At 44.1% G+C, this 144,179-nt stretch overlaps 6 protein-coding genes across 15 annotated transcripts in view; 5 read left to right on the top strand and 1 right to left on the bottom strand.

Moving 5' to 3' along the window:
* The first annotated feature begins 23,059 nt into the window (after window positions 1-23,059).
* smad9 (SMAD family member 9) lies at window positions 23,060-41,560 on the top strand. Its single transcript, XM_041851481.2, has 8 exons — window positions 23,060-23,370; window positions 26,876-27,500; window positions 31,583-31,798; window positions 33,925-34,182; window positions 36,478-36,588; window positions 37,666-37,887; window positions 40,490-40,746; window positions 41,344-41,560. Exons 2-8 carry the CDS (start codon window positions 27,305-27,307, stop codon window positions 41,485-41,487), a joined length of 1,404 nt encoding a protein of 467 aa, XP_041707415.2. The 5' UTR covers window positions 23,060-23,370; window positions 26,876-27,304; the 3' UTR covers window positions 41,488-41,560.
* Window positions 41,561-45,106: 3,546 nt separating this feature from the next.
* Window positions 45,107-48,531, bottom strand: LOC121542048 (regulatory factor X-associated protein). The gene is made up of 3 exons (XM_041851479.2): window positions 47,680-48,531; window positions 47,275-47,385; window positions 45,107-47,033 (listed from the first exon to the last, which is right to left on the bottom strand). Exons 1-3 carry the CDS (start codon window positions 48,118-48,120, stop codon window positions 46,929-46,931), a joined length of 657 nt encoding a protein of 218 aa, XP_041707413.1. The 5' UTR covers window positions 48,121-48,531; the 3' UTR covers window positions 45,107-46,928.
* Window positions 48,532-54,376: 5,845 nt separating this feature from the next.
* ccna1 (cyclin A1) lies at window positions 54,377-59,828 on the top strand. 3 transcript variants are annotated; one of them, XM_041850275.2, is made up of 9 exons: window positions 54,377-54,522; window positions 56,395-56,571; window positions 56,638-56,857; window positions 56,987-57,102; window positions 57,460-57,683; window positions 57,847-58,051; window positions 58,438-58,551; window positions 59,014-59,147; window positions 59,381-59,828. In XM_041850275.2, exons 1-9 carry the CDS (start codon window positions 54,475-54,477, stop codon window positions 59,430-59,432), a joined length of 1,290 nt encoding a protein of 429 aa, XP_041706209.2. In that variant the 5' UTR covers window positions 54,377-54,474; the 3' UTR covers window positions 59,433-59,828. The 3 variants fall into 3 exon arrangements, with proteins under 3 accessions (XP_041706209.2, XP_041706211.2, XP_041706210.2); XM_041850277.2 differs by lacking the exon at window positions 54,377-54,522 and adding an exon at window positions 55,830-56,046 and having other exon boundaries at window positions 56,413-56,571; XM_041850276.2 differs by lacking the exon at window positions 54,377-54,522 and adding an exon at window positions 55,830-56,046.
* Window positions 59,829-61,116: 1,288 nt separating this feature from the next.
* sparta (spartin a) lies at window positions 61,117-80,296 on the top strand. Of its 4 annotated transcripts, none has more exons than XM_045208236.1 (9): window positions 61,117-61,352; window positions 62,230-62,318; window positions 69,985-70,827; window positions 72,955-73,149; window positions 76,626-76,776; window positions 76,955-77,149; window positions 77,296-77,454; window positions 77,572-77,662; window positions 79,872-80,296. In XM_045208236.1, the coding sequence occupies exons 3-9, from the start codon at window positions 70,006-70,008 to the stop codon at window positions 80,128-80,130; spliced, it is 1,872 nt and encodes a 623-aa protein (XP_045064171.1). In that variant the 5' UTR covers window positions 61,117-61,352; window positions 62,230-62,318; window positions 69,985-70,005; the 3' UTR covers window positions 80,131-80,296. The 4 variants fall into 4 exon arrangements, with proteins under 4 accessions (XP_045064171.1, XP_045064170.1, XP_041707412.2 ...); XM_045208235.1 differs by having other exon boundaries at window positions 62,227-62,318; XM_041851478.2 differs by lacking the exons at window positions 61,117-61,352; window positions 62,230-62,318 and adding an exon at window positions 68,492-68,703.
* A 1,203-nt stretch (window positions 80,297-81,499) lies between these two features.
* ccdc169 (coiled-coil domain containing 169) lies at window positions 81,500-112,813 on the top strand. The gene is made up of 8 exons (XM_041850340.2): window positions 81,500-81,648; window positions 93,221-93,303; window positions 96,317-96,427; window positions 96,735-96,775; window positions 101,865-101,963; window positions 109,289-109,342; window positions 110,977-111,092; window positions 112,654-112,813. The coding sequence occupies exons 1-8, from the start codon at window positions 81,500-81,502 to the stop codon at window positions 112,811-112,813; spliced, it is 813 nt and encodes a 270-aa protein (XP_041706274.2).
* A 17,487-nt stretch (window positions 112,814-130,300) lies between these two features.
* Window positions 130,301-144,179, top strand: part of dclk1a (doublecortin-like kinase 1a) — a 186,072-nt gene continuing 172,193 nt past the window's right edge. For 4 of the 5 annotated variants that reach the window (XM_045208230.1, XM_045208229.1, XM_041851477.2 and 1 more), the window contains exons 1-3: window positions 130,301-130,520; window positions 134,544-134,939; window positions 135,203-135,561. In XM_045208230.1, the coding sequence (XP_045064165.1) occupies window positions 134,579-134,939; window positions 135,203-135,561 (720 nt within the window). In that variant the 5' untranslated portion in view covers window positions 130,301-130,520; window positions 134,544-134,578. Of the gene's footprint in view, window positions 130,521-134,449; window positions 134,940-135,202; window positions 135,562-144,179 lie in introns of those variants that run through there. The other variant, XM_045208232.1, reaches the window with a different exon arrangement.

Raw genomic sequence — 144,179 nt, 5'->3', positions numbered from 1 at the left:
ACGCTCAAGAGTTTTGGAGAGAAAAGAAAGAAGGGATACTGGTCTGTAGTTGTTGACATTGGAGAGATCGAGTGTAGGTTTTTTGAGGAGGGGTGCAACTCTCGCTCTCTTGAAGACGGAAGGGACATGGCCAGCGGTCAAGGATGAGTTGATGAGTGAGGTGAGGTAAGGGAGAAGGTCTCCGGAAATGGTCTGGAGAAGAGAGGAAGGGATAGGGTCAAGCGGGCAGGTTGTTGGGCGGCCGTCACAAGTCGCAAGATTTCATCTGGAGAGAGAGGGGAGAAAGAAGTCAAATCATAGGGTAGGGCAGTGTGAGCAGGACCAGCGGTGTCATTTGACTTAATAAATGAGGATCGGATGTCGTCAACCTTCTTTAAAAAATGGTTGACGAAGTCATCCACAGAGAGGGAGGAGGGAGGGGGAGGAGGATTCAGCAGGGAGGAGAAGGTGGTAAAGAGCTTCCTAGGGTTAGAGGCAGAGGCTTGAAATTTAGTGGTAGAAAGTGGCTTTAGCAGTGGAAACAGAGGAAGAGAATGTAGAGAGGAGGGAGTGAAAAGATGCCAGGTCCGCAGGGAGTCTAGTTTTCCTCCATTTCCGCTTGGCTGCCCAGAGCCCTCTTCTGTGAGCTCGCAATGAGTCGTCAAGCCACGGAGCTGGAGGGGAGGACCGAGCCGGCCGGGAGGATAGGGGATATAGAGAGTCAAAAGATGCAGAAAGGGAGGAGAGGAGGGTTGAGGAGGCAGAATCAGGAGATTGGAGGGAGAAGGATTGAGCAGAGGGAAGAGATGATATGATGGAAGAGGAGAGAGTAGCGGGAGAGAGAGAGCGAAGGTTGCGACGGCACATTACCATCTGAGTAGGTGAGTAGTGTTGGAGGAGAGCGAGAGAGAAAAGGATACAAAGTAGGGGTTGGAGACTTGGAGGGAGTTGCAGTGAGATTAGTAGAAGAACAGCATCTAGTAAAGATGAGGTCAAGCGTATTGCCTGCCTTGTGAGTAGGGGGGGACGGTGAGAGGGTGAGGTCAAAAGAGGAAAGGAGTGGAAAGAAGGAGGCAGAGAGAAATGAGTCAAAGGCAGACGTAGGGAGGTTGAAGTCACCCAGAACTGTGAGGGGTGAGCCATCCTCAGGAAAGGAACTTATCAAGGCGTCAAGCTCATTGATGAACTCTCCAAGGGAACCTGAAGTGCGATAAATGACAAGGATGTTAAGCTTGAATGGGCTAGTGACTGTGACAGCATGGAATTCAAATGAGGAGACAGACAGATGGGTCAGGGGAAAAAGAGAGAATGTCCACTTGGGAGAGATGAGGATTCCTGTGCCACCGCCGCGCTGACCAGATGCTCTCGGGGTATGCGAGAACACATGGTCAGACGAGGAAAGAGCAGTAGCAGTGTTTTCAGTGGTAATCCATGTTTCCGTCAGCGCCAAGAAGTCGAGGGACTGGAGGGTAGCATAGGCTGAGATGAACTCTGCCTTGTTGGCCGCAGAACGGCAGTTCCAGAGGCCGCCAGAGACCTGGAACTCCATATGGGTCGTGCGCACAGGGACCACCAGATTAGAATGGCAGCAGCCACGCGGTGTGAAGTGTTTGTGTAGCCTGTGCAGAGAGGAGAGAACAGGGATAGACAGACACATAGTTGACAGGCTACAGAAAAAGGCTACAATAATGCAAAGGAGTTCGGAATGAAATTAACTAAACATCTGGGAAAGCGAGAGAGCGGGGCCTCCCTCACGTTTCACTGAAACTCTCAAATATAACTCTCCCAACTTCCACTTTAGAAATTATAATTGTTGTAAACTACAGCGGTTCAATGTTTTCTAGGAATAGTCTCTAACTTAGTTTATTCAGCTAGCTAACTTGGAACAGTATTCTTCCGTGAAAACCGTCCAGCGCACCGAATCCTATGACGCCATAGGATGCCGGCCTCCAATAACACGGTTTAGTACCAATACTCGGTTACAGCAAACCACCAGTGTGTTAACACGCCAAACAGATCATTCGTGTCCGTGTCTAACGTTGTGTAAAGTTTTGGGTTAGTTTTGACAGTTTGAGTGAATACGTCGTCAACTTATTCAGCCAGTTAGTTAGCTAGAATAGTTAGCATACTAGCTAGCCATTGCTCTCTGCCAACGAACCAACCCCTCCTCCCACGGCACGAAACTGTCAGTGTAATGCAGTGGGTCGAAGTCAGGCGCAGGACACAGAACTCAATGAAAACGTACTTTACTGACAAGTAAAGAAACAAATACAAAATACCTCCACACAGGGAGGAGCAAACCCGCTCACCAAACGACACACTAAACATTTACATTTTAGTCATTTAGCAGACGCTCTTATCCAGAGCGACTTACAGTTAGTGAGTGCATACATTTTTCATACTGCCCCCCCGTGGGAATTGAACCCACAATTCTGGCGTTGCAAGTGCCATGCTCTACCAACTGAGCTACGAAATACAAACACGCACAAAACACAATGGGAGCCACCGGGTTAAATAGGGAAGGAGTAATTACCTGATGGGAGACAATCAGACAACATAGAAACATAGAACATAGATCGGCAGCAGCTAGTACTCCGGTGACGACGAACGCCGAAGCCTGCCCGAGCAAGGAGGAGGGGCAGCCTCGGCAGAATCAATGACAGAAACACACAGAGAGAGCCAAGCTAACGTTAACTAGTCACCCATGTCCCGAATTCCCTTGAACGACTCTGGTTACCAGTATGTCAAAAACAAAACAAAACATATCAGAGAATACTTCCCACATGACACCCCATTCCCTACACAGTGCATTACTTGTAATCAGAGTCCAATGGGCCCCGGTCAAAAGTAGTGCACTATATAGGGAACAGGGTGCCATTTGCGACACAAGCACACAGAGAGAGTTCTTGCGGTCTGACTAAATGAAGTCTCTCGGTAATTTACTGTGTTCTAGTGCAAGGCTGAGGTTTGGCGCCGGGCTAATAATGTGGATGCCTCCTTGAGCCCCGGAGAGTGCATCCTGTTTGTCCTGCTGATTGTCTGTATGTTTCTTTCTCTCTGCTGTACTCTCCCCTCTCCCCTCTCCCCTCTCTCTCTCTCCCGCACTCCCTCCTGCTCTCTCTCTCTCTTTCCCTCCCTTCCCCCGCTCTCTCTCGCTCGCCCGCTCTCTCTCTCCCTCCTCTCTCTCCCCCCTATCTCTCTCTCCCTCCCCCCTCTCTCTCTCCCGCTCTCCCTCCCCCTCTCTCTCGCTCTACTCTCTCTCTATCTCCTCCTCTCTCCTCTCCCCCCTCTCTCTCTCCCCTCTTTCTCTCTCTCCCCTCTTTCTCTCTCTCTCCCCGCTCTCCCTCCCCCCTCTCTCTCTCTCGCTCTACTCTCCCCCTTCTCTCTCAATCACTCTCTCTATCTCCTCCTTTCTCCTCTCCCCCTCTCTCTCTCTCTCTCCCCCTCTCTCTCTCTTCCCCCCTCCCTCCCTCCCTCCCTTCCTCTCTCTCTACTCTCCTCTCCCCCCTCTCTCTCTCTTCCCCCTCCTCCCTCCCTCCCTCCCTACTCTCCTTCTCTCCTCCCCCCTCTCTCTCTCACTCCCTCTCTCCCCCTCCCTCTCTCTATCTGGTTCTGCTGCAGCTCCCAGTCAGGACACCATTTTTCCAAATAGTCTATATACAGGTAATGGCCAAAATAAAGGAAACACCAACATAAAGTGTCTTTTTAATAGAGTGTTGGGCCAATCAGAGAGCCAGAACAGCTTCATTGCACCTTGGCATAGATTCCACAAGTGTCTGGAACTCTATTGGAGGGATGCGACACCATTCTTCAACTAGAAATCTCATCACCTGGTGTTTTGTTGATCTCCCATATGTGTTTTCCCTCATCAATCTACACACAATACCCTATAATGACTAAGCAAAAATCTAGAAATAAAAAACAATACGTTTTTGCAATGAGACTTGAAAATTGAGCTCGGGTGCATCATGTTTCCATTGATTATCCTTGAGATGTGTCTACAACTTGATTGGAGTCCACCTGTGGTAAATTCAATTGATTGGATGTGATTTGGAAAGGCGCACACACCTGTCTATATAAGGTCCCACAGTTGACAGTGCATGTCAGAGCAAAAACAAAGCCATGAGGTCGAAGGAATTGTCCGTAGAGCGCCGAGACAGGATTGTGTCGAGTCACAGATCTGGGGAAGGGTACCAAAACATTTCTGCAGCATTGAAAGTCCCCAAGAACACAGTGGCCTCCATCATTCTTAAATGGAAGAAGTTTGGAACCACCAAGGCTTCCTAGAGCTGGCCACCCAGCCAAACTGAGCAATCGGAGGAGAAGGGCCTTGGTCAGCGAGGTGACCAAGAACCCAATGGTCACTCTGACAGAGCTCCAGAGTTCCTCTGTGGAGATGGGAGAACCTTCCAGAAGGATAACCATCTCTGCAGCACTCCACCAGTCAGGCCTTTATGGTAGAGTGGCCAGACGGAAGCCACTCCTCAGTAAAAAGCACATGACAGCCAGCTTGGAGTTTGCCAAAAGACTCTCAGACCATGAGAAACAAGATTCTCTGGTCTGATGAAACCAAGATGAAACTATTTGGCCTGAATGCCAAGCGTCACGTTTGGAGGAAACCTGGCACCATCCCTACAGTGAAGCATGGTGGTGGTGGCAGCAGCATGCTGTGTGGATGTTTTTCAGCGGCAGGGACTGTGAGACTAGTCAGGATAGAGGGAAAGATGAACGGAGCAAAGTGCAGAGAGATCCTTGATGATGAAAACCTGTTCCAGAGTGCTCAGCATCTCAGACAGGGGCGAAGGTTCACCTTCCTACAGGACAACGACCCTAAGCACACAGCCAAGACAACGCAGGAGTGGCTTCAGAACAAGTCTCTGTCCTTTAGTGGCCCAGCCAGATCCCGGACTTGAACGCGGTAGAACATCTCTGGAGACCTGAAAATAGATGTGCAGCAACGCTCCCCATCCAACCTGAAAGCGCTTGAGAGGATCTGTAGTGAAGAATGGGATAAACTCCCCAAATACAGCTGTACGAAGCTTGTAGTGTCATACCCAAGAAGACTTGAGGCTGTAATCACTGCCAAAGGTGCTTCAACAAAGTATTGAGTAAAGGGTCTGAATACTTTATGTAAATGTGGTATTACAGTTTATTCTTTGTTTGCTAAAAAAATGTAAAACCTGGTTTTGCTTTTTCATTATGGGGTATTGTGCGTACATTGATGACGGAAAAAAACAATTGATTCCATTTTAGAATAAGGCTGTTAACGTAACAAAATGTAGATAAAGTCAAGGGGTCAGAATATTTCCAAATGAACTGTACCTAAATTACATATTAGCAGACGCTCTTATCCAGAGCGACTTACTGAGGGCATACATTTTTTAATTTATTTTATTATTTAAAAAATAAAATTCATACTGGCCCCCCATGGGAATCGAACCCACAACCCTGGCGTTGCAAACGCCATGCTCTACCAACTGAGCTACATTCCTGCTGGCCATTCTCTCCCCTACCCTGGGCCAATTGCGCGCCGCCCCATGGGTCTTCCGGTCGCGGCCGGCTACGACAGAGCCTGGATACGAACCAGGATCTCTAGTGGCACAGTTAGCACTGCGATGCCTTAGACCACTGCGCCACTCGGGGTTAAATTAAGTAAATTACTGTAAATGTATTCCATGACAGACTGACCAGGTGAAAGCTATAATCCATGATTGATGTCACCTGTCATTCAGAGGGTGAATGGGCAAGACAAAATATTAAAGTGCCTTTGAACGGGGTATGGTAGTAGGTGCCAGACACACATCATTAACAGTTGTGGTCCTCCTTTGCTGCTATAACAGCCTCCACGCTCTTCTGGGAAGGCTTTCCACTAGATGTTGGAACACTGCTGCAGGGGACTTGCTTCCATTCAGCCATTAGCATTAGTGAGGTCGGGCACTGATGTTGGGCAATTAGGCCTGGCTCGCAGTCGGCGTTCCAATTCATCCCAAAGGTGTTCGATGGGGTGGAGGTCAGGGCTCTGTGCAGGCCAGTCAAGTTCTTCCATACCGATCTCGACAAACTATTTCTGTATGGACCTCGCTTTGTGCACAGGGGCATTGTCATGCGGAAACAGGAAAGGGCCTTCCTCAAGTTTTTATAAGTTGGAAGCACAGAATCGTCTAGAATGTCATTGTATGCTGTAGCGTTAATCAATCAAATTCAAGCAATCAAATGTATTTATACAGTGGGGAAAAAAAGTATTTAGTCAGCCACCAATTGTGCAAGTTTTCCCACTTAAAAAGATGAGAGAGGCCTGTCATTTTCATCATAGGTACACGTCAACTATGACAGACAAATTGAGAAAAAAAAATCCAGAAAATCACATTGTAGGATTTTTAATGAATTTATTTGCAAATTATGGTGGAAAATAAGTATTTGGTCACCTACAAACAAGCAAGATTTCTGGCTCTCACAGACCTGTAACTTCTTCTTTAAGAGGCTCCTCTGTCCTCCACTCGTTACCTGTATTAATGGCACCTGTTTGAACTTGTTATCAGTATAAAAGACACCTGTCCACAACCTCAAACAGTCACACTCCAAACTCCACTATGGTCAAGACCAAAGAGCTGTCAAAGGACACCAGAAACAAAATTGTAGACCTGCACCAGGCTGGGAAGACTGAATCTGCAATAGGTAAGCAGCTTGGTTTGAAGAAATCAACTGTGGGAGCAATTATTAGGAAATGGAAGACATACAAGACCACTGATAATCTCCCTCGATCTGGGGCTCCACGCAAGATCTCACCCCGTGGGGTCAAAATGATCACAAGAACGGTGAGCAAAAATCCCAGAACCACACGGGGGGACCTAGTGAATGACCTGCAGAGAGCTGGGACCAAAGTAACAAAGCCTACCATCAGTAACACACTACTCCGCCAGGGACTCAAATCCTGCATTGCCAGACGTGTCCCCCTGCTTAAGCCAGTACATGTCCAGGCCCGTCTGAAGTTTGCTAGAGTGCATTTGGATGATCCAGAAGAGGATTGGGAGAATGTCATATGGTCAGATGAAACCAAAATATAACTTTTTGGTAAAAACTCAACTCATCGTGTTTGGAGGACAAAGAATGCTGAGTTGCATCCAAAGAACACCATACCTACTGTGAAGCATGGGGGTGGAAACTTCATGCTTTGGGGCTGTTTTTTCTGCAAAGGGACCAGGACGACTGATCCGTGTAAAGGAAAGAATGAATGGGGCCATGTATCATGAGATTTTGAGTGAAAACCTCCTTCCATCAGCAAGGGCATTGAAGATGAAACGTGGCTGGGTCTTTTAGCATGACAATGATCCCAAACACACCTCCCGGGCAACGAAGGAGTGGCTTCGTAAGAAGCATTTCAAGGTCCTGGAGTGGCCTAGCCAGTCTCCAGATCTCAACCCCATAGAAAATCTTTGGAGGGGAGTTGAAAGTCCGTGTTGCCCAGCGACAGCCCCAAAACATCACTGCTCTAGAGGAGATCTGCATGGAGGAATGGGCCAAAATACCAGCAACAGTGTGTGAAAACCTTGTGAAGACTTACAGAAAACGTTTGACCTGTGTCATTGCCAACAAGGGGTATATAACAAAGTTTTGAGAAACTTTTGTTATTGACCAAATACTTATTTTCCACCATAATTTGCAAATAAATTCATAAAAAATCCTACAATGTGATTTTCTGGAAAAAAAATTCTCATTTTGTCTGTCATAAATGACATGTACCTATGATGAAAATTACAGGCCTCTCTCATCTTTTTAAGTGGGAGAACTTGCACAATTGGTGGCTGACTAAATACTTTTTTCCCCCACTGTAAAGCCCTTTTAACATCAGTAGACGTCACAAAGTGCTATACAGAAACCCAGCCTACAACCCCAAACCGCAAGCAATGCTGATGTAGAAGCACGGGGGCTAGGAAAAACTCCCTAGAAAGGCAGAAACCTAGGAAGAAAGCTAGAGAGGAACCAGACTCTGAGGGGTGGCCATTCCCCTTCTGGCTGTGCCGGGTGGAGATTATAACAGTACATGGCCATTAAGGCCAGATTTTTCTCCAAGATGTTCAAACGTTCATAGATGACCAGCAGGGTCACATAATAATCACAGTGGTTGTAGAGGTTGCAACAGGTCAGTACATCAGCAGTAAATGTCACTTGGCTTTTCATAGCCGGGCATTTAGAGGTTGAAATAGCAGGTGTGGTAGAGAGAGAGAGAGTTGAAAAAAGCAGGTCTGGGACAAGGTAGCACGTCCGGTGAACAGGTCAGGGTTCCATAGCCGCAGGTAGAAGAGTTGAAACTGGAGCAGCAGCACGACCAGGTGGACTGGGGACAGCAAGGAGACATCAGGCCAGGTAGTCCTGAGGCATGGTCCTAGGGCTCAGGTCCTCTGGGATGGGAGAGAGAATTAGAGGGAGCATTCTTAAACTCCCACAGGACACCGGATAAGACAGGAGAATAACACCAGATATAGCAGACTGACCCTAGCCCCCCTGCACATAGACTATTGCAGCATAGATACTGGAGGCTGAGAAGGGGGGGTCGGGAGACACTGTGGCCCCGTCCGACGATACCCCCGGACAGGCCAACCAGGCAGTATATAACCCCACCCACTTTGCCAAAGCACAGCCCCCACACCACCAGAGGGATATCAACAGACCACCAACCTACTACCCTGAGACAAGGCTGAGTATAGCCCTCAAAGATCTCCAGTTAAGATTTCCCTTCACTGGAACTAAGGGGCCTAGCCCGAACCATGAAAAACAGCCCCAGAATATTATTCCTCCTCCACCAAACTTTACAGTTGGCACTATGCATTGGGGCAGGTAGCATTCTCCTGGCATCCGCCAAACCCAGATGGTGAAGTGTGATGCATCACTCCAGAGAACGTGTTTCCACTGCTCCAGAGTCCAATGGCGGCGAGCTTTACACCACTCCAGCTGACGCTTGGCATTGCGCATGGTGATCTTAGGCTTGTGCAGTGGTGGAAAAAGTACCCAATTGTCATACTTGAGTAAAAGTAAAGATAACTTAATAGAAAATGACTCAAGTCAAAGTCACCCAGTAAAATCCTACTTGAGTAAAAGTATAAAAGTATTTGGTTTTAAATATACTTAAGTATCAAAAGTAAATGTAATTGCTAAAATAGACTTTTAGACTTTTAAAAGTATAAATCATTTCAAATTCCTTATATTAAGCAAACCAGACGGCACCATTTTCTTGTTTTTTTTAATTTACGGATAGCCAGGGTAACACTCCAACACTCAGACATAATTTACAAACAAAGCATGTGTTTAGTGAGTCCGCCATATCAGAGGCAGTAGGGATGACCAGGGATGTTCTGTTGATAAGTGTGTGAATTGGGCCATTTTCCTGTCCTGCTAAGCATTCAAAATGTAACGAGTACTTTTGGGTGTCAGGGAAAATGTATGGAGTGAAAAGTATATAATTTTCTTTAGGAATGTAGTGAAGTAAAAGTTATCAAAAATATAAATATTACAGATACCCCAAAAAACTACTTAAGTAGTACTTTTAAGTATTTTTACTTAAGTACTTTACACCACTGGGCTTGTGTGCTGCCATGGAAACCCATTTCATGAAGCTCCCGACTAACAGTTCTTGTGCTGACGTTGTTTCCAGAGGCAGTTTGGAACTCTGTAGTGAGTGTTGCAACCGAGGACAGACGATTTTTAAGCACTATGCGCTTCAGCGGCCTACCACTTCGCGGCTGAACCATTGTTGCTCCTAGACATTGCCACTTCACAATAACATCACTTACAGTCGACCGGGGCAGCTCTAGCAGGACAGAAATTTGACGAACTGACTTGTTGGAAAGGTGGCATCCTATGATGTTGCCACGTTGAAAGTTACTGAGCTCTTCAGTAAGGCCATTCTATTGCCAATGTTTGTCTATGGAGATCGCATGGCTGTGTGCTCCATTTTATACCCTTGTCAACAACAGGTGTGGCTTAACTAGCCGAATCCACAATTATTTTTTTTTTAACTAGGCAAGTCAGTTAAGAACAAATTCTTATTTACAATGACGGCCTACACCGGCCAAACCCGGGCCAATTGTGCGCCGCCCTATGGGACTCCCAATCACGGCCGGTTGTGATACAGCCTGGAATCGAACCAGGGGGTCTGTAGTGACGCCTCAAGCACTGAGATGCAGTGCCTTAGACTGCTGCGCCACTCGGGGGTGTCCACATATTGAAGGGGTGTCCACATACTTATATATATATATATATATATATATTTAGTGTAAGTATATATATATATTTATTTATTTATCAAATATACAGTGGGGGGAAAAAGTATTTAGTCAGCCACCAATTGTGCAAGTTCTGCCACTTAAAAAGATGAGAGAGGCCTGTAATTTTCATCATAGGTACACGTCAACTATGACAGACAAAATGAGAAAAATAAATCCAGAAAATCACATTGTCAGGATTTTTAATGAATTTATTTGCATATTATGGTGGAAAATAAGTATTTGGCTCAATAACAAAAGTTTCTCAGTACTTTGTTATATACCCTTTGTTGGCAATGACACAGGTCAAACGTTGTCTGTAAGTCTTCACAAGGTTTTCACACACTGTCGCTGGTATTTTGTCCCATTCCTCTATGCAGATCTTCTCTAGAGCAGTGATGTTTTGGGGCTGTCGCTGGGCAACACAGACTTTCAACTCCCTCCAAAGATTTTCTATGGGGTTGAGATCTGGAGACTGGCTAGGCCACTCCAGGACCTTGAAATGCTTTCTTACAAAGCCACTCCTTGTTGCCCGGGCGGTGTGTTTGGGATCATTGTCATGCTGAAAGACCCAGCCACTTTTCATCTTCAATGCCCTTGCTGATGGAAGGAGGTTCTCACTCAAGATCTCACGATACATGGCCCCATTCATCTTTCCCTTTACACGGATCAGTCGTCCTGGTCCCCTTTGCAGAAAAACAGCCCCCAAAGCATAATGTTTCCACCCCCATGCTTCCCAGTAGGTATGGTGTTCTTTGGATGCAACTCAGCATTCTTTGTCCTCCAAACACGACGAGTTGAGTTTTTACCAAAAAGTTATATTTTGGTCTCATCTGACCATATGACATTTCTCCCAATCCTCCTCTGAATCATCCAAATGTCACTCTAGCAAACTTCAGAAGGGCCTGGACATGTACTGGCTTAAGCAGGGGGACACGTCCGGCGCTGCAGGATTTGAGTCCTTGGCGGCGTAGTGTGTTACTGATAGTTGGCTTTGTTACTTTGGTCCCAGCTCTCTGCAGGTCATTCACTAGGTCCCCCCCGTGTGGTTCTGGGATTTTCGCTCACCATTCTTGTGATCATTTTGCACTCCACGGGGTGAGATCTTGCGTGGAGCCCCAGACCGAGGGGAGATTGTCAGTGGTTTGTATTTCTTCCATTTCCTAATAATCGCTCCCACAGTTGATTTCATTCACACCAAGCTGCTTACCTATTGCAGATTCAGTCTTCCCAGCCTTGTGCAGGTCTACAATCTTGTTTCTGGTGTCCTTTGACAGCTCTTTGGTCTTGGCCATAGTGGAGTTTGGAGTCTGACTGTTTGATTGGTTGTGGACAGGTGTCTTTTATACTGATAACAAGTTCAAACAGGTGCCATTAATACAGGTAACGAGTGGAGGACAGAGGAGCCTCTTAAAGAAGAAGTTACAGGTCTGTGAGAGACAGAAATCTTGCTTGTTTGTAGGTGACCAAATACTTATTTTCCACCATAATTTGCAAATAAATTCATTAAAAATCCTACAATGTGATTTTCTGGATTTTTTTTCTTCAATTCTGTCTGTCATAGTTGACGTGTACCTATGATGAAAATTACAGGCCTCTCTCATCTTTTTAAGTGGGAGAACTTGCACAATTGGTGGCTGACTAAATAGTTTTTTTCCCCACTGTACTGTATATTAACCATATACACTACCAGTCAAAAATTTGGACATACCTACTCATTCCAGGGTTTTTCTTTATTTTTAGTATTTTCTACATTGTAGAATAATAGTGAAGACATCAAAACTATGAAATAACACATGGAATCATGTAGTAACCAAAAAAGTGTTAAACAAATCAAAATATATTTTATATTTTAGATTCTTCAAAGTAGCCCCCCTTTGCCTTGATGACAGCTTTGCACACTCTAGGCATTCTTTCAACCAGCTTCATGAGGTAGTCACCTGGAATGCATTTAAATTAAGAGGTGTGCCTTCTTAAATGTTAATTTGTGGAATTTATTTCCTTCTTAATGCGTTTGAGCCAATCAGTTGTGTTGTGACAAGGTGGGGGGTATACAGAAGATAGTCCTATTTGGTAAAAGACCAAGTCCATATTATGGCAAGAACCGCTCAAATAAGCAAAGACAAACTACAGTCCATCATAACTTTAAGACAGTCAGTCAATCAGGAACATTTCAAGAACTTTGAAAGTTTCTTCAAGTGCAGTCGCAAAAAACATCAAGCGCTATGATGAAACTGGCTCTCATGAGGACCGCCACAGGAAAGGAAGACCCAGAGTTACCTCTGCTGCAGAGGATAAGTTCATTAGAGTTACCAGCCTCAGAAATTGCAGCCCAAATAAATGCTTCACGGAGTTCAAGTAACATACACATCTCAACATTAACTTTTCAGAGGAGACTGTGTGAATCAGGCCTTCATGGTCGAATTGCTGCAAAGAAACCACCACTAAAGGACACCAATAAGAAGAAGAGACTTGCTTGGGCCAAGAAACACGATCAATGGACATTAGACCGGTGGAAATCTGTCCTTTGGTATGAAGAGTCCAAATTTGAGATTTTTGGTTTAAACCACTGTGTCTTTGTGAGACGCAGAGTAGTTGAACGGATGTTCTCCGCATGTGTGGTTCCCACCGTGAAGCATGTAGGAGGTGGTGTGATGGTGTGGGGGTGCTTTGCTGGTGACACTGTCGTTGATTTATTTAGAATTCAAGGCACACTTAACCGGCATGGCTACCACAGCATTCTGCAGCGATATGCCATCCGATCTGGTTTGCGTTTAGTGGGACTATCATTTGTTTTTCAACAGGACAATGACCCAACACACCTCCAGGCTGTGTAAGGGCTATTTGACCAACAAGGAGAGTGATGGAGTGCTGCATCAGATTACCTGGCTTCCACAATCACCCGACCTCAACCCAATTGAGATGGTTTGGGATGAGTTGGACCGCAGAGTGAAGGAAAAGCAGCCAACAAGTGCTCAGCATATATGGGAACTCCTTCAAGACTGTTGGAAAAGCATTCCAGTTGAAGCTGGTTGAGAGAATTCCAAGAGTGTGCAAAGCTGTCATCAAGGCAAAGGGTGGCTACTTTGAAGAATCTAAAATATATTTTGATTTGTTTAACACTGTTTTGGTTACTGCATGATTCCATATGTGTTATTTCATAGTTTTGATGTCTTCACTATTATTTTACAATGTAAAAATAAAGAAAAACCCTTGAATGAGTAGGTGTGTCCAAACTTTTGACTGGTACTGTATATCGCAGTGACTACAGGGGAAAACAGACAAAAGGCCATAGGAACTGCTTGCTGCCACTCCAATCTGTCCCCATTCACATTTAAGTTAATATATAAGACATATTTAAGACGTATAAGTTGAATGGACACAGAACTCTCACCCACGGGTGCAACAAAAGTGTTGCCTTTTACAAGGCACGCCTTAAAATATGGTAATGAGCCAGAAACAACAATACTGTGCACCCACTAGTGGTCAAAAGGTTTTTGGCGCTCCAAAAATACGGTAGGGTAATTACTGCATTCTGTGGGGTCGAATTACGCTCCCGTTTGAAATACAGTCCTTCTTTACAGTACTGTACTGTCAAACCAAGGTTTCATTGGAACTGACGGTATCATTCACCAGTTAAGCCTAAAATCACCCAGATTTGCAGCAATTTACTGTAAATAATTAATATGGTACATTGCTGTTAGTTTTATTGTATAATACTGTAATAACAACACGATTTTAGCCCAAAAGAACAGTACCATACCATATCTTTGGAGTGCCAAAAACCTTTTGACCACTAGTGGGTGCACGGTATTGTTGTTTCTGGCTCATTACCATATTTGAAGGCGTGCCTTGTAAAAGGCAACAATTTTGTTGCGCCAGTGAGTGAGAGTTCTGTGTTCATTCAACTTATATGTGGTAGTAGAGCCATAACAATTAAATGTGAATGGGGACAGATTGAAGAGGTAGCAAGTCTCAAACCTTTAATGGTTGAGGATTTGGTGTGTTTTGCCCTGTAGTCACTGCAGGTTTGGAAGCCACTGTGCAGGTGATTCACACCTATTCGGTGTATATAAAGTATTTCTTTGATATCCATCATGTCAATAGGTTTAATCCTCCTATATCCCTCCCTATAATAAGACACATGTTCTGCTCTTTCTGGACATAATAACCTATAGTATTTCATATTTGGTTGTTACAGTTATGTTGTTTATTGAGCTACAAACAAAACGAAACGTTAGCCCAAGCAGTCTGACTGTGACGACATAATGTTAGGTTATCGAGTCGTAATATATAAAGAAAACATTGAAACAAAACCACCTGTGCTTTGTTTATAATAGGTTATAAACAATTTAAAATATTCTAAAATAATGAATAGCCTGTCCTATCAAAACGCCTCAGAAGCTCTCGCTTTATTTATTTATTTATTTATTTATTCTCAACTTCAAGCTGGGGCATTTCTATTAACATGTGATTCTAGTTATCGATTTGCATCAGTATCCTAGAGCCTCCTCGGACTCTTGTTCATTGCGGATGTATACAACCCGTATTGTGTGAGTGCCGTGCCTGGTCCGTTAATGACGCAAGCCCGACTGGCGACAGCGAGTCTAGAAGTTTGACATTTTCACAGTTTAACAGCAACTGCTGTGGAACGTAACAATATTTCCAATTTTATGCGCATCCATTTCGAGAGGATCCTCTCGAACCATATTTCACGGACTCTGATGGGATCGTGTCCAGAGCATAGTGTGAAAAAGAGTTCAGGAGACCTGTCAGAATCAATGTTGTTTACACTAATTTCAATGAAATGAAATGACGTTGAACCAACGTGAAATAGACGTTTAACTTACGTCTGTGCACAGTGGGTCGTGATTCAAGGAACCTTATATCCAACCCGCTCACAGAGAAGCGCTCAGCACGAAGTGAATGTGTTTTGTATCATCCCAGTATGAAATAGTTAACAAATATTTCTGGTCCCTCATCCCTCTTTTGCATAGAAACTGGGCTATTTAAGATTAAAATTAGGTACAGAAATACACTGACTAATACAATCATTCCAGACACTTGTTGAATATATGACAAGGCCATTGAAGCTGTGTCTGGCTCGTGGTGGCCCAACGCCCTATTAAGACGCTTTATGTTGGTGTTTCCTTTTTTTGGCAGAACTTTACCTGTATACCATATAAACAGAGCGGTGGGGAGGAAGAGGACCGGGTCCGGAAGTGACTTCACCATTTATCTTCTGTATTCATGTTTACGCAAACATCGTTTTAAGCTTTGTTTTAATATTGAAAGTTACAGCTGATTTCTGGATGTTATATCGATTCGCTTTCCTTAAATATGATTTATTCGTTTCAGTCTGAATTGTTTAACCTCTTAAGGATCTGAACCTTTAAAAAAAAAAAATTCGCCAAAATGACATACCCAAATCTAACTGCCTGTAGCTCAGGACCTGAAGCAAGGATATGCATATTCTTGATACCATTTGAAAGGACACACTTTGAAGTTTGTGGAAATGTGAAATTAATGTAGGAGAATATAACACATTAGATCTGGTAAAAGATAATACAAACAAACAAACATGCGTTTTCTATAAATAAAATGGTTCCATCTTTGAAATGCAAGAGAAAGGTCACAATATAATATTGCAGTTTAGGCGCAATTTAGATTTTGGCCACTAGAAAGCAGCAGTGTGTGTGCAAAGTTTCATATTGATCCAGTGAAGCATTGCAATACTGGACTATTTTGTATCAAGTCTGCCTAAATGTGCCGAATTGGTCAATTGATACATTTTCAAGTACATAACTATAGAGAACATACAAAAATTATATGGTAATACAAAATGTACATTTACACACTTCCAGGAATGTCATACATGATGGATCATTAGCTTATACACTAACTTTCACACATCTAGATGGCCGGGCGGGGAGGGGGTGGAGCCAGAGACAGCAGGGGTTCAAACTGTAGAACCCAGTTCCTACATTTGAATATAAAAATGGATTTGATCAAACAAAACTATGCTACATTTTATCTCTGGGACCCTTAGGATGACAAATCAGAGCAAGATTACTGAATGTAAGTACATTATTTACCTTCAGAGGTGAATGAATTGCTGTTGGCTGGGCTCCCTGCCTGTGCCATTAAACCCCTACAACTTATCCAGAACGCTGCAGCCCGTCTGGTGTTCGACCTTCCCAAGTTCTCTCATGTCACCCCGCTCCTCCGCACACTCCACTGGCTTCCAGTTGAGGCTCGCATCTACTACAAGACCATGGTGCTTGCCTACGGAGCTGTGAGGGGAACGGCACCTCCTTACCTTCAGGATCCTACACCCAAACGAGGGCACTACGTTCATCCACCTCTGGCCTGCTGGCTCCCCTACCTCTGCGGAAGCATAGTTCCCGCTCAGCCCAGTCAAAACTATTTGCTGCTCTGGCACCCCAATGGTGGAACAAGCTCCCCCACGACGCCAGGACAGCGAAGTCACTGACCACATTCCGGAGACACTTGAAACCCTACCTCTTTAAGGAATACCTGGAATAGTATAAAGCAATCCTTCTACCTCCCCCACCCCCCCATAAAAAAAAAAAGAAGAAAAAAAGTGGTTGTCCCACTTGCTATCATAAGTTGAATGCACCAATTTGTAAGTCGCTCTGGATAAGAGTGTCTGCTAAATGATGTAAATGTAATGTGTCAAACCAGTTGCTGTGATAAGTTTTTTGTTGTTGTGCACTCTCCTTAAACAATAGCATGGTATTTTTTCACTGTAATGGCTACTGTAAATTGGACAGTGCAGTTAGATTAACAAGAATTTAAGCCTTCTGCCCATATAAGACATGTCTAAGTCCTGGAAAGTTTGCTGTTACTTACAACAGTCATGCTAATCACATTAGCACACGTTAGCGCAACCATCCCGTGTACGAGACACCGATCCCGTAGAGGTTAATCAAACCTTTTGCCGACAGCTTCTGATATCAGGGCATAAAACTACATTCTGTCCTGAATTAGCATAGTACGCATGTGCGCCGAGCTATATCCTGTTCCAAGCTTGTTTTCCCCGGATTTCCCTGGCTGGCTAGCTGGCTAACTGGCTAGTTGGCTAACTGGCTAGCTGGCTAGCTGAAATATGCTAGTTTTCGTCCTCATTGCCAAACTTCAGAAATACTGCACCCTCAACTTCCAAACTCCTTTGGTAGTTATACAATCATGTAGCTAAGAAATTCGCTTGAAAGACACTTGAAAATTATTGATTGTTTTGTTGAATAGTCATGACTGGTTCGAGCTATTTGTCACTCATGACGTAAGACAGTGGTGGCGAAGGATATCATTGCTACGGATCCAAGTTCAGTTTTGAGATCACCCGGTGTCATTGGCGTATGTTAGCTGGATGTTTTTGACTGGTCTTTGAACTGTGACAACAGGCAGTCTCTGCCATTTTGGCTCAATGGGATATGTAGTGATTTTGCCAACACAACCAGATACACTACATGACCAAAAGTATGTGGACACCTGCTCGTCAAACATCTCATTCCAAAATCATTGGCATTAATATGGAGTTGGTCCCCCCTTTGCTGCTATAACAGCCTCCACTCTTCTGGGATGTTGGAACATTGCTTGCTTCAATTCAGCGTATACAAGAGCATTAGTGAGGTGTTCGAAGGGGTTGAGGTCAGGGCTCTGTGCAGGCCAGTCAAGTTCTTCAACATCACTTTGTGCATGGGGGCATTGTCATGCTGAAACAGGAAAGGCCCTTCCCCAAACAGCCCCAGACCATTATTCCTCCCGCACCAAAGTTTACAGTTGGCACTATGCATTGGGGCAGGTAGCGTTCTCCTGGCATCTGCCAAACCAAGTGATTCATCACTCCAGAGAACGCGTTTCCACTGCTCCAGAGTCCAATGGCGACGAGCTTTACACCACTCCAGGCGACGCTTGGCATTGCACATGGTGATCTTAGGCTTGTGTGCAGCTGCTCGGCCATGGAAATCCATTTCATGAAGCTCCCGACGAACAGTTATTGTGCTGACGTTGCTTCTGGAGGTAGTTTGGAACTCGGTAGTGAGTGTTGCAACTGAGGACAGACGATTGTTACGCGCTTCGCGCTTCAGCACTCGGCGGTCCCGTTCTGTGAGCTTGTGTGGCCTACCACTTTGCGGCTGAGCCGTTGTTGCTCCTTAGACGTTTCCACTTCACAATAACAGCACTTACAGTTGACCGGGGCAGCTCTAGCAGGGCGGAAATTTGACGAACTGACTTGTTGGAAAGGTGGCATCTTATGACAGTGCCACGTTGAGAGTCACTGAGCTCTTCAGTAAGGCTGTTCTACTGCCAATGTTTGTCTATGGAGATTGCATGGCTGTGTGCTCGATTTTATACACCTGTCAACAACGGGTGTGGCTTAACTAGCCGAATCCACTCATTTGAAGGGGTGTCCACATACTTTTGTCTATATAGTGTATGTACATTCCTGTACCCTTAACCTTTTTTAAACGGACTCTCTTATTTGTTGATTAAATCTGACTTTATTAGTATAATGAGTAATCCAGGAATGTTACAAGTTAATTGACACGAGAAATCTCTATGAAAATACAAACACTACAGAGCGCCAACTGCTACAACGGATGGCTAAATTACTTCCGGAAACTCCTCCTCCTCCTCACCACTCTATATACAATGTGTTTCATATTGCTGTAATATAAAAACACATTACTTAGTAGCCAACCTGCTTGCACCAATCCCATGCAATTACAGTAAGATAGTGTAAAATACAAACCCCGCCTCCCTAAATTAATGTAAATTATTAATCCATTCATTACAATTACAGTAAAAATATTACAGTAAGAGTATTGGTACTGTAAAACTGATTAAGGTAACATGCTGTACTGTAAATCTACAGCATTATACTGACAGCAGAATTGCCAGCAATTTACTGTAATTATATAATACAGCTGTGTTGCTTTAAAGATTACAATAGGCTTATTTAGTTACTGTAAAACATTTTATTGCATCCCTTTTGTAAAGCAGAATTACATTTGAATCTACAGTAGGCATAAGCTATTACTGTTAAGAAATACAGCATGTTATAGTAATTTTTACAGGAGGCTTCCAATTACAGTTAATATACATATTTTTTCCACATTTTACCCATAATATAGTGCAATCTACAACATTAATTCTATGGTACACATTTAAGGTATTTTACTGTGCATTCTACAGTGTTTTGCTGTTGAAATTAAAGAACAGTCTTACAGTGCACACACACAGTTGTGCTCTCTAGCCAACACTGCCACACCCTCCAACACCCTGGAGTAGAATAATAGGATATGAAGTTGTTATGTTGCGCATTTCAGACATCAAAACGAAACAACATTGATAAGTGGAAAAATAATGTTTTGAAACATTTTAAATATTCTGAAAACAAAATGGAATGGAAAAGGTGGCCGAGCCGATCAATGTCCTCCTACCTTATACTCAGCCTACCCAACCATACATATTCACTCTATACTAGGTTCATTCATTCATTCATGTATTCATAGTTGGTTATTCATTCTATAAGAGCAATGAAATTCCAATTAGTTTTGCAGTGTTGTGGATCGTGACTTTAGGGTGAGCAGCATACACAGAGAAAGAGAGAGAGAGACATAATACATACACAGAGAAAGAGAGATAGATATATAATACATACACAGAGAAAGAGAGAGAGAGACATAATACATACACAGAGAAAGAGAGAGAGATATATAATACATACACAGAGAAAGAGAGAGAGAGACATAATACATACACAGAGAAAGAGAGAGAGAGACATAATACATACACAGAGAAAGAGAGAGAGAGACATAATACATACACAGAGAAAGAGAGAGAGAGAGACATAATACATACACAGAGAAAGAGAGAGAGAGACATAATACATACACAGAGAAAGAGAGAGAGAGACATAATACATACACAGAGAAAGAGAGAGATATAATACATACACAGAGAAAGAGAGAGAGAGACATAATACATACACAGAGAAAGAGAGAGAGAGACATAATACATACACAGAGAAAGAGAGAGATAAAATACATACACAGAGAAAGAGAGAGAGAGACATAATACATACACAGAGAAAGAGAGAGATATAATACATACACAGAGAAAGAGAGAGAGAGACATAACATGACATTTGAAATGTCTTCATTATTTTGGAACTTCTGAGTGTAATGTTTACTGTTAATATTTATAGTTTATTTCACTTTTGTTTACTATCTACTTCACTTGCTTTGGCAATGTTAACATACGTTTCCCATGCCAATAAAGCCCATTGAATTGAAATTGAATTGAAATTGAATTGAGAGAGCGAGAGAGAGAGAGAGAGAGATGTATGGGTAAACCACTTCTCCAATCTTTTTGGCCCTATATCAAAGAACAAACAGCAAAAAAATATACATGATCAAATACAAATCTTAGAATCAACTATTAAAGACTGCCAGAACCCACTGGATTCTCCAATTACATTGAATGAACTACAGGACAAAATACAAACCCTCCAATCCAAAAAGGCCTGTGGTGTTCAAGGTATCCTCAATGAAATGATCAAATATACAGACCACAAATTCCAATTATTTACCTTTATTTAACTAGGCAAGTCAGTTAAGAACAAATTCTTATTTACAATGACAGCCTACACCTGCCAAACCCAGAGCCAATTGTGCGCCGCCCTATAGGACTCCCAATCACAGCCAGTTGTGATACAGCCTGGAATCGAACCAGGGGTCTGTAGTGATGTCTCAAGCACTGAGATGCAGTGCCTTAGACCGCTGCACCACTCGGGAGCCCGGGAGCTATACTTAAACTCTTTAACATCATCCTTAGCTCTGGCATCTTCCCCAATATTTGGAACCAAGGACTGATCACCCCAATCCACAAAAGTGGAGACAAATTTGACCCCAATAACTACCATGGGATATGCGTCAACAGCAACCTTGGGAAAATCCTCTGCAGACTAGATCATTTCCTCAGTGAAAACAATGTACTGAGCAAATGTCAAATTGGCTTTTTACCAAATTACCATACGGCAGACCACGTATTCACCCTGCACACCCTAATTGACAAACAAACAAAACAAAACAAAGGCAAAGTCTCCTCATGCTTTGTTGATTTCATGCTTTGTCGATTCCCACGGGGGGCCAGTATGAAAAAAATTAAATATGTATGCACTCACTAACTGTAAGTCGCTCTGGATAAGAGCGTCTGCTAAATGACTAAAATGTAAATGCCTACAGCAGCACCAAGATCTTCTGCACAGATTCTGTCAGACCTGGGCCCTGACAGTAAATCTCAGTAAGACAAGAATAATGGTGTTCCAAAAAATGTCCAGTTGCCAGGACCACAAATACAAATTCCACCTAGACACTGTTGCCCTAGAGCACACAAAAAAAGATACATACCTCGGCCTAAACATTAGCGCCACAGGTAACTTCCACAAAGCTGTGAACGATCTGAGAGACAAGACAAGAAGGGCTATCAAAAGGAACATAAAAGTTGACATACCAATTAGGATCTGGCTAAAAATACTTGAATCAGTCATATTGCCCTTTATGGTTCTGGGGTCCGCTCACCAACCAAGAATTCACAAAATAGGACAAACACCAAATTGAGACTCTGCATGCAGAATTCTGCAAAAATATCCTCAGTGTACAACGAAAAACACAAAATAATGCATGCAGAGCAGAATTAGGCCGATACCCGCTAATTATCAAAATCCAGAAAAGAGCTGTTCAATTATATAACCACTTAAAAGGAAGTGATTCCCAAACCTTCCATAACAAAGCCATCACCTACAAAGGGATGAACTTGGAGAAGAGTCCCCTAAGCAAGCTGGTCCTGGGGCTCTGTTCACAAACACAAACAGACCCCACAGAGCCCCAGGACAACAACAACAACAACACAATTAGACCCAACCAAATCATGAGAAAACAAAAAGAGAATTACTTGACACATTGGAAAGAATTCACAAAAAAACAGAGCAAACTAGAATGCTATTTGGCCCTAAACAGAGAGTACACAGTGGCAGAATACCTAACCACTGTGACTGACCCAAACTCATTAAAAGCGTTTACTATGTACAGACTCAGTGAGCATAGGCTTGCTATTGAGAAAGGCCGCCGTAGGCAGACCTGGCTCTCAAGAGAAGACAGGCTATGTGCACACTGCCCACAAAATGAGGTGGAAACTGAGCTGCACTTCCTAACCTCCTGCCAAATGTATGACCATATTAGAGACACATATTTCCCTCAGATTACAGAGATCCACAAAGAATTCGAAAACAAACCCAATTTTGATAAACTCCCTTATCTACTGGGTGAAAAACCACAGTGTGCCATCACAGCTGCAAGATTTCTGACCTGTTGCCACAAAATATTTATTTTCCCATTTGTACTTTAACTATTTGCACATTGTAACAACATTGTATATATACATAATATGATATTTGAAATGTCTTTATTATTTTGGAACTTCTGAGTGTAATGTTTACTGTTAATATTTATTGTTTATTTCACTTTTGTTTACTATCTACTTCACTTGCTTTGGCAATGTTAACATACGTTTCCCATGCCAATAAAGCCCTTAAATTGAAATTGAGAGAGAGAGAGAGAGAGAGAGAGAGAGAGAGAGAGAGAGAGAGAGAGAGAGAGAGAGAGAGAGAGAGAGAGAGAGAGAGAGAGAGAGAGAGAGAGAGAGAGAGAGAGAGAGAGACAGAGAGAGAGAGAGAGAGAGAGAGAGAGAGAGAGAGAGGGAGAGAGAGAGAGAGAGAGAGAGAGAGAGAGAGAGGGAGCGCACCGCTGCTGACTGTCTGTCTGAATCTTTCTCGAATCCTGGGAAAGTTCCAGGGGCAGGCTGGCTGGCGGAGGGATCTGGCACGCAGGCACTGCGGCTCCAGCCTGGCTGACGCCGGTGTTGTGGCGCTCTGCTCCGCTCGTGGAGGCTCAAGGGCTCCTAGCAAACACTCTCCCCACCTTGCTCTATCCGCGCCGCGCTCAACTGGGAAGCCAGACATCACACGCATGAACAGAGAGACAGGAATCGCCCCCGTCATTCACAACAGTGAAGCGCTGTAGTGAATGGACATCACACAGCAGAGGTGAGAGATTAAATATTTTGCTTTTTTAAATGATATTGATAACTTTAATGCGTGGGTCTTCTAGGGGGTTAGTGTAATTGATTGGCTATGAGGCTATCACACACAGGATCATGTTTTTTAAGTATACAGTGTAATGAAAAATGGTAAATGATATGGTACTTTTGGGTATTATCAACAGTAAAATACTCTGAAACGTTTTACTGCTGCATACTGTAAATGATGGTGCATTATGGGAAAATGTTGTGGGAGGGAAATGAAATGCTGTATTTCGAATGGTACTGTAATTCCACACCACAGAATAGAGTACCATACCGTATCTTTGTAGTGGCAAAAACCTGTTGACCACTAGTGGGTACATGGTATTGTAGTTTCTGGCTCATCAACATATTTAGAGGCGTGCTCTGTTTGTTGCACCAGTGAGAATGCTGGACCAATTTAACTCCAATGTGGTTATAGTGCCCCATCAATGTGTATGGGGGACAGATTGGAGTGGCAGCAGGTCTTAAACCTTAAATGGTTGAGCATTTTGCCATGTCCTTTTGGTCTGTTTTCCCCTGTAGTCGCTGCCAGTTTGAAAGCCTTTGTTAAGGCCTTTAGATGTGCCACTGATATAAAACACCAAATATCCATTAATATACTGTAATGTGTAACAGCCATGTAATTACAGTATACAACTAGGAAATAGAAACCCCTCCCCTCAACGAATTTCAAAGAACCATTTATTAATTCCTATTACTGAATAATTATTTTTTTTACAGTACCTTTTACGGTATTGTACTGTGTGTCATTACACAGTACTTGCTTTGATACTGTATTTATGTTGCAGTAGGTGTACTGTAATATGAAATGCAGAATTTTACTTGCCACCCAGCTGCCTGTAAGCTACTGTCAAATTCACAGTAACCCCTTTACAGTGTATGTGAAACAATATGAACGTGATGATTATTGAAGGTATGACAAACATTTGCAGATGTCTGATTAACTTTATTTTATCACAATCTTTTTATTTCACCTTATATTTAATAATGATCTTAGGCTATTCTGTGTTCATGGGAAGTTATTGTCCCATTTTGAAAGCGTGGTTGGCTTTTGGCTATAGTGGGAAACAACATTGCGAAATAGTAGAAAACATTGTGATGCATATGTAACCTACTACAATGCGGAAAGCGGTTACCTTGTCGCCCTGTGATAGTGTGTAGTTGGGCAGAGGGCGGGGAGGGGAACTCGTCCTCAACATGTCATGTACAGAAGAAAAAAAACTTCCTCGTAGTAAAGGGAAACTGGTGTGTTTACTTTCGGGGTTGTCTGCTGATGATAAAGCATAAGGTAATTAAGCCTATCTCAGCCCGTAGACTGAGTGACGCCAGCTTCAGAAAGGAGTCAACGCAGGCAGAGCGGAACAGACGCGCTGGTGCCGCGCTACCGCATTCAAGTGCAGTGGGCGGTGAGCGCCTGTAGTGCGCGCCACATTTGCCAAAATACAAACCTACGCTACTTTTACAACTGACATACAGGGTGAATATGTGGCGTCAGATGATTCCATTTCTTAATTGACCGTGACTGACTGAACTAAAGAAGAAGAGGCCGTTCAGTCCTCGCTCTGTCCTGTATCCATTCGAACAGAGTGCCGCGCGCAGACACAGGATAACTCCAGTGCCTGCTGCTGAATTATAGTGACGCTTGCTCTCAGCATGTTTGGCATTCCTATGTTCCCTAGGCTAGTACATTATTTCTATGTGGTATGGATTTTAATGCAGATATATCATGATTATAACAATACATTCGTTTTGTTGTCATCTCAGTCCAAGAGAGGTTCAAACATGAAGAGTGACAGATCATAAACAAACAGTGGCCAGGGTTTTTGAGGAGGAAACAGGACTGAAAATCACAATAATCCCTTTTTTACAAGACCACATAAACTACTCAACTACTGGACTACTCTGTGTAGGCTTCATTAGACTGTTTTACAATGGAATAAAGATCCCCCTCTTTTTGTATGGGAGAGAGAGAGAGAGAGAGAGAGAGAGAAATAATCAAAGAAAGAGAGAATGAAAGAGAGAAAGAATGGTGCCACATTAAAGTTGTTGTTTTTTAAAGCCAATATCTGAGTTCTTCCATTATGAATGGCACATTAGGTAATGTTGCAAAACCTTGCTGGAAGAGCCAGCCTGACTAGGAGAGAGAGAAAGCATGCCTGCCTGAATAAGAATGTTTCCATTTCCATGCTGTCTGTCTGTCTGTCTGTCTGTCTGTCTGTCTGTCTGTCTGTCTGTCTGTCTGTCTGTCTGTCTGTCTGTCTGTCTGTCGTCCATCCATATGTGAGTGGTGTGACCAGTGCTGGCCAGACAGTGTGGCTCCTCACTATGAGACAGTGGGATGTACACTGAGTCAATACTTTGTAGAGAAGCACCTTTGGCGGTGATTACAGCTGTGAGTCTTTTAAGGGTGACCTGCTTAAGAGCTTTGCACATCTGGATTGTAGAATATTTGCCCATTATTCTTTTAAAGAATTCTTCAAGCTCTGTCAAGTTGGTTGTTGATCATTGCTACACATCCATTTTCAAGTCTTGCCATAGATTTTCAAGCCGATTTCACTCAAAACTGTAACTAGGCCACATAGGAACATTCAATGTATATTCTTTGGAGGCAACTCCAGTGAAGATTTGGCCTTGTGTTTTAGGTTATTGTCCTGCTGAAAGGTGAATTCGTCTCCCAGTGTCTGTTGGAAAGCAGACTGAACCAGGTTTTCCTCTAGGATTTTGCCTGTGCTTATAGCTGTATTCCGTTTCTTTTTGTCCTAAAAAAAACTCCCTAGTCCTTGCCGATGACAAGCATACCCATAACATGATACAGACGCCACCATGCTTGAAAATATGAAGAGTGGTACTCAGTATTGTGTTGTGTTGGATTTGCCCCAAACATAACACTTTGTATTCTGGACAAAAAGTTAATTTCTTTGCCACATTTTTGCAGTATTACCTAAGTGAATTGTTGCAAACAGGATGCATGTTTCTGAATATTTGTATTGTGTACAGACTTCCTTCTTTTCACTCTGTCAATTAGGTTAGGATTGTGGAGTAACTACAATGATGTTGATCCATCCTCAGTCATCTCCTATCACAGTCATTAAACTCTGTAACTGTTTTAAAATCACCATTTGGCTCATGGTGAAATCCCTGAGCAGTTTCCTTCCTCTCCGGCAACTTCTAAAAGCATGTTTTCACTTTGTCATTATGGGGTATTGTGTGTAGATGGGTGAGAGAAAAAATATATTTAATCCATTTTAAATTCAGGCTGTAACAACAATGTGGAATAAGTCAGACTTTCTGAAGGCCCTGTATATCCCTATAGTCCCTGTAGACTTGATTCAGTGTCCCAGTCCTAATTCTCTCCTAAGTCTTCTGTTGTATTAAACCCTCTGGTTCATGTGACTCACACCCCTGCTGATCAGCCCTTTGTTTCTGTTAAATTAGCGCCTAATTTAATCTCTCTCTTCTCTGGTCAGATGACTGAAACCTGACCGGGACTTCTGACTGCATGAGGAATAACATTCACTACAGGAGGCTACCATTCTGACCAGACCATAATCCTGCTAAGAGAGAGAGAGGGAGAGACACACAGAGAAAGGGAGTGAAACAGAGAGAGCAAGAGAGAAGAAAAATAAGATATTTGGGATTGTGTCATTATTCCTACTCCTGGTCTCTTCAGGAAGCACCAACGGAACTAATGAACACCAGCTTCTGTTTACAGTGACTCCTCACACTCCTCCTCGAGCTCCATCCCTGATCCCTCGCTTCCGCTCTCCTTTACCCGCGTGGGCGACAATCCATCCATCACACTCCTCCTCTGTCCCCCTCTCCTACCTCCTCTCATCACATTCCCTCCCTCTTTCACCCAAGTGGGGGTTTCTCCTCCCTCCCTCCCTCCATCCCTCATGCACTCCTCCACCTCCATCACGTCACTCTTCTCCTTCACCAGCCCTGCAGTGAAGAGGCTTCTGGGATGGAAACAGGGGGATGAGGAGGAGAAGTGGGCAGAGAAGGCTGTGGACTCCCTGGTCAAGAAACTAAAGAAGAAGAAGGGAGCGATGGAGGAGCTGGAGAAGGCCCTCAGCTGCCCCGGACAGCCCAGTGAGTAACCCTGTCAGATCAAATCAAATAACATTTTAACCGTCACATGCTTCGTAAACAACAGTGAAATGTTTACTTACGGGCCCTTCCCAACGATGCAGAGAGAAAGACATTATAGAGAAATAATAGGAAAGTAAAACATGTAATAATAAAAGTAACAATAGATACACAATGAGTAACGATAACTTATATATACAAGGGGTACCAGTACCGAGTCGATGTGCAGGGGTACGAGGTAATTGAGGTAGATATGTACATATAACTAGGAAGAAAGGGACAGATAGTAAACAGCAGTGTATGTGATGAGTCAAAAAAGTTAGTGCAAAATCAGGTCAATGCAGATAGTCCGGGTAGTTATTGGTTAACTATTTAACTAACTATACTGAACAAAAATATAAACGCAACATGTCAAGTGTTGGTCCCATGTTTCATGAGCTGAGATAAAAGATCCCAGACATTTTCCATACGCACAAAAAGCTTATTTATGTCAAATTTTGTGCACAAATTAGTTTACATCCCTGTTAGTGAGCATTTCTCTTTTGCCAAGATAATCCATCCACCTGACAGGTGTGGCATATCAAGAAGCTGATTAAACAACATGATCATTACACAGGTGCACCTTGTGCTGGGGACAATAAAAGGCCTCTCTAAAATGTGCAGTTTTGTCACACAACACAATGCCACAGATGTCTCAAGTTTTGAGGGAGCGTGTAATTGGCATGCTGACTGCAGGAATGTCCACCAGAGCTGTTGGCAAATAATGTAATGTTCATTTCTCTACCATAAGCCGCCTCCAACGTTGTTTTAGAGAATTTGGCAGTATTTCCAACCAGCCTCACAACCGCAGACCACGTGTAACCACGCCAGTCCAGGACCTCCTCTTCCGGCTTCTTCACCTGCAGGATCATCTGAGACCAGCCACCCGGACAGCTGATGAAACTGAGGAGTATTTCTGTCTGTAATAAAGCCCTTTTGTGGGGAAAAACTCATTCTGATTGGCTGGGCCTGGCTCCCCAGTGGGAGGGCCTATGACCTCCTAGGCCCACCCATAGCTTCACCCCTTCCCAGTCATGTGAAATCCATAGATTAGGGCCTAATGAATTTATTTAAATTGACTGATTTCCTTATATGAACTGTAACTCAGTAAAATCGTTGAAATTGTTGCATGTTGCGTTTATATTTTTGTTCAGTATATTTAGAAGTCTTATGTCTTGGGGGTAGAAGCTGTTCAGGGTCCTGTTGGTTCCAGACTTGGTGCATCAGTACCACTTGCCGTGCGGTAGCAGAGAAAACAGTCTATAACTTGGGGGGCTGGAGTCTTTGATAATTTTTAGTGCCTTCCTCTGACACCGCCTGGTATAGAGGTCCTGGATGGCAGGGAGCTCGGCCCCAGTGATGTACTGGGCCGTACGCACTACCCTCTTTAGCACCTTGCGGTCTGATGCCATGCAGTTGCCATACCAAGCGGTGATGCAGGCAGTCAGGATGCTCTCGATGGTGCAGCTGTATAACGTTTTGAGGATCTGAGGGCCCATGCCAAATCTTTTCAGCCTCCTGAGGGGGAAGAGGCTTTGTCGTGCCCTCTTCACAGCTGTGTTGGTGTGTTTGGACCATGATAGATCCTTAGTGATGTGGACATGGAGAAACTTGAAGCTCTCGACTCGCTCCACTACAGCCCCGTCGATGTGAATGGGGGCGTACTCGATCCTCCTTTTCCTGTAGTCCACAATCAGCTCCTTTGTCTTGCTGACGTTGAGGGAGAGGTTGTTGTCCTGGCACCACACTGCCAGGTCTCTGACATCCTCTCTATAGGCTGTCTCATTGTCGTCGGTGATCAGACCTACCGTCGTGTCGTCTGCAAACTTAATGATGTTGTTGGAGTTGTGCGCGACCACGCAGTCGTGGGTGAACAGGGAGTACAGGAGGGGACTGATCACGCACCCCTGAGGGGCCTCCGTGTTCAGGGTCAGAGTGGCGGATGTGTTATTGCCTACCTTTACCACCTGGGGGCGGCCCGTCAGGAAGTCCAGGATCCAGTTGCAGAGGAAGGTGTTCAGTTCCAGGGTCCTTAGCTTAGTGATGAGCTTTGACGGCACTATGGTGTTGAACGCTGAGCTGTAGTCAATAAACAGCATTCTCACGTAGGTGTTCCTTTTGTCCAAGTGAGAAAGGGCAGTGTGGAGTGCAATATAGATTGCATCATCTGTGGATCTGTTGGGGTGGTATGCGAATTGGAGTGCGCCCAGGGTGTCTGGGATGATGGTGTTGATGTGAGCCATGACCAGCCTTTCAAAGCATTTCATGGCTACAGATGTGAGTGCTACGGGGTGATTGTCATTTAGACAGGTTACCTTGGCATTCTTGGGCACGGGGACTCTGGTGGTCTGCTTGAAACATGTAGGTATTACAGACTGGATTAGGGAGAGGTTGAAAATGTTAGTGAAGACACTTGCCAGCTGGTCAGCGCATGCTCTGAGTACGCGTCCTGGTAATCTGTCTGGCCCTGCGGTCTTGTGGACGTTAACCTGTTTAAAGGTCTTACTCACATTTAGCTCATCTGGTAGGCTCGCATCACTGGGCAGCTTGCGGCTGGGTTTCCCTTTGTAATCCGTGATAGTTTGCAAGCCCTGCCACATCCGATGAGTGTCAGAACCGGTGTAGTAGGATTCAATCTTAGTCCTGTATTGATGTTTTGCATGTCTTATAAGCGTCCGGGTTAGTGTCCCACTCCTTGAAAGCGGCAGCTCTAGCCTTTAGCTCAGTGCGGATGTTGCCTGCTATCCATGGCTTCTGGTTGTGATATGTACGTACAGTCACTGTGGGGATGACGCTGTCGATGCACTTATTAATGAAGCCGGTGACTGATGTGCCTGTTTGAGTTTTTGCTTGTAAGCTGGAATCAGGAGGATAGAGTTATGGTCAGATTTGCCAAATGGAGGCAGAGGGAGAGCTTTGTATGCGTCCATGTGTGTTGATTAAAGGTGATGGTGAGTTTTTTTTGCCTCTAGTTGCACAGGCGACATGCTGGTATAAATTGGGTAAAACGGATTTCAGTTTTCCTGCATTGAAATCACCGCCTCTGGATGAGCATTATGGCCGTATACAGCTCGTTGAGTGTTAGCGCTCTCTCGGTCTTAGTGCCAGCATCGGTTTGTGGTGGTAAATCGACAGCTACAAAAAAATACAGATGAAAACTCTCTTGGTAAATAGTACAGTCTACAGCTTATCATGAAGTATTCTGTCTCAGGCGATCAGAACCCCGAGACTTCCTTAGTGTTAGAGATCGCGCACCCCCCCTTGAGGTTACCCGATGCTGCCGTTCTGTCCTGCCGACGCAGAGGAAAAACCAGCTAAATGTATAGTATCCAGGTCCTTGTTTAGCCACGACTCCGAGAAAGATAGGATATTACAGTTCTTCAGGTCCAGTTGATAGGGTGGTCTCGAATGGAGCTGGTCCTGTTTGTTCTCCAGTGATTTTAGAACAGGCAGTTTGTTTACTCGTCGCCGTGGTTTCATCAGGGAGCCCGTCGGCCTCTCTATCACCGTCTCTTTTCTCTTCAGAATGTCGGGGTGAGCAGTTTGTCCTGCTCCGACAACTGGTTGAAGTAGAAACGTTCATCCAAATCGAGGTTAGCGATCGCTGTTCTGATGTCCAGAAGCTCTTTTCAGTCATAGGAAACGATGTCGGGAACATTATGTAAAAACTTTTTTTTTTTTTTACAATCAGCGCAAAAAAAACATACCAAATAGCAGAATTGGTCAGGAGCCTGTAAAACGGTCGCTATACATTTCAGCGCCATTACACGTGTGTGTGTGTGTGTGTGTGTGTGTATGTGTGTGTGTGTGTGTGTGTGTGTGTGTGTGTGTGTATGTGTGACCAGTTAAAGAGTGTTTATCCAGAGATGATGTCATCACTAGGACCAGGAAACATGTCACTCCCGAGTCCATAACAGACAGGAAGTACACATCCATAGGAACCAACTGGTCATGCACTGTTTCATTCAGTTCCATTCACCTTTGTAGCTTATTCTGATATAGTCTACAACACCTCTGATCCAACCTCTCTTTACCTCCTCCAACAGGTAAGTGTGTGACCATCCCCCGGTCTCTGGACGGTCGTCTCCAGGTGTCCCACAGGAAGGGACTCCCCCACGTTATCTACTGTAGGGTGTGGCGTTGGCCCGACCTGCAGTCTCATCATGAGCTCAAGGCCTTGGAGTGCTGCGAATTTGCCTTCGGATCCAAACAGAAAGACATCTGTATCAACCCTTACCACTACAGACGGGTAGAGACACCAGGTATGTAGCTATATTAACCACTACAGACGGGTAGAGACACCAGGTATGTAGCTATATTAACCACTACAGACGGGTAGAGACACCAGGTATGTAGCTATATTAACCACTACAGACGGGTAGAGACACCAGGTATGTAGCTATATTAACCACTACAGACGGGTAGAGACACCAGGTATGTAGCTATATTAACCACTACAGACGGGTAGAGACACCAGGTATGTAGCTATATTAACCACTACAGACGGGTAGAGACACCAGGTATGTAGCTATATTAACCACTACAGACGGGTAGAGACACCAGGTATGTAGCTATATTAACCACTACAGACGGGTAGAGACACCAGGTATGTAGCTATATTAACCACTACAGACGGGTAGAGACACCAGGTATGTAGCTATATTAACCACTACAGACGGGTAGAGACACCAGGTATGTAGCTATATTAACCACTACAGACGGGTAGAGACACCAGGTATGTAGCTATATTAACCACTACAGACGGGTAGAGACACCAGGTATGTAGCTATATTAACCACTACAGACGGGTAGAGACACCAGGTATGTAGCTATATTAACCACTACAGACGGGTAGAGACACCAGGTATGTAGCTATATTAACCACTACAGACGGGTAGAGACACCAGGTATGTAGCTATATTAACCACTACAGACGGGTAGAGACACCAGGTATGTAGCTATATTAACCACTACAGACGGGTAGAGACACCAGGTATGTAGCTATATTAACCACTACAGACGGGTAGAGACACCAGGTATGTAGCTATATTAACCACTACAGACGGGTAGAGACACCAGGTATGTAGCTATATTAACCACTACAGACGGGTAGAGACACCAGGTATGTAGCTATATTAACCACTACAGACGGGTAGAGACACCAGGTATGTAGCTATATTAACCACTACAGACGGGTAGAGACACCAGGTATGTAGCTATATTAACCACTACAGACGGGTAGAGACACCAGGTATGTAGCTATATTAACCACTACAGACGGGTAGAGACACCAGGTATGTAGCTATATTAACCACTACAGACGGGTAGAGACACCAGGTATGTAGCTATATTAACCACTACAGACGGGTAGAGACACCAGGTATGTAGCTATATTAACCACTACAGACGGGTAGAGACACCAGGTATGTAGCTATATTAACCACTACAGACGGGTAGAGACACCAGGTATGTAGCTATATTAACCACTACAGACGGGTAGAGACACCAGGTATGTAGCTATATTAACCACTACATACGGGTAGAGACACCAGGTATGTAGCTATATTAACCACTACAGACGGGTAGAGACACCAGGTATGTAGCTATATTAACCACTACAGACGGGTAGAGACACCAGGTATGTAGCTATATTAACCACTACAGACAGGTAGAGACACCAGGTATGTAGCTACAGTGCATTCGGAAAGTATTCAAATCCCTTCTCCTTTTTCCACATTTTGTTACGTTACAGCCTTATTCTAAAATGGATTAAATAAATAAAAAATCCTCATCAGTCATCAAGTACTAAAGTAAAAAGTCCTGTTTTATCTAACCCAGTCTTGTGTCGGAAATGGCACCCTATTCACTAAATAGTGCACTACTTTTGACCAGGGTCCGCATAGGGAACAGGATGCCATTTCAGACGCATCTGTGTTGTTCCCGTGTGTTAATTATCTGGGATAAAGTTCAGTAGAGGGATGTGGGATGAAATCTGATCTCATCAGCACTGTGTTCTCTTCAGAGACAAACTGGATTTACAGTCATCTGATATGAGAAGAACTGTAATTATTGATCAATCTCTCTCTCTCTCGCTCTCTGTCTCTCTCTCTGTCTCTGTCTTTCTGTCTCTCTTTCACTCTCTCTCTCGCTCTACGCCTTTCTCTGTCTGTCTGTCTGTCTGTCTGTCTGTCTGTCTGTCTGTCTGTCTGTCTGTCTGTCTGTCTGTCTGTCTGTCTCTCTGTCTGTCTGTCTGTCTGTCTGTCTGTCTGTCTGTCTGTCTGTCTGTCTGTCTGTCTGTCTGTCTGTCTCTCTGTTCCCTTCCCGCTCCCCTCCCTCCCTCTCTCTCTCTCCTTCTCCCCTCCCTCCCCTCCCCCCCTCTCTCTCTCAGTGCTCCCCCCGGTGTTGGTCCCCCGCCACAGTGAGTTTAACCCCCAGCACAGTCTACTGGCTAAGTTCCGGAACGCCTCGCTCCACAACGAGCCCCTGATGCCCCAGAACGCCACATACCCGGACTCCTTCCCTCCTCACCCCTGCACCTCCTTCTCCTCCCCCTCCTCCTCCTCCCTCACCCAGTCTCCCACCCCCGCCAGCTACCCCAACTCTCCCAGCAGCGCAGCCGAACCAGCCAGCCCCTACCACATCACAGGTACTACTACTAAATACATACATATACTTAATACTACATAACTACTACTACAGTACTATAGCCAGCCCCTACCACATCACAGGTACTACTACTAAATACATACATATACTTAATACTACATAACTACTACTACAGTACATAGCCAGCCCCTACCACATCACAGGTACTACTACTAAATACATACCTATACTTAATACTACATAACTACTACTACAGTACTATAGCCAGCCCCTACCACATCACAGGTACTACTACTAAATACATACCTATACTTAATACTACATAACTACTACTACAGTACTATAGCCAGCCCCTACCACATCACAGGTACTACTACTAAATACATACATATACTTAATACTACATAACTACTACTACAGTACATAGCCAGCCCCTACCACATCACAGGTACTACTACTAAATACATACCTATACTTAATACTACATAACTACTACTACAGTACTATAGCCAGCCCCTACCACATCACAGGTACTACTACTAAATACATACCTATACTTAATACTACATAACTACTACTACAGTACTATAGCCAGCCCCTACCACATCACAGGTACTACTACTAAATACATACCTATACTTAATACTACATAACTACTACTACAGTACTATAGCCAGCCCCTACCACATTATAGGTAGAAACACGATTACTATATTTCTTTACGGCTGCTATAATCTCTATTGAGCTGATTACTGCAATGTAGCCCAAAGGCCGGCAGATGGCGATATTGAGTCGTTTCCGCCTTACTATCCAAATGGCCGGCAATACACTCGTATCCCCCGTGGACCGGTTCATATCAGAAACATTCTCCATTCTGGCTGCAAAGGTGTCTATTTCCTCCTTAACTAGATTTAATGGCGAGAAGGTGGGGAAAAAAACGGGCAAAATATGCATACTTTCTTTATGAAACACCATTTTCCACCACCATGCTAAAGTGGCTAATGCCTAGGAATGCTAGTCCCGGATGTTGCGTATCGCGTTCAGCCAATCAGGTTGCAGCAGTCTGTTGTTTATCCCTGGCTGAACGCAGGGCGCAACATCAGGAAGTATCATTAGCCACTAGCATGGTGGTGGAAAACGGTGTTTCATAAAAGAAAGTAAGCATATTTTCCCCGTTTCCCCCCCCCCCACCTTCTTCCAGTTAAATCTAGTTCAGGAGGAAATCGACGCCTTTGAAGCCTGAATGGAGAATGTTGTAGGTATGAACCGGTCCACGGGGGATACGAGTGTATTGCCGGCTGCATACAATGCGTTCGGACGGTAAAATGAAACCATCCATACCAGATGAATATCACCATCTGCTGGCCGTTGGGCTAACTGCATGGCACTAGTACTACTGCGAGTATTGTAATACAGTAACATTGCAGTAATCATCTTAATAAAGATCAAACAGCTTTCACTGTCTTTACATTTCAATAGTTATTTGTCCTATTATTATAATCCTTTTGTAGCTATTTTTTTTATTTACTTTTGATGTATTGTAATTTCTCTTCCTTTCCCACCTCTGTTCCCTCATCCCCCTCTGTTCCCCTCCTCCCCCTCTGTTCTCCTCCTCCCCCCGTTCCCCTCCTCCCCCCTCTGTTCCCCTCCTCCCCCTCTGTTCCCCTCCTCCCCCTCTGTTTCCCTCATCCCCCTCTGTTCCCCACCTCCCCCTCTGTTCCCCACCTCCCCCTCTGTTCCCCACCTCTCCATCTGTTCCCCTCCTCCCCCCTCTGTTCCCCTCCTCCCCCCTCTGTTCCCCCCTCTGTTCCCTTCCTCCCCCCTCTGTTCCCCACCTCCCCCTTCTGTTCCCCTCCTCCCCCCCACATATGCCCCCCCCGTTCCCCCTCCCCCCTCTGTTCTCCTCCTCCTCTCTGTTCTCCTCCTCCCCCTCTGTTCTCCTCCTCCCCCGTTCCCCTCCTCCCCCCTCTGTTCCCCTCCTCCCCCCTCTGTTCCCCTCCTCCCCCTCTGTTCCCCTCCTCCCCCTCTGTTCCCCTCCTCCCCCCCTCTGTTCCCCTCCTCCCCCCCTCTGTTCCCCTCCTCCCCCTCTGTTCCCCTCCTCCCCACTCTGTTCCCCTCCTCCCCCCTCTGTCTCCCCTCCTCCCCCCTCTGTCTCCCCCTCTGTTCCCTCCTCCTCTCCCCTCTGTTCCCCTCCTCCCCCCCTCTGTCCCCCCTTCTCCCCCCTCTGTTCCCTCCTCCCCCCTCCTTTCCCTCCTCCCTCCTCCATTCCCGCCTCCCCCTCTGTTCCCTCCTCCCCCTTCTGTTCCCTCCTCCCCCCTCTGTTCCCTCCTCCAAGCAGAGACCCCCCTCCCCCCATATAGCATGATGGAGACGGCCCCAACAGAGGATGTCAAGCCCGGAGACTCCTCAAACACACACAAGCTCACCTTCTCAGCTCCGCACATAGGTAAAATAACACGAACACCTTTGCTTTTCTTAAACTAGCACTCGTCTTCTCTTACTAGTACTGACTTTGCTGAAAGCTACTTCATTGAGGAACAATGTACTTACTGTGATATGTGGTTGTCTCAGTATCTTAAGAAGAATGCACTGTATGTGGCTCTGGATAATAAAAATAATAATAATAATATGCCATTTAGCAGACGCTTTTATCCAAAGCGACTTACAGTCATGCGTACATACATTTTTGTGTATGGGTGGTCCCGGGGATCGAACCCACTACCCTGGCGTTACAAGCGCCATGCTCTACCAGCTGAGCTACAGAGGACCATGCTCTACCAACTGAACTACAGAGGACCATGCTCTACCAACTGAACTACAGAGGACCACGCTCTACCAACTGAACTACAGGGGACCATGTTCTACTAACTGAACTACAGAGGACCATGCTCTACCAACTGAACTACAGGGGACCATGTTCTACCAACTGAACTACAGAGGACCATGCTCTACTAACTGAACTACAGAGGACCACGCTCTACCAACTGAACTACAGAGGACCACAGGAGCGTCTGCTAAACGACTAACATGTAAAATGTAGGTGACAAACACACGCTCTAAAGGCGTTTGTCCATCTTGAGACGCCGTAGCCAGTATACACTTCCTCAAATAAGTCTGAATTAATCTAAGATAACTCAAGAAATCTGTCAGTCATTTTGACGTTTTTTGCCGAAGAGATCTTAGTCGTGCAATTTTACATCTAACTAGGATGTTTGGTGCAGTATTTCTCAATGAAACACTGTGCATGAAAACAAGCCGTCTCTCGTTGAATGACAACAAACACTTTATTGAAGAATCCCTACTGTTGACCAATCACAGACGAAGGGGTGCAGACTTCGGCTCCGAACTTCCGGCTTGCCTCCAGAAAGAAAAATGTGTTTGCCCGAACAGCCAGAAAAACCCTCAACAATGTCCAAAACGAACAAAACGTCACAAAATGTCGTCATAATATATACAGGAACTCTACCAAACTGTTTGGGCTGGGAAGCATGCCTTAACCCTCCCCTGTCTTCTCTCTGTGTAGACCTGCGGCCTGTGTGTTATGAGGAGCCAGAGTACTGGTGTTCAGTGGCGTACTACGAGCTGAATAATCGCGTTGGAGAGACGTTCCACGCCTCGTCCCGTAGCGTCCTGGTCGACGGCTTCACCGACCCCTCCAACAACAAGAACCGCTTCTGTCTCGGCCTGCTGTCTAACGTCAACCGCAACTCAACCATCGAACACACACGCAGGCACATAGGGAAAGGTGAGAACACACACACAGAGGCGGAAAGCACACACACAACACACAGGCACACAAACACAACACACAACACACAGGCACACACACACACACAACACACAGGCACACACACACAACACACAACACACAGGCACACACACACACACAACACACAGGCACACACACACAACACACAACACACAGGCACACACACACAACACACAACACACAGGCACACACACACACACACACACAACACAACACACACACAGGCAAAGGAAAATAATGAATATGACTTTTTTTTAATAGTGTTTATTCATTATTAATTGACCGAATGTAGAAAATGAAGTGTTTGTTTCACAGTGTAAACAACGAGCCATCAGCCACTGTGCTTCCCAAATGACACCCTATTCCCTATATAGTGCACTTCTTTTGACCAGAGACCTATGGGAGCCACAGGGTGTCATTTGGGATGCATTCACATAGTCAAATGTTTTCTTATTTTATTAAAGAGTGTGTTCGGTAACAGAGGAAAAGTCCTGCTGGTCTCTCACTTTTAGACTGGCGCCGAACCATGTACCATGGCTGTTGTAGGTCTCTCTCTCTCTCTCGCTCTGTGTGTGTGTGTGTGTGTGTGTTTGTTTGTGTGTGAGTGTGTGTGTTTGTGTGTGTTTGGGTGTGAGTGCGTGTATGTGTGTGTGTTGAGGCCCGTATGACCTGGAACAGCCTGGCCTGTTGGCTTTTCTCATGGTGTCACATCATTGTTGCCGTTTCAACATTGGATAAAGATAAAATGTTGCCATGGGCAACTGTGAAAAACATGTGTGTGTGTGTGTGTGTGTGTGTGGTGTTGGGAACTAGGGGAATAGGAGAGGTCGGAGGGAGTGGGAGAGGAGCCAAGTTTGGGCCTCCTCCCACATGCCTCTGTCCCCCATCACAGACACATACAGACACACACGCACGCACGCACGCACGCACGCACGCACGCACGCACGCACGCACGCACACACACACACACACACACACACACACACACACACACACACACACACACAGGGGATCAGTCACAAGAGAAGAGAAGCTATCCAGACAGGGCTGGTTTATAAGGAGACCATTACCACTCTGCCTTGGCGAGGGATGAAACACTCAGCTAGGTTAGTAAATAACACAATGACTGAACAAATCCTTGGGTTGTACATGTGCACACCCACTGGAGAGGAAAGAAAATTAACAACAGCCATTTTTTCTGATTTACGGGTCTTTGTGGTTGGAATGGAAGTCTGCTAAAGCCACTCTGGAATGATAGTGCCATGCTAGCTTGCTTTGGAGTCATTACTCTGGAATGATAGTGCCATGCTAGCTTGCTTTGGAGTCATTACTCTGGAATGATAGTGCCATGCTAGCTTGCTTTGTAGTCATTACTCTGGAATGATAGTGCCATGTTAGCTTGCTTTGGAGTCATTACTCTGGAATGATAGTGCCATGCTAGCTTGCTTTGGAGTCATTACTCTGGAATGATAGTGCCATGTTAGCTTGCTTTGGAGTCATTACTCTGGAATGATAGTGCCATGCTAGCTTGCTTTGGAGTCATTACTCTGGAATGATAGTGCCATGTTAGCTTGCTTTGGAGTCATTACTCTGGAATGATAGTGCCATGCTAGCTTGCTTTGGAGTCATTACTCTGGAATGATAGTGCCATGTTAGCTTGCTTTGGAGTCATTACTCTGGAATGATAGTGCCATGCTAGCTTGCTTTGGAGTCATTACTCTGGAATGATAGTGCCATGTTAGCTTGCTTTGGAGTCATTACTCTGGAATGATAGTGCCATGCTAGCTTGCTTTGGAGTCATTACTCTGGAATGATAGTGCCATGTTAGCTTGCTTTGGAGTCATTACTCTGGAATGATAGTGCCATGCTAGCTTGCTTTGGAGTCATTACTCTGGAATGATAGTGCCATGTTAGCTTGCTTTGGAGTCATTACTCTGGAATGATAGTGCCATGCTAGCTTGCTTTGGAGTCATTACTCTGGAATGATAGTGCCATGTTAGCTTGCTTTGGAGTCATTACTCTGGAATGATAGTGCCATGCTAGCTTGCTTTGGAGTCATTACTCTGGAATGATAGTGCCATGTTAGCTTGCTTTGGAGTCATTACTCTGGAATGATAGTGCCATGTTAGCTTGCTTTGGAGTCATTACTCTGGAATGATAGTGCCATGCTAGCTTGCTTTGGAGTCATTACTCTGGAATGATAGTGCCATGTTAGCTTGCTTTGGAGTCATTACTCTGGAATGATAGTGCCATGTTAGCTTGCTTTGGAGTCATTACTCTGAGAAACTGCTAGGAACCAGGAAGTGTTGTCACACTAGGGTTAGTTTCCACAGTTTTAACAGCACCAGGTTTTCAAAGACGCAAACGGTTAATGTAGGTTACTGCTAGAAAATAAGGATATTATTAGAGATATTCTTTTCTATTTATTAATGTCTCTCCATACGTACTCTTCTCTGCCAAGAGGGTAGCAGATAGCAATGAGGTCAAGGATTTTAACCCTTCTGTCTCTCTCTATCTCTCACTCTCTCTCACCCCCTGCTTCTCTCTCTCTCTGCTCCCTCCCCACCTTCTCTCCCAGGTGTTCATCTCTACTACGTGGGTGGTGAAGTCTACGCTGAGTGTCTGAGTGACAGCAGTATCTTCGTCCAGAGTCGTAACTGTAACTATCAGCATGGTTTCCATGCCACCACTGTATGTAAGATCCCCAGTGGCTGCAGTCTGAAGATCTTCAACAACCAGCTGTTTGCTGAGCTCCTCTCTCAGTCTGTCAACCACGGCTTTGAGGTGGTCTACGAACTGACCAAGATGTGTACTATACGCATGAGCTTCGTCAAGGTAACTATGGGGTCAGGGGTCAGGGGTGAAGGGTGAAGGGTCAGGGGTCAGGGGTGAAGGGTGAAGGGTCAGGGGTTATAAGAGAGTCTGCATGGGCAGTGAATGCAGCACTGAAAATTCACATTTAAACAGACGTTTGTGAGAGAAAAGAGGTACTGAGATGTCTGGAGAAATAACATTGTTTAGGAGCTTCAAGAAAGAATGATATTTCCACGGTAACTCAACACCATGTTATTCTGATATTTGGCTCCCGCCTGGAGTGATGTCAGAGGGTTCCAAGACCACACACACACACACATATTGGTCACGGTCGTATCTAGTTACACAAACGTACACACACACACACGCATGCACATACACACAAATGTGTACACAAGATCCTCAAGTTGCCACACATACACACACCAAAGTTGTGTTCACTTGGCACCTAACAGAAGAAAACCGACTGTGAAGGACTACAGGGAGGGACTTTGAATAGAGCAGATGTCTGAGTGGCACGTTTGTTCTACATAACATATTTATTTTACAACGTTCCAAAAACGTCCAGTTGAACACGTCTCTGATAACTTGGTATTTACTTCCGCTTCCTCTGTGCAGGGCTGGGGTGCAGAGTACCACCGTCAGGATGTCACCAGCACCCCCTGCTGGATAGAGGTGCACCTGCATGGCCCTCTGCAGTGGCTGGACAAGGTCCTCACACAGATGGGCTCTCCCCATAATCCCATCTCCTCCGTGTCCTAACGCACACACACAGAGATGTGGCCTGTCCTAAAACACACACACACACAGATGTGGCCTGTCCTAAAACACACACACACAGATGTGGCCTGTCCTAAAACACACACACACAGATGTGGCCTGTCCTAAAACACACACACACAGATGTGGCCTGTCCTAAAACACACACACACACATATACTCTGTTTCCTAACACACACACACACACAGACAAACACAGGCAGACACACACATATGCTTATCTCGACTGATGCTATTGAAATAGCTGCCTTTTCTTCCTGACAGGAATCAACCATCATTTAACGTTACATTATGATGGTATTTCAGTTGATGACAGGAAATCAACCATACATAAGATAAGTTACTGTAGCTTTCAGTTAGTCAATGTACAGTATGTCAGTGATGCAGAAACATATTGTATTGTTTTAGCTACTCTGCAGTTCGGGTATACTTATACTGTAAGGGACAGTTTCGGCGACAACCGACAACTGAATATCCGTTTCATTGTTTTTGTTAGGTGATGTAGGAGGTGTAGCTGCGTTGGAGATGTCAAATCGGTGAGCGGCTGCTCTTGTCGTCGTTGAGCATATGAAATCACACTCCTCTTTAAATCCCAATCGCGTTAGAAGTTCAGAATGAAAAAAAGTGTAGGCCATAGTTGAAATAATGACAGGTTCCAACCGCTGTGTCTTTGTGAGACGCAGAGTAGGTGAACGGGTGATCTCCGCATGTGTGGTTCCCACCGTGAAGCATGGAGGAGGAGGTGTGATGGTGTGGGGGTGCTTTGCTGGTGACACCGTCAGTGATTTATTTAGAATTCAAGGCACACTTAAACAGCATGGCTACCACAGCATTCTGCAGCGATACGCCATCCCATCTGGTTTGCGCTTAGTGGGACAATGACCCAAAACACACCTCCAGGCTGTGTAAGGGCTATTTGACCAAGAAGGAGAGTGATGGAGTGCTGCATCAGATGACCTGGCCTCCATAATCACCCAACCTCAACCCAGTTGAGATGGTTTGGGATGAGTTGGAACGCAGAGTGAAGGAAAAGCAGCCAACATGTGCTCAGCATATGTCAAATCAAATCACATTTTATTGGTCACATATACATATTTAGCAGATGTTATTTCGGCTGTAGCGAAATGCTTGTGTTCCTAGCTCCAACAGTGCAGTAGTATCTAACAATTCACAACAATACACACAAATCTAAAAGTAAAATAATGGAATTAAGAAATACATAAATATTAGGACAAGCAATGTCGGAGTGGCATTGACTAATATACAGTAGAATAGAATACAGTATATACATATGAAATGAGTAAAGCAGTATGTAAACATTATTAAAGTGACTAGTGTTCCATTATTAAAGTGGCCAGTGATTCCATGTCTATGTATATAGGGCAGCAGCCTCTAAGGTGCAGGGTTGAGTAACCGGGTGGTAGCCGGCTAATGATGGCTATTTAACAGTCTGATGGCCTTGAGATAGAAGCTGTTTTTCAGTCTCTCTGTCCCAGCTTTGATGCACCTGTACTGACCTCGCCTTCTGTATGATAGCGGGGTGAACAGACCGTGGCTCGGGTGGTTGATGTCCTTGATGATCTTTTTTGGCCTTCCTGTGACATCGGGTGCTGTAGGTGTGCTGGAGGGCAGGCAGTGTGCCCCCGGTGATGCGCTGGGCAGACCGCACCACCCTCTGGAGAGCCCTGCGGTTGCAGGCGGTGCAGTACCAGGCGGTGACACAGCCCGACAGGATGCCCTCAATGGTGCATCTGTAAAAGTTCATGAGGGTCTTAGGGGCCAAGCCAACTTTCTTCAGCCTCCTGAGGTCGAAGAGGCGCTGTTGCGCCTTCTTCACCACACTGTCTGTGTGGGTGGACCATTTCAGATCGTCAGTGAAGTGTACGCCGAGGAACTCGTTACACCTCTGACATCGCCTAAACAAAAACAATGAAACTGCTATGCAGTCGCGGGTTAAGGCAGAATTTATTTAGACAACGGTTTAAATTTTCATTCAATCACCTTTTGTTTACTGTAAGCTACAGACACTGCATTCAATCGTACACAGCTCTGTTTAAATAACCCTTTAACGGCACTCAAAGACAAAGGCGTTTGTCCCAAATGGCACCCTATTCCCTATATAGTGCACTAGGGTTCCATTTGAGACTCAAATTAAACATTACAGTATGTACTAATAGAGACTTATACGTCAATGTGTAAAATTGTGTTTGTGGTGTTTTACGTGTTGGAAACATTATAAACATGTATTTACTGATGTTTCTGACTGACCTTCTGATTATTTCATTCAATCTTTTAAAAAATATATATATTCTTAAGGTTTTTCTTTTGTTTCTTTAGTTTTATGTGTAGTATATTTATGATACGTGAAGTAGTTTTATGTGTAGTGTATTTATGATACGTGAAGTAGTTTTATGTGTAGTGTATTTATGATACGTGAAGTAGTTTTATGTGTAGTGTATTTATGATACGTGAAGTAGTTTTATGTGTAGTGTATTTATGATACGTGAAGTAGTTTTATGTGTAGTGTATTTATGATACGTGAAGTAGTTTTATGTGTAGTGTATTTATGATACGTGAAGTAGTTTTATGTGTAGTGTATTTATGATACGTGAAGTAGTTTTATGTGTAGTGTATTTATGATACGTGAAGTAGTTTTATGTGTAGTGTATTTATGATACGTGAAGTAGTTTTATGTGTAGTGTATTTATGATACGTGAAGTAGTTTTATGTGTAGTGTATTTATGATACGTGAAGTAGTTTTATGTGTAGTGTATTTATGATACGTGAAGTAGTTTTATGTGTAGTGTATTTATGATACGTGAAGTAGTTTTATGTGTGGTATATTTATGATACGTGAAGTAGTTTTATGTGTAGTGTATTTATGATACGTGAAGTAGTTTTATGTGTAGTGTATTTATGATACGTGAAGTAGTTTTATGTGTAGTGTATTTATGATACGTGAAGTAGTTTTATGTGTAGTGTATTTATGATACGTGAAGTAGTTTTATGTGTAGTGTATTTATGATACGTGAAGTAGTTTTATGTGTAGTGTATTTATGATACGTGAAGTAGTTTTATGTGTAGTGTATTTATGATACGTGAAGTAGTTTTATGTGTAGTGTATTTATGATAGATGAAGGAACTGTGCTAATAAGCATAATGAAATCTGGTCCTCTGGAGCTCAATTGGTAGAGCATTGCGCTTGTAACGCCAGGGTAGTGGGTTCGATCCCCGGGACCACCCATACGTAAAAATGTACGCACACATGACTGTAAGTCGCTTTGGATAAAAGCGTCTGCTAAATGGCATATTATATAATATTATTATTATCTATAAAAGCATTCTCGGTGAATAAAGCCGGGTTTCAATCCGATTGCACGATGCAGTGCACTTGACATTTAAAGGTAACTTACTATTGAGCTGACATATCCACCGACCTCCGCGAACACTAGAACATTACTTTTTAAAAAGGTGCAATCGTAGCCTAATGCGCAATTGGATTGAATCCCTGCCTAAAATGTATTTATTCCGAGAAAGCTTTTCTAGATGTTGCACTAGGGCTTCTTAAAAGCGTAGTTAACGAGACAACACAAACTCGATACATGGTCAAACACAGTGTTTAATGGACATTACAGGCACAGCCTGAGGAGAGGAGTACCATCACGTTCATCATTATTGTAATTCAATGTTTACAGGGGATAGTAGACAGATACCAGGTTGAAGTTGCCCCTATAACCACTGATCCAAGGTCAGATGTTACCAGGGGATAGTAGATGACTAGTAAGGTTGAAGTTGCCCCTGTAACCACTGATTCAAGGTCAGATGTCATTCCATCCTAATTTATACCCTATGCAAGAACGCAATTAGCCATGCAAAATGGCCGCTCTGCATACTTGCGCAAACAAAAATACGCAAACGTGTCTAGGCCTGCAATTTGTCACTTCGCAACTATGCAGGATAACCATTTTGCGTAGCTAATTGCATAGGGTATTAATCAGGTTTGGGGGTCAATTCCATTTAAATTCCAATCAATTCAGAAAGTAAACCAAATTCCAATTCCAAACTTTTCCTCCTTGAAAAGCATTGAAGAGAATTGGAATTACACTGTACTTTGTGAATTGACTTTAAAATGGAATTGACCCCAACCCTGGTATAAATAGGACTTAATGGTTAAGGATTGGTTCATAGGGTAATCTGATCCTGGATCCGTGGTTAGGGGGCAGGTTCTACCCAGAGCTACAGATTACACATCACAACAAATAGATTATACCAGGGTTGTGGTCAATCCCATTTCAATTTAGGAAGTAAACTGAACATTTAATTAGGAAAATTTGGAATTAGGTTTACTTTCTGAATTGACTGGGATTGACCCCAACCCTGATTAAAAACCCAGCAGACAGCCACACAGTAGCTCTTTAGCACCCTGCCCACTGTCCCTACCTTCAAAACACCACGCTATGGCCCCCAAAACACACACACGCAATGAAGCACGATTGTCATTGTCACACGTAATCACAGAAAAAAATTCAGACATGATACATTTGCCATCTAACAACAACCACACAACGCTACCTAATTATTAACACAAGTTTGATCTAAACTGATATTCTTCTTCACTTCTATCTGTTTACTACTTCAAAAATAAAATCAAATTAGTCCAAAACATCAGTTTAACAAAGCAGACAATACAAAAATAAAACATTAAAACAATGAGTTCCCTTTGTAGCTGATGTAGTGAAATGTAAAGCATGCCGTTTGCTTTAACAGCTTCGTGAATTCTATTTAACAGATTGATTGACGAATGGATTGATTGGAAGCACAGTTGTGGTTGATAGGAGCCCATTACTCTGGAATATTCTACCAGTGCTTGAATCTTCAGCACCCTGGTAAACAAGCCTGAATATCCTTCGCTGGGCGTCACTAGATGGCCATGCTGCATCACCACACCTGATGGTCAGTACAGTACATTAGGATTTCGGTTCTTTAGGGTCGTGGGTGAAGACCCACTTGATTCGTTGCGTAAGAAAGCAGAAAGGAACCCCGTAAGAACGGCGCCGCCGAGGGGAGGTGCTGTGCACCGCAACACTTTGGGGTCAGCGCACTCAATTAAACTTAATTGACTTAGTCCTGCGCCAGTCCGAGCGGTGCACTTGACAGCTTGCGTATATATATATATATAAAGTGAACGGGCCATAAGGTAGTTAGGGTAATGTTAGGGTTGTGTTAAGGTTAGGGCAAGGTTAGGGATAGAGGTTGAAACCCCCATGAGTTAGCCAGGCCCTAACCACTGTGTCCTTCTCCTGTCACCTGTGAAAGATGGAATAGATCAGGGAATAGTTCCAGAATGAGTTAGCATAACTCCAGGACATTCTAGATCCCATGTCTGGAGGTGGACAGAGTGGCTTGCCCCTCCCCTGTTGCATTTAGCAGCCCTGGAAGTCAGGCTGCGATTGGCTGTGACTTTGGGTGGTCAGGAGACGCTGCTGCTGCTGTAGAAACCTGATGACCTCAGGACTCCTCAGCAGAGACTGGGGACAAAACACACACACACAGAACACACACACACACACAGGCTAGTGTGACGTAATACATTGTTTGAATTCATGATACTGGTAGTTGCCATTACAGGAAGAGAAAATATGCTGCACATTTCAACAACCTAAGATGTGTTAACTGCTGTGTGTGTGTGTGTGTGTGTGTGTGTGTGTGTGTGTGTGTGTGTGTGTGTGTGTGTGTGTGTGTGTGTGTGTGTGTGTGTGAGTGACTCACCAGTCTCTTCTGGTTGAGCACCTGTTCGATGAGGGAGGGTCTGGCCGGTCGGTCCCCCATGGTGCCGAGACGCTGCTTGTTCACAGACACAGGCCTCTCCTCCAAGCTCTCCTGATCCAACACACACAGCATGGTTCAATATATAACCATCACACATATCCATTTAGACTAGAGCAGTATTCTTCAGTCCTAGTCCTGAGGACCACATCAGGGTTTTATCCCAGCCCTGTACTAACAAACCTGACTCAACTAATGATGATGAGTTGGATCAGATGTATTAGCACTGGGCTGGGACCAAATCATGCACATATTGTCGATTCCCTGGACTATGACAGATAAACATGTGAAAGAAAGCACCGTGTGTGTGTGTCTGCATGTTTGTCTGTCAGCCAGGTAAATTCTTACATCTTGTTTCCCGCTGGACATAGCCTGATCGCTCTTCTTCTTCTTGTACTTGTCTTTGTACATCTTGTTTCGGTGCTTCTTACACATCCACGGCTTCCGCTGCTTGGCTACCTGGGTCGTGGTCTCCGTACAACCGTCGTACGTGCACGTCTTCGACACGTTTTCGCTCTCCCCGAACCCTTCTTCGTCGTTGAGTTCTTCGGGGCTCGCAGCGCTGTCACGGGGGTCCGAGGTGTCCAAAACATCGCTCTCCTCGTCGGCATCATCCATGTCGTACGAGAACATGTTATTGTCCGATTCTTGCGGCGTGACTACATTTCTGCTGTCGACAACACCGCTCTTGTCAACGTAGTACGTCTGTCCGTCCTTGGTTAATAGCAGCGAAATGCTCGAGTCCTTGTTGTTGTTACCCGCTGTTGTGGAACTCTCCTCTTCGCTCATGATTGGGACAAAATATCCCCACGATTTGTAGAAAGTGGATAACGTTAACAGTTGCCCACAGAAGTGGCTTTTCCCGTAAGCTATTGATCTAACGTTAGCTAGCTAGCTGTAGCTGGCAATGTGTTGTTAGCTAACTAGCATGTACTGAATGCTAGCTGGCTGGCTAGTTTGACATTTAATTCACTAACCCTCTCCTAGATCTGAGTGAGTCTCTGCCAGAAACGATGGACCACGCTAACTGAATAATAAGGTTATAGCTACCTGCTCTAAAGCAACATCACATAATTAACTGAGGAAATTATTTATAAATACCCCAAATGCTTAATCTGCAGGCTGGATGCTTCTCCTCCTCTCACACAACAAACAACGAGGACACTCCGCGGAGAGAGCATGACAGGGAGGAGTCTTCTTCTTCTTCAATGAGGTTTAACCGCGGTTGGCATCCAATTTGTTGCATTACCGCCACCTACTAGACTGGAGTACCAGTTTCTTTTCTTTTCCTTGAAAAATAAAAATAAAAATAAAAAAAATACCCTAACAACTAACACTACTCTCACAAATTCAAAACTATTACTAATAATTAACCCCACCCTTCTCCACTATTTAAATATACTCACTCCTACCTCATGCCCTCAACCTGAAATGATGGGACATCACCACTTAACACTCCCTGTAACTCTTCTGCTGTCAAGTCTCGCACTCACAAATATCTCTCTGCAGCTGCCACCACAACCTCAATTGGAACAGCCAAAAGGCAAGGGTCCACTTTTTCCAAAAACTCATCTTTATCCTGACCCTCTGTGCAAGCCTCGGGCTCCGAGCACTTCACCACACCTACCACCTCCGATACTTCACCCTCATTCACTTCCATTTCTCCTCCTGTCTTCAGCTCACTTTGCTTACATTTCCTACCATTCTTCTTTAACGAACCTTCTCCCTTTTCCCCCGCCATTTCTTTACCGACTCAAGCTCACAATGTGACTCACTGAGTACGTTTGCATGCAAATTAATTATTAGATATTAAACTGATTATGGCAGAAGGCCAAGTATGGCATTAGTCATGTAAACACCTTACTCTGCTTATCTTAATCAGTATAAGTTAAAAATCGAAGTAAGCATACACAGATCAAAACACCTGGTTTTCTGAGCAATCTTTTTGAATTATCAGGAGGTATAAACAGCTGTGTATTTGATCTGGACATGTCTTAGAAGTAGTTTTCACATACAAACGTTATACAGTGTCTTGCAAAAGTATTCATCCCCCTTGGCGTTTTTCCTATTTTGTTGCATTACAACCTGTAATTTAAACTGATTTTTATTTGGATTTCATGTAATGGACATACACAAAATTGTCCAAATTGGTGAAGTGAAATGAAAAAAATAACTTGTTTCAAAAAAGTCTAAAAAATAAATAACGGAAAAATGGTGCGTGCATATGTATTCACCCCTTTTGCTATGAAGCCCCTAAATAAGATCTGGTGCAAACAATTACCTTCAGAAGTCACATAATTAGTTAAATAAAGTCCACCTGTGTGCAATCTAAGTGTCACATGATCTCAGTATATATACACCTGTTCTGAAAAGCCCCAGAGTCTGCAACACCACTAAGCAAGGGGCACCACCAAGCAAGCGGCATCATGAAGACCAAGGAGCTCTTCAAACAGGTCAGGGACAAAGTTGTGGAGAAGTACAGATCAGAGTTGGGTTATAAAAAAATATCGGAAACTTTGAACATCCCACGGAGCACCAATAAATCCATTATTAAAAAATGGAAAGAATATGGCACCACAACAAACCTGCCAAGAGAGGGTCGCCCACCAAAACTCACGGACCAGGCAAGGAGGGCATTAATCAGAGAGGCAACAAAGAGACCAAAGATAACCCTGAAGGAGCTGCAAAGCTCCACAGCGGGGATTGGAGTATCTGTCCATAGGACCACTTTAAGCCGTACACTCCACAGAGCTGGGCTTTACGGAAGAGTGGCCAGAAAAAAGCCATTGCTTAAAGAAAAAAATAAGCAAACACGTTTGGTGTTCGCCAAAAGCCATGTGGGAGACTCCCCAAACATATGGAAAAAGGTACTCTGGTCAGATGAGACTAAAATTGAGCTTTTTGGCCATCAAGGAAAACGCTATGTCTGGCGCAAACCCAACACCTCTCATCACCCCGAGAACACCATCCCCACAGTGAAGCATGGTGGTGGCAGCATCATGCTGTGGGGATGTTTTTCATTGGCAGGGACTGGGAAACTGGTCAGAATTGAAGGAATGGTGGATGGCGCTAAATACAGGGAAATTCTTGAGGGAAACCTGTTTCAGTCTTCCAGAGATTTGAATAGTGAATAGGGTGAATAGTTATGCACGCTCAAGTTTTCCGTTTTTTTGTCTTATTTCTTGTTTGTTTCACAATAAAAAAATATTTTGCATCTTCAAAGTGGTAGGCATGGTGTGTAAATCAAATGGTACAAACCCCCCAAAAAATCTATTTTAATTCCAGGTTGTAAGGCAACAAAATAGGAAAAATGCCAAGGGGTGTGAATACTTTCGCAAGCCACTGTATGTACAGAAAACTGTAAGATAGTTTTCCATGCATACACATGTATAATGTGGAGCTGAAAAGGGTAGATGAAGACAGTAATTTGTGTACATAATTTATAGTTCTTACCTTTGTTCAGTAGAACTGTCTTTATCTCTGAATCTGATTGGTTGGCACACACTCATAAAAACACCTTTTTTGTTTTTACACTAAAATAAATATTCATCTCTAAATAGGCATTCTTTATTTTCCACATTACCTTTTATAAATACCAGCAAATAACGGTTGGAAATATTAAGTGAGTACAAATATCAGGCCCCGTGTAGTACTGGAGGAGAAGTATATAGGATTATTTACCGCGTCAGAGGTAGTCTGTGGAGATCGGTTGGCTTTCCCCGTGTCAGACCTGACCCCAAGATCCACATGAGTCAACAGCCTCCAACCAACAACATTATTAAATGGTGGATATCCAGTTAACCCCATCCATACTGTAATGATGTAAGAGACAGAAGAAGAAGGAAAGACTGAGTTACCAAACACCTTGAACACTCCTAAACACTCTTGTTGTTACTGTATATGGTGAGTAGTTCAGCACGTACAGTACTGTGTTTATTCATCAATGTGGGTTTTTTCCTTTATATACTGTTGCCCAGAAATGGGACAGTGTGTATGTTGCCCAATGGCCCTATAACTACTTTGGGAACCAGGATAAAATAACTTAGCTGTAGACAACTTCAGATCAAGCACCTAAACTAGTAATGGATGGAAGATTTCTATGTAATTTATAAACACGTATAAAATAAAACACTCACTGCAGATCAAAAGTGTTATTGGAGACGTGTCTAGTCATGAGACCCTCTGTCTGAACCACTAGACTAGTCAGAGTCCCACTGACACAAACCCAGGTATCAGAAAAGGTGCAGCTGTGAAAACCTGTCTTATTAGCGAAGGTCCCCCTGCAACGAAACACTTTATAAGACCTCCACTTAATAAGACCACCACTCAATAAGACCACCACTTAATAAGACCACCACTTAATAAGACCTTCACTTAATAAGACCTCCACTTAATAAGACCACCACTTTATAAGACCACCACTTAATAAGACCTCCACTTAATAAGACCACCACTTAATAAGACCACCACTTAATAAGACCACCACTTTATAAGACCACTTTATAAGACCTCCACTTTATAAGACCACCACTTTATAAGACCTCCACTTAATAAGACCACCACTTAATAAGACCACCACTTTATAAGACCACCACTTAATAAGACCACTACTTTATAAGACCACTTTATAAGACCACCACTTTATAAGACCTCCACTTAATAAGACCTCCACTTAATAAGACCACCACTTAATAAGACCACCACTTTATAAGACCTCCACTTAATAAGACCACCACTTTATAAGACCACTTTATAAGACCTCCACTTTATAAGACCTCCACTTCAGACAAATGTCATGATTGCAACAAAGAACATTGTGTAGAAAAAGGATGGTGATCTAGTAGATTAGGGGTTAATTGGTCATCAAAAACACAAGGAGGACCAAGGCACTCTTCATATAGTTAAAATGCCTTTATAATGATGGCATGTTCAATAGAACCATTATTTAAAACTCTAAAGCGTTTTGGCATGGCGTTCGTCAGGGAGTACAATGATAGGCTACAACATGCCTTGTTTTGAGAACAAACCATGTTCCAATCAACCCTGATTGAAGAGGTTAGGCACAAATTAGTCATTGGTGGACACAAAATGCTAAGTGTAAAATATTTGAAAAGACAATTCAGTTCTAGCCTTGAATAGGAGTGGGCATAACTAGTGAGAAAAGGAGAGCCATACGTAAAGAGTACATTAGATGGCAGCAAACGTCCCACAGACCAAATACAAATGTGTGTCATTTCACATACACTTGTATTAAGTCTCTTCAGTCTACTTGACAAGTCTCTGGAATTAAGAATAAGGTTTCAAAACCCCTGGTAATTTACCAAAGTTACCAACATTTTCAGAAATGAAAGGTAGGTAACACTTTATTTGGAAAGTCCATCTGTAGACGCTCTACAGACTATCTGCAGGGTTTCCCAAACTCGGTCCTAGGCACCCCAAAGGGTGCATGTTTTGGTTTTTGCCCTAACACTAAACAGCTGATTCAAATAATCAACTAATAATCAAGTTGTGTAGTGTTAGGGCTAATCTACAGACTATCACTAACATTTAAACTAACTATCTACTAGCCTAAACTTAACCCTTACCCTAACCCTTATTCTTAACCTTAGCAAGCAGTTGCTTATCAACAGATAGTTTGTTGATAGTGTGACCATCTGCAGAGCATCTACAGATGGAAAATCCGGACTATCCAAATAAAGTGTGACCTGTAATTTTATTTTGGAAATCTATGGAAACTTTGGTCATTTATACTTGACATTAGTTTTATGTATTCATATTTTGTCATATTCTTCATATCTGTGACCATGTTGTCCATTCGTTTATATACTTGACAAAAATATAAATGCAACATGCAACAATTTCAAAGATTTTACTGAGTTACAGTTCATATGAGGAAATCGGTCAATTGAAATAAATGGGCCTAGGGATCTCGTCAAGGTATTTTTGTGTATTCAAATTGCCATCGATAAAATGCAATTGTGTTCGTTGTCCGTAGCTTATGCCTGCCCATACCATAACCTCACTGCCACCATGGGGCACTCTGTTCACAACGTTGACATCAGCAAACCGCTCGCCCACACAACGCCATACACATGGTCTGCGGTTGTGAGGCCGGTTGGACGTACTGCCAAATTCTCTAAAACGACGTTGGAGGCGGCTTATGGTAGAGACATGAACATTAAATTCTCTGGCAACAGCCCTGGTGGACATTCCTGCAGTCAGCATGCCAATTGCACGATCCCTCAAAACTTGAGATCCATGGCATTGTGTTGTGTGACAAAACTGCACATTTTAGAGTGGCCTTTTATTGTCCGCAGCACAAGGTGCACCTGTGTAATGATCATGCTGTTTAATCAGGTTGTTGATATGCCACACCTTTTAGGTGGATGGATTATCTTGGCAAAGGAGAAATGCTCACTAACAGGGATGTAAACAAATTTGTGCACAAAATTTGACAGAAATGCGTATGGAACATTTCTGGGAAATTTTATTTCAGCTCATGAAACATGGGACCAACATTTTACATGTTGTGTTTTATATTTTTGTTCAGTGTAGTAGATAGACCATGTGGTTCAGGAGAAAATAGCCTCATTAATGAAAATAACATCTATTCAACAATGTAATAATGACATAATTTCGAATTAACTCTGCAACTCTTCCAACTATTTACGTTTTTCACAACTGCCACCAGTTCGGCCCCAAAACATTTACAACAAAGATATATTGACAATATAAATAAATAATAAGAAATGTAGGTCTAAAGGATATTCCATGCTGAAACCCAACGGTATTCACTAAGTTGATGGGTTATATTTAGGATTATATTATTCATATTAAAAACATCTTGTTTTATTATTTTATATATTTTTAATTGTTTTGAAAACTCCCTAAAATCCAAAATTCTGGTAGTTTACTGGTAAATTTAGAAATGTTGCTGGTAATATTCCCTCCAGGGGTTGGAACCGGGAATTATTTTCCTTTCCAAACAGAACCCCTATTTATTTTGTTCTGTTCCAGTGTTCCGACTAGCATGATAAAGCTCTGAACCGTTCGAACAAAAAAAAAAGTAATAGTTCATATAGTTAGTTTTCATAAAAAAAATTACCACGTGAAATCAACATCGTTTTTACATTTAGCTCGTAAATGTACTCCACCCGATCAGTCTGGATAGAGCAGCTTGCTATGGAACAGGTAAGCTAGTTGTTTACGTGTTTGATGGACAGATAAGTGCAGGTGCCAGATGCGACTGAAATTCCACAACAACTCACAACAACCTTACTGTGGGCTAACGGTCAGTGTGGTGGTCCCAACATGTAGAACAAGTGAGGCATCACCACCTAATGCTGAACCTGACATTGGGGCAACTCAAAACGCATAGCCCACGCTATAGTATAGCTACAGTTAGCTACAGTATAGCGACAGTTAGCTACAGTATAGCGACAGATAGCTACAGTATAGCGACAGTTAGCTACAGTATAGCGACAGTTAGCTACAGTATAGCGACAGATAGCTACAGTATAGCGACAGATAGCTACAGTATAGCTAGACCTATCCTACAGTACAGCTAAAGTACAGCTAAAGTACAGCTACAGTATAAATAAACTGATTGGATTTGCAAAAAAGTCATCAGTGTAAGGGAATTTAGTCTATTTTTCACCCTTTAACCTAAATCAAATGACATGGTGACGTTTGTTGTTGATTTCACGTTGAATTCACGTTAGCTGAAAACTCAACCAAATGTACAGGGCTGTGAAAAAGTATTGACCCCCTTTCTGATTTTCTCTATTTTTGCTATAAATATATGTTTAATGATTATGGCTGTAGATTGCAGGAAAAGGCTATTTCAGGTATTTGACAAATGCAATATTCTCCAACTCCAGACCACCCCCAGCCATACTCACTTACTTTGTGCCCCCTCAAATGTTTGGGGTGCATGATATCCCTGCTTAAGAATGTGGAGTAATGAGTAGGATTCTGTTTTCAAATGCAAAAGTGATTGCTTTTGATAAAAACGCTTTATCTGCCTTCCCAATGAAAATTAGTTAGAAAATTCCAACATATATTTTTGATGGAAAAGAGAAGTTGTACGTTTCTGAACGATGCATTTGCATTATGCATTGCTGCCTTGTTGACAACATGACCGAGCGGTTCGATTTGAGCAGGTGAGCGTCTCCCTCACCGGTTAAACTCGGTCACATGACGGGCCATTGTTGCCCGGTTCAACCGTGACCAGTTTAATATAATTCCTCAATGAATGTGGGTAGCCAAGCACATCTTCTTCCCTCTCTGAAACACTGACAGATTGAGCATAAAAAAATATCAATAATAATTCAGTGCATGGCAATGCTTTCTTTGAGATTGTAGCCTAATATTGCTTGCAGTGGCATGCATGCAAACATCTATACACGCTGCGCGATCTATGAGCGTCCTCCCATTGCTATGGAAACGTTACCACGTGCTCTCGTCGTCGGCCGTGATTGGACCGCGCACCTGAGAGCGGTTCGGGCTTCGACAGAAATTTGGGTAAATCTGAAACAGCTGAGTTTACACAACAACAGCTGATCAGTGCTCTCATCGGAATGACACAAACCTACATGCAGAGTTCAATATAAACCGTTGGGAGGTAACAACTCATACTACGCCAAACCATTTTGAAGGATTCGTCTTATCTCTTTTTGTGCTAGGAGTGCATCCGCTGTATTACACGCAACCCAGGTTTGTAGCATTTTTTAATTAAAAAAAGGGTTAAATTGAAACTGTTCCATTGCTAGCTACCTTAACTAGCCACACTTTTAAAGCGTTGGCTAACAAATCGTGCACATACTGTTTGAATTACAGGAACTTCGTTTTGGTTGTCTTTCATGGCTTTGCGATAAGTTAAGGTTAGCTAACCAGCTAGCTTTACTTTATTTTACCAGAACTTAATTCAACAAGGCGACCTACAAACGTGTTAAGCCCTCACTGCCGGTAGCCATGGCAGCCAGTTAATACAGTTCCACTAGGCAAGTTTGGTTTGTTTACCCTCTGTTACCAAATATGTAATCCTCTTTATGTTACTTCTAGCTTTTTAACTGTTTAAAGATGAGCTTCAGCACCGTCGCCCGTCTGGCCAGCCGTAGCAGCCAAGAAAATGTTCTGGCCTCAAATAGGATGGATTCATCCCGGATGGAGAGGGCCAAACAAAGGACTGTACTCGGCGTCTTAACAGAAAACGAACAGCACAGTCGATCTTTTGGTCAGGTGAGTAGTTTGAGAACTTTTCTGCATCCAAAGCAATTTCGTGTTGGCTAATCACTCTGTTTTTAGGGCGTTCCTTTTTCCAAGCGTGGCTCTATTTCGGACAACTCCCACACCACTCTCCTGGGTTGTCCCTCAAGCTCTAGCGTTGACATCTATGTGGATGAGCCATGTGAGGTCGTCATCCCAGCCTCTGGCGAACTTGTGGCTGCAGAGCCTCAGGTGGTGGATGAGGAAGCTGCTGCCATGCAACACAAAGATTTCCGTCTCTTCCTGGACCTGAGCTCAGGTGAGTTCGGCCTGTGGTGCCATTACACACCCCCAAAGGCTCAATATTGCAGTGATACATCCCACGTCAATTGTCACGTCATCTTCACAGCACTGATGCATTTAACAGTAAACTTCTTGTGTTTTGCAGGGTCGTGCATGGATACTTCTATGCAGTCACTCCCAGATGACGAGTCTCTCACCTCTCAGTATATGTGTCTGGCAGAGTATGCAGATGACATCCACAAACACTTACGGGAGAGTGAAGTGCGCACTTGCTCCAAACGATAAGGCTACTAGTTTAAATGTCTATGCATCTATTTTAAACCTAAGGGCATCTGTTAAATGAAATGCAGTGTTCACATCTTTTTTCTTCTGAGGGTAATTATCCCTATCACCATCTGTAGTTGTAGGCACCAGCTGGCTCAGGCACGGCAGCCATTGTGGTTTAAAATTCACCACACTCCATTAGCACTGCAGTTGTAGCCTGGTTGACTTTTGTATATAAATACTTTATCCCGCTGTTCACCTCGCACACCCGCTAAATAAAGGTTATTTAGCTTTACCTGTTTTTAATCGATCCATAACTAATGGTAGTTGTAAAGTCTTAACCCTGTGTTCCAGATAAAATGCCGTCCGAAGCCTGGCTACATGCGGAAGCAGCCGGACATCACCAACTGCATGCGTGTCATCCTGGTGGACTGGCTGGTGGAGGTCGGCCAGGAGTACAAGCTGTGTGGGGAAACCATCCACCTGGCTGTCAACTACATGGACCGCTTCCTCTCCTGCATGTCTGTACTCCGGGGCAAGCTGCAGCTGGTGGGCACCGCTGCCATTCTGCTGGCTGCGTAAGTGATCATGTTACTAATTTGAGGGAGTTTGATTGTAAACACTCTTGTTGGTCTGTTCACAACGCTCGTGGCAGAAGGACTATGTGAAACTAGAACTGTGGTTCACTTTCAGCTGTGATAAATGGGCTTTTTAGGGTTAACCCTCTTTGTTCTCTGGTAGTAAATATGAGGAGATCTACCCTCCGGAGGTGGATGACTTTGTGTACATCACAGATGACACGTACACCAAGAAGCAGCTGCTTCGTATGGAACACCTCCTGCTGAAAGTGCTGGCCTTCGACATGACCGTCCCCACCACACACCAGTTCCTCTGCCATTTCCTCACCGTCCAAGCAGTCTGCTTCAAGACTGAGAGCCTCGCCCTGGTACTTAGACAACTAACTAGTTGCTCGTGTCTTATTATAGTCAGACTGCTTGACTGACTAGTGCATTTCTTCATGTATTTTGCTGTGCCATATCTTTGAAATTTGCCTATAGGCTAGCAGCATGGTATCAGGGCACAACAGTCAGTACTCTGAACCATGCGTTCAGAATATCATGTCCAATAGGGTCTACAGTCATTCTTGTAAGAGAATGTGTTCGCACCTGGTTAAATAAAAGCAAATGCATAAATTTGGTAACATGTAGGCTGTATTTCACCCCAGTTGACTAAGTGGTTTAGTTTTTATCAAACACTGGGTTTTTAATGTGCAGGGGTGTTTTGCTGCAGTTAACAAGTGGGGTTTTGTTCAATTCTTTCCTCTACTCTCAGTATGTGGCAGAGCTGAGCATGTTGGAAGTGGATCCATTCCTGCAGTACATCCCCTCTATGGTTGCGGCTGCAGCTTTCTGTCTGGCCAACTACACCCTCAACAGGTCCCTCTGGGTAAGACATGGCCGTCATGGATCTCACGCTCCTATGCTGACTGTTGCATCATTACTCTGGGTTAACCCCCTCGACCTAGTGCCCGTTCGAACCTTAAATCAAGAATACTAACTCATATCTGCATCTTATCCTGTCGCGTTAATCACATTCCTGATATCAGTAGGGAAATCTCCCCTTAGACATTGTTCTCATCAGTAGGCTATATTAACAAGTAATACACCAGATGGGTGCAGTGAAATGTGTTCGACAGGGTCAGCCCTAGTATGGCACCCCAGGAGCAAGTTAGGTGACGTTCCTTGCTCATGGGCTAGTCGACATATTTTTCACCTTGTCGGCTCTGGTATTCGACCGCGCATCCTCTTGGTTACTTGCCCAATGCTCTTACTGCTAGGCTACCTGACGCCCTAGTTAGACTGGTTTGTGAAGACTCACTGAGCTAACCGTGTGCCATCTGTTTTCCAGCCTGAGGCCTTGTACACCTTCACTGGCTACACCCTGGCAGAGATTGCACCCTGCCTCAAGGACCTCCACAAGATGTACCTAAGTGCCTCCAGTCGCCCCCAACAGGCCATCAGGGAGAAGTACAAGGGCTCAAAGTGAGTGGGAATCTGTACTTCTCAAATTTGCCTTTACTATCATTCCTCAAACATGACCATGGTGTCTAACCTTAACCATGTCTGTCTTTAGCCACAGCGTTATGTAAAATGGCAGTTTTCGTCCCAGCATTACTCCTGGGTTGTATTCAATACCTGAACTTGTCCAATAAAGTTAACTTGTTTCCTGTTGCTACACTTTTTGACCATCTGCTGAATGGCTCTCCTCTCTGCAGGTTTGGCAATGTGTCTCTGCTAAGTCCTCCCGAGGCTCTGCCTTTTTACTGAAGCTGCTTGGAAGTGACAGACAACACAGCTCTTAGCTCCCTCTGTAGATGCCTACTGGACAAATGGATTTCTATTGCTTTTAAGACTTTTTAATTAATTTTTATCTTAAACACATTTTATTCTAGGTAGCTAGTTATGTATAGGTAGCTATCAAGTAAACACAATTGTATAGTAACTTGTTTCTTGACTTCAAACTCTTGAATGACTACTTTTAAGTGTGCTAGTCTGTAAGCTCAGGACTTGACCCATGTCTGTACAAGCCTTTTTTTAAACGGGTGGTTGAATGTTTTTAATGTACCAAGTCATTTTTGCTGTCAGTCACTGCCACACAATCATGGACCTCAGGCTGCATCTTGTATGTTGCATCATGTGATTAAAGGAAACAAGTTGCATATAGTTTGGCCTCTGCACTGCTATACTCCACTTCTCAATCCTCATCCTTCACACTGGAAGCGTTCATGTTTGGTTTTTGCCCATGCTTTCCTTCTCTATCAGTATTCAAATGTCATGGAGGTGGGCTCTTTCCACTGCTCTGGGGGGGATTGGTTGAAGGGATTTGGCTTGATTACCTTTTGCTACATTCAAAATTGGTTCAAGATACTGTAAAAATGAACCTTCCTATGCTGCAACATTGAACTTGTATCAGTGGTGAATAGTAACGGCTTCGCAGCGTCCTCACTTGCGTAACCGGTGTGAAATGGCTGGCTAGTTAGCGGTGCGCACTAGTAGCGTTTCAATCGATGACGTCACTCGCGCTGAGACCTTGAAGTAGTTGTTTCTTTGCTCTGCAAGGGCCGCGTCTGTTGTGGAGCGATGGGTAACCGTGCTTCGAGTGTGCGTGTTAATGTGTGCAGGGGGTCCCTGGTTAACACCCAGGTAGGGGCGAGGAGAGGGACGGAAGTAACACTAACGCTTGTCTTAAACTGTCTCAATCTGAGTAGCTGCAGCCCAGTAAAGCACCAAATACCCATAACCCAGCTGTCAAACATCGAAACTGTTCCAATAGTTTACCCAGAGGGGCTCTTTCAAACGCTCAATGGCGGTTTCGTGTAGGCTTACACTCGCTTGACGTTTTAACTAACTCTCGGACAAGGTGTCTTATCGCTATTTGCTTGTATTTAACCCAACAAATCAAATGCGGTTGGCAGAACTACAGATGCCATAATCTGGATGAGACTGCAGACTCAAATCAAAGGTAGGACTCAGGATTAACTGTTAGCTAAATGTAATTGGCTACATTTCTTAATTAACAATTCTGTGAACTGTTTTGCTAGTTTTAAATGGACAATACCTGTTAGCGAAGGAGTCTTCTAAAGATGGCTAGCAGGGATTTGTAGTCTTGCGTGACGTTTACTTTGATGGTAATTAGCATTTTTGAATCTGTGTAAATAAAGCCGACTATATTTAAGTCACCTTGTCCAAAACAGATTTAAATGGTTATCAAAACGTCAAACCAGGCTTAGCCTACACGAAACGCAGACCTTATTTTAAGCGTTTCTAAAATCCCCTATGGGGAAAAAGTTTGGAACCATGACCGCTAACTGCAGTTGAACTGCGAAATTACTGCAGTAAAAAAAACGTATTTTGGACGCAGAATTTGCGTTATACTGCACTCTGACTGAAAAAATGTTTCGTAAGGGGCAACCAGAGTGTGGGTGTAGTGTTAGCGATTGGGCAGATTTGTTGCCACTCAATACCTTTTTGCGAGGCTGATCGGGCTGTACGACGAATCGACGCCAATGACTAGTGCACCGGATTTCAAGTAGGATAGCCCACACAATATATTGATAACCCTCTAGATGTCTCCTTGATACATAGTCTACTACTCAATGGGGAGGGCAACATCGGGACAATGCCCGTCACTACCGCTTGCCAAGCGCTGCTTGTCCCGCAACGGTACCGGAAGTAGCCAATATCAGGGTGAGTCATAGTAACCACACAAATACAAGCAACAGTACACCATCAGTACTTTTTTAATCAAAAACAATCGTCAGTTTTATAACTGAATGTACAAAACTAACACTGAAATATGACTGACTCATCCTCTGGCTTCAAAACACAAGTCCAAACTCGCGGTATGGTAGTTGAGTGGTTACTACTTTCCTTCCGACACATCCACAGTCCTATACTCAACGGCCGTCAGTAGTTACCACAGCCACGAAGTCAAAATTGGCTATCATAAAAATTAATGAAATCAAAAATGAGCTTTTTGGTCTTTATTTAAGGTTGGGCCGGAGCTGTCTGGAGCGCAGTACCAGCACCTCAATTTTTTAAGGAAATGCATACCGGTGTTATACTGGTGGTTTGTCGACACTGATTATTTGTGCTGCGACGCGCTCAGAGAAAGAACAACAAAAGCGCTGTTATCAGAAAACAGGAGGCGTGGATATATTTCTGTTTCCCCCTGTTAAGGTGGCTTAGTATTTGTCAGACTGTAATGAAAAGCAAAGACTAATTACATTTGCGTGTCTGCATATCGCCCACCTCACTTGTTTTATATGATACATCGACACCGCAATCATAATAATGTTTGGAAGTAAACTTATAGCCATAGTTGAACATAACATTGGCATCAGTCAAAATGTACTTGGTGTAGGCTACCAGGGGCAGACTGGGACAAAAAGTCTGCCTGTACTGAGCCCAGCAACATCGTAGTAGTGTATTAATAAACACAGTTATTAATACCCCCCATCCTAAGGGTTAATTACTATTACATATATAATACAGAGCCAAAATAAACTGGCAGTACATGTCTCTCTCTCTCTCTCCATATGTCCACTACACTTGACTGCAGCAGCTGAGATGTCTGTGCTGCTAAGCCTAGCATCACTGGGACGAGAAGACCAGGGGACCGCACTGCCTCTGCTGGGCCCAGCAAGCCCTAGGGTAACACTTTATTTTAAGGGTCCACAATAAACCATTCCTAAGTCATTTATAAACCGTTTGCTCACCATTTATTAATCATTACTCTCACATCAAATGTTAGTAAGCTAGTTATTCACTCATGCATGTACTGTATATCTCCCGAGTGGCGCAGTGGTCTAAGGCACTGCATCGCAGTGCTAGCTGTGCCACTAGAGATCCTGGTTCGAATCCAGGCTCTGTCGTAGCCGGCCGTGACCGGGAGACCCATGGGGCGGCGCGCAATTGGCCCAGCGTCGTCCAGGGTAGGGGAGGGAATGGCCGGCAGGGATTATGGCATCTGTGTTTGCAACGCCAGGGTTGTGGGTTCGATTCCTGCGGGGGGCCAGTATAAAAAATAAATACAAATATGTATGTACTCACTAACTGTAAGTCGCTCTGGATAAGAGCGTCTGCTAAATGACTAAAAATGTAAATGTATATTTCCTTAAACGTGTTGTGTGCTTGTTCTTTTACCAGGTACTGCAGGAATGTCTACCAATGACGTGCCCATCTTTTTGTGAGAAATTACATTGGTCACTCAAAACATAAAGTATTTATAAAGTATACTCACTTTAGATTAGGAACTGCAAAAAAATACTTCACTAATGATTAGTAAATGGTTTATTAAGGAGTAATGATTGATATATGGTGAACACATGTAACCGGTGTGAAATGGCTAGCTAGTTAGCGGTGCGCACTAGTAGCGTTTCAATCGGGTGACGTCACTCGCTCCGAGACCTTGAAGTCGTTGTTTCCCTTTGCTCTGCAAGGCTTTTGTGGAGCGACGGGTAACGGTGCTTCGAGGGTGACCGTTGTCAATGTGTGCAGAGGGTCCCTGGTTCGAGCCCAGGTAGGGGCAAGGAGAGGGACGGAAGCAACACTGTTACACACACAATGTATAAATGCCTTATAAATGGTTTATTACGGAACCTTAAAATAAAGTGTTACCCCATTGGCTTATATAATACCTTATAACAGCCTAACTGCATATTTCATTAGTACATGTCATGTGTTTCTCCCCTGCCCAATTATTAAAATATTAGGCTACATATAATTAAATAGAAGAAAACAGAGAGAGAGATTTGGCTGTATAGTACAGCCAATGGCTACAATAAGTAACTAGCAGTCTCTCCCTCTCGACTCTGTTTTCTTCTATTGAATTCAATACACAACCTTCTGTGTTTGTCATAGAACAATGCCGGGACTAGTTTATGTGGATGTTGATAGAGTTCCGCCGTTGTGCTTCGTTTGACACATTAATAAACCATTTACTAATCATTAGTAAAGTAATTTTTTGCAGTCCCTAAAGTGAGTGCTGTTTATACTTTATAAATGTTTTGAGTGCCGCGCGCGCGTATGCGTATCTTTCTGCCAAGAAGTGAGAGGCCTTTCAGCGAATTAAATAAGTCTTCAGTAGCGGTGGCTATGTGGTGTAATCTGACACTAGAGTCACTCGTTAAAACCGCTCGTTAAACCAAATCGCTGGGATGAAGAAACTGTGATTCATTTGACCTTTATTGTAATACATGATGGCTTGTGTTCAATAAAAAGCACTGTATAAATGTCCAGTAGATGGTTATTGCCGTACCTATGTGTTATAAAAGCCAATCTAATGACTTGTTAGGCCGTATTGCAAGTAGCCTAGTGTCTAAATGTTCCCCTGATTCCCCCCTTCCCTTTCCTGAAAGATGGTCCTTCTGGCATTTGCCAAAATTGCCAGATGGCCAATCCGCCCATGACAAGGCTGTGGTCTAAAAGATCCATTATAAGAAAATAGATCTGAAAATATGAAGACTGAAAAATCGAGCACACTATACCTTAGCTATTTAGTTAAATAGCTAACAAAATGGCTATAAGGACTATCTGAGTTGGCCTTTGTGTTTCATTCTTATTTTTTGCACTGATTCTATGCACACTCAGAGAGCCATACACACAACTCACACTGATAAACCAACACACATACAAACACTCACTCCATAATTTGCTCACACACACACCTAATATACACATACATTTATACTGACCTCTACACACACCCACTCACATACAATCGTCCTATACGCTGCTGCTACTCTGTTTATCATATCTCCTGATGCCTAGTCACCTTACCCCTATAGGTATCTACCTCTATCACTCCAGTATCCCTGCACATTGTAAACATGGTGTTGGAACTGACCCTGTATATAGTATGCTTACATACTTTATCGTGTTCTTCTTATTTCTTATTTGTGTATCTCGTGTGGGTTTTTTTCAACCTTGCTATTTGTAGTATTACATTGTTACTGATTACTGCATTGTTAGGGTTAGAGCTGGCAATAAAGGCATTTTACTGTACTTGAAACTAGACCTACGTAGGCCTGATGACAAAGTAGGGTACACCAAGTACATTTTGACTGATGCCAATGATATGTTCAACTATGGTTAGAGGTTTACTTCCAAACGTTAATATGATTTCGGTGTCGGTGGGGCGGCAGGTAGCTTAGTGGTTAAGAGCGTTGTGCCAGTAACCGAAATGTCGCTGGTTCTAATCCCCGAGCCGACTAGGTGAAAAATCTGTCGATGTCCCCTTGAGCAAGGCACTTAACCCTAATTGCTCCTGTAAGTCGCTCTGTATAAGAGCGTCTGCTAAATGACTAAAATATAAAATGTAATGTATCAAATAAAACAAGTGAGGTGGGCGATATGCAGACACGCAAATGTAATTAGTCTTTGCTTTTCATTACAGTCTGACAAATACTAAGCCACCTTAACAGGGGGAAACAGAAATATACCCACGCCTCCTGTTTCCTGATGACAGCGCTTTTGTTGTTCTTTCTCTGAGCGCGTCGCGGTACAAATAATGAGCGTCGACAAACCACCAGTATCATAATACCAGCTCCTCTATAAAACAAAGTGGCCTATCACCGGCCCGGATTAACACACAGCGTAAAAAAAAAAAAATGTTGATCAAAGCGGAATGAAGACTGGATCTGCAGTGAATAGCAATGGGCATTCTTATCCTAGTTCTGCTTTGTTCAAGTTTATTTGCTGCTAGTCTGTAAATCCTGTGTATGCGACCCAGTAGACTGTAGACAGTAGACAGTTTGAGAATGAGCAGATTGAGATTGCGCCAGCCTGAATGCGCAGGATGCGCTGTTCCAAATTGTCAAATGAGGGATTTTACGGTCAGAAAATCATGGAAAAGTCATGGAATTTTAATATTGTGTTTGCCTTTTTAAATATAGTATCAATCACTTTTAAAAAATCTACATATCAACCATGATCAGAATCACTCTGTGTGCATCATCTGCATGTGTGCAGTGCCAGTGGGCCTTTGCCCGAGAAGAGACAGATATTTTAGCAGCAGGTAGCCTATATTTAATGATAGACTAACTATATAGCCAATTCAAAACATAGCTTGTAGTATGGCTACTTATCTCGCTAGTTAACTATACTGAACAAAAATATAAACGCAACATGTAAAGTGTTGGTCCCATGTTTCATGAGCTGAAATAAAAGATCCCAGAAATGTTCTATAGGCACAAAAAGCTTATTTCTCTCCAATTTTGTGCACACATTTGTTTACATCCCTGTTAGTGAGCATTTCTCTTTTGCCAAGATAATCCATCCACCTGACTGGCGTGGCATATCAAGAAGCTGATTAAACAGCATGATCATTACACAGGTGCACCTTGTGCTGGGAACAATAAAAGGCCACTCTAAAATGTGCAGTTTTGTCACACAATACAATGCCACAGATGTCTCAAGTTTTGAGGGAGCGTGTAATTGGCATGCTGACTGCAGTAATGTCCACCAGAGCTGTTGGCAAATAATGTAATGTTAATTTCTCTACCATAAGCCGCCTCCAACGTCGTTTTAGAGAATTTGGCTGTATGACCAACTGGCCTCACAATTGCAGACCATGTGCAACCATGCCAGCCCAGGACCTCCAAATCCGGCTTCTTCACCTGCAGGATAATCTGAGACCAGCCACCCGGACAGCTGATGAAACTCAGGAGTATTTCTGTCCGTAATAGTGCCCTTTTGTGGGCAAAAACCCATTCTGATTGGCTGGGCCTGGCTCCCCAGTGGGTGGCCCTGGCTCCCAAGTGGGTGGGCCTATGCCTTCCCATGCCCACCCATGCCTGTGCCCCTGCCCAGTCATGTGAAATCCATAGATCAGGGCCAAATTTATTTATTTCAATTGACTGATTTCCTTATAAGAACTGTAACTCAGTAAAATCGTTTAAATTGTTGCATGTTGCATTTATATTCAGTATATTTAGCTGTAGGCCTAAGCATTAATGTCATTGACTCGTTGGCACCTTTCTATTAAACAGTAGGCTATGTAATTCCGACAATAATAAAAATAAAAAAAATCTAAGAATAGCCTAATTGACAAAGAACTTCCATGCTGTGCATAGATCTCCCCTGAAACATGAATATTTGAGCCTTATCAGGTTATAGATAACATGTCTTAGTTAGCTACCTTGCTTTGAAGTAGCCTACCTCGTCCAATTTATCCCTGATTCATTGAATGAGGGAATAATTGTATAAAGACAGAAAAGTATTTGATTTAATGTTGGAACCTTTTATATCAGGAGTGGCCAACCATCCTCCAGGAGAGCTACTGGGAGTGCAGGCTTTTATTCCAGCCCCGCTCTAACACAGCACACTGTAGACTAAACATCAGCCCTGGTCTAACACACCACACTATAGACTAAACATCAGCCTCGCTCTAACACACCACACTGTAGACTAAACATCAGCCTCGCTCTAACACACCACCCTGTAGACTAAACATCAGCCCTGGTCTAACACACCACCCTGTAGACTAAACATCAGCCCCACTCTAACACACCACACTGTAGACTAAACATCAGCCCTGGTCTAACACACCACCCTGTAGACTAAACATCAGCCTCGCTCTAACACACCACACTGTAGACTAAACATCAGCCCCGGTCTAACACACCACACTGTAGACTAAACATCAGCCCCGGTCTAACACACCACACTGTAGACTAAACATCAGCCCCGGTCTAACACACCACCCTGTAGACTAAACATCAGCCCTGGTCTAACACACCACCCTGTAGACTAAACATCAGCCTCGCTCTAACACACCACACTGTAGACTAAACATCAGCCCTGGTCTAACACACCACCCTGTAGACTAAACATCAGCACTGGTCTAACACACCACACTGTAGACTAAACATCAGCCCTGGTCTAACACACCACACTGTAGACTAAACATCAGCCCTGGTCTAACACACCACACTATAGACTAAACATCAGCCCTGGTCTAACACACCACACTGTAGACTAAACATCAGCCCTGGTCTAACACACCACACTGTAGACTAAACATCAGCCTCGCTCTAACACACCACCCTGTAGACTAAACATCAGCCCCGGTCTAACACACCACCCTGTAGACTAAACATCAGCCTCGCTCTAACACACCACACTGTAGACTAAACATCAGCCTCGCTCTAACACACCACCCTGTAGACTAAACATCAGCCCCGGTCTAACACACCACCCTGTAGACTAAACATCAGCCTCGCTCTAACACACCACCCTGTAGACTAAACATCAGCTGCTCAACAGGACCTTGCTAAGCCGACTCAGGTGTGTTCCAGGGCTGGATCAAAAGCCTGCCCGCCCAGTAGCTCTCCAGATGGAGGGTTTGACCACATGTGTTTTATACAGTAGCCTAACAGTGCAGTTATTTTACTTTTGTGGGGGGTTAAGTGCCTTGTTCAATGGCACAATGGCAGGATAGCGTAGGTCTGTATGGGATCCGAGACCAGCAGCTTTCTATCAATACCACATTTATGCTTGACTTTTTAATGTCGGCTGTAGAGACGCCACCAATTATCGGTCATGGAGGAGTCATGAAATTCCATCTGCCAAAATGTTTATGAACCCTTAACAGTGAATAGTCAGTGGTCTCTATAGCATAATGTCATTTGGGAATTTGTGTGTGAACATAGTCTAGTGGACCGACTCCTACACCTTTTTCATCTCAAGTCAAGCACTGGTGTTAGACATAAGGTCAGCCGTGTGGTTAAGGTTAGGGTTAAGTTTAAAAATCAGATTTTAAGAAGCTAAATTGTAGAAATGGGCGGGGTTTATGACTTTGTGGCTGTGGTAACTAGTGACGACCCCCTCAACCTTTCAGCGTTTCTGTGGAGAGTTTCGTGAATGTCAGATGTTCGACTGTTTGGGGACAGCGAGACGCAGCGGGATAAGCGCACGTTGATCCGAGAAAGAAAAACGTATTTTTGATAAATGGCTATAATGTTACTTCTTAATAACTAACATTGTCATTTTCTTTCCATTTCTGGAGTATTTTGAAATCACGGGTTTGCCGCTAAAGGTAGGTTTATTTGGGGTTCGGTTTGTGCGCGACTCTCCTTAAAGTTGAGTAGTTATGTAGACAACAGTAGCCTACTCAGTCGTTATTTGACCGTAAGAAAACTGCAGTTTTTGTCAAAATGACAAGAACTAGGCTACATTACTATTCAAGAGTTTTCATTATTGTTGAAAGAAACATCACGCTTTAAAAACACCTGAATGTTGTCATACAGGTAGAACCAGCCAGACAAACACTTTGGAGGAAAAATCTGTCATGATTACTTCCTAAACTATGTTCAACTGTAATGTCTAGTGATAATACCTAATAAAGTGTTGCATGTGTTGTAATGTTTTTATTTTAATATCAAATTAGAGATTGGAATATTGTGTGGTTTTAATAGTACCTACAGTCATTCTCTTTGGGAGTATTTGACAACCGGTTTCACCAACATGGTTTCAGAGGATTTCCTATTATTTTGTAAGTAAAACCAGAGCCACTCCATTTAGTATGATATGTTGTTTGATATGGTACAGTAGGTATTAATTTGTGGATGTGCACCACCCATTTTGTATGATATGTTATGAATCACAATTAGTGTTATATGTTCCGAAACGTACAATATGTTACGAATTCGCTAAATGTATGTTATGTTACAAATTCTAGCTAGGTGGCTAATGTTAGCTAGCTGGCTAATGTTAGCAAGGCTAGGGGTTAGGGGTTAGGGTTAAGTTTAGGAGTTAGGTTAAAGGGTTAGGGAAGGGTTCACTAAAATGGTTAAGGTTAGGGCTAGGGTTAGCTAACATGCTAAGTAGTTGCAAAGTAGCTAGTAAGTTGTTGAAAAGTTGCTAAAGTTGTCCGTAATGACATTCGAACTCGCAACCTTTGGGTTGCTAGATGTTCGCGTTATATGCCTACCCATCTACCCTGACCAACCACCCTACTTTCGTTTTTGGCTTAAGTAACCATCTGTCTTATGTAACCATACCAAACTTAACATATAATGCTAATTTGAGTTTTCCCGGATTTACTTTTACTATGTTACGTCTAGTCTATGAGACCAGGCTGGTTTCACAGAGGTACAAAATAGTAATGGAGACAATAGGCCTACTTACTGATTTCCTTCCTCTCCTCTCTTCCCCTCACCTCTCCATTCTCCCCTCCTTCGCCCTCATCTCACCCACTCTTCTTTTCTTCTCCTCTTTTCTCACATTACCCTGTCTCTCCTCTCATCCCTCTCTCATCCTTTTCTCCTCCCTCTCCTTTCCCCTCTTCCTCTTCCTCATCCTCCTCTCCTCTGTCTAGATCTCCAGCCCGCAGTAAGACATGTCATTGGCAGAGCCAGCAGAGTTGCTGCTGATAAGGGACCACTATGACCGTGCGTTGGATTGTCTGACCAGGGGCCTGGCGGCCGACCAGGCAGGGCAGGGGCCCCAGGCCCTGGAGCTGTACAGGAGGGGCCGGCAGCACCTAACCCTGGGCCTGGAGGTCCCTACCAGGGGGCCACGGAACCAGGGGGCCCCTTGGGATACGGCCAGGCAGCTGCAGCAGAAGATGAGGGAGACTCTGACTAACATCAGCACCCGAGTAGCTAACATGGAGACAGCTGGGGTGATGACGGCGGGCCAGGGAGGCCCAGCATTGGTGGATCTAGTGGATCTTTCTTCCCAGTGCCTCTACCCCACCCTGGGGCCATTGGTGCCACCTGTGCCGCAGCCTGGTTCCTCCAACCCCCTCCTCCACCTCTACCCCACATTGCCACCCAAGGCTACCCCAACAGACAGCCTCCCTGCCGGGACTACAGGCACCACCATGGCCACCTCTCTGCCCGTCATCCCTGCCCTGCCCCTGGGGCTCCCAGGAGAGCAGCCCCCGGCCTACACCCCCAAACCCACCGACGGGCACCACAGCCTGGCTTATGGCCCAGCCGGAGGAGGGGGTCTGGGCCTGGGGGGAGCTCCACAGCCCAGGGGAGAGGTAGGGGGGGACGGAGAGGAGCTTCTGTTCCTCCCTCGGGGGGTGCAGATGTTTTTCGTGTCGTCGGACGGCCAGGTGGGCACCCCGTCGTACCCGGGTTACCTACGCATCATCAGGTTCAGCAGCCAGCTCAAAGACATGGCCAATGGAGGAGCGTCAGCCTTCCTACACGTAAGGAAACAACTGGAGTGTGTTGAAGAGAGAGAGAGAGAGAGAGAGTGAGAGTGAAAATGGGTGTTGGCTTGTGTGTGTTTTTAAAAGAGCAATAGAAAATAGCATATTGTCTCACACACCTATCGTATTACCAGGTGCATGGAGAGTAACTGCATAAATGAATTTAAAAGAAACTCCTGTTTGTAAAAGAGCAGTAGAGAAAGGGTTGAGGGTGACTGTGATTGTGGCAACTGAGGTAGTTTCATCTAACTGTTTTAGGCTGGGCGGGGTTGTCTGCGTTCTGTCTTGTACAGGGTTGTGTTCATTAGGGGACCCAATGGTCTGAAACCTCATATTTGTGCGTTTCAAAAAGTTTTGCTACGTTGTGCCCTACTGAACATGCCCCAGATAAGATCTGTTGTTTACAGATGAAGTTGATTCCCCGCAACATCATAGACAATATCTTATTCCAGATGAGTGAGACTGACCGGAGTGTAACCATATCTCTTGGTTCAGGGTTAGTGAGACGGATAGCAGATCCCATAGACTGATACTGTGTCAACACAGTGCTCAAGCATTCCGTACACAGACAGACAGAGGTGGGATGGTCTACCATAAAAAAAAAAAAGTTGGATTGTCACGTACAACGTGCAGTTTTACAAGCCATAGCAGTACAGCACATCAGGAGCAAATTAAGGGCCTTGCTCAGGGGCACGTCAACAGATTTTTCACCTTGTCGACTCGGTATTCGAACCTTTCGGTTACTGGCCCAACACTGCAAACGCTAGGCTACATGCCGCACGTATTATTTCTGTTTGGTGTTGCTATGACCAAGAACAATTCCCAGACCTGAATGGAGTTCTAGAATTCTCTCCCAGTGGTGAGGTCACAATGCATGAACTCCATTAGGCAGAGGAGAGGATGAGAGGAGGATTGTGGGAGGTTCTGCTGAATGAGAAGTATTTCTAGTCCTGATGATGGTGATGTTCCCCTCGTGGAACCAATTACACCTAGAACATCCACACAAAGTTCTACGTGGGTAAACGACAACATTGAATTTAGAAGGGAATGGATGGCTCTGTTAATGTAACTGGTGATTGGAGTCTGAAGAGACAAAGAAATAGGCTTCAGAGAGAGTTGTGTCAAAACACTACATTGATTACTGTGCCTTTTTGACTGGCTGGAACATGCAATAGGTCATTTGCTCAATAACAGCACATGATTGGAAAGGTACAGACTCATTCCAGAGCCAAAGTTTACTGCTGTGTCAGCAATGTTTTTAGTCTGTCTATCAAAGATGATCCTGAAGTTTTTTGTAAGTGTGTATTGATCTGGTGGGGGACTGAGTTGGGGCAAGACTGGCCTTCGGCAGACAGACGTTTGGAGTTTGATTCCCAGATGGACTTCTCACAGGTTGCTGTAATGTACAATGTCAAGGGATTTGAGATCTAGGCTTCGTCCCAAATGGCACCCTATCCTCTATAGCAGGGTTTCCCAAGCTCAGTCCTGGGGCCCCTCCTGGGTGCACATTGTGTTTTTTTTTAATTTTTTTATCCCTAGCATTACACAGCTGATTCAAATAATCAAAGCTTAATGATGAGTTGATTATTTGAATCAGCTGTGTAGTGCTAGGGCAGAAACCAAAACGTGCACCCAGGTGGGGCCCCAGGACCGACGTTGGGAAACCCTGCCCTATATATAGTGCACTACTTTTGTATAAGGCTCTGGTTTAAAAGTAGTGCACTATATAGGGAATAGGGTGCCATTTTGGGACATGGCCTAGTCGAACGTGCTAAACCCAGCCATGTGTGTTGACTGCCCTGCCCTGCTGTGTCTAACTCTAACCCTGTTGTGTTCTGGGTAGCTCAGTGCCCAGCAGTACAATAGGGCCTGTTAACAGATGACTGTGCTGTTCTGTTGTGTTTTGTGGCTGCGGTGTTGTAACCCTGGCTAGGGTCTGAATGAACAAACAGCAGTCTCCCAGCCCTAACGATGCCAACTGCCAACCAATGATATAGTCTACACACTGTATGCCGTACATGTTGTTGTGTTGGTAGCCACGGTGTTGTAACCCTGAATACCTCTGGCATACACACTGTAATCCTAGTAACCCCAGTGTTCCTTCCTAACGCGTGTGTGTTGCAGGTGTGTGATTGGCTGTACCCACTGATGCCAGACACCCCAGTGCTGCTGTCTACCTCTGGGATCTTTATGTTTCCTGACACCATGGCGGGGATGCCCGGGTCCTACGTAGGGGTTGTGCTGTCCTCAGAACTGCCTGCAGCAGACAGACACGCCTTTCAGGACCTCCTCTCACAACTCACTGAGCTACGGGTACAGGTGAGGTTACACACACACACACACACACACACACACACACACACACACACACACACACACACACACACACACACACAGTGTCCATTCTCTCCATTCCATTCCCACCCTCCTAAATACTGCCTTATCTGTCTGTGACGTCAGAGAGAAAGCCAGCTCCGAGCCTGTCAGTCAACCACCACCCACCCATACAGTAATACACACCCACTCTCACAGTAACACACACTCTCACAGTAACACACACTCTCACAGTAACACACACGCTCACAGTAACACACACGCTCACAGTAACACACACTCTCACAGTAACACACACGCTCACAGTAACACACACACAGCCAGCTCCGAGCCTGTCAGTCAACCACCAGTAGCAGTAACAGTAGAGCTGGCTGAACTACAACAGTGTACTGCTGGTGAGGACTAGAGCTGGCTGGCTGAACTACAACAGTGTACTGCTGGTGAGGACTAGAGCTGGCTGGCTGAACTACAACAGTGTACTGCTGGTGAGGACTAGAGCTGGCTGGCTGAACTACAACAGTGTACTGCTGGTGAGGACTAGAGCTGGCTGAACTACAACAGTGTACTGCTGGTGAGGACTAGAGCTGGCTGGCTGAACTACAGCAGTGTACTGCTGGTGAGGACTAGAGCTGGCTGGCTGAACTACAACAGTGTACTGCTGGTGAGGACTAGAGCTGGCTGGCTGAACTACAACAGTGTACTGCTGGTGAGGACTAGAGCTGGCTGGCTGAACTACAACAGTGTACTGCTGGTGAGGACTAGAGCTGGCTGGCTGAACTACAACAGTGTACTGCTGGTGAGGACTAGAGCTGGCTGGCTGAACTACAGCAGTGTACTGCTGGTGAGGACTAGAGCTGGCTGGCTGAACTACAACAGTGTACTGCTGGTGAGGACTAGAGCTGGCTGGCTGAACTACAGCAGTGTACTGCTGGTGAGGACTAGAGCTGGCTGGCTGAACTACAGCAGTGTACTGCTGGTGAGGACTAGAGCTGGCTGGCTGAACTACAGCAGTGTACTGCTGGTGAGGACTAGAGCTGGCTGGCTGAACTACAACAGTGTACTGCTGGTGAGGACTAGAGCTGGCTGGCTGAACTACAGCAGTGTACTGCTGGTGAGGACTAGAACTGGCTGGCTGAACTACAGCAGTGTACTGCTGGTGAGGACTAGAGCTGGCTGGAATCTGTGGGGGCAATGTCCTCAAAATGTCCCCATACAAAGGCTGCAATTCAAACAAAACCCACCACATTAGCAATGCTTACGCAGTGTCTTTGTTCACAAATTAGTGTGTAGTCACGCACGCACGCAGACACACACACACACCACTTGGAAATCCCAGACCTGGAACATTGTTACATTGTAGGAGGCAACCCATCTGCCTAGGGGGAATGGGCTGGGCTGGGAATGGGCTGGGGTGGGGTTGGAATGGGTTTGGAATGGGCTGTGTTGGGAATGGGCTGGGCTGGGGTGGAGTGGGTTTGGAATGGGCTGGGCTGGGGTTGGTATTGGTATGAGCTGGTGTGGGAATGGGCTGGGGTTGGGTGGTGTGGAGTGGGTTTGGAATGGGCAGGGCTGGGCTGGGCTGGGAATGGGTTGGGCTGGGCTGGGGTTGGGTGGGGTGGAGTGGGTTTGGAATGGGCTGGGCTGGGAATGGGTGGGGCTGGGGTGGAGTGGGTTGGGAATGGGCTGGGGTTGGGTGGGGTGGAGTGGGTTTGGAATGGGCTGGGGTTGGGTAGGGTGGGGTGGAGTGGGTTTGGAAAGGGCTGGGCTGGGTTGGGTGGGGTGGAGTGGGTTTGGAAAGGGCTGGGCTGGGTTGGGTGGGGTGGAGTGGGTTTGGAATGGGCTGGGTTGGGTGGGGTGGAGTGGGTTTGGAATGGGCTGGGGTTGGGTGGGGTGGAGTGGGTTTGGAATGGGCTGGGGTTGGGTGGGGTGGAGTGGGTGTGGAATGGGCTGGGCTGGGAATGGGGTGGGGTGGAGTGGGTTTGGAAAGGGCTGGCGTGGGGTGGGGTGGGGTGGGGTGGGAAAGGGCTGGCGTGGGGTGGGGTGGGGTGGGGTGGGAAAGGGCTGGCGTGGGGTGGGGTGGGGTGGGAAAGGGCTGGCGTGGGCTGGGGCTGGGAATGGGATGGGGTGGAGTGGGTTTGGAATGGGGTTGGGTGGGGTGGAGTGGGTGTGGAATGGGCTGGGCTGGGAATGGGGTGGGGTGGAGTGGGTTTGGAAAGGGCTGGCGTGGGGTGGGGTGGGGTGGGGTGGGAAAGGGCTGGCGTGGGGTGGGGTGGGGTGGGGTGGGAAAGGGCTGGCGTGGGGTGGGGTGGGGTGGGGTGGGGTGGGAAAGGGCTGGCGTGGGCTGGGGCTGGGAATGGGATGGGGTGGAGTGGGTTTGGAATGGGCTGGGCTGGGCTGGGCTGGGTGGAGTGGGTTTGGAAAGGGCTGGCGTGGGGTGGGGTGGGAATGGACTGGGCTGGGTTGGGTGGGGTGGGAATGGACTGGGATGGGTTGGGTGGGGTGGGAATGGGCTGGGCTGGGTGGGGTGGGAATGGACTGGGCTGGGTTGGGGTGGGGTGGGAATGGACTGGGCTGGGTTGGGGTGGGTGGGGTGGGGTGGGAATGGGCTGGGTTGGGGTGGGTGGGGTGGGAATGGGCTGGGTGGGGTGGGAATGGACTGGGCTGGGTTGGGTGGGGTGGGAATGGACTGGACTGGGCTGGGGTGGGTGGGGTGGGAATGGACTGGGCTGGGGTGGGTGGGGTGGGGTGGGAATGGACTGGGGTGGGTGGGGTGGGAATGGGGTGGGGTGGAGTGGGTTTGGAAAGGGCTGGGTGGGGTGGGGTGGGAATGGACTGGGTTGGGTTGGGTTGGGTGGGGTGGGAATGGACTGGGCTGGGTTGGGTGGGGTGGGAATGGACTGGGCTGGGTGGGGTGGGGTGGGAATGGGCTGGGCTGGGCTGGGTGGGGTGGGGTGGGAATGGGCTGGGCTGGGCTGGGTGGGGTGGGAATGGGCTGGGCTGGGCTGGGCTGGGCTGGGCGGGGTGGGGTGGGGTGGGAATGGGCTGGGCTGGGGTGGGAATGGGCTGGGCTGTGCTGGGTTGGGTGGGGTGGGAATGGACTGGGCTGTGCTGGGTTGGGTGGGGTGGGAATGGACTGGGCTGGGTTGGGTGGGTTTGGACTGGGCTGGGCTGGGTTGGGTGGGTTTGGACTGGGCTGGGCTGGGTTGGGTTGGGTGGGAATGGACTGGGCTGGGCTGGGTTGGGGTGGGTTTGGACTGGACTGGGTTGGCTGGGCTGGGTGGGAATGGACTGGGCTGGAGTGGGTTGGGTGGGGTGGGCTGGGTTGGGTTGGGGTGGGTGGGAAGTCCTAGATCAGCACTACTCTGAGATGCTTTATGGATGCAGGCCCAGGTCAGGTGGGTCCCATGCTCTACATACTAAACCCTCATATCTACTCCGTGACCTCATTTCCTGTCTGTTAGGGTCCAGAGGAGGGGGCGGGGTCAGAGATCATGAACCTGAGTGAGAAGGTTCCCATTGGTCTCCCTGTGGAGGGGGCGGGAGCAGCGACGGGGGAGGAGAAACCCCCCCTACCTGAGTGGAGCGAGATGATGTCCCAAGGCATCCTGGCAGGTAGGGGGGTGTGTGTCTATATGTGTGTGACTGTGTGTGTAGGTGTGCATGCACTTGTGAGAGAGAGCGGACATGCAGTCTGTCTGTCTGTCCCTCCTGCAGGTGCATCATGGCTGAGTAAGGGGTTTGTGCGTGGAGTGGAGGATGCAGTCTGTCTGTCTGTCTGTCCCTCCTGCAGGTGCATCATGGCTGAGTAAGGGGTTTGTGCGTGGAGCGGAGGCCACAGGTAAGGCCATTCATAAAGGAGCGTCCAAGCTGAGAGAACACATCACCCCAGAGAACGTCCCAGCTGAGGTCAGCCCTGGGGTCACTAAGAGCCTGCACCACGCAAAACAGGCCACCGGGGGCGCTGTTCGCGTCAGTCAGTTCCTGGGTAAGAACATGGAGGGTATAAAACAAAGATGATATCTCTACTGGATGGAGGGGGCATATAAAGGTCACCAAAAAACATATGATGTAGACACTTGGTGTGTGTGTGTATACTAACACTCTTGTAAACTTGTGTTTGTGTGTTTGCAGTGGACGGAGTGTGTACCGTAGCAGGCTGTGTGGGGGAGAAGCTGGCTCCTCATGTCAAGAAACATGGCAGTAAACTGATCCCTGAGTCCATGAAGAACACTAAAGATGGCCGCTCCAACCTGGACGGAGCTATGGAGGTGGCAGTCAGCAGCATGCAGGGTAGGGAGAGAGAGACACAGTAGCGACCGTGATCCAAACACAGAATATTTTGATTATCCGAGTGTACTAGGGTGACCTGCCTATAATCAAACTATTCTCTGTGTATCGCTGTCTAAGGTCTCTCCACTATTTGGACTGGTTTGGAAACTGGAGCAAAGAACATCGGCAAGAGTGTCACCTCTGAGACGGTCACGACCGTGAAGCATAAGTAAGTCCCCCTCTATCATCCCCCTCTTCCTCTCTCTCCGCCCTCCTTGTCCTCCTTCCTCGGCCTCGTCCTCCTCCCTCGGCCTCCTCCTCCTTCGGCTTCCTCGCCTTCCTCCTTCGGCCTCCTCGTCCTCCTCCTCGCCCTCCTCCCTCCTCCTCGTCCTCCTCCCTCGGCCTCCTCCCTCCTCCTCGTCCTCCTCCCTCGGCCTCCTCCCTCCTCCTCGTCCTCCTCCCTCGGCCTCCTCCCTCCTCCTCGTCCTCCTCCCTCGGCCTCCTCCCCCCCCCTCCTCCTCCCTCGGCCCCCTCTGCCCTCCTCCCTCGGCCTCCTCCATCGGCCTCCTCCTCCTCCTCCTCCACCCTCCTCCTCCTCCTCCTACTCTTCCTCCTCCTACATGTAACCATCATTAGATCTTCAATCACTCTATTTTAAGGGGCTATGCTTTTCTCTTCTCTTTGTTTCACCCCTTTCATCATGGTCTTTGTATTCTGGGTGCCAGCTAGTGTCTTCTTTATCCCACTAGATGCGGTCTTTGGCAAGGCAACAATGTAGTGTTGTTATTATAGGGAGAAACACACTGGCAGCCAGGCTGAATTCTAGAACTTTGGGGAAATAAGATTTTTTCTTTCTTTCTATTTTTCCACACCTCTCCTTTCCCTCCTTCCCTCTCGCCATCTCTCTTCTTCTTTTCCAGATTTCGGGGTCTAGAGGGTCTTTTAGACAACCCCAGCAACTGACGGGTCGGGGAGTAAAGACAGAGACCTTTGAACTGTAACCTTTGACCTTTGTGACTGAATACTGACTGAATCATCCCTATGTGAATAACTCTGGTCTGGCCTGAGAATGACCCTTGATCCCTAACCCCTAGTTTCTAGCTCCTAGTCCCTAGTATCTAGCCCCTAGTCCCTAGCCCCTAATCCCTATCTCCTAACCCCTAGGCCCCTAATGCCTAATTCCTAGCCCCTAGGAACTTGTGTTGATCTAAGTCCATTGAAAGGCTAGGTGGTGGAAGGTGGAACATCCATCCTCATATTGCTCACACCTATCCTCGGATCAAGGCAATGGAAGAGATTATTGATTGTTTTCAGACAGGCAGGGGTCCTGGCAGGCCTGTGTGTCTGTGTGTTTTGGGTGGAGGTACCGTTCTTATGTGAAGCCTCTTTCCTGCTTTGTTACTAATAAACCTAATATGAAATCAAATAACTTCAGTGACTCTGTCCCCTCTTTCACTGTGTGCGTCCCAAATGGCACCCTCTGTCTGCCTGATCGTATCTTTTCTACCATCCTCTGCCTTGGAGTTAATGCTCCCTCCCTACTCCCTCCCTCGCTCCCTCCCTACTCCTCCCTCCCTCTCTCCCTACTCCTCCCTCCCTCTCTCCCTACTCCCTCCCTCGCTCCCTCGCTCCCTCCCTACTCCTCCCTCCCTCCCTCCCTCCCTCCCTCCCTCCCTCCCTCCCTCCCCTAGCACCCTGCTCCTCCCTCCCTCTCTCCCTACTCCTCTCTCCCTCTCTCCCTACTCCTCCCTCCCTCTCTCCCTACTCCTCGCTCCCTACTCCTCCCTCCCTCGCTCCCTACTCCTCCCTCCCTCGCTCCCTACACCTCCCTACTCCTCCCTCCCTCGCTCCCTACTCCTCGCTCCCTACTCCCTCCCTCGCTCCCTACTCCTCTCTCTCTCTCCCTACTCCTCCCTCTCTCGCACCCTACTCCTCCCTCCCTCGCACCCTACTCCTCCCTCCCTCGCTCCCTACTCCTCCCTCCCTCCCTCCCTACTCCTCCCTCCCTCTCTCACGACTCCTCCCTCCCTCGCTCCCTATTCCCTCCCTCGCTCCCTTCTCCTCTCTCTCTCTCTCTCCCTACTCCTCCCTCTCTCCCTACTCCTCTCTCCCTACTCCTTCCTCCCTCTCTCCCTACTCCTCCCTCCCTCTCTACCTACTCCTCCCTCTCTCCCTACTCCTCTCTCCCTACTCCTCCCTCTCTCCCTACTCCTCCCTCTCTCCCTACTCCTCCCTCTCTCCCTACTCCTCCCTCTCTCCCTACTCCTCTCTCTCTCCCTACTCCTCCCTCCCTCCCTCTCTCCCTACTCCTCTTCCTACTCCTCCCTCTCTCCCTACTCCTCCCTCTCTCCCTACTCCTCCCTCTCTCCCTACTCCTCCCTCCCTCCCCTCCTTGCCTCCCTCTAACCCTGCCCACTTCCACCCATCCTATGATGAAGGTATGGCGATGACGTGAGCAAAGCCATGGACACGGGCATCCAATCAGTGATCAACGTGGGCGTGGCCGCGTTCAATGTGGACAACCTGGGTATCAAGGGTGTCCTGAAGACCGCCGGAAAACAGACCGCTAAAGCTGTGTGCAAAGAGCAAAACAATACCACACAGGCCACAGTCGGAGACCACAACCACACAGTCAACGGAGGCCCAGCGGAGAAAGAGATGAGGGAGAGGAAGAACAAGGAGGAAGAGAAGAAATAGATGTCATAATTATTTAGTGGCTCTTGTCTATTTGGCCTCTATATCTTTTGGCCCCTATATATTTTGGCCCCTCTCTGTGTTCATAGGCCCCTACATCTTTTAAATAATAATAATAATAATATGCCATTTAGCAGACGCTTTTATCCAAAGCGACTTACAGTCGTGCGTGCATACATTTTTGTGTATGGGTGGTGCCGGGAATCGAACCCACTACCTTGGCGTTACAAGCGCCGTGCTCTACCAGCTGAGCTACAGAGGACCATATGCTTACTTCACTTATGACCTTTACGCCAATTAAGATAATCTGAGTAAGGTGTTGACATGACTATTGCCAAACTCAGAGTATTGCCCTAATTAGCTTAATATTGAATAATTAGTGTGCATGTAAACATACTCAATGTAGTAGTCATTGGTGTCATAGATTTGTCTATGATCCTAAGAATTTGTAAGAATTTGTTTAGCCCCTCTCTGTGTTCATATGCCCCTATATATTTTGGCCCTACATCTTTTAGCCCCTCTCTGTGTTCATAGGCCCCTATGTCTTTTAGCCCGTCTGTGTTGGTAGATCTGAACGGGGTAGATACTGTAGGTGTAAGAGTCATGGTGATAGCTCCACACATAGCCCTCCTACCTCCAGTTTGCAAAAAAAGGTAATTGCATCATATTGTTTTTAATCTATCCAGACCTTTCGGTGTAGGGTGAAGTTGCCCCTAGATGCTGATCTTGGGTGCAGTTTTGTATTTCCCCCCACTAATGGTTAAGGTTAGGATTGAGGGATGGGGAAGCTGGTCCTAGATCTGTACATAGGGGATACGTCAGTTCTTTCAGACCAGTGAACACTGGAGAGCTCAGGATTATAAGAGATCATGTCTATAGGGAAGGGACTGTTGGAGACCGGCACGGATTAGGTTCATTGTGCTCTCTCACCTTACTGTATGTAGCCTACTTAACTGTTAATTCCTCTGAATGTTGAAGGCATATTAAATGAAGGACATAAAATGTGTAATATATAAATATTTGTATCTGTGCCAAAATATACCAATATATCTCTGACACTGTTGTTGAGTTTCCCTGTGGGGTTTGTAATTAAACTGTCCATTTTAATATTGTCATTTGTTATGAAAGGATTTTCTGTTCATTATTTTGTTGCTTCATGTTCTTGATTGTCAGATCAGATGGATCAGAAATAGCAGATTAATAATCGACTCAAGAAGAAGAAGAATTCCAGTGCGTTTATTTGAACCGAAACGCATGTGCGAGAAAATACCAATCTTTCCGCATTGCCAGCCGCATACAAGCGTACTACCGTTTTTCAAAGCGCAAGTGACGCGCCACTCCTTCAGATCCTCTGAAATCAACTTCCGACAACATGCAGGACACGACTGTCTCCATTGGCAACGAGAAGAACAAACTTAGCATTGATTGCAACTTTGAGAAGAATAACATGGGAGATGCAGACTTCAGCAAATACGATTTAGCCCGTTTACAGGACGAATTGGAGCAGGAGAGAGAGATGAAGTAAGTACAACGTGTATTGTAAGGGACTATACTTTATTTATAATGATGGATACCTGAAGAAAATCGGACCTCTGAAATGGAAATGGATGGCCAACTCTTCAGTAAAATATATTTTTATCCAACCCTCCCTGAACGCTTAAAAAATAGAGCCCCCCCCTACACCCAAAATAATCATTAAAACAAAGTCGATAGCAGAGAACATGCCTACTCCTAGACTGCGGTCAAGTGAGCCTACACTCACAAAATGCAGTCAAGCCATCCGCTCTTCAGTTTCTGCTTGAATATTTCAGCGCGAATAAACGACACTTTACTGTCTCGCGTGTTTTCTGGTAGGGAAACTGTCAGATACACTCTCACGCACCGCTACAAATCATTCCGAGCAAACCGTTTGAAGCGCACTTATTCAATTATCCATAATCAAAACTATACCAAATCGTTTATTTCATTTTTACGCCTTATCAAAAATGTATTTGATTTCACGGACAGAGTGTGGCTGCAGCGGCTGCAGTAGCCTAACGGTGGTGCTGTTTAGGAAATGTTAAATTGTTAAAGCAAGATATGTTTAGTCATGACATACCAACACAACACACACACGGCTTCACAGGCAGATCTAAGTGATGGTTTTTAGTAGATCATTAATCCAGTGTGATGACCATTGTTTACCATACAATGCCCAGATTATGCCATCTTAAAATATGGGTTAATATAATTGGTTATTCTATATTAACAGTTCACTTTTAAGTAGGCTAACATCATTCAATTTTAACACAGTAAAATTGGATGGTAAACATTTAGTCATGTCTGCCACTAGTACATCACTAATATATTTCCATTAACATTGTAATGCTTAAGTGTGTATTCGCGCTGACAAATTCAGGCGGAAACTGAAGAGCGGATGGCGGATGGCTTGACCGTGTTTTGCGAGTTTCGGCTCACTTGACTGCAGTGGACAATCTCTAGGGGTGAAAAGATCCCTATTATAATAAAAAGGACTGCATGAATCTATAATCTAATTGAAAAAAAAATCATTTTATAAACTCCTTTCATGCAATTCTACTCATTTTACATGACTGGAAACAAGCAGAATCTTTTTTTAATACCACAACAGAGCATGACGAGGAATGAGCGCATACTGCAGCACCAGAGACGTTTTGATTTCTATACAAGCTGTTGTTTAAAAAAAAAAGAGAACAGTTTGGAACAGTGCTAAAGTTGTCTATCAGCTGTAAAAATGTAGCGCAACAGAACCAGTTACAACTGAAGTATCTGATCAATGATTTGGAGAAAAAGCCATTAGTTCCTTAACACAGCAGCCTCATATCATCAGGTAGGCCTATGTTCACTTGCAACTTTTTGTCATTTGGGAAACTATCATTTTCGAATTTATTCTATTTTATTCCATGATGTGTTTTTTTACAAAATAGATGTGTGTTTTCTGTGATTAGGGCATGGGAATATAAGAGCATCTGATAGGCTAAATTAACACAATAGGCATGCGTCTCACCTCACGATCCTTAAACCAAAGACTGGCCAAACTCGTGTTTCTGAAAGTAATTTCAAAGGCACTGTAGAATGTGGATTTTTTTTGGGTGAAAAAACTAACAAAAACAGTCTAAATGCGAAATGTATAGGCATGTTGTTGAAGTGCTGTTGATGTGTTGAAATGCTGAGCGCTCCTGCCAGCCTGTAGCTGTCACAAATGCTTCACAAATGATTTCTTAAACGGCAGGCTGTAGCCTTGAAATAATAATAATAATATAGTCTAAATTATTCATTTTTCGTTCCTTCTTAGGCTACCTGGCTACCTGGCTTGCTCCTGTCAGATTTAGAGTTAGCATGTTGTTGTTGTAGCTCAGCTGGTAGAGCACGGCGCTTGTAACGCCATGGTAGTGGGTTCGATCCCCGGGACCACCCATACACAAAATAAATAAATAATGTATGCACGCATGACTGTAAGTCGCTTTGGATAAAAGCGGCTGCTAAATGGCATATTATTAATAGCCTGTTGAAATGTTGAACGTCAATTGATAGTGGCAGAATCACACTACTTCCCAAACAAAGTAAATGTTTTGTCTCCTCGGCTATAGAAGGTTGTAGCGCAGCCTCTGAATTCCATAGCGACAAACCAAAGATATCTCATATGCATCGGATTCGCGTCTTTCCCCCACATCTTACTGCTTGTTTCTAGCATAAAGCATCACGGACTAAAGCGTCGTTTTATATAATCAGATCCATCATTTTATTTTCAAAATCATAAGCTAACAAAGGGTAGGCCTCTGCTTTTATCCATTGTCTTTAACAAAAGCCACAATACCCTCACATAACCCCTTCAATTCAAGCCCTGGTTTCAACTTAACACACCAAGCCCTTCACTGACACTAAGATACTTAAGGAGTGCATGGTGACTGAAGGAATTGGCTTACTAAATCTATGGATAGTAGTGTAGTGCCTAAAAGAAACACCTTTGCTGGTCCATGCTTGTGATGATAAGAAGATCCGCCGACACTGTACTCTGTTTTCAAAGGTTTATTATAACAAAGGTTCCAGCATCAGAATTTGACAGATTCTGCAGATATCTGTGAGACAGCACAGCCAATCAGTAATTTGCTATTCTCTCTATTCTATTGTTCAAGACATGGTTTTATATCCTTTATGACGTAATATGGTGTGATTCTAAAAAACCAATCCCTAGTCTTTACATATCCTCTTTTCCAGGAATTTAGTAATGCTTTCCAGATGTTTCCAGCACAGTAGAGTACACCATTTTGCCACATCAGCAAAATCTTAGGGCCAAGTTTCCTACTTTTTGCAACGGTCAGCATTTCTAGACTGTTAAGATACTACATATTCCCCCCTTCGAGACTAATTAAGTCTCGAAAACAAAAAGAATAGGATTATGACAAATAACAATTCTTGCTCTTGAGTAACTTTAACAATAAACCAAAATTAATGGAGATTAAACACATGTTTATATAGACACATTTTTGTATGTAGTGTAAATACATTATTATGGAGTGTAAATAAATTGTCATGGAGTGTAAGTAAATTGTCATGGAGTGTAAATGAATTGTCATGGAGTGTAAATGAATTGTCATGGAGTGTAAGAGCGAAAAACCTGTCTGGCAGCTTTCATTCCAAATATCCATCAGTCAGTCAAGACAGGAAAATTCTCTCACGGCCCCTCTGCCCTAGGCGACCACCTAAGTACTCCAGATCAATTCATACATCTTCATGAATACATTTTAAGCTATGATGCAATTGAATACATATGAAAACCCCAGCAAACAAAATACAATCAAAATGTCCACATTCAGGCTGGTCGACCCATCGGACCCTCCTGTGGATTCTCTCTTTCCTTGCCTAGACCCCATATCCCTAAACTTCAACGAAATAAACAAAAACATCTGAGGTCCCCACATGTACCCAACACAGAAAACATAATTCTTCAAAAATTAATACAGAAAGAATATAACACTGGAATGTAGTAAGAATATAACACTGGAATGTAGTCCACTACACTTCATCTCCTCCACAGTGTCGTCTTTCAATGCGACGTTGATGATGGAATCGGAACATTTCCACTCCTTCCTTGTTCCACTTCCTCCAGTCCATTCATATTGTCCATGTTTGAGTATTTGAGTCCCTCTACATATTCCCCCATATGCTTCTGGAAGAAAAGAAAATACCAAACAGTATCTTTTGCAAAACAACACATGCAAATTAAAACATCAATATCAGCAATAATATAAGAATTCCAAAAATGATATGAATTCCATTTCCCCCTTTGATTCATCACAATAATATAATCATCCCACAATCAGATATTCCAAATTTCCTAGAGTTATTTCAACCCTAGTTTTCATAACATTTTAGTCTGACTTTTTCCAATTTTATCTTTCTCTAATTTTTTTTTTTTTTTCAAAAACCCATTTCACTGATTTATTCACAAAACTCTTTCCCATTTTCTGAGGATATTAAATCGGGAAATTCCCACCTGCTGATGACTTCTTTACACAATAACTTTGCAACCGACTGAGCATCTTTTAGCTTAGTTGAACATCTTATGCACCACTTGGTATATGAATGTAACCAAGAATAACAATCAAACATTTTTCAGACAGATTATGCACCTACCTATGACATAGCCAATCTATTCAAGAAAATATGGTTCCCAAAAAACTCTACTCCTTTGTGATCTTTATCCTAATCTCCCCTTTTACAACATTAGCTAACCCATAGCTTCCTAAATCATCATGGTTTCTCCAAAACAATAATTGATTGCTACTCTAACGATTTTTTATATTGTCTTCAAAACACTTGCTTTCGAAAGTCCTTCAATTTCTGGTTCAATTCCTTGGATTGCTTCATCTTTCAATGGATACTGATTCTTCCAAGGAGGTCTGGCTCCTGGTCGAAGTTCAACTTTCACCGGTTGGGCTGATTTCACAAGTCCAATATCGGTACTGTGTTGAGACCACAGAAATTCTGGAACTTGTTGCAACATCTCCTCTTTCATAGGGTCTGAATCCATCTTCACACTGCAAATAGATTCGTGTGTTATCCGTACAGCTTGTGGCTCTCCTTGTCCTTGAGCCTAAATCATGATTTTGAGAAATCGATGATCTTCAGTCCTCCAGATCGCCAAATTCTCTTTCATCGGTATGAAAACAGCTTTCTCTGCTTCTGTCATCATTTCTCCTATTTGCTTCTGCTCATAGCCTTCAGAAACCAACAAGGTCACATGTGGCACACTCTTCTCAATCTCAAATTCTTTATCCAGATAATCGTCTGTGTTTATCTTCATAGCTGCTCCTTGTGGTCCTAAAATTATGCAACATGAGGTAAGTTGAACTTTCTTTGGTTGACGACTCAGCCATTCCTCTGAGTCCGATTGGGCAGCATTCTTGAAATACTTGAGCGTACAATGAGATGGATATTCCGGAAGCCTCGCATCTGGCATGTTTGTCACAATGAATTTCTCCCATATCTTAGCCTGCTTCAAAAAATCTTCACTGAGATTTCCAATCCAGAATACTGAAGAAAAATCCATCTCAGTCGTCATTGACAATTGGTAAACATTTTCCTTTGGCATCTCTACCAGACAGCCGTCTGGTGTACATTTTATTGTACAGTTCAATTTACACAATGCATCTCTTCCCAACAATGCAATAGGTGTATGTTCTGATACTAGTATGGGTATTGTAATTTTCTGATTTTCATAGCAGAGCTCAAGTGGTTCCGTAAGAGGAATCAGCTGTTTCACTCCCTCAAATCCGATTGTCCTAATTAGTTGATTGGACATAGGGAGATGTGTAGCATCTTCAGGCCGAACACAGGTAAAAGCAGCTCCGCTATCCGCCATCACTTCCAATGGTCGTTTGTTTACTTTTACCTCAATTGTTGGATCTTTTTCCGGTCCTGATGCTACCAGCTGACACCCCCCTTTCGGATCTTCTGGGCACCTCTAGAATCCTTGCTCCGGGCCCCTATAAGGGTTCACCGGTCCTCCAGATGATCTTGACTGGCTCCTGTATCTTCCTCTGAAATTCCCTCTGGTGTTACCTTCTGGCCCATTACACTCACGGGCAAAATGACCAACCTGTCCACAATTATAACACACTTCTGAAGATTGCAAGAAGTGTGGCTTGAATCTTCCTCCTCTTCCTCTTCCTGAACCTTCTCGTCCTCTTCCTCTCCAATTCTGTCTCTGTCCAGAAACTGGCTGTGGATATGAAACAACTGGTACCGCTATTGGTGTCTGGTACAATTGTGGTTGGAACTGGTTTGGTTGAAGCTGTGGCAGTGATTGTTGATTTGGTTTACCCTGATTCTGCATCACCAGAGCTTGTTTCTTGTCCTTTTATTCTCCACCAGTTGTATTTGATTGAGTTTTCTGAGAGTTTCTTGGTCCTGTTCTTTCTGGTTGTGTTCCTTTTTCCGGTACAGATCCACTTGATGGGCTATATGATCTGTATAGACACCTTTTGTCATGCTCCCAAGTCCAACCACTTCTGCCAGTTTGCTCCTTACCGGTAAGGGCAGTCCCATCTGTAGTTTAGCTCTCAAGATTGACTGCTCAATTTGACTCACATCTGGATCATTTCCGGTTATATTTCTCCACACTTGATGAACTCTTGACACGTAGGCTCTTGGATTTTCTTGTTGTCCTAGTGGGTCAATCAGAATGTTGTCAGGATGCACATTTGTTGGAAACGTATCCTTCAGTGCTCTCCACAGCCGATTCCTGCTTGCAGCCAACAATTCAGGATCATTCACAGCAGTCCCCACATATCTATGAAGTCCAGCTCTCTGAAAAATTTCTTCCATACCTGGAATCCCAAGGAGATTAGCCAAAAGTCTCTTGATGTCTCCTATGGCAGACTGTGTTCCCACCGTAATTTCTTCCAACTTTGAAATCCAAGGATATGCTCCATCTTGAAGAGTAGGCAGCTTCTCAAGTATATCTGACATATCGGTATTCTGCAAAGGCTTATATTCTAGGTTTTGTCCTCGAATGATCACCGGCATAATTTTCTTACTAGTGCCATCTTTCCTTGGCCTCAATGTATATCTCTTCTCAGATTTTTGGGATTCTTTTCTCAGCAGCTTCCTTTCCTTCATCTTCAGCTTCTCGAGTCGTTCTTCCAGTTCTTTTACTTCTTCTAAATTATTGGCCTTATGCAGGTATGATACGCATCGGTCTATATCTCTTTCTACTTCTTCTGTGTTAGTCATTGGAGGATAAAATCCTCTTGAATATGAAGCACCTTTAGTCTCCAAATCTTCATCGTTGTCTCCATCTTCGTTTTCATCAGAGCTCGAATCGCTTGTATTCTTCTTCTTCCAACTTCCATCACCCCTTCTTTCCGCTCTGGCCAACCTCTGTCTGATGACAGGGTCATATCCACCCATGATCTCTTCTGAATCACTCTGATCATCATCATCATCGTCATCGTCAAGTTCCATCCTCCTTGACCTCACTCTACCCTTAGTCTCCAGACATCTCGTTGTCTTCCTGCCTTTGGAGTTTGGATTCATCTTTATGGTCGTTTCTGCTTGTCCTCTCTCTATTATTCGTTCATCTTCATCTCTGATGCAATAGTCACCTTCCTGAATGATCACTGGAAGCTGAGGATAAACGTCCTTAAACTTGGCTTCTTTCTCATAAGGTGGGGGTGTTTTTGTTGAATCCATATATGAGAAAGGTGTATTGACTTCTGCAATCAGTTTTTCTGTCACCTTCACCTCTTTTGCCATTTTCTCTGTACCTCTGTCTCTCCTGTCTTTTGTATCTTTTATCAGTTTTTGTCCTTCATTTTCAAAAAGCTTAAGAACACCCAGCTCTCTTTGTCTTTTTTCTTTCACGAAGTTTTCCTTTCTTCCCCTTCTTTTGATCTGTCTTATACGTGGATACAAGCACTTGCATTATCTTGATGACGTCTGGATTAAGCGTGCCTTCCAATGGCCATGGTTGTTCAATGTCAGGCCAACGTTTATTCCATTTTTCAGATAATTTTGCTATACCATTAACTAGAGGATTACTATTCTGTACTACATGAAGAGGAGTAATTGCTTTTGTAGTTTTGGTGTCCTTTTTCCCCCATTGTAATGACTATGTTATGTGTGTCCCTCTTGTTTCCCTCCTTTTTTTTTTTTTTTTTTATTAAAAATAATTAATCAATTAATCCAATCAATCAATTAACCAATTAAATCAATCAAAAATCAACCAATCAATCAATCAAAAAATCAAATCAATCAATCAATCAACTAATTCAATCAATCAATCAAATCAATCAATCAATCAACTAATTATATCAATCAATCAAATCAATCCAATCAACTAACTAAACAAAATCAATCAATCAATTACTAATCAAATCAATCAATCAATTAATCCAATCAATCAACTAATCAATCAAATCAATGAATTACTAATCAATCAATCAACTAATAAATCAATAAATCAATCAATCAATCAATCAATCACCAATCAAATCAATCAATCAACCAATTAAACCAAATCAATCAATCAATTACTAATCAATCAATCAATTGATTACCAATCAAATCAATCAATCAATCGATCATCAATGAAATCAATCAATCAACCAGTCAATCAATTAATTAACTAAATCAATCAATAAACTAACTAAATCAATCAAACAATCAATCCAATCAATCAATCAACTAATTACTTCAATCAACAAATTTAACCAATCAACTAATCTGATCAATCAATAATCAACCCAACTCAATCAATCAAACAATCAATCAATTAACTAAATCAATCAATCAACTAACCAACTAAATCAAGTAATTCAATCCATCAATTCAATCAATATATCAATTTGTTTGTGAATTTTATTTTACCAAATTATTGATTGGTGGCAGTCTTACCACATCCGATCAGGAAAGGTAAAGGAAGGTAGTCAACTCCAGAGCAATTCAAGAATAAAATACCTGTACCAGCAGCACTACCCAATTGCTTAATAAGCAATTAATTACCTTATTTTTACAGAATAATGTCAATGCTGGAATTCCAACACAACTCTAATCAATACAAGTCATTCACGGAAACTGTAATGTGCAATTATCAATTACATAAATTCATCAGTCTGTTGCCAAGCTCTTGCGAAATGGTCACAACATTAAATATTCTATGTAAACACAATGTATCAATTATATCCTGTAAGGGAAAGTAGATTTGTGAATAATAACAGCACTGGCCTTGATTTGGACTGGGTTGCCGTCACTGATGTCAGTTGATGTCAGTACCTCCCCTCTCTCTCTCTCTGTCTCCTCCTTCTCGTCTCTCGTATGACAGAAAGGCAAAAGAACAAAGAAGAGTTTAGTTTATACTTTTTTCCACATTCACGCTAAGAAATAAGCAAACAGCTTAACCCAGGAATATTATAAATAGGTCAATAACATTTTATTTTATTCATTTATTTTATTATTATTATTTTTAATCCGTTAATATATCTCTCATTCACCAACTCAACCGATTATCAACCAAACAGGTTTACAGTCAAGCAATAGTTAATTCAAGAGAACATTTCACTTGTGTGCAAAATTCCCCCTCCCGTTTTCTATTTTGTCTGCACTGAAAACGGACTCTCCCGTTCTCTCTCCAGTTCAGTGCAGGGGAGTGGCTAAACTCATGAATCCTACGCGTGCGCAGTTCAGTCACCAATGTGATTTCAGAGTGGAAGGAGCTATAGACTGTTGCTCCGTTCTCTTCTCCCCATAGACAATAACACTTAAGACTTTAACAGAGCTCACAAACTGAACACATAGAACATACAGAACACAGAACACAAACCCACTACCAAGCTTGTTATCTTTCACTTATCTGCAGATTTATAGTTATGCTGTTATCAATTACAAAACATCTCTATACACTCTTAAAAAGTCCTCCCTGTAGGCTCATGATTCGTTAGTAAACGTTCTCTTTTTATAGAGACTCATAAGATCTTTAAACTTATTGTCCTTCCAGGGGGCTCATAGTTTATATAGTTTAAGAATTACAAACGTTCTCACAAACAGAGACTCATAAGATTTTTAACCTTAACTTCGTTATAGGGGTTTTAACTTTTTACTCTAGGGGCTTAACTTTTGAAAACAAAGATACCTAACACATTTATTTACAAGAGACTAAAAAAAAACTCTGGTCCAAGCCTTAGTCGACACACATCTGGAACTCATCAAGCACGCAGCCATACTCACTCTGTTTCACACACACACACGCTGACAGAGAAATGTGCTTTTCCTCCTCTCAGACACACACACACCGAGACATACAGGATCCATTTATACAGAGCAAGCTTGCTTATCGCCGTTCCTTTTGTCTTTTAAATTATTTTGCTAAATTTCTGCTACCTTAAGTTGCCGACATTAAATGAGAGGTGACATTGGACATACAATCCGTCAACCATATTCCAAGAGGTAACATACAATTTAATATATGTCGTACAAACTCACTGTTCCCAGAACAGACCCGAGAGTCAATCTAACAACTCTCCTGGTTTTACGGCCATCATATGGATGCCTTGGTCTCACAAGGGCTTCCTTAAATTAACGGCGCCCTAAAAGTATACTCATTTACTTATTTCCTGACCTTATTCCATCATGCTTTTCCTTGGACACTCACTCACACTTTTTCCAAGGCAAAATATGTGTGTCCTATCGGTGTACCCTACAGACACACCTCACTGTTTGCGTTGTTCTCAACGCAAACTAATTCAGAAAATTTAGAACGGAACTCCTACCACACAGCAAACACCAGCAAAACGCACGCACAAGTAATTTAACGGTACATCTCTAACGCACACACTCTCTGGACTCACAAAACGCCAGCGCCCAATGTAAGGGATTAAACTCACCTTATATTTGCCGGCTTCTTTGAGCGGTAGTCGTTTTGTAGCCCAGGAATGGAATGCAAAGAAGAGACGTAGCACGTCCCAAAGAACAATAAAACAAAAACCTCGTCGCCATTAAATGTGGTAAACAAGACCGAGCTTTTGCTGGTAATGCTGTAGTGATAAGAAGATCCGCCGACACTGTACTCTGTTTTCAAAGGTTTATTATAACAAAGGTTCCAGCATCAGAATTTGACAGATTCTGCAGATATCTGTGAGACAGCACAGCCAATCAGTAATTTGCTATTCTCTCTATTCTATTGTTCAAGACATGGTTTTATATCCTTTATGACGTAATATGGTGTGATTCTAAAAAACCAATCCCTAGTCTTTACATATCCTCTTTTCCAGGAATTTAGTAATGCTTTCCAGATGTTTCCAGCACAGTAGAGTACACCATTTTGCCACATCAGCAAAATCTTAGGGCCAAGTTTCCTACTTTTTGCAACGGTCAGCATTTCTAGACTGTTAAGATACTACAGTAGACTATAATTTCGTCTGTCGAACAGGTAGGCCTACCTCTTAATTCTTGAATAGGAAGAAGTAGGCTCCAACACAAAGCCCTCTTGTTGTTACTAACCTAAAGTCAAATGAAAATGAAGACTGTTTAAATGAATTAGCCTACGTTAAGCACCCATGCACTGTATATCTCCACGGCAGCCGCTTCATAGTAATGTAAGTTATTATGAGGTCAATTGTGAGGTCAACTTTGCTCTGTGCTTCTCCCAGCATGCTCTTGGTATAGCCTAGGCTTGGATCATTTGATAGCAACTACACTAGGTGTACTTGATATTGCACGCCCAGCAGAGAATCAAGGATGAGGGGCAGCATCAGGCACAAATCGAGATACAATAAGCGACTGATTCTCAAACACTGAGCAATATGACATTTAATCGATTACAAATTACATGATCCTCCCCTGGACTAAAAAAAAAAAAATACTAAACCCTCCCCCTGACTGAAATTGAAAAAGCATGACCCTTACCCATTTTCCTCCGGGTAACACATTTCGACCACTCCCTAACTACATGATGAAGATAATACCACTTAGTGCCTCTCTCTCTCTCTCTCTCTCTCCCTCTCTCTCTCTCTCTCCCTCTCTCCCTCTCTCCCTCCCTCCCCCCCTCTCTCTCTCTCTTTCCCCCGGCCTGTAGAGAGATGCTGCAGGAGTCTGTGTGTGATCTGAGGAGCACCATGACAGAGTTGGAGGAGAGACTAAACAGTGTGAACCTTGAGGGTGAGTCCGTATGGTGGGAGGACAGGGAGGGTGGACAGGGTGGGTGGACAGGGAGGGTGAGTCTGTATGGTGTGTGTGTGAGTGTGGACAGGGAGGGTGAGTCTGTATGGTGTGTGTGTGAGTGTGGACAGGGAGGGTGAGTCTGTATGGTGTGTGTGTGAGTGTGGACAGGGAGGGTGAGTGTGGACAGGGAGGGTGAGTCTGTATGGTGTGTGTGTGAGTGTGGACAGGGAGGGTGAGTGTGGACAGGGAGGGTGAGTCTGTATGGTGTGTGTGTGAGTGTGGACAGGGAGGGTGAGTGTGGACAGGGAGGGTGAGTCTGTATGGTGTGTGTGTGAGTGTGGACAGGGAGGGTGAGTGTGGACAGGGAGGGTGAGTGTGGACAGGGAGGGTGAGTCTGTATGGTGTGAGTGTGAGTGTGGACAGGGAGGGTGAGTCTGTATGGTGTGTGTGTGAGTGTGGACAGGGAGGGTGAGTGTGGACAGGGAGGGTGAGTCTGTATGGTGTGTGTGAGTGTGGACAGGGAGGGTGAGTGTGGACAGGGGAGGGTGAGTCTGTATGGTGTGTGTGTGAGTGTGGACAGGGAGGGTGAGGTGGACAGGAGGGTGAGTCTGTATGGTGTGTTAGTGTGACGTGAGTGTGGACAGGGAGGGTGAGTGTGACAGGGAGGGTGAGTCTGTATGGTGTGGTGTGAGTGTGGACAGGGAGGGTGAGTCTGTATGGTGTGTGTGTGAGTGTGGACAGGGAGGGTGAGTGTGGACAGGGAGGGTGAGTCTGTATGGTGTGAGTGTGAGTGTGGACAGGGAGGGTAGTGTGGACAGGAGGGTGAGTCTGTATGGTGTGTGTGTGAGTGTGGACAGGAGGGTGAGTGTGTGGACAGGGAGGGTGAGGACAGGAGGGTGAGTCTGTATGGTGTGAGTGTGAGTGTGGACAGGGAGGGTGAGTCTGTATGGTGTGTGTGTGAGTGTGGACAGGGAGGGTGAGTGTGGACAGGGAGGGTGAGTCTGTATGGTGTGAGTGTGAGTGTGGACAGGGAGGGTGAGTCCGTATGGTGTGTGTGTGAGTGTGGACAGGGAGGGTGAGTGTGGACAGGGAGGGTGAGTCTGTATGGTGTGAGTGTGAGTGTGGACAGGGAGGGTGAGTGTGGACAGGGAGGGTGAGTCCGTATGGTGTGTGTGTGAGTGTGGACAGGGAGGGTGAGTGTGGACAGGGAGGGTGAGTCCGTATGGTGTGTGTGTGAGTGTGGACAGGGAGGGTGAGTGTGGACAGGGAGGGTGAGTCCGTATGGTGTGTGTGTGAGTGTGGACAGGGAGGGTGAGTCTGTATGGTGTGAGTGTGAGTGTGGACAGGGAGGGTGAGTGTGGACAGGGAGGGTGAGTCTGTATGGTGTGAGTGTGAGTGTGGACAGGGAGGGTGAGTCCGTATGGTGTGTGTGTGAGTGTGGACAGGGAGGGTGAGTGTGGACAGGGAGGGTGAGTCTGTATGGTGTGAGTGTGAGTGTGGACAGGGAGGGTGAGTGTGGACAGGGAGGGTGAGTCCGTATGGTGTGTGTGTGAGTGTGGACAGGGAGGGTGAGTGTGGACAGGGAGGGTGAGTCCGTATGGTGTCAGTGGACAGGGAGGGTGAGTCTGTATGGTGTGTGTGTGAGTGTGGACAGGGAGGGTGAGTCTGTATGGTGTGTGTGTGAGTGTGGACAGGGAGGATGAGTCTGTATGGTGTCAGTGTGGACAGGGAGGGTGATTGTGTATTTTAGTATTCATTAGGATCCCCAATTAGCTGATGCCAAACAGGAAACAAAACAAAACAAAGAATGTCTTGTGTGGTACAGATGAGTGTCCGAACCGTGTGCCAACTGCATGAACAGGCAGTTCGGTACCTTCAACACCTCACACAAAAACCAATAGTGATCCAGTCAATCTCTCCTCAACTTTCAGCCAGGAGAGATTGACATGCGTACTACTGGGCCGTAGTCCAGGTGCGACAAAACTAGGGCCTGTAGGACCTGCCTGGTTGATTTAGACGTCAAGAAATCAGAGCAACGCCTTATCATGGACAGACCATTTCCCAATTTTAGCAACCATTGAGTCTATATATTTTGACCATGACAGCTTGCTATCTAGGGTTACACCCAGCAGTTTAGTCTCCTCAACTTGCTCAATCGCCACATTATTCAGCAATAGATCTAGATGAGGTTTAGGGTTGAGTGAGTGATTTGTCCCAAAAACAAAGCTATTGCAAGTTACCCATTCTAAAACTGACTGGAGCTCTATGTTAAGGGCGTCAGTTATTTATTTTACTGTTGCAGCTGACGTGTATATTGTTGAATTGTCAGCGTACATAGACACACGCCTACATTTTTTCAGCAATAGGTTAAGCTGCACTGAAGTCTAACAAAACAGCTTCCACAGCTCCCACTTACTATATATTTATTTCAGCCAATCATCAGTCATTTATATCAATGTCGAGCATGTTGTGAGTGCCCTTCCCTATAAGCATGCTGAAAAAGTCTATTGTTAATTTGTTTTCTGTAATATAACATTTTATTTGGTCAAACATGTTTTTTTCCAAAAGTTTACTGAGCACAGGCTGATTGGAAGGCTGTTTGAACCATTAAAGGGTTTTGCCTCCCTCCAGGCTTCAGGACACACACTGTCTTCTAGGCTTAGATTGAAGATGTGGCAAATAGGAGTTGCAATGTATTCTGCTTACAACCAAAAATTGAGCAGTTTAAAAGCTAATTTCCTGCAATTCTACATGTTTTCCATGTCTTATGTGTGTTCATATGATAGCAGGAGTCGAATCCCGACCGGAATCCCCGCCCCCCCCAACAAATGTTTAGAGGTTTACTATTGGCTGGCCTAGGTGGTTAGTAGTGTTGCTATGGCAGCTGGAAAAAACACACGCCTGTTCACTTTATTAAATATGAATGAATGTATCCTACGTGTAGTCCTACGTGTAATACATGTTGAGTGTGGGATGGGATGTGAATCCTCTCCCCACTGCTGTCTCCTAGGTAACGAGTGGAAGACCCGGTACGACACGCAGGTGGAGTTGAACGGTCAGCTGGAACGACAGATCACACTCGTTCACGAAAGACTGGAGGACTTGCAGAGAAACCCCATGGGTAACAGGAAGGAACTGTCACACACACACACTAAATAATAATAATAATATGCCATTTATTAGACACTTTTATCCAAAGCGACTTACAGTCATGTGCGCATACATTTCTACGTGTGGGTGGTCCCGGGGATCGAACCCACTACCCTGGCGTTACAAGCGCCGTGCTCTACCAATTGAGCTACAGAGGACCCTAAACACCCTCAACACACTAAACACACTAAACACACTAAACACACAGGGAAAATTATTTTGTGGATTTTTAGGGTGCTTTTGAGGTGACACCACATATTTTCTATGTGTCTTTGCAGATCGATTAGCCTCAATACGATCCTATGATGAGATCCCAGTGGTGAGTACTTATACACTGTGTGCACAATTATTAGGCAAGTCAGTATTTTGACCATATCGTCATTATTATGCATATTTCCCAACTCCAAGCTGTATAAACTGGAATGCTTATTGGATTTAAGCATATCAGGTGATGTGTATTTGTGTAATGAGGGAGGGTGTGGCCTAAGGAGATCAACACCCTATATCAAGGTGTGCATAATTATTAGGCAGCTTCTTTTCCTCAGGCAAAGTGGGCCAAAAAAGAGATTTAACTGACTCTGAAAAGTCAAAAATTGTAAAAAGTATTTCAGAGGGATGCAGCACTCTTGAAATTGCTAAGATATTGGGGCGTGATAACAGAACCATCAAATGTTTTGTTGCAAATAGTCAACAGGGTCGCAAGAATCGTGTTGAGAAAAAAAATACGCAAATTAACTGCCAAAGATTTGAGAGGAATTAAACGTGAAGCTACCAGGAACCCATTATCCTCCAGTGCTGTCATATTCCAGAACTGCAACCTACCTGGAGTGCCCAGAAGTACAAGGTGTTCAGTGCTCAGAGACATGGCCAAGGTAAGGAAGGCTGAAACCCGACCACCACTGAACAAGACAGATAAGTTGAAACGTCAAGACTGGGCCATGAAAAATCTGTCTTCAGATATTATGGACTGATGAGATGAGAGTGACTCTTGACGGACCAGATGGATGGGCCCGTGGCTGGATCAGTAACGGGCACGGAGCTCCACTTCGACTCAGACGCCAGCAAGGTGGAGGTGGGGTACTGGTATGGGCTGGTATTATTAAAGATGAGCTAGTTGGACCTTTTCGGGTTGAAGATGGACTCAAACTCAACTCCCAAACCTACTGCCAGTTTTTAGAAGACACTTTCTTCAAGCAGCGGTACAGGAAAAAGTCTGCATCTTTCAAGAAGACCATGATTTTTATGCAGGACAATGCTCCATCGCATGCATCGAAGTACTCCACTGCGTGGCTAGCCAGTAAAGGCCTTAAAGATGAAATAATAATGACATGGCCCCCTTCCTCACCTGACCTAAACCCTATTGAGAACTTGTGGTCCCTTCTTAAACGGTCGATTTACGGTGAAGGAAAACAGTACCCCTCTCTGACCAGTGTCTGGGAGGCTGTGGCTGCTGCTGCACAAAAAGTTGATCGTCAACAGATCAAGAAACTAACAGACTCCATTGGATGGAAGGCTTATGACTGTTATTGAAAAGAAGGGTGGCTATATTGGTCACAGATTTTTTTTTGAAATGTCAGAAATGTTTATCTGTAAATTTTGAGTTTGTGTATTATTCTCACTTTAACATATGAAAATAAACAAGTGAGATGGGGGAACTTTTCGTTTTTCATTTTGTTGCATAATAATTCTGCACACTAATAGTTGCCCATTAATTGTGCACACATAGATATTCTCCAAAGAAAGCCAAAACCTCACTTTTACTTTACTTTACTTAAAGATTCAGGTTTGAGGTTTATTAAACATTTTGGAATGACCGAGAGCACTGTAGTTGTTCAATAATAAAATGAATCCTCAAACATACAACTTGCCTAATAATTGTGCACACAGTGTATATACTGGACTGTATATTTTATGGGATATTCTATTATATACTGAATATTATTGATATTATAATATATACTGCATATTATAGGTATTATATTATATACTGTATATTATAGATATTATATTATATACAGTGTATTCGGAAAGTATTCAGACCCCTTCACCTTTTCCACATTTTGTTACGTTACAGCCTTATTCTAAAATTGATTAAATAAATTGTTTTCCTCATCAATCTACACACAATACCCCATAATGACAATGCGAAAACAGATTTTTATGAGTCAAGGGGTCTGAATACTTTCCGAATACACTGTACTGTATCTGTTGTGGAATGTTATATTATATACTGTATATGTTATATATATATTAGATTGACTGTCAGACAGATCCACAGAGGTGATTAGACTGACAGTCAGACAGATCCACAGAGGTGATTATATTGACAGTCAGACAGATCCACAGAGGTGATTATATTGACAGTCAGACAGATCCACAGAGGTGATTATATTGACAGTCAGACAGATCCACAGAGGTGATTATATTGACAGACAGACAGATCCACAGAGGTGATTATATTGACAGACAGACAGATCCACAGAGGTGATTATATTGACAGTCAGACAGATCCACAGAGGTGATTAAACTGACAGTCAGACAGATCCACAGAGGTGATTAGACTGACAGTCAGAAAGATCCACAGAGGTGATTATATTGACAGTCAGACAGATCCACAGAGGTGATTAGACTGACAGTCAGAAAGATCCACAGAGGCGATTAGAGAGAGATGAACACACATTACACCAATAGAACACACAGAGAACCAACCAGTGCTGCCAGACCAGACCAGACCAGCTGCCGCTTTAGATAACTGTGCTGATGTAGACAGAATAAACCTGACTTTAATCACAGCTCAGTAATCACTGGATTACACACTACACCAGAGGACACACTCCTCCACTGTTTGTTGTGTGTGTGTGTGTGCGCGTTTGTGTGTGTGTGTGTGAGAGCAAGAGAGAGACAGAAGAAGAGATACAGGCTGAGAGAGAGAGAGAGAGAGAGAGAGAGAGGAGGAGATACAGGCCTAGAGAGAGAGAGAGAAAGAGAGTGAGAGAGAGAGAGAGAGAGAGAGAGAGAGAGAAAAGTGACTGAGAGTGTGTGACAAGAATGTAAATCGATACATATCGAGTAGAGAGGGAATAGTAACCTTTCCTCGGAAATGAAAGGAGAGATAGAGAGAGTTATACATTCTACCTGCTATTATGTATTCAGAATAACAGTTGTTTGTTAGTTAGCGCTAGGCTAACAACAGAAGGTTAAAGATGTCATCCAGCCATTAAAAAAAAAGATATCCCAAGTATAAATACAGTAAATCACACACACTAAATACTTTCAAGTGGCACTCCAGTCTCCTTTACACCTCATTTAACACCTGATTTCCTTAACAAAAGGCACACGTCAATAGGTGGTCCAGGCAAGTGTGTGTAGTTATATTAAAACGTTGCAAGAAGAACGATTTCCCTAATAATCCTGTTTACAAGGACACATCTGAAATCAGGCTACCTGATGGCACTCTGATAAATGCAGAAAACCGGCTATCAAAATAAAAGTTCTACCACAGCGACCATGTTATTTTTGGGAAGAACATTTGATGCTGAATTCGGACATATAAAGTTTGTATGTGACAATTACTTCTAAGAGGCATACATTCAGTTTCTCCGAACTCACTTTACTTGCGCTAAAGAGGGAGGCTCGTGCTAGCACATGCACAATTGAAATAAACAGCTGGAACACCGATTAAGGTGTTTACGTGGCCTAATAATTCAAAAGATTACTCAGAAAAAAGGTGTTTTAATCGGAGTATGCTTACTTCGATTTTGACCTTGCACCGATTAAGATACAGTGGGCAAAAAAAGTATTTAGTCAGCCACCAATTGTGCAAGTTCTCCCACTTAAAAAGATGAGAGAGGCCTGTAATTTTCATCATAGGTACACGTCAACTATGACAGACAAAATGAGAAAAAAAATCCAGAAAATCACATTGTAGGATTTTTAATGAATTTATTTGCAAATTATGGTGGAAAATAAGTATTTGACCTCTTTCTGTTCTCTAGTCTAGCGGTGCGATGCTAGCTAGTCTCGATGTTACTGATGTTACTGATGTTACTGATGTTACTGGCCTCTCTCATCTTTTTAAGTGGGAGAACTTGCACAATTGGTGGCTGACTAAATACTTTTTCCCCCCACTGTAAGCAGAGTAAGGTGTTTACATGACTAATGCATAATCTGCCTACTGCCATAATCAGTTTAATATCGAATTATTACTGTGCATGTAAACATACTCACTGAATGCCCTACTCCTAGAAGTTTGCGGTTGTGTCTAAAAAACACTATATTGCTCAAAACATTTTTACCCTTTAGTGTGTGTGCATTTTACTGTATTTGTACTTGGGATATCGCTTTTCAACAGTAAAAGTTCAAAAATGGTTGGAGGACGTCTTGCAGTGGGACCAGACCATAATGTCTGCTCTGTGTTCTCTAGTCTAGCGGTGCGATGCTAGCTAGTCTCGATGTTACTCATGTTACTGATGTTACTCATGTTACTGATGTTACTGATGTTACTGATGTTACTGATGTTACTCATGTTACTGATGTTACTGATGTTACTGATGTTACTCATGTTGCTGATGTTACTGATGTTACTGATGTTACTCATGTTGCTGATGTTACTGATGTTACTGATGTTACTCATGTTGCTGATGTTACTCATGTTGCTGATGTTACTGATGTTACTCATGTTGCTGATGTTGCTGATGTTACTGATGTTACTGATGTTACTGATGTTACTGATGTTGCTGATGTTACTGATGTTACTGATGTTACTGATGTTACTGATGTTGCTGATGTTACTGATGTTACTGATGTTACTGATGTTACTGATGTTACTGATGTTACTGATGTTACTGATGTTGCTGATGTTACTGATGTTACTGATGTTACTGATGTTGCTGATGTTACTGATGTTACTGATGTTACTGATGTTACTGATGTTTCTGATGTTACTGATGTTACTGATGTTACTGCGAACAACAGACATTTATTTGTCTTCTGCTGTCATTATTCGACAATCATGACTCTGTCTCTGTTTGATGACTAGACTAGGAGTTAACCTGGCCAGGGAAACCTCTGGGCCCTGTACATGACTAGACTAGGAGTTAACCTGGCCAGGGAAACCTCTGGGCCCTGTACATGACTAGACCAGGGGTTAACTTGGCCAGGGAAACCTCTGGGCCCTGTACATGACTAGACCAGGAGTTAACTTGGCCAGGGAAACCTCTGGGCCCTGTACATGACTAGACTAGGAGTTAACTTGGTGAGGGAAACCTCTGGGCCCTGTACTTGACTAGACCAGGAGTTAACTTGGCCAGGGAAACCTCTGGGCCCTGTAGTTGTAGTTCTAGCTTATAACTGGGCCCAGTAGTTGTTCTTGGTCAGGTGGTCATGGTGTGTCTGACTCTATTTCCCAGGATGCACTGAGGCAGAGGCTGAAGGTCCTGACCAATGAGAAGGCAGCGCTGCAGGGTCAGCTGTTAGACTGCGGACTGAGGATCGAACAGGAGGGGAAGGTCTATTTGTCTCTCTCTCTCTCTTTCTCTCTGTCTCTGTCTCTGTCTCTGTCTCTGTCTCTGTCTCTGTCTCTCTCTCTCTCTCTCTCTCTGTCTCTGTCTCTGTCTCTGTCTCTCTCTCTCTCTCTCTCTCTCTCTCTGTTTCTCTCCCTCTCTCTCTCTCTCTCTCGCTCTTTCTCTCTCTCTTTGTTTCTCTCTCTCCCTCTCTCTCTCTCTCTCGCTCTTTCTCTCTCTCTTTGTTTCTCTCTCTCCCTCTCTCTCTCTCCCTCTCTCTCTCTGTTTCTCTCTCTCTGTTTCTCTCCCTCCCTCTCTCTTGCTCGCTCTCTTTCTCTCTCTCTCTGTTTTTCTCTCTCTCTTTCTCTCTCCCTGTTTCTCCCTCTCTCTCTCTCCCTCTCTTTCTCTTTCATTGTTTCTCTCTCTCCAGTAGGACTGTTTATCCATTTGTTTATTAGTTTACTGTTTTGTCCGATCAGATTCCGGCGTGTCACGTTTATGAGAATAAGGCTGAAATCGGCCAGTATTAGCACCCACTAATCTATAATCCCGTTCTGAAAGGACGTATCTGTATTTCGTCAATGTAGCCACACAGCACACCGAAAATCCCCTGTGCCATTTCAATCTCGGGAATCGTGTGACAGAACAATATGTCATTGTGAATAGCATCCCCCGACATGTATAGTGAACAAAAGTCAATGCATGGTCATCTTGGCCCTCACAGCTAACGCCCATCTGGAGAGCATAAGCTGGGGAGTCTTTGATTCGTTCAGTCAGTTTCCTGTTGATTGCTAACAATAGCATGAATTCTTAGTTTCACAGTGTTATCTGACAAAGGTATTGATCAAATCAAAATCAAATTGAATTTTATTTGTCACATACACGTGTTTAGCAGATGTTATTGCGCGTGTAGCGAAATGCTTGTGCTTCTAGCTCTGACAGTGCAGTAATATCTAACCAGTAATATCTAACAATTTCACAACATATACCCAATACACACAAATCTAAGTAAGGAATGGAATTAAGAATATATACATATATGGACGAGCAATGACAGAGCGGCATGGACTAAGATACGGTAGAATATTATAGTATACAGTAAATACATATGAGATGAGTAATGCAAGATATGTAAACATTATTAAAGTGACTAGTGTTCCATTTCTTAAAGTGGCCAGTGATTTCTATAGGCAGCAGCAGCCTCTAATGTGCTAGTGATGGCTATTTAACAGTCTGATGGCCTTGAGATAGAAGCTGTTTTTCAGTCTCTCGGTCCCAGCTTTGATGCACCTGTACTGACCTCGCCCTCTGGATGATAGCAGGGTGAACAGGCAGTGGCTCGGGTGGTTGATGTCCTTGATTATCTTTTTGGCCTTCCTGTGACATTGGGTTCTGTAGGTGTCCTGGAGGGTGGGTAGTTTGCCCCTGGTAATGCGTTCAGCAGACCGCACCACCCTCTGGAGAGCCCTGTGGTTGCGGGCGGTGCAGTTGCCGTACCAGGCGGGGATACAGCCCGACAGGATGCTCTCAATTGTGCATCTGTAAAAGTTTGTGAAGGTTTTAGGTGCCAAGCCAAATTTCTTGTTTCTGTTGCGCCTTCTTCACCACACTGTCTGCGTGGGTGGACCATTTCAGTTTGTCAGTGATTTGTACGCCAAGGAACTTGAAGCTTTCCACCTTCTCCACTGCGGTCCCGTCGATGTGGATAGGGGGGTGCACCATCTGCTGTTTCCTGAAGTCCACGATCATCTCCTTTGTTTTGTTGACCTTGAGTGAGAGGTTATTTTCCTGGCACCACACTCCCAGAGCCCTTACCTCCTCCCTGTAGGCTGTCTCGTCATTGTTGGTAATCAAGCCTACTACTGTTGTGTCGTCTGCAAACCTGATGATTGAGTTGGAGGCGTACTTGGCCACGCAGTCATGGGTGAACAGGGAGTACAGGAGGGGGCTGAGCATGCACCCTTGTGGGGCACCAGTGTTGAGGATCAGCGAAGTGGAGGTGTTGTTTCCTACCTTCACAACCTGGGGTCGGCCCGTCAGGAAGTCCAGGACCCAGTTGCACAGGGTGGGGTTCAGACCCAGGGCCTCGAGCTTAATGATGAGCTTGGAGGGTACTATGGTGTTGAATGCTGAGCTATAGTCAATGAACAGCATTCTTACATAGGTATTCCTCTTGTCCAGATGGGATAAGGCAGTGTGCAGTGTGATAGCGATTGCATCGTCTGTGGATCTATTGGGGCAATAAGCAAATTGAAGTGGGTCTAGGGTGACAGGTAAGGTAGAGGTGATATGATCCTTGACTAGTCTCTCAAAGCACTTCATGATGACAGAGGTGAGTACTACGGGGTGATAGTCATTTAGTTCAGTTACCTTTGCTTTCTTGGGTACAGGATCAATGGTGGCCATTTTGAAGCATGTGGGGACAGCAGCCTGGGATAGGAAGAGATTGAATATTTCCGTAAACACACCAGACAGCTGGTCTGCGCATGCTCTGAGGACATGGCTAACATGCTTAAATGTCTTACTCACGTCGGACACGGAGAAGGAGAGCCCACAGTCCTTGGTAGTGGGTCGCGTTGGTGGCACTGTGTTATCCTCAAAGCGGCGGTTTTTAGCTTGTCCGGAAGCAAGACATCGGTGTCGGCAACGTGGTTGGTTTTCCTTTTGTAGTCCGTGATTGTCTGTAGACACTGCCACATACAGTTGAAGTCGGAAGTTTACATACACCTTAGCCAAATACATTTAAACTCAGTTGTTCACAATTCCTGACATTTATTCCTAGTAAAAAGTCCCTGTCTTAGGTCAGTCGGGATCACCACTTTATTTTAAGAATGTGAAATGTCAGAATAATAGTAAAGAGAATGATTTATTTCAGCTTTTATTTATTTCATCACATTCCCAGTGGGTCAGAAGTTTACATACACTCAATTAGTATTTGGTAGCATTGCCTTTAGATTGTTTAACTTGGGTCAAACGTTTCGTGTAGCCTTCCACAAGCTTCGCACAATAAGTTGGGTGAATTTTGGCCCATTCCTCCTGACATAGCTGATGTAACTGAGTCAGGTTTGTAGGCCTCCTTGCTCGCACACTCTTTTTCAGTTCTGCCCACAAATGTTCTGTAGGATGGAGGTCAGGGCTTTGTGATGGCCACTCCAATACTTTGACTTTGTTGTCCTTAAGCCATTTTGACACAACTTTGGAAGTATGCTTGGGGTCATTGTCCATTTGGAAGACCCATTTGCGACCAAGCTTTAACTTCCTGACTCCACAACCCACATGGAGTTCCAGGTCTCCGGCAGCCTCTGGAACTGCCGTTCTGCGGCCAACAAGGCAGAGTTCATCTCAGACTATGCTACCCTCCAGTCCCTCGACTTCTTGGCGCTGACGGAAACATGGATTACCACTGAAAACACTGCTACTCCTACTGCTCTCTCCTTGTCTGACCATGTGTTCTCACATACCCGAGAGCATCTGGTCAGCGGGGTGGTGGCACAGGAATCCTCATCTCTCCCAAGTGGACATTCTCTCTTTTTCCCCTGACCCATCTGTCTATCTCCTCATTTGAATTCCATGCTGTCACAGTCATTAGCCCATTCAAGCTTAACATCCTTATCATTTATCGCCCTCCAGGTTCCCTTGGAGAGTTCATCAATGAGCTTGATGCCTTGATAAGTTCCTTTCCTGAGGATGGCTCACCCCTCACAGTTCTGGGTGACTTTAACCTCCCTACGTCTACCTTTGACGCATTTCTCTCTGCCTCCTTCTTTCCACTCCTCTCCTCTTTTGACCTCACCCTCTCACTGTCCCCCCCACTCACAAGGCAGGCAATACGCTTGACCTCATCTTTACTAGATGCTGTTCTTCTACTAATCTCACTGCAACTCCCCTCCATGTCTCCGACCACTACTTTGTATCCTTTTCTCTCTCGCTCTCCTCCAACACTACTCACTCTGCCCCTACTCATATGGTAATGCACCGTCGCAACCTTCGCTCTCTCTCTCCCACTACTCTCTCCTCTTCCATCCTATCATCTCTTCCCTCTGCTCAATCCTTCTCCCTCCAATCTCCTGATTCTGCCTCCTCAACCCTCCTCTCCTCCCTTTCTGCATCCTTTGACTCTCTATGTCCCCAATCCTCCCGGCCGGCTCGGTCCTCCCCTCCTGCTCCGTGGCTTGACGACTCATTGCGAGCTCACAGAACAGGGCTCCGGGCAGCCGGAGGAAAACTAGACTCCCTGCGGACCTGGCATCTTTTCTGTGGATGACTTCGTCAACCATTTTGAAAAGAAGGTTGACGACATCCGATCCTCGTTTGTTAAGTCAAATGACACTGCTGGTCCTGCTCACACTGCCCTACCCTATGCTTTGACTTCTTTCTCCCCTCTCTTTCCAGATGAAATCTTGTGACTTGTGACGGCCGGCCACCCAACAACCTGCCCGCTTGACCCTATCCCCTCCTCTCTTCTCCAGACCATTTCCGGAGACCTTCTCCCTTACCTCACCTCGCTCATCAACTCATCCTTGACCGCTGGCTATGTCCCTTCCGTCTTCAAGAGAGCGAGAGTTGTACCCCTTCTCAAAAAACCTACACTCGATCCCTCCGATGTCAACAACTACAGACCAGTATCCCTTCTTTTTTTTTCTCTCCAAAACTCTTGAGCGTGCCATCTTTAGCCAACTCTCTTGCTATCTCTCTCAGAATGACCTTCTTGATCCAAACCAGTCAGGTTTCAAGACTGGTCATTCAACTGAGACTGCTCTTCTCTGTGTCACGGAGGCTCTCCGCACTGCTAAAGCTAACTCTCTCTCTCTGCCTTTGATACTGTGAACCATCAGATCCTCCTCTCCACCCTCTCCGAGTTGGGCATCTCCGGCTTGGCTCACTCTTGGATTGCGTCCTACCTGACAGGTCGCTCCTACCAAGTGGCGTAGCGAGAATCTGTCTCCGCACCACGTGCTCTCACCACTGGTGTCCCCCAGGGCTCAGTTCTAGGCCCTCTCCTATTCTCGCTATACACCAAGTCACTTGGCTCTGTCATATCCTCACATGGCCTCTCCTATCATTGCTACGCAGACGACACACAACTAATCTTCTCCTTTCCCCCTTCTGATAACCAGGTGGCGAATCGCATCTCTGCATGTCTGGCAGACATATCAGTGTGGATGACAGATCACCACCTCAAGCTGAACCTCGGCAAGACGGAGCTGCTCTTCCTCCCGGGGAAGGACTGCCCGTTCCATGATCTTGCCATCACAGTTGACAACTCTGTTGTGTCCTCCTCCCAGAGTGCAAAAAGCCTTGGCGTGACCCTGGACAACACCCTGTCGTTCTCCGCTAACATCAAGGCGGTGACCCGATCCTGTAGGTTCATGCTCTACAACATTTGGAGAGTACGACCCTGCCTTACACAGGAAGCGGCACAGGTCCTAATCCAGGCATTTGTCATCTCCCGTCTGGATTACTGCAACTCGCTGTTGGCCGGGCTCCCTGCCTGTGCCATTAAACCCCTACAACTCATCCAGAATGCCGCAGCCCGTCTGGTGTTCAACCTTCCCAAGTTCTCTCACGTCACCCTGCTCCTCCGCACACTCCACTGGCTTCCAGTTGAAGCTCGCATCTGCTACAAGACCATGGTGCTTGCCTACGGAGCTGTGAGGGGAACGGCACCTCCGTACCTTCAGGCTCTGATCAGTCCCTACACCCAAACGAGGGCATTGCGTTCATCCACCTCTGGCCTGCTGGCCCCCCTACCTCTGCGGAAGCACAGTTCCCGCTCAGCCCAGTCAAAACTGTTCGCTGCTCTGGCACCCCAATGGTGGAACAATCTCCCTCACAACGCCAGGACGGCGGAGTCACTCAACACCTTCCGGAGACACTTGAAACCCCACCTCTTTAAGGAATACCTGGGATAGGATTAAGTAATCCTTCTAATCCTTACATTTTATCTTTTAGATTTGAATAATTTTCATTTAGATTTTTAAGGTTAACCACATTACAATGATTTATTATAATATTATATATACACTACCGGTCAAAAGTTTTAGAACACCTACTCATTCAAGGGTTTTTCTTTATTTCTTTATTATTTTCTACATTGTAGAATAATAGTGAAGACATCAACACTATTAAATAACACATATGGAATCATGTAGTAACCAAAAAAGTGTTAAACAAATCAAAATATATTTAAGATTGTTCAAAGTAGCCGAGCTTTGCCTTGATGACAGTTTTGCAAACTCTTGGCATTCTCTCAACCAGCTTCACCTGGAATGCTTTTCCAACAGTCTTGAAGGAGTTCCCACATATGCTGAGCACTTGTTGGCTGCTTTTCCTTCACTCTGCGGTCCGACTCATCCCAAACCCTCTCAATTTGGTTGAGGTCGGGGGATTGTGAAGGCCAGGTAATCTGATGCAGCACTCCACACAGCCTGGAGGTGTGTTGGGTCATTGTCCTGTTGAAAAACAAATGAAAGTCCCACTAAGCCCAAACCAGATGGGATGGTGTATCACTGCAGAATGCTGTGGTAGCCATGCTGGTTAAGTGTGCCTTGAATTCTAAATAAATCACAGACAGTGTCACCAGCAAAGCATCCCCACACCATAACACCTCCTTCTCCATGCTTTACGGTGGGAAATACAAATGTGGAGATCATCCGTTAACCCACACCGCGTCTCACAAAGACATGGCAGTTGGATCCAAAAATCTCCAATTTGGACTCCAGACCAAAGGACACATTTCCACCTGTCTAATGTCCATTGCTCGGGTTTCTTGGCCCAAACAAGTCTCTTCTTCTTATTGGTGTCCTTTAGTAGTGGTTTATTTGCAGCAATTCGACCATGAAGCTGTCATCAAGGCAAAGGGTGGCTATTGATGAATCTCAAATATAAAATATTTAACACTTTTTTGGTTACTACATGATTCCATATGTATTATTTCATAGTTTTGATGTCTTCACTATTATTCTACAATGTAAACATTTGTAAAAATAAAGAAAAACAGTTGAAAGAGTAGGTGTGTCCAAACCTTTCACTGGTACTGTATATTTAAAAAAATCAGGATTTTGGAAATTCTCCCGCGACCCCATTTTCATATCAGGCGACCCCACATGGGGTCGCGACCCATAGTTTGGGAGCCGCTGCCTTATGGTGTAGATACCTAGACCCACTAATCTGAAAGGCCTGTTGATGTAGACAGCTATACATACCGTCAGTTCAGCTGATTAGTCTGACTCTTGCAATGCACTCATTAAAAACCATAAGTGTGCTTGCAATACTCTGACGTCTCCTCCTTTCATGTCTCGCTGTCTCGCTTTCTCTCTTTTAATTCCCAGGCCTTTCATAAAGCCAACAGTGAGAGGCGTGCGTATCTGTCAGAAATAGCAAAGGTAAGCATCCTCTCCTCTCCTCTCATCCTTCCTTCCTATGAGGAACACAAACAGACTGGAGGACCTGCAGGGGAACCCTATGGGTAATATACATTTACATTTTAGTCATTTAGCAGACGCTCTTATCCAGAGCGACTTACAGGAGCAATTGGGGTTAAGTGCCTTGCTCAAGGGCACATTGACAGATTTTTCACCTAGTCGGCTCGGGGATTAGAACCAGCAACCTTTCGGTTACTGGCACAACGCTCTTAACCACTAAGCTACCTGCCGCCAGGAAGGACACGTGTCACACACACACACACACACACACAAACACACACACACACACACACACACACACACACACACACACACACACACACACACACACACACACACACACACACACACACACACACACACACATACACACACACACACACAGTCCTATTGACTGCTGATCTATGAATACCTGCCACAATGAAATATAGCAGCTATAAAGAGAGTGAACATTGTGCAGTTGGAGAGGAGGTGTGTGTCTGTGTCTGTCTGTGTGACTTTCTCATTCACCCTCTAGAGTTCTCTCTCCAGTTATGTAGTGCTGTTGGTCTCCCTCCCTCCCTCCGTCACACACACACACACACTCATACACACACACATACACACACACTCAGAGAGACAGAGACAGAGAGAGAGAGAGAGAGAGAGAGAGAGAGAGAGAGAGAGAGAGAGAGAGAGAGAGAGAGAGAGAGAGAGAGAGAGAGAGAGAGAGAGAGAGAGAGAGAGAGAGAGAGAGAGAGAGAGAGAGAGAGAGAGAGAGAGAGAGAGAGAGAGAGAGAGAGAGAGAGAGAAAGAGAAAGAGAAAGAGAAAGAGAAAGAGAAAGAGAAAGAGAAAGAGAGAGAGAGAGAGAGAGGGAGGAGAAAGGAAAGAACTGAGTCAAGGACTTTTTGGAAACCATCAGCCTTGTTCTCTTTTACTACAGATGCGGTAATATATAGGACACACTCACACACACACACAGACTCACACACACACACTCACACACAGACTCACACACACACACTCACACTCACACTCACACACAGACACAGACACAGACACTCACACACTCACACACACACACACACACACACACACTCACACTCACACACACACACACACACCCTCACACTCACACACACACACACAGACACAGTCACACTCACACACACACACACACACCCTCACACTCACACACACACACACAGACACAGTCACAGTCACACACACTCACACTCACACTCACACACTCACACTCACACTCACACTCACATACACACACACACACTCACACTCACACACACACCCTCACACTCACACACACACTCTGACTCACACTCACACACACACTCACACACACACTCACATTATTATTATTATTCACACTCACACACACACATACACTCACACTCACACTCACACACACACACACACACACACACACACACACACACACACACACACACACACACACACACACACACACACACTCACACACACTCACACACATTCATACACACACACGTACTCATGCACATGTATTCACATCTATTCCGATTTTAAAGAGACTACGTCTGTGTCTGTGTGATGGAAAATCTTTTTTGCTGTGTCACAGTTGTCATCAAACCTGGATGTCACCAGGCGGAAATACCAGGTCCAGCCACAGAGGGCACCAGAGAGCCAGCAGTACCCCGTCCAGCCACACAGGGCACCAGAGAGCCATATGAGGAAGTGAGCCTCTAACCACAGATCTAGGATCAGTTTAACAGCCCATCTAATCCTAACAGTCACCATTATATGGGGTGGAATTATATCTGATTGTGGACCAGTGGTTATTTAAGGACATTTTTTATTTAAAAAAAACAACATGTCTAGTCATCCACACTATACACCACCATGAGAACATGTTTCAGTCTCACTTTAGATGTAGCAGAGATAAAACCTTGTATTTACATGGCAGTTATATAGGCAGGTACAATGTCATTACAGTGTAGCTACACATTGTTACAAAATGGCCTACTCACAAAACTGACACCTAATAAAACAGTACATAGAAAGTACAATGTAACTACAGGTTCAGATTTACAATACTGATACCTGTTTATAATTACTGTCTGTAAATCCATGGTGGTTTAGTGGTGAAGTAGGAGCCCCGTATTGTATAACTACATTCTGAAGTAGGAGCCCCTTATTGTATAATTACATTCTGAAGTAGGAGCCCCATATTGTATAACTACATTCTGAAGTAGGAGCCCCGTATTGTATAACTACATTCTGAAGTAGTAGCCCCGTATTGTATAACTGCATTCTGAAGTAGGAGCCCCGTATTGTATAACTACATTCTGAAGTAGGAGCCCCATATTGTATAACTACATTCTGAAGTAGGAGCCCCGTATTGTATAACTACATTCTGAAGTAGGAGCCCCGTATTGTATAACTACATTCTGAAGTAGGAGCCCCTTATTGTATAACTGCATTCTGAAGTAGGAGCCCCATATTGTATAACTACATTCTGAAGTAGGAGCACCATATTGTATAACTACATTCTGAAGTAGGAGCCCCATATTGTATAACTACATTCTGAAGTAGGAGCCCCGTATTGTATAACTACATTCTGAAGTAGGAGCCCCGTATTGTATAGCTACATTCTGAAGTAGGAGCCCCGTATTGTATAGCTACATTCTGAAGTAGGAGCCCCGTATTGTATAACTACATTCTGAAGTAGGAGCCCCGTATTGTATAGCTACATTCTGAAGTAGGAGCACCATATTGTATAACTACATTCTGTCAGTGTCTATCAGACAGGTGATGTGGAATTAAAGGCTGCTGGTGAATTATTAAAGAGACACACCACACACGATCCAATATATTAATCTCAGCGTCGTCCTGTCGTGACATGCTAGCTCACTACACAGATTAGGAGATATCATTGGGTTTGTGACTGTGATTGGATGTGAATGACTGTGAACTTCACTTTATATGTTTTGAGTTGACAGCTCAAAATAATTCCCTCAAGGCAACTAGCTTGAGTTGTTGAAGTCAGAATATGTTATCAAATCAACTTCTCAATGGTTATTCCATTATGTAAGGTAGTACTTTTATAATAAAGTTGTTTTTTAAATCCTTTGATATTATCTTTATAATGTATAAAAACTGAAAATGATTAAGATTTTGATGTTTCATTTGTTTGTTTGTTCATTCATTAAAAGTATCCATCCATCCATCCATCCATATGTTCCATCCATCTGTTCCCTCTCTCTCTCTCTCTCTCTCTCTTTTCTCTGAATGACAGAGGGAAGCAGACCAGTAAGCAGTCAGGAAGAGAGGAAGGAAGAGGAGGAGGAAGAGGAGGAGGAGGAGGAGGAACAACAACAGAGGAAGGAAGAGGAGGAGGAGGAAGAGGAGTCAGGAAGGCTGAGCTGGGGAGCAGGTTACCCAGACTGAAACACTGAGTCACCCCCTCTCTCTCTCTCTCTCTCTCTCTCTCTCTCTCTCTCTCTCTCTCTCTCTCTCTCTCTCTCTCTCTCTCTCTCTCTCTCTCTCTCTCTCTCTCTCTCTCTCTCTCTCTCTCTCTCTCTCTCTCTCTCTCTCTCTCTCTCTCTCTCTCTCTCTCTCTCTCTCTCTCTCTATATATATATATATATATATATATATATATATATATATGTATCTCTCTCTCAAAACAACAATGCTGGTTTGATTTGTGTAATAAAATTGTCTCACTGGTAATGTGGTGTGTATTTATACCCTAATGTTCTTTTTTTAGATGAGAGGTGTGGGGACAACAGGATTGAATTGAAGAAAAAAGGAGAGTTGTGGTATGCAGGAGTGGGAAGGAGAGGGGAGGAGAAGAGAGGAGAGGAAAGAATGGAAGGAAATAGGAAGTGGAGAGGAGAAGTGATGAGGAGGGAACAGAGGAGAGGAGGTGATGAGGAGGGAACAGAGGAGAGGAGAAGTGATGAGGAGGGAACAGAGGAGAGGAGAAGTGATGAGGAGGGAACAGAGGAGAGGAGGTGATGAGGAGGGAACAGAGGAGAGGAGAAGTGATGAGGAGGTGACAAAGGAGAGGAGTAGTGATGAGGAGGGAACAGAGGAGAGGAGAAGTGATGAGGAGGGGACAGAGGAGAGGAGAAGTGATGAGGAGGGAACAGAGGAGAGGAGAAGTGATGAGGAGGGAACAGAGGAGAGGAGAAGTGATGAGGAGGGGACAGAGGAGAGGAGAAGTGATGAGGATGGGACAGAGGAGAGGAGGTGATGAGGAGGGGTCAGAGGAGAGGAAAAGTGATGAGGAGGGAACAGAGGAGAGGAGGTGATGAGGAGGGAACAGAGGAGAGGAGGTGATGAGGAGGGAACAGAGGAGAGGAGAAGGGATGAGGAGGGAACAGAGGAGAGGAGAAGTGATGAGGAGAGGAGAGGAGAAGTGATGAGGAGGGGACAGAGGAGAGGAGAAGTGATGAGGAGGGAACAGAGGAGAAGTGGGAGGAGGGGAAAATGAGAGGATAGGTAAGGGGGAGGACCATACATGGGATGGTTCTTTGAAGAATCATACAAAAATCCCAAACCAGAAATGTTTCAGCCCTCCAGGACCAGAATTGAATAGCCCTGCAGTAGGGTTTTCAGGCCTTATCTACATATTTCTCAGGGTACCTTTCGATTGAATTTTAGAGTTACCAGTACACCCATGACTGTTTGCTAGTAATAGAGAAATGATTGTTGCTTTCGTTCATTTTCAGTCCTGTGGCCTTAATGAAGTGAGTGAATATGTTGTCATTCAAATTGTATTATTTAAGACAATGCGATACATATTTCATAAGGCCTTCTTTTGAGTGGCTAGTTTCACCCTAATACAGTGGCCTGAATCAACATACAGTTTACAGGCCTCATCAGGCCTGTAAGTCACATTATACTGGCTTGCAAAGTGATGTGTATCCCTCCAGCCAGAGAGGGGATATACAACATTTGGAATTTTTATTCACCTGCAACCTGCATTCAGAATGACTGCCAGCGTTGGGAAGACTAATATATGAGACTACCTTAAACATCTAAACTGGAACGACCATTTTAGTAATGGGTGCAATAAGTCCAAGTAACATATATTGTATTTATATTTGATTAGCATGAGATTAATTAATCAATCAATGTACATGCCAAAACAGAGATTTATTTATTTATTTTTAAAGCAACCTACAATAGAGCATGCTGGGAAATATGATAATGATAGGCATGGTTTTGGTTCAACTGGTTACTAACACCAACACTGGGGTTCTTTTACACTACTGAGTGGTAATTTAACTCTTTGTAGTGTTAATTTAACTCTTGAATCAACACTAGAAATGTTACACTGAAAAAATAACACTAGTTAACACTGGCCAATTTGCTGTGTGCTATGAAAGGGACACATCTGCAGGCTTCACTTCATTTCAAGAACCTTATAGAATTCTGAAGAACTGTAGATGCCACGTCAAGAACCCCCCACTTAACTCAAAGGTTCTTTATCGGAAAAGAGCTTTCCAAGAAACCTTAAGAGCTGAGAAAGAAACATTTAAGAACCATAATTGTTTTCAGTGTACTACCTCCTACACACACACACACACACACACACACACACACACACACACACACACACACACACACACACACACACACACACACACACACACACACACACTATGTATACTACCTCCTACAACCTCCTGCATTACAAAACCATTATTGGATCATCGTCACACTCTTATTTTAAGTCTATCCTATTTATGTAATGACTTCAGTTGTTCCAGTCTATTCTATTTATGTAATGACTTCCGTTGTTCCAGTCTATTCTATTTATGTAATGACTTCCGTTGTTCCAGTCTATTCTATTTATGTAATGACTTCCGTTGTTCCAGTCTATTCTATTTATGTAATGACTTCCGTTGTTCCAGTCTATTCTATTTATGTAATGACTTCCGTTGTTCCAGTCTATTCTATTTATGTAATGACTTCAGTTGTTCCAGTGTATCCTATTTATGTAATGACTTCAGTTGTTCCAGTGTATCCTATTTATGTAATGACTTCAGTTGTTCCAGTGTATCCTATTTATGTAATGACTTCAGTTGTTCCAGTGTATCCTATTTATGTAATGACTTCAGTTGTTCCAGTGTATCCTATTTATGTAATGACTTCAGTTGTTCCAGTCTATCCTATTTATGTAATGACTTCAGTTGTTCCAGTCTATTCTATTTATGTAATGAACTCCTGAGTGGCGCAGTGGTCTAAGGCACTGCATCGCAGTGCTAACTGTGCCACTAGAGATCCTGGTTCGAATCCAGGCTCTGTCGCAGCCGGCCGCGACCGGAGACTCGCGGGCGCGCAATGGCCCAGCGTCGTCCAGGGTAGGGGAGGAATGGCCGGCAGGGATGTAGCTCAGTTGATAGAGCATGGCGTTTGCAACGCCAGAGTTGTGGGTTTGATTCCCACGGGGGGCCAGTATAAAAGGTATTCACCAATCTGGATAAGAGCGTCTGCTAAATGACTAAAATGTAAATGTTATGACTTCAGTTGTTCCAGTCTATTCTATTTATGTAATGACTTCAGTTGTTCTAGTCTCTGACTGAATGTGTTGTCATTCAAATTGTATTATTTAAGACAATGCGATACATATTTCATAAGGCCTTCTTTTGAGTGGCTAGTTTCACCCTAATACAGTGGCCTGAAACAACATATAGTTTACAGGCCACATCAGGCCTGTACGTCACATTATACTGGCTTGCAAAGTGATGTGTATCCCTCCATCTATCCCTCCATATATCCCTCCATCTCTATCCCTCCATCTCCATCCCTCCATCTCTATCCCTCCATCTCCATCCCTCCATCTCCATCCCTCCATCTCCACCCCTCCATCTCTCTCCTTCCATCTCTATCCCTCCATCTCTATCCCTCCATCTCTATCCCTCCATCTCCATCCCTCCATCTCTATCCCTCCATCTCCATCCCTCCATCTCTATCCCTCCATCTCTATCCCTCCATCTCCATCCCTCCATCTCTCCCTCCATATATCCCTCCATCTCCATCCCTCCATCTCTATCCCTCCATCTCCATCCCTCCATCTCTATCCCTCCATCTCATCCCTCCATCTCTATCCCTCCATCTCTATCCCTCCATCTCCATCCCTCCATCTCTATCCCTCCATCTCTCTCCTTCCATCTCTATCCCTCCATCTCTATCCCTCCATCTCTATCCCTCCATCTCCGTCCCTCCATCTCCGTCCCTCCATCTCTGTCCCTCCATCTCCATCCCTCCATCTCTCCCTCCATCTCTATCCCTCCATCTCTCCCTCCATCTCCATCCCTCCATCTCCATCCCTCCATATATCCCTCCATCTCTCCCTCCATATAACCCTCCATCTCCATCCCTCCATCTCTATCCCTCCATCTCTCCCTCCATCTCCATCCCTCCATCTATCCCTCCATATATCCCTCCATCTCTCCCTCCATATAACCCTCCATCTCCATCCCTCCATCTCCATCCCTCCATCTCTATCCCTCCATCTCTCCCTCCATCTCCATCCCTCCATCTCTCCCTCCATCTATCCCTCCATATATCCCTCCATCTCTCCCTCCATATAACCCTCCATCTCCATCCCTCCATCTCCATCCCTCCATCTCTATCCCTCCATCTCTCCCTCCATCTCCATCCCTCCATCTCTATCCCTCCATCTCCATCCCTCCATCTCTCCCTCCATCTCTATACCTCCATCTCTATCCCTCCATCTCCATCCCTCCATCTCTATCCCTCCATCTCTCCCTCCATATATCCCTCCATCTATCCCTCCATCTCTCTCCCTCCATATATCCCTCCATCTCTCCCTCCATCTCTATCCCTCCATCTCTCCCTCCATCTATCCCTCCATCTCTCCCTCCATCTATCCCTCCATCATTGGTTTGAATGGTGTCAGCAATATTTATCTTGTGTTCTTTTCAACTTTACAACATGAATTGGGGTATTTAGAGTACTATATATTTACTGTATAGGTAGTTATTTAGAGTACTATATATTTACTATATAGGTAGTTATTTAGAGTACTATATATTTACTATATAGGTAGGTATTTAGAGTACTATATATTTACTATATAAGTAGTTATTTAGAGTACTATATATTTACTATATAGGTAGTTATTTAGAGTACTATATATTGACTACTATATAGGTAGTTATTTAGAATACTATATATTGACTATATAGATAGTTATTTAGAGTACTATATATTTACTCTATAGGTAGTTATTTAGAGTACTATATATTGACTATATAGGTAGTTATTTAGAGTACTATATATTGACTATATATGTAGTTATTTAGAGTACTATATATTGACTATATAGGTAGTTATTTAGAGTACTATATATTTACTATATAGGTAGTTATTTAGAGTACTATATATTGACTATATAGGTAGTTATTTAGAGTACTATATATGTACTATATAGGTAGTTATTTAGAGTACTATATATTTACTATATAGGTAGTTATTTAGAGTACTATATATTTACCATATAGGTAGGTACTTAGAGTACTATATATGTAGTTATTTAGAGTACTATATATTTACTATATAGGTAGTTATTTAGAGTACTATATATTTACCATATAGGTAGTTATTTAGAGTACTATATATTTACTATATAGGTAGTTATTTAGAGTACTATATATTTACATTTACATTTTAGTCATTTAGCAGACGCTCTTATCCAGAGCGACTTACAGGAGCAATTAGGGTTAAGTGCCTTGCTCAAGGGCACATCGACAGATTTTTCACCTAGTCGGCTTGGGGATTAGAACCAGCGACCTTTCGGTTACTGGCACAACGCTCTTACCCACTAAGCCACCTGCCGCCCCACAGGTATTTACTATATAGGTAGTTATTTAGAGTACTATATATGTACTATATAGGTAGTTATTTAGAGTACTATATATGTACTATATAGGTAGTTATTTAGAGTACTATATATTTACTATATAGGTAGTTATTTAGAGTACTATATATTTACTATATAGGTAGAGAACATTGAACAGAACAAGGATGTGTCAATAACTACATTTTGACAAAAACGCAGATAGAACCTTATAGTCCCAAGCTTTAGCAATGTCTTTTCCTAAATACAGCAGTGCTGTATATCCCCTCCCAAAAGCACTCTGAAGGTGCGCCCCAAATGGCACCATATTCCCTATACTGTAGAGTGCACAACCTTTGACCTATGGGCCCTGGTATGTAGGGTACTATTTGGGACACATTCTGACTCTATACTCATCTGCAGGATTACTCCAAAATATGTTAGGCATACTGTACTGTCCATCCCCTCCTCCTCCTCCTCCTCTTCCTCCTCCTCCTCCTCCTCCTCCTCCTCCTCCTCCCCCTGCCCAAAGCACTCAGTCGGGTGTTTTTATTAAGGATGTCAGTCTTTTATTCAGATAACAGCTACTAGAGCTGGTAGGAGTGTCAGGTTTGGAGTAACCTAACATACAAGGCTGTTAATTTAAAGACACTATGGTTGGAGTAACCTGACATACAAGGCTGTTAATTTAAAGAGACTATGGTTGGAGTAATCTGACATACAAGGCTGTTAATTTAAAGAGACTATGGTTGGAGTAACCTGACATACAAGGCTGTTAATTTAAAGAGACTATGGTTGGAGTAACCTGACATACAAGGCTGTTAATTTAAAGACACTATGGTTGGAGTAACCTGACATACAAGGCTGTTAATTTAAAGACACTATGGTTGGAGTAACCTGACATACAAGGCTGTTAATTTAAAGAGACTATGGTTGGAGTAACCTGTCATACAAGGCTGTTAATTTAAAGACACTATGGTTGGAGTAACCTGTCATACAAGGCTGTTAATTTAAAGACACTATGGTTGGAGTAACCTGACATACAAGGTTGTTAATTTAAAGAGACTATGGTTGGAGTAACCTGACATACAAGGCTGTTAAATTGTCTCCGTACTGCTGTGCTGTTTGTTGCTACTTGGCTACCTGCCAAACTATTCACGTTTTACTTTTAATAAACGTTTAATCAATCTTTGTGTTCAACAAATTTACCAACTTTTTAGTTTTGTCCTCACTCATCTTTTTTCGTTAAACTTTTTCACCCCGGACGTTTATCCCGAGACAGAAGAGTCATTTTCCTGTGCGTTTTAGCTGCCAACTTTACGTTATTTTCCTTTTTTCCATCGCAACTTTTTTCCCTTATTCAACTTTTTCACTCCGGACGCTTTATCTGGACATGGTTCATCAACATCTTCAACAGCCGAAGCTAAGTAGTAACATTAACATGATGTCTTCTAATTGCAGTCGCTGTACTCATAATATACAGGAGAACGATCGCCTTACGGCGAAAATAGCTGTGCTACAAGCCCAGCTTCAGACGCAATCGTTAGGCAAGGGTAATCTCAGTGTAGGAAAGGAAGAAACAGCGTCTGTGCCACCAGTAAGTACAGACAGTAACGTTAGTATAAATCCCCCGCACAGTCCCCGCGGCCGGACAACTTTCTCATGGCTTCTGGAGGGAAATACTGTTGGAATACTCAACCGGTGTCGCTCATTCAGCCGACAGAAACCTTCAACCGGTTTTCCCCATTATGTAGCGAGTCGGAGTCTGAGTCTGAGTCTTCTCTAGTCTCTACTCCTCCCGTTACGGGGTCTGAGACGCCGAAGGCTCCACCATTAGCTCTGACAAATTGAAAACCCTAGTCATTGGCGACTCCATTACCCGCAGTATTAGACTTAAAACGAATCACCCAGCGATCATACACTGTTTACCAGGGGGCAGGGCTACCGACGTTAAGGCTAATCTAAAGATGGTGCTGGCTAAAGCTAAAACTGGCGAGTGTAGAGAGTATAGAGATATTGTTATCCACGTCGGCACCAACGATGTTAGGATGAAACAGTCAGAGGTCACCAAGTGCAACATAGCTTCAGCTTGTAAATCAGCTAGAAAGATGTGTCGGCATCGAGTAATTGTCTCTGGCCCCCTCCCAGTTAGGGGAAGTGACGAGCTCTACAGCAGAGTCTCAGCACTTAATCGCTGGTTGAAAACTGTTTTCTGCCCCTCCCAAAAGATAACATTTGTGGATAATTGGCCCTCTTTCTGGGACTCACCCACAAACAGGACCAAGCCTGACCTGCTGAGGAGTGACGGACTCCATCCTAGCTGGAGGGGTGCTCTCCTCTTATCTACCAACATAGATAGGGCTCTAACTCCTCTAGCCCCACAGTGAAATAGGGTGCAGGCCAGGCAGCAGGCTGTTAGCCAACCTGCCAGCTTAGTGGAGTCTGCCAATAGCACAGTCAGTGTAGTCAGCTCAGCCATACCCATTGAGACTGTGTCTGTGCCTCGACCTAGGTTGGGCAAAACTAAACATGGCGGTGTTCACCCTAGCAATCTTATTAGGATAAAGACCTCCTCCATTCCTGCCATTATTGAAAGAGATCGTGATACCTCACATCTCAAAATAGGGTTACTTAATGTTAGATCCCTCACTTCAAAGGCAGTCATAGTCAATTAACTAATCACTGATCATAATCTCGATGTGATTGGCCTGACTGAAACATGGCTTAAGCCTGATGAATTTGCTGTGTTAAATGAGGCCTCACCTCCTGGTTACACTAGTGACCATATTCCCCGTGCATCCCGCAAAGGCGGAGGTGTTGCTAACATTTACGATAGCAAATTTCAATTTACAAAAAAAAATGGCGTTTTCATCTTTTGAGCTTCTAGTCATGAAATCTATGCAGCCTACTCAATCACTTTTTATAGCTACTGTTTACAGGCCTCCTGGGCCATATACAGCGTTCCTCTCTGAGTTTCCTGAATTCCTATCAGACCTTGTAGTCATAGCAGATCATATTCTAATTTTTGGTGATTTTAATATTCACATGGAGAAGTCCACAGACCCACTCCAAAAGTCTTTCGGAGCCATTATCGACTCAGTGGGTTTTGTCCAACATGTCTCTGGACCTACTCACTGCCACAGTCATACTCTGGACCTAGTTTTGTCCCATGGAATAAATGTTGTAGATCTTAATGTTTTTCCACAAAATCCTGGACTATCGGACCACCATTTTATTACATTTGCAATCGCAACAAATAATCTGCTCAGACCCCAACCAAGGAGCATCAAAAGTCGTGCTATAAATTCTCAAACAACACAAAAATTCATTGATGCCCTTCCAGACTCCTTCTGCCTACCCAAGGACGTCAGAGGACAAAAATCAGTTAACCACTTAACTGAGGAACTCAATTTAACCTTGCGCAATACCCTAGATGCAGTTGCACCCCTAAAAACGAAAAACATTTGTCATAAGAAACTAGCTCCCTGGTATACAGAAAATACCCGAGCTTTGAAGCAAGCTTCCAGGAAATTGGAACGGAAATGGCGCCACACCAAACTGGAAGTCTTCCGACTAGCTTGGAAAGACAGTACCGTGCAGTACCGAAGAGCCCTCACTGCTGCTCGATCATCCTACTTTTCCAACTTAATTGAGGAAAATAAGAACAATCCAAAATTTCTTTTGATACTGTTGCAAAGCTAACTAAAAAGCAGCATTCCCCAAGAGAGGATGGCTTTCACTTCAGCAGTGATAAATTCATGAACTTCTTTGAGGAAAAGATCATGACCATTAGAAAGCAAATTACGGACTCCTCTTTGAATCTGCGTATTCCTCCAGGGCTTAGCTGTCCTGGATCTGCACAGCTCTGCGAGGGCCTGGGATCGGGAGAGACACTTAAGTGTTTTAGTACTATATCTCTTGACACAATGATGAAAATAATCATGGCCTCTAAACCTTCAAGCTGCATACTGGATCCTATTCCTACTAAACTGCTGAAGGAGCTGCTTCCTGTGCTTGGCCCTCCTATGTTGAACATAATAAACAGCTCTCTATCCACCGGATGTGTACCAAACTCACTAAAAGTGGCAGTGATAAAGCCTCTCTTGAAAAAGCCAAACCTTGACCCGGAAAATATAAAAAACTATCGGCCTATATCGAATCTTCCATTCCTCTCAAAAATTTTAGAAAAAGCTGTTGCGCAGCAACTCACTGCCTTTCTGAAGACAAACAATGTATACGAAATGCTTCAGTCTGGTTTTAGACCCCATCATAGCACTGAGACTGCACTTGTGAAGGTGGTAAATGACCTTTTAATGGCGTCAGACCGAGGCTCTGCATCTGTCCTCGTGCTACTAGACCTTAGTGCTGCCTTTGACACCATCGATCACCACATTCTTTTGGAGAGACTGGAAACCCAAATTGGTCTACACGGACAAGTTCTGGCCTGGTTTAGATCCTACCTGTCGGAAAGATATCAGTTTGTCTCTGTGAATGGTCTGTCCTCCGACAAATCAACTGTACATTTCGGTGTTCCTCAAGGTTCCGTTTTAGGACCACTATTGTTTTCACTATATATTTTACCTCTTGGGGATGTTATTCGAAAACATAATGTTAACTTTCACTGCTATGCGGATGACACACAGCTGTACATTTCAATGAAACATGGTGAAGCCCCAAAATTGCCCTCGCTAGAAGCCTGTGTTTCAGACATAAGGAAGTGGATGGCTGAAAACTTTTTACTTTTAAACTCGGACAAAACAGAGATGCTTGTTCTAGGTCCCAAGAAACAAAGAGATCTTCTGTTAAATCTGACAATTCATCTAGATGGTTGTAAAGTCGTCTCAAATAAAACTGTGAAGGACCTCGGTGTTACTCTTGACCCTGATCTCTCTTTTGACGAACATATCAAGACTGTTTCAAGGACAGCTTTTTTCCATCTACGTAACATTGCAAAAATCAGAAATTTTCTGTCCAAAAATGATGCAGAAAAATTAATCCATGCATTTGTTACTTCTAGGTTAGACTACTGCAATGCTCTATTTTCCGGCTACCCGGATAAAGCACTAAATAAACTTCAGTTAGTGCTAAATACGGCTGCTAGAATCCTGACTAGAACCAAGAAATTTGATCATATTACTCCAGTGCTAGCTTCCCTACACTGGCTTCCTGTTAAGGCAAGGGCTGATTTCAAGGTTTTACTGTTAACCTATAAAGCGTTACATGGGCTTGCTCCTACCTATCTTTCCGAGTTGGTCCTGCCGTACATACCAATACGTACGCTTACGGTCACAAGACGCATGGCCTCCTAATTGTCCCTAGAATTTCTAAGCAAACAGCGGGAGGCAGGGCTTTCTCCTATAGATCTCCATTTTTATGGAACAGTCTGCCTACCCATGTGAGAGACGCAGACTCGGTCTCAACCTTTAAGTCTTTACTGAAGACTTATCTCTTCAGTAGGTCATATGATTGAGTGTAGTCTGGCCCAGGAGTGTGAAGGTGAACGGAAAGGCTGGAGCAACGAACAGCCCTTGCTGTCTCTGCCGGGCCGGTTCCCCTCTCCACTGGGGTTCTCTGCCTCTAACCCTGTTGCAGGGGCTGAGTCACTGGCTTGCTGGTGCTCTTTCATGCCGTCCCTGGGAGGGGTGCGTCACTTGAGTGGGTTGAGTTACTGACGTGATCTTCCTGTCTGGGTTGGCGCCCCCCCTTGGTTTGTGCTGTGGTGGAGACCTCTGTGGGCTATACTCGGCCTTGTCTCAGGATTGTAAGTTGGTGGTTGGGGATATCCCTCTAGTGGTGCGGGGGCTGTGCTTTGGCGGAGTGGGTGGGGTTATATCCTTCCTGTTTGGCCCTGTCCGGGGTTTCTTCGGATGGGGCCACAGTGTCTCCGGACCGCTCCTGTCTCAGCCTCCAGTATTTATGCTGCAGTAGTTTATGTGTCGGGGGGCTGGGGTTAGTTGGTTATACCTGAGTACTTCTCCTGTCTTATCCAGTGTCCTGTGTGAATTTAAGTATGCTCTCTCTAATTCTCTCGTTCTCTCTTTCTCTCTGAGAACCTGAGCCCCTAGGACCATACGTCAGGACTACCGGGCATGATGACACCTTGCTGTCCCCAGTCCGCCTGGCCTTGCTGCTATTCCAGTTTCAACTGTTCTGCCTGCGGCTACGAAACCCCTACCTGTCCCAGACCTGCTGTTTTCAACTCTTTAATGATCGGCTATGAAAAGCCAACTGAGAGACCTGAGCCCTAGGACCATACGTCGGGACTACCGGCCGTGGTGACTCCTTGCTGTCCCCAGTCCGCCTGGCCTTGCTGCTATTCCAGTTTCAACTGTTCTGCCTGCGGTTATGGAACCCCTACCTGTCCCAGACCTGCTGTTTTAAACTCTTAATGATCGGCTAGAAAAGCCAACTGAGATTTATTCCTGATTATTATTTGACCATGCTTGTCACTTATGAACATTTTTGAACATCTTGGCATGGTTCTGTTATAATCTCCACCCGGCACAGCCAGAAGAGGACTGGCCACCCCTCATAGCCTGGTTCCTCTCTAGGTTTCTTCCTAGGCTTTCGCCTTTCTAGGGAGTTTTTCCTAGCCACCGTGCTTCTACACCTGCATTACTAGCTGTTTGGGGTTTTAGGCTGGGTTTCTGTACAGCACTTCGAGATATTAGCTGATGTAAGAAGGGCTATATAAAATAAAATTGATTGATTGATTGATTTAAAGACACTATGGTTGGAGTAACCTGACATACAAGGCTGTTAATTTAAAGACACTATGGTTGGAGTAACCTGACATACAAGGCTGTTAATTTAAAGACACTATGGTTGGAGTAACCTGACATACAAGGCTGTTAATTTAAAGAGACTATGGTTGGAGTAACCTGTCATACAAGGCTGTTAATTTAAAGACACTATGGTTGGAGTAACCTGTCATACAAGGCTGTTAATTTAAAGACACTATGGTTGGAGTAACCTGACATACAAGGTTGTTAATTTAAAGAGACTATGGTTGGAGTAACCTGACATACAAGGCTGTTGATTTAAAGACACTATGGTTGGAGTAACCTGACATACAAGGCTGTTAATTTAAAGACACTATGGTTGGAGTAACCTGACATACTAGGCTGTTAATTTAAAGAGACTATGGTTGGAGTAACCTGACATACAAGGCTGTTAATTTAAAGACACTATGGTTGGAGTAACCTGACATACAAGTCTGTTAATTTAAAGACACTATGGTTGGAGTAACCTGACATACAAGGCTGTTAATTTAAAGACACTATGGTTGGAGTAACCTGACATACAAGGCTGTTAATTTAAAGACACTATGGTTGGAGTAACCTGACATACAAGGCTGTTAATTTAAAGAGACTATGATTGGAGTAACCTGTCATACAAGGCTGTTAATTTAAAGACACTATGGTTGGAGTAACCTGTCATACAAGGCTGTTCATTTAAAGACACTATGGTTGGAGTAACCTGACATACAAGGCTGTTAATTTAAAGAGACTATGGTTGGAGTAACCTGACATACAAGGCTGTTAATTTAAAGACACTATGGTTGGAGTAACCTGACATACAAGGCTGTTAATTTAAAGACACTATGGTTGGAGTAACCTGTCATACAAGGCTGTTCATTTAAAGACACTATGGTTGGAGTAACCTGACATAAAAGGCTGTTAATTTAAAGACACTATGGTTGGAGTAACCTGACATACAAGGCTGTTAATTTAAAGACACTATGTTTGGAGTAACCTGACATACAAGGTTGTTAATTTACAGAGACTATGGTTGGAGGCATGGGTTTAGGTCAGAGACAGTAAATGGACTGATTGATTGAGTCTTCATGTTCCTGTATAGCACGGCTCCAATAAACGGGTCAACCATAGATGGCTGACCCAGTAGATGGCTGACCCAGTAGATGGCTGACCCAGTAGATGGCTGACCCAGTAGATGGCTGACCCAGTAGATGGCTGACCCAGTAGATGGCTGACCCAGTAGATGGCTGACCCAGTAGATGGCTGACCCAATAGATGGCTGACCCAGTAGATGGCTGACCCAGTAGATGGCTGACCCAGTAGATGGCTGACCCAGTAGATGGCTGACCCAATAGATGGCTGACCCAGTAGATGGCTGACCCACTAGATGGCTGACCCAATAGATGGCTGACCCAGTAGATGGCTGACCCAGTAGATGGCTGACCCACTAGATGGCTGACCCAGTAGATGGCTGACCCAGTAGATGGCTGACCCAGTAGATGGCTGACCCACTAGATGGCTGACCCAGTAGATGGCTGACCCAATAGATGGCTGACCCAGTAGATGGCTGACCCAGTAGATGGCTGACCCAGTAGATGGCTGACCCAGTAGATGGCTGACCCAGTAGATGGCTGACCCAGTAGATGGCTGACCCAGTAGATGGCTGACCCAGTAGCAACACAGGACCACCACCTCTAGAGTATGGATCTCTATTATTAAAGGGGACATAGTTGGATACCATGACATGTTAAGATAGACACTGGACTAATTCTTTATCTGGTAGCTCTTCTGTTTGATTCATATGTGTGCATCTTACCTATATCTGACAGAACCAGGCTGAGTATCACGAGGGAGCTGCTCTGTTGAGATGGCTGTTTGTCTTTGACTGTCTGCAACAACAAAAAATTGAAAAATAAAAAGTATTGTTTGGACAACAACTCCAAGCCTGTCAGACCTGGAACAACGGAAGTCATTACATAAATAGAATAGACTGGAACAACGGAAGTCATTACATAAATAGAATAGACTGGAACAACTGAAGTCATTACATAAATAGGATAGACTGGAACAACTGAAGTCATTACATAAATAGGATAGACTCAAAATAAGAGTGTGACGATGATCCAGTAATGGTTATGTAATGCAGGAGGTTGTAGGAGGTAGTATACATAGTGTGTGTGTGTGTGTGTGTGTGTGTGTAGGAGGTAGTACACTGAAAACAATTATGGTTCTTAAATGTTTCTCAGCTCTTAAGGTTTCTTAGATAGAGATGGAGGGATGGAGATGGAGGAATGGAGATGGAGGATAGAGATGGAGGGATACAGATGGAGGGATGGAGATGGAGGGATAGAGATGGAGGGATACAGATGGAGGGATGGAGATGGAGGATAGAGATGGAGGGATACAGATGGAGGGATGGAGATGGAGGATAGAGATGGAGGGATGGAGATGGAGGGATAGAGATGGAGGGATACAGATGGAGGGATGGAGATGGAGGGATGGAGATTGAGGGATAGAGATGGAGGGATAGAGATGGAGGGATGGAGATTGAGGGATGGAGATTGAGGGATAGAGATGGAGGGATAGAGATGGAGGGATAGAGATGGAGGGATGGAGATTGAGGGATGGAGATTGAGGGATAGAGATGGAGGGATAGAGATGGAGGGATAGAGATGGAGGTTAGGATATTATCTTCTCTATCTCTCTAGTTCTACTTCCTGTCTTCAGCCCCACCCTCACATTACTCATTCAGGGCATACACAAACAAACATGTTTACCTGCTTTGTTTAATATTAATAGTTAACAATTATATACTGTTCTACCAATGCTGTGTTTTTGTGAAGGGATGGTTTCTACTCCTGCTCCCTGCAGCTAGTCTAGGCGTGTGGTCAAGGACATGGGTTTTACTCGAGACAGGGGGTATCTGGAGCTGACAATTGATTTATGAATGGTTTGGTGATAAAACCTACAGCATGCGTTCCATAGAACGAGTTGGTGTTTGTGTAATGTAAGGTACCAGGGAGAGATGACTCGGGTATGGATCATGATGAGAGGAACCTTGTCTCAGGGGCCAAACTCTGGTTTCCATACAATGAGAACAGTCTTCACAGCAGATACTGTCTGCTGTGACTTATTCGTTTCTCATATATCAAGTCTTACCTTTTGACTCATTCCACACGTCTGCTGTTTGTCATGTAAGACTGAGAGGGTGTATCTTTGATATAAAATATCTTTGTGTTGTCTGTATGTCAGAGCTCTCGGCATTACACTTCAGAGTGTTGTGTCGACCAGCCTCAGTATTACAGAGCGCTCACTCCATTCACAGGTGTGGGTGGTGTGACCCTGCTGCGTTATTAATACGTTTTGAATAAAGTAATATCCTGATTGGTGATTGACCTTGTCTCTCCTCATTATTGATTAGAATTTCCCCGACAATACACACACACACACACACACACACACACACACACACACACACACACACACACACACACACACACACACACACACACACACACACACACACACACACACACACACACACACACACACACACCCCTACCCATAGAGAGCTGCACAAACTTCCATGAAATCCCTGTAATCCAGAACCAACAGACACACTGTCATAGAAGCATTCAGTGAGTTAATCTGAGATGGGATGGTAAGGTAGGGACAGCAACAGCAGAGAGAGAGACGACTTCAGCATGGAATAGTCCTATGATTGACTGCCAATCAGTGGGTTGTTAACATAGCTAGGGGGACAGGTGTGGCTAGGAGTTCTTTTAATACTGTCAGATTGCATCACCTACCTACTCTCCATCTCTTTCTTTTTCTCTCTCCATATCGCTCTGTCTCTTTCTCCATCTCTCTCTCATTCCATATCTCTCCCTCGCTCCATTATCTCACTCTCCACATCGTTCTGTCTCCTCCTCTCCATCTCTCTCTCCATATCTCTCTCAACATCCCTTTCTCCATCTCTCCTCCTTCACTGCAGCTTTGACAGAGGCATGTCTTCATGGTGAGTCAAAATAAAATGTGTTTTTAAACACACACACACTCCTCCTCCTACTCCCCCTCCTCCTGCTGACTCCTCCTCTCCTCCTGCTGACTCCTCCTGCTCACTTCTTCTCCTCCTCCTCCTCCTCCTGCTCTAGTCCACACACACTCCTCCTCCTCCTCCTCTTCCTCCTCCTCCTCCTCCTCCTCCTCCTCCTCCTGCTCTAGTCCACACACACTCCTCCTCCTCCTCCTCTTCCTCCTCCTCCTCCTCCTCCTCCTCCTCCTCCTCCTCCTCCTCCTCCTCTCCTCCTGCTCCTCCTCCTCCTCCTCCTCCTCCTCTCCTCCTCCTCCTCCTCTCCTCCTGCTCCCCCTCCTCCTGCTCCCCCTCCTCCTACTACTCCTTGCCCTCCTCCTGCTCACTCCTCCTCTTCCTCCTGCTCACTCCTCCTCATCCTCCTGCTCACTCCTCCTCCTGCTCACTCTTCCTGCCCCCCAATCCTCCTGCTCACTCCTCCTCCTCCTCCTGCTCACTCCTCCTCCTCCTGCTCACCCTCCTGCTCACTCCTCCTCCTCCTCCTCCTCCTTCTGCTCCTCCTCCTCTTCCCCCTGCTCACTCCTCCTCCTCCCGCTCCTCCTCTTCCTCCTCCTCTTCCTCCTCCTCCTCTTCCTTCTCCTCCTGCCTCTCAAAGATGTGCCCCCCTCCCCCACATTATAAATACTATAGTACTCACTGTAGTGTTTTTGCGGACTTTACTGTACTATACTGTAGTATTTACTACAGTTAAAAAATTGTCATGTTTTTGCGGACTGTAGTGTTTTAGCTGAAAGTACTGTCGTATTTACTATAGTATTCTACAACATTATATAGTAAGTACTACACATGCTCGAGGGATACTACCGTGTGTAGTATAGTATTCTACAGTATACTACAGTTTACTACAGAATTCTATAGTAAGTACTGTAGCATTCTATAGTAAACTGTAGTATATTTTTCGTGTGGGCCCCTGACAGCTCAGGGTGTCTGGTGGGCCGGGGGGGGGGCGTGCTGCGTGTGAGGCGGGGGTGCGGGCCTGTAGCACGAGCCCGAGGTGTGGGACTGAATCACAATGAGTGACGGCTCAATGAAAATCACGGCACGACAGAAGAGAGGGAGGGAGGGAGGGAGGGGAGGGAGGGAGGGGAGGGAAGAGAGGGAGGGGAGGGGTATAGAGAGAGCAGCAGCTGCTGCCTAGCCCAGCCCAGCCTCCACGCATGTTCTCTCTCTCTCTTTTTCTCTCTCTCAAGCACACACACGCTCACTCGCTCACTGGTAGTGGTGGTGGTGGTGGAGGAGAGATCCACAGGAAAACAAAGAAGGTGCGGGTCTGAGCTGTTCTGCGTAAGCTGCGGTTTCTGATAGCCGTCAGGGGAGAGAGAAAGGTCAGAGTCTACACTGCACCGGCTACTGTTTACTGAAACCCGTTCTTCAGTTTTCTGGGGAAATACACGCAGCAAGACTGGAGGTGACAGAATCCTTAGTGAACCACTTAGGTAAGCAAACAATGGAAAACTATCATTTACTGCAGGGAAACAAGCAAAGTTCACAGCGCGTCTATCCATCTCTCTGTTTCTCTGTTTCCTTTTCTATGTGGCTATTATTCGAAATGTGTCTTTCACAGCCCCCTCTCTGTGGCGGAAAATCATTGTTGATTTGTTGATATGTTTGATCGGTTTGATCGATACCGTTGAAAGTGGTCTCCATGCATGTATTGACCTATTTGAAACCCCTCTACGTTGTCAACTGGACACAATAACACAATCAAACATATCTTTCAGATAAGAAATTCAGTTTATCAATCTTTTCTCATTTTTGTAATCGAAGAGAAAATGGCTTTGTAAGCAATGGGCTGGTTAGTGTGTGAACTCTGCATTACTCAGCAAAATGGTTATACGAGAACCACCAGAAAATGTTGAATTTACACTTTTTTCAAAGTGTTGCCCTTTTAACACCGATGCGTTCCAACACCAGTGGTGTTAACATGGAAGACCAACTCATTGTTACACTGTCATGGTGTTCACTAATACCTTGTATTTAACACTTAAGAATTACATGTTTACAATAGGTCAGTGTTAAATGTACACCGTTATGGTGTTCACTGAGACCTTCACAGCAAAATTCTCCTATGTTAAATCAACACCGACAGTGTTATATTTAGCATTGGTCCAGTGTCTATACGGGTCCACACTTTTCAGTGTGACATTAACACACTGCTTAGTGTAAAGCCTTTTTTGCATATTTCCCACAGCGCCTTGCCTCTCGAGGGAATTGTAGAGTTATCACACACGTGACCGTATTTGTTAGTTAGTGACAGAGACGTGGTTGTTGCGTTCATCTGTTCACAGGCCTCTGGCCTTCACCAAGTGAGATTCTAAGCTAGTGTTGCTGATGTGGATGTGGTGGTGAAGTCAGGCGCAGGACACAGAGGAATAAAGTCAAGACGACTTTACTGAACAACTCAATAATACACAAAAATAAACGGCCTCGAAACACTGGAGGCGAACAACACACGCGGGGTGCGTAAAAACCAACAATAGATGCCAAGGTTCCGAACCCAGTACGCATACGACAAGCGGACAATAACACACAACATGCAAACATAACACAGGGGAACTTATAGGTGACATAATCAATACAGAATACGAAACAGGTGCAACAACTAGACACGACAAAACAACCATCGAAAACATCAAGCGGTAGTAGCTAGTACTCCCAGGGGACGACGAACGCCGAAGCCTGCCCGAGCAAGGAGGAGGAGAGGCGTGGTTGTTGCATTCATCCGTTCACAGGCCTCTGGCCTTCTCCAAGTGAGATTCTAAGCTAGTATATTATCATTCACATTCAATTCTAAAGCACATAGAACATATAATCCATAAGGCCCTATTTAGAGGGCCTAGTTTTACTCTAATACAGTCAACAGAAACTCACGGTTTACAGGCGAAATAAGGCCTCCAATTCACATTAAGCTTGAATTCCTGTTGGATTCCAGCCAGAGTGGGGATATCTCAACATTTTGAATTTTTTATCACCTGCATTCAGAATGATTGCCGGGTTGGGAAGACTAAGATATGAGACTAGCTTAAGCATCTAAACTGGAATGACCATTTCAGATGTAACAGATTGGATTAGCTTAGAATTGTATTTCTTTATGTTTGAGTAGCATGAGTTTAATGAATCAATCAGTGCATTCGGAAAATTTTTCCCCTTCACTTTTTGCACATTTTGTTACGTTACAGCCTCATTCTAAAATTGATTAAATGAAATGTTTTCCTCATCAATCTACACACAATACCCAATAATGACAAAGCGAAAACAGGATTTTAGAAATGTTTGCAAATAAGTATTCAGACCCTTTGCTATGAGACTCGAAATTGAGCTCAGGTGCATCCTGTTTCCATTGATCATCCTTGAGATGTTTCTACAACTTGATTGGAGTCCCCCTGTGGTAAATTCAATTGATTGGACATGATTTGGAAAGGCACACACCTGTCTATATACAGTAAGGTCCCACAGTTGACAGTGCATGTCAGAGCACAAACCAAGCCATGAGGTTGAAGGAATTGTCCGTAGAGCTCCGAGACAGGATTGTGTCGAGGCACAGATCTGGGGAAGGGTACCAAAAAATTTCTGCAGCATTGAAGGTCCCCAAGAACACAGTGGCCTCCATCATTCTTAAATGGAAGAAGTTTGGAACCACCAAGACTCTTCCTAGAGCTGGCCACCCGGCCAAACGGAGCAATCGGGGGAGAAGGGCCTTGGTCAGGGAGGTGACCAAGAAACCGATGGTCACTCTGACAGAGCTCCAGAGTTCCTCTGTGGAGATGAGAGAAACTTCCAGAAGGACAACCATCTCTGCAGCACTCCACCAATCAGGCCTTTATGGTAGAGTGGCCAGATGGAAGTCGCTCCTCAGTAAAAGGCACATGACAGCCTGCTTGGAATTTGCCAAAAGGCACCTAAAAGACTCTCAGACCATGAGAAACAAGATTCTCTGGTCTGATGAAACCAATATTGAACTCTTTGGCCTGAATGCCAAGCGTCACGTCTGGAGGAAACCAGACACCGCTCATCACCTGGCCAATATCATCCCTACGGTGAAGAATGGTGGTGGCAGCATCATGCTGTGGGGATGTTTTTCAGCGGCAGGGACTGGGAGAATAGTCAGGATCGAGGGAAAGATGAATGGAGCAAAGTACTGAGAGAGCCTTGATGAAAACCTGCTCCAGATCACTCAGTAGCTCAGACTGGGGTGAAGGTTCACCTTCCAACAGGACAACGACCCTAAGCACACAGCCAATACAATGCAGGAGTGGTTTCGGGACAAGTCTCTGAATGTCCTTGAGTGGCCCAGCCAGAGCCCGGACTTGAACCCAATCAAACATCTCTGGAGAGATCTGAAAATAGCTGTGCAGCAACGCTCCCCATCCAACCTGACAGAGCTTGAGAGGATCTGCAGAGAAGAATGGGAGAAACTCCCCAAATACAGGTGTGCCAAGCTTGTAGCGTCATACCCAAGAAGACTCAAGGCTGTAATCGCTGCCAAGCGTGCTTCAACAAAGTACTGAGTAAATGGTCTGAATACTTATGTAAATGTCGTATTTCCGGTTTTTGCTTTGCCATTATGGGGTATTGTGTGTAGATTGATGAGAAAAAACAAACAATTTAATCCATTTTAGAATAAGGCTGTAACGTAACAATATGTGGAAAAAGTGAAGGGGTCTGAATACTTTCCGAATGCACTGTAAATGCAAAAACATAGATATTGAAACAAACAATTCAAAAAATCTACCTGCAATAGAGCATGCTGGGAAATATGATAATGATGGGCATGGTTTTTGTTTAACACCGGTTATTAACACCAACAATGGGGTACTTTTACACCAATGTGTGTTCATTTAATACTTATAGAGTTAATTTAATTTAACACAATGAAAATTCAACACTAGGTAACATTTGCCAATTTTACACCCTGGTTGAACAACAGTATTTTTAAACAATTTTTTAAGCAACAACCGCTGGCTTTCATTCCATTCATAGTAACACAAAGTATCACCACATCAACACCAAAACTGCTTACACCAGGATATGAAGACTGACGATTTTGCTGTGTATAAATCTTGGGACATTTTGTGTGATGGCCCTCTCTGTGTGCCCAGTTTTTAAATATTTATAAAGCACCAGAAAGCACATGGCTATCGGACTAAGACCAGTCACTCCCTTGCAATCCCATGACACACCACGTAGTGTAGCATACTACTGTCCATCCACAGCCTACCCTACTGTACTGTCCAGGGCTTAGGAAGCATAATCTGTCATTAGGAAGTTATTTTGAGACCACGGATACTAGCTAACACGGAGAGAGACCGTCCGGCAGGACAAACCGGTTAATTGAAACTACCACGCTTGTTGTTTGGACATTATTTTGACATACTTTAACTGGACAATCTCAGATTACCATATTAAAAGCTTTAATTATTTGTTTAGTTTTCGTCCTGATTATCTTTTCATTTCTTTAGATAGTAGAGCCGTTCTTGTGACCTTTGGCAGCGCGATGGAGCTTGAGCATTTCGAGGAGCGGGATAAGGCGCAGCGGCACAGCCGAGGAGGGGGCAGGCTGAACGGGGTGACCAGCCCAGCACACAGCGCCCACTGCAGCCTCTACCGCACCCGGACCCTCAAGACCCTCAGCTCGGAGAAGAAGGCCAAGAAGGTCCGCTTCTACCGCAACGGGGACCGCTACTTTAACGGGATAGTGTACGCCATCTCCGCGGACCGGTTCCGGTCTTTTGACGCTCTGCTGGAGGACCTGACCCGCTCCCTGTCCGATAATGTGAACCTGCCACAGGGCGTCCGGACTATCTACTCAGTGGATGGAACCAAAAAGATCACCAGCACCGATCAACTGGTGGAGGGTAATATAATGTATTTATTATTGCCGGTTTGTGTAGGTCTCTCTCTCTCTCTCTCTCTCTCTCTCTCTCTCTCTCTCTCTCTCTCTCTCTCTCTCTCTCTCTCTCTCTCTCTCTCTCTCTCTCTCTCTCTCTCTCTCTCTCTCTCTCTCTCTCTCTCTCATAATCCAATGCTCTTAAATGCATGGAGGAGGTGACCCCATATCTCTCCCCCCATCTCCCCCTCCCCTTCTCCCGGTGAATCTCCCCCTCTCTCCCCTACCCAGGCGAGAGCTACGTGTGCGGCTGCATCGAGGTCTTCAAGAAGCTCGACTACACCAAGAACGTCAACCCCAACTGGTCGGTGAACGTTAAAGCTTCGTCTGCGGCGGCCGCCCGCGGTCCTCCTTTCCTGGGCAGCTCCAAGGCCGGACCTCCAGACACCCGGGACCAGGCAGTGAAGGACTTCATCCGGCCCAAGCTGGTGACGGTGGTGCGTAGTGGGGTGAAGCCCAGGAAGGCTGTACGGATCCTGCTCAATAAGAAGACAGCACATTCATACGAACAGGTCCTGACCGACATCACAGAGGCCATCAAACTGGACTCTGGAGTGGTGAAGAGGATCTATACACTGGAGGGGAAACAGGTGAGAGATGGAGGTGGTTTGCTGAACTATGGGGGTTGGCTTGTCTGCTTTTGAGCAGGGGTGTGTGTGTGTGTGTTTAAGGCAGCTGAGAGAGGATGGTTTGGGCTGTGCTGGGTAGTATGTGCTTGGAACGCGTCCTCTTGTCCAACGGGAGAGAGCTGGTTTATGTACATTAACTTGTTTGCTAGTTGTGTTGCTATAGAAGGGAACCAATAGAAGAATGTACTCGTCCCTGACTCCTTGTGTTGTTGCTAAAGAATGGAACCAATAGAATAATGTACTCGTCCCTGACTCCTTCTGTTGTGGTATCTCTTAGAGAGAGAGAGAAGAAGATGATGAGACTGACAAAAATAATAATAATATAAATAATATGCCATTTAGCAGACGCTTTTATCCAAAGCGACTTACAGTCATGCGTGCATACATGTTTGTTTTTTTGTGTATGGGTGGTCCCGGGGATCGAACCCACTACCTTAAGAGAGAATACAATGATAGCTTTGTTGTTCTATGTCTCTGTGTCCTTTTTAGACAGTCAGACACAGGTAAACAAGGTAAACATACTGGAGAGAGAAATACATGGAGATGTGTAGCGATAGATAGAGAATTCCAAAACAAATCCAATTTTGATAAACTCCCATATCTACTGGGTGAAATACCACAGTGTGCCATCACAGCAGCAAGATTCGTGACCTGTTGCCACAAGTAAAGGGCAACCAGTGAAGAACAAACACCATTGTAAATACAACCCATATTTATGTTTATTTATTTTCCCATTTGTACTTTAACTATTTGTTACAACACTGTATATAGCCATAATATGACATTTGAAATGTCTTTATTCTTTTGGAAATTCTGAGTGTAATGTTTACTGTTAATTTTTGATTGATTATTTCACATTTGTTTATTATCTATTTCACTTGCTTTGGCAATGTAAACATATGTTTCCCATGCCAATAAAGCCCTTAAATTGAAATTGAATTGAATTGAATTGAAATTGAATTGAGAGAGGTAGAGGTAGAGGTGTAGAGGTAGAGGTGTAGAGGTAGAGGTGTAGAGGTAGAGGTGTAGAGGTAGAGGTGTAGAGGTAGAGGTGTAGAGGTAGAGGTGGAGGTAGAGGTGGAGAGGTAGAGGTGTAGAGGTAGAGGTGTAGAGGTAGAGGTGGAGAGGTAGAGGTGTAGAGGTAGAGGTGTAGAGGTAGAGGTGTAGAGGTAGAGGTGTAGAGGTAGAGGTGTAGAGGTAGAGGTGTAGAGGTAGAGGTGTAGAGGTAGAGGTGGAGAGGTAGAGGTGTAGAGGTAGAGAGAGAGAGGTAGAGGTGGAGAGGTGGAGAGGTAGAGAGAGAGAGAGGTAGAGAGAGAGAGAGAGATGTATGAATGGAGTCTGAGCTGCAGTAACTATATCTGCAGTAGCTATATCAGCAGTAGCTATATCTGATCTGCAGTAGCTATATCTGATCTGAAGTAGCTATATCTGATCTGCAGTAGCTATATCTGATCTGCAGTAGCTATATCTGATCTGCAGTAAGTATATCTGCAGGAGCTATATCTGATCTGCAGTAACTACAGTTGAAGTCGGAAGTTTACATACACTTACAGTGGGGAAAAAAAGTATTTAGTCAGCCACCAATTGTGCAAGTTCTCCCACTTAAAAAGATGAGAGAGGCCTGTAATTTTCATCATAGGTACACGTCAACTATGACAGACAAAAATAGAAAAAAAAATCCAGAAAATCACATTGTAGGATTTTTAATGAATTTATTGGCATATGATGGTGGAAAATAAGTATTTGGTCAATAACAAAAGTTTCTCAATACTTTGTTATATACCCTTTGTTGGCAATGACACAGGTCAAACGTTTTCTGTAAGTCTTCACAAGGTTTTCACACACTGTTGCTGGTATTTTGGCCCATTCCTCCACGCAGATCTCCTCTAGAGCAGTGATGTTTTGGGGCTGTCGCTGGGCAACACAGACTTTCAACTCCCTCCAAATATTTTCTATGGGGTTGAGATCTGGAGACTGGCTAGGCCACTCCAGGACCTTGAAATGCTTCTTACGAAGCCACTCCTTCGTTGCCCGGGCGGTGTGTTTGGGATCATTGTCATGCTGAAAGACCCAGCCACGTTTCATCTTCAATGCCCTTGCTGATGGAAGGAGGGTTTCACTCAAAATCTCACGATACATGGCCCCATTCATTCTTTCCTTTACACGGATCAGTCGTCCTGGTCCCTTTGCAGAAAAACAGCCCCAAAGCATGATGTTTCCAACCCCATGCTTCACAGTAGGTATGGTGTTCTTTGGATGCAACTCAGCATTCTTTGTCCTCCAAACATGACGAGTTGAGTTTTTACCAAAAAGTTATATTTTGGTTTCATCTGACCATATGACATTCTCCCAATCCTCTTCTGGATCATCCAAATGCACTTCAGACGGGCCTGGACATGTACTGGCTTAAGCAGGGGGACACGTCTCGCACTGCAGGATTTGAGTCCCTGGCGGCGTAGTGTGTTACTGATGGTTGGCTTTGTTACTTTGGTCCCAGCTCTCAGCAGGTCATTCACTAGGTCCCCCGTGTGGTTCTGGGATTTTTGCTCACCGTTCTTGTGATCATTTTGACCCCACGGGTGAGATCTTGCATGGAGCCCCAGATCGAGGGAGATTATCAGTGGTCTTGTATGTCTTCCATTTCCTAATAATTGCTCCCACAGTTGATTTCTTCAAACCAAGCTGCTTACCTGTTGCAGATTCAGTCTTCCCAGCCTGGTGTAGGTCTACAATTTTGTTTTTGGTGTCCTTTGACAGCTCTTTGGTCTTGGCCATTGTGAAGTTTGGAGTGTGACTGTTTGAGGTTGTGGACAGGTGTCTTTTATACTGATAACAAGTTCAAACAGGTGCCATTAATACAGGTAACGAGTGGAGGACAGAGGAGCCTCTTAAAGAAGAAGTTACAGGTCTGTGAGAGCCAGAAATCTTGCTTGTTTGTAGGTGACCAAATACTTATTTTCCACCATAATTTGCAAATAAATTCATTAAAAATCCTACAATGGGATTTTCTGGATTTTTTTTTCTCAATTTGTCTGTCATAGTTGACGTGTACCTATGATGAAAATTACAGGCCTCTCTCATCTTTTTAAGTGGGAGAACTTGCACAATTGGTGGCTGACTAAATACTTTTTTGCCCCACTGTAGGTTGGAGTCATTAAAACTAGTTTTTCAACCACTCCACAAACTTCTTGTTAACAAACTATAGTTTTGGCAAGTCGGTTAAGACATCTACTTTGTGCATGACACAAGTAATTTTTCCAACAATTGTTTACAGACAGATTATTTCACTTATAATTCACTGTTTCGCAATTCCAGTGGGTCAGAAGTTTACATACACTAAGTTGACTGTGCCTTTAAACAGCTTGGAAAAATCCAGAAAATGATGACATGGCTTTAGAAGCTTCTGATAGGCTAATTGCCATCATTTGAGTCAACTGGAGGTGTACCTGTGGATGTATTTCAAGGCCTACCTTCAAACTCAGTGCCTCTTTGCTTGACATCATGGGAAAATCAAAAGAAATCAGCCAAGACCTCAGAGAATTTTTTTTAGACCTCCACAAGTCTGGTTCATCCTTGGGAGCAAATTCCAAATGCCTGAAGGTACCACGTTCATCTGTACAAACTGCACATTGGGACAAAGATTGTACTTTTTGGAGAAATGTCCTCTAGTCTGATTAAACAAAAATAGAACTGTTTGGCCATAATGACCATCGTTATGTTTGGAGGAAAAAGGGGAAGGCTTACAAGCCGAAGAACACCATCCCAACCGTGAAGCACGGGGGTGGCAGCATCATGCTGTGGGGGTGCTTTGCTGCAGGAGGGACTGGTGCACTTCACAAAATAGATGGCATCATGAGGAAGGAACATTTTGTGGATATATTGAAGCAACATCTCAAGACATCAGTCAGGAAGTTAAAGCTTGGTCGCAAATGGGTCTTCCAAATGGACAATGACCCCAAGCATACTTCCAAAGTTGTGTCAAAATGGCTTAAGGACAACAAAGTCAAGGTATTGGAGTGGCCATCACAAAGCCCTGACCTCAATCCTATAGAAAATGTGTGGGCAGAACTGAAAAAGCGTGTGCGAGCAAGGAGGCCTTCAAACCTGACTCAGTTACACCAGCTCTGTCAGGATGAATGGGCCAACATTCTCTCAACTTATTGTGGGAAGCTTGTGGAAGGCTACCCGAAACGTTTGACCCAAGTTAAACAATTTAAAGGCAATGCTACCAAATACTAATTGAGTGTATGTAAACTTCTGACCCACTGGGAATGTGATGAAAGAAATAAAAGCTGAAATAAATCATTCTCTCTACTATTATTCTGACATTTCACATTCTTAAAATAAAGTGGTGATCCCGACTGACCTAAGACAGGGACTTTTTACTAGGAATAAATGTCAGGAATTGTGAACAACTGAGTTTAAATGTATTTGGCTAAGGTGTATGTAAACTTCAGACTTCAACTGTATATCTGCAGTACCAATATCTGCAGTAGCTTTATCTGCAGTATATATATCAGCTGTAACTATATCTGATCTGCAGTAGCTGTAACTTATCTGCAGTAGCTATATCTGATCTGCTGTAACTATATCTGATCTGCAGTAACTATATCTGCAGTAGCTATATCTGCAGTAGCTATATCTGCTGTAACTATATCTGATCTGCAGTAGCTATATCTGCAGTAGCTATATCTGATCTGCAGTAGCTATATCTAATATGCAGTAGCTATATCTGATCTGCAGTAGCTATATCTGATCTGCAGTAGCTATATCTGCAGTAGCTATATCTTATTTGCAGTAGCTATATCTGCAGTAGCTATATCTGCAGTATCTATATCTGATCTGCAGTAGCTATATCTGATCTGCAGTAGCTATATCTGATCTGCAGTAACTATATCTTATTTGCAGTAGCTATATCTGATCTGCAGTAGCTATATCTGCAGTAGCTATATCTGCAGTAGCTATATCTGCAGTATCTATATCTGATCTGCAGTAGCTATATCTGATCTGCAGTAGCTATATCTGATCTGCAGTAGCTATATCTTATTTGCAGTAGCTATATCTGCTGTATCTATATCTGCAGTAGCTATATCTGATCCGCAGTAGCTTTATCTGCAGTATCTATATCTGATCTGCAGTAGCTATATCTGATCTGCAGTAGCTATATCTGCAGTAGCTATAATTGATCTGCAGTAGCTATATCTGCTGTATCTATATCTGCAGTAGCTATATCTGATCTGCAGTAGCTATATCTGATCTGCAGTACCTATATCTGCAGTAGCTATATCTGATCTGCAGTAGCTATATCTGCTGTAGCTATATCTGCAGTAGCTATATCTGCAGTAGCTATATCTGCAGTAGATATATCTGATCTGCAGTAGCTATATCTGCTTTAACTATATCTGCAGTAGCTATATCTGCAGTAGCTATATCTGCAGTAGATATATCTGATCTGCAGTAGCTATATCTGATCTGCAGTAGCTATATCTGCTGTAGCTATATCTGATATGCAGTAGGTATATCTGATATGCAGTAGCTATATCTAATATGCAGTAGCTATAACTGATATGCAGTAGATATATATGCTGTAGCTATATCTGCAGTAGCTATATCTACCAAATACTAATTGAGTGTATGTAAACTTCTGACCCACTGGGAATGTGATGAAAGAAATAAAAGCTGAAATAAATCATTCTCTCTACTATTATTCTGACATTTCACATTCTTAAAATAAAGTGGTGATCCCGACTGACCTAAGACAGGGACTTTTTACTAGGAATAAATGTCAGGAATTGTGAACAACTGAGTTTAAATGTATTTGGCTAAGGTGTATGTAAACTTCAGACTTCAACTGTATATCTGCAGTACCAATATCTGCAGTAGCTTTATCTGCAGTATATATATCAGCTGTAACTATATCTGATCTGCAGTAGCTGTAACTTATCTGCAGTAGCTATATCTGATCTGCTGTAACTATATCTGATCTGCAGTAACTATATCTGCAGTAGCTATATCTGCAGTAGCTATATCTGCTGTAACTATATCTGATCTGCAGTAGCTATATCTGCAGTAGCTATATCTGATCTGCAGTAGCTATATCTAATATGCAGTAGCTATATCTGATCTGCAGTAGCTATATCTGATCTGCAGTAGCTATATCTGCAGTAGCTATATCTTATTTGCAGTAGCTATATCTGCAGTAGCTATATCTGCAGTATCTATATCTGATCTGCAGTAGCTATATCTGATCTGCAGTAGCTATATCTGATCTGCAGTAACTATATCTTATTTGCAGTAGCTATATCTGATCTGCAGTAGCTATATCTGCAGTAGCTATATCTGCAGTAGCTATATCTGCAGTATCTATATCTGATCTGCAGTAGCTATATCTGATCTGCAGTAGCTATATCTGATCTGCAGTAGCTATATCTTATTTGCAGTAGCTATATCTGCTGTATCTATATCTGCAGTAGCTATATCTGATCCGCAGTAGCTTTATCTGCAGTATCTATATCTGATCTGCAGTAGCTATATCTGATCTGCAGTAGCTATATCTGCAGTAGCTATAATTGATCTGCAGTAGCTATATCTGCTGTATCTATATCTGCAGTAGCTATATCTGATCTGCAGTAGCTATATCTGATCTGCAGTAGCTATATCTGCAGTAGCTATATCTGATCTGCAGTAGCTATATCTGCTGTAGCTATATCTGCAGTAGCTATATCTGCAGTAGCTATATCTGCAGTAGATATATCTGATCTGCAGTAGCTATATCTGCTTTAACTATATCTGCAGTAGCTATATCTGCAGTAGCTATATCTGCAGTAGATATATCTGATCTGCAGTAGCTATATCTGATCTGCAGTAGCTATACTGCTGTAGCTATATCTGATATGCAGTAGGTATATCTGATATGCAGTAGCTATATCTAATATGCAGTAGCTATAACTGATATGCAGTAGATATATATGCTGTAGCTATATCTGCAGTAGCTATATCTGATCTGCAGTAGCTATATCTGATCTGCAGTAGCTATATCTGATCTGCAGTAGCTATATCTTATTTGCAGTAGCTATATCTGCAGTAGCTATATCTGCAGTATCTATATCTGATCTGCAGTAGCTATATCTGATCTGCAGTAGCTATATCTGATCTGCAGTAACTATATCTTATTTGCAGTAGCTATATCTGATCTGCAGTAGCTATATCTGCAGTAGCTATATCTGCAGTAGCTATATCTGCAGTATCTATATCTGATCTGCAGTAGCTATATCTGATCTGCAGTAGCTATATCTGATCTGCAGTAGCTATATCTTATTTGCAGTAGCTATATCTGATCTGCAGTAGCTAAATCTGCAGTAGCTATATCTGATCTGCAGTAGATATATCTACCTGCAGCACTTCTCTGAAGAGTGATATTTGCACATCGGTACAACACTGTACATAGCCATAATATGACTTTTGAAATGTGTCTATTCCTTTGCAACTTGTGAGTGTAATGTTTACAGTTAATTTTTGATAGATTATTTCACTTTTGTTAATTATCTATTTCACTTGCTTTGGCAATGTAAACATGTTTCCCATGCCAATAAAGCCCTTTGAATTGAATTGAGAGAGAGGTAAAGAGAGAGAGAGTGGTAGAGAGAGAGAGAGAGAGAGAGAGAGAGAAGTAGAGAGAGGTATAAAGAGAGAGGTAGAGAAAGAGAGAGGTAGAGAGAGAGAGGGAGAGAGAGAGAGGTAGAGGTGTAAAGGTAGAGAGAGAGAGAGAGAGAGAGAGAGACAGATGTATGAATGAAGTCTGATCTGCAGTAACTATATCTGCAGTAGCTATATCTGCAGTAGCTATATCTGATCTGCAGTAGCTATATCTGCAGTAGCTATATCTGCAGTAGCTATATCTGATCTGCAGTAGCTATATCTGCAGTAGCTATATCTGCAGTAGCTATATCTGCAGTAGCTATATCTGATCTGCAGTAGCTATATCTGCAGTAGCTATATCTGATCTGCAGTAGCTATATCTGCAGTAGCTAGATCTGCAGTAGCTATATCTGCAGTAGCTATATCTGATCTGCAGTAGCTATAACTGCAGTAGCTATATCTGATCTGCAGTAGCTATATCTGCAGTAGCTATATCTGATCTGCAGTAGCTATATCTGATCTGCAGTAGCTATATCTGCAGTAGCTATAACTGCAGTAGCTATATCTGATCTGCAGTAGCTATATCTGATCTGCTGTATCTATATCTGCAGTGTCTATATCTGATCTACAGTAGCTATATCTGCTGTATCTATATCTGCAGTAGCTATATCTGATCCGCAGTAGCTTTATCTGCAGTATCTATATCTGATCTGCAGTATCTATATCTGATCTGCAGTAGCTATATCTGATCTGCAGTAGCTATATCTGCAGTAGCTATAATTGATCTGCAGTAGCTATATCTGCTGTATCTATATCTGCAGTAGCTATATCTGATCTGCAGTAGCTATATCTGATCTGGAGTAGCTATATCTGCAGTAGCTATATCTGCTGTAGCTATATCTGCTGTAGCTATATCTGCAGTAGCTATATCTGCAGTAGCT

The sequence above is a fragment of the Coregonus clupeaformis genome, chromosome 27 (assembly GCF_020615455.1).
Source record: "Coregonus clupeaformis isolate EN_2021a chromosome 27, ASM2061545v1, whole genome shotgun sequence".
Taxonomy (NCBI): domain Eukaryota; kingdom Metazoa; phylum Chordata; class Actinopteri; order Salmoniformes; family Salmonidae; genus Coregonus; species Coregonus clupeaformis.
The sequence above is the reverse complement of the archived record's forward strand: the minus strand, read 5'-3'. Positions and strand labels throughout refer to the sequence as shown.

What these genes read in the sequence shown, in the direction of transcription:
- smad9 (XM_041851481.2), top strand. Translation starts at nt 27,305, where the DNA reads ATGCACTCCTCCACCTCCATCACGTCACTCTTCTCCTTCACCAGCCCT. An exon ending in CAGCTGCCCCGGACAGCCCA is followed by an intron (nt 27,501 to 31,582) that starts GTGAGTAACCCT and finishes CTCCTCCAACAG; the next exon opens with GTAAGTGTGTGACCATCCCC. An exon ending in TACGCATGAGCTTCGTCAAG is followed by an intron (nt 40,747 to 41,343) that starts GTAACTATGGGG and finishes TCCTCTGTGCAG; the next exon opens with GGCTGGGGTGCAGAGTACCA.
- LOC121542048 (XM_041851479.2), bottom strand. Translation starts at nt 48,120, where the DNA reads ATGAGCGAAGAGGAGAGTTCCACAACAGCGGGTAACAACAACAAGGAC. An exon ending in TGTCCAGCGGGAAACAAGAT is followed by an intron (nt 47,386 to 47,679) that starts GTAAGAATTTAC and finishes GTGTTGGATCAG; the next exon opens with GAGAGCTTGGAGGAGAGGCC. An exon ending in TGCTCAACCAGAAGAGACTG is followed by an intron (nt 47,034 to 47,274) that starts GTGAGTCACTCA and finishes TTTTGTCCCCAG; the next exon opens with TCTCTGCTGAGGAGTCCTGA.
- ccna1 (XM_041850275.2), top strand. Translation starts at nt 54,475, where the DNA reads ATGTACTCCACCCGATCAGTCTGGATAGAGCAGCTTGCTATGGAACAG. An exon ending in CTTCCTGGACCTGAGCTCAG is followed by an intron (nt 56,858 to 56,986) that starts GTGAGTTCGGCC and finishes TGTGTTTTGCAG; the next exon opens with GGTCGTGCATGGATACTTCT. An exon ending in AGACTGAGAGCCTCGCCCTG is followed by an intron (nt 58,052 to 58,437) that starts GTACTTAGACAA and finishes CTCTACTCTCAG; the next exon opens with TATGTGGCAGAGCTGAGCAT.
- sparta (XM_045208236.1), top strand. Translation starts at nt 70,006, where the DNA reads ATGTCATTGGCAGAGCCAGCAGAGTTGCTGCTGATAAGGGACCACTAT. An exon ending in TCACTGAGCTACGGGTACAG is followed by an intron (nt 73,150 to 76,625) that starts GTGAGGTTACAC and finishes CCTGTCTGTTAG; the next exon opens with GGTCCAGAGGAGGGGGCGGG. An exon ending in GGCAGTCAGCAGCATGCAGG is followed by an intron (nt 77,455 to 77,571) that starts GTAGGGAGAGAG and finishes TCGCTGTCTAAG; the next exon opens with GTCTCTCCACTATTTGGACT.
- ccdc169 (XM_041850340.2), top strand. Translation starts at nt 81,500, where the DNA reads ATGCAGGACACGACTGTCTCCATTGGCAACGAGAAGAACAAACTTAGC. An exon ending in AAACAGTGTGAACCTTGAGG is followed by an intron (nt 93,304 to 96,316) that starts GTGAGTCCGTAT and finishes GCTGTCTCCTAG; the next exon opens with GTAACGAGTGGAAGACCCGG. An exon ending in CTTGCAGAGAAACCCCATGG is followed by an intron (nt 96,428 to 96,734) that starts GTAACAGGAAGG and finishes GTGTCTTTGCAG; the next exon opens with ATCGATTAGCCTCAATACGA.